The sequence below is a fragment of the Rhinopithecus bieti genome, unplaced genomic scaffold (assembly GCF_001698545.2).
Source record: "Rhinopithecus bieti isolate Rb0 unplaced genomic scaffold, ASM169854v2 scaffold_37503, whole genome shotgun sequence".
Lineage (NCBI taxonomy): Eukaryota > Metazoa > Chordata > Mammalia > Primates > Cercopithecidae > Rhinopithecus > Rhinopithecus bieti.
Genome location: NW_016815616.1, coordinates 705,359 through 845,315, shown reverse-complemented (window position 1 = coordinate 845,315; position 139,957 = coordinate 705,359). Strand labels below are relative to the sequence as shown.

At 43.0% G+C, this 139,957-nt stretch overlaps 8 protein-coding genes and 1 pseudogene across 13 annotated transcripts in view; 5 read left to right on the top strand and 4 right to left on the bottom strand.

Moving 5' to 3' along the window:
• Window positions 1-18,270: 18,270 nt before the first annotated feature.
• On the bottom strand, window positions 18,271-80,367 carry SOD2 (superoxide dismutase 2). 2 transcript variants are annotated; one of them, XM_017853514.1, is made up of 6 exons: window positions 80,316-80,367; window positions 31,277-31,479; window positions 26,728-26,844; window positions 23,489-23,668; window positions 21,623-21,787; window positions 18,271-18,451 (listed from the first exon to the last, which is right to left on the bottom strand). In XM_017853514.1, exons 2-5 carry the CDS (start codon window positions 31,362-31,364, stop codon window positions 21,642-21,644), a joined length of 531 nt encoding a protein of 176 aa, XP_017709003.1. In that variant the 5' UTR covers window positions 31,365-31,479; window positions 80,316-80,367; the 3' UTR covers window positions 18,271-18,451; window positions 21,623-21,641. The 2 variants fall into 2 exon arrangements, with proteins under 2 accessions (XP_017709003.1, XP_017709002.1); XM_017853513.1 differs by having other exon boundaries at window positions 18,271-21,787.
• LOC108516175 (heterogeneous nuclear ribonucleoprotein H2-like) lies at window positions 46,592-49,266 on the bottom strand (annotated as a pseudogene).
• WTAP (WT1 associated protein) lies at window positions 61,762-92,112 on the top strand. Of its 2 annotated transcripts, XM_017853511.1 has the most exons (8): window positions 61,762-62,222; window positions 71,400-71,437; window positions 73,777-73,832; window positions 77,201-77,259; window positions 78,777-78,904; window positions 83,317-83,495; window positions 88,561-88,715; window positions 90,807-92,112. In XM_017853511.1, the coding sequence occupies exons 2-8, from the start codon at window positions 71,408-71,410 to the stop codon at window positions 91,388-91,390; spliced, it is 1,191 nt and encodes a 396-aa protein (XP_017709000.1). In that variant the 5' UTR covers window positions 61,762-62,222; window positions 71,400-71,407; the 3' UTR covers window positions 91,391-92,112. The 2 variants fall into 2 exon arrangements, with proteins under 2 accessions (XP_017709000.1, XP_017709001.1); XM_017853512.1 differs by lacking the exons at window positions 88,561-88,715; window positions 90,807-92,112 and adding an exon at window positions 83,715-84,542.
• Window positions 62,221-64,275, top strand: LOC108516179 (uncharacterized). The gene has a single exon (XM_017853515.1). The coding sequence runs from the start codon at window positions 62,245-62,247 to the stop codon at window positions 62,566-62,568; it is 324 nt and encodes a 107-aa protein (XP_017709004.1). The 5' UTR covers window positions 62,221-62,244; the 3' UTR covers window positions 62,569-64,275.
• A 5,492-nt stretch (window positions 92,113-97,604) lies between the features above and the next one.
• On the bottom strand, window positions 97,605-99,011 carry LOC108516174 (uncharacterized). The gene is made up of 2 exons (XM_017853510.1): window positions 98,474-99,011; window positions 97,605-98,178 (listed from the first exon to the last, which is right to left on the bottom strand). Exon 1 carries the CDS (start codon window positions 98,966-98,968, stop codon window positions 98,591-98,593), a length of 378 nt encoding a protein of 125 aa, XP_017708999.1. The 5' UTR covers window positions 98,969-99,011; the 3' UTR covers window positions 97,605-98,178; window positions 98,474-98,590.
• Window positions 98,416-117,405, top strand: ACAT2 (acetyl-CoA acetyltransferase 2). 2 transcript variants are annotated; one of them, XM_017853507.1, is made up of 9 exons: window positions 98,416-98,633; window positions 99,410-99,544; window positions 102,976-103,157; window positions 104,407-104,524; window positions 113,065-113,208; window positions 114,048-114,170; window positions 115,226-115,380; window positions 116,104-116,214; window positions 116,580-116,981. In XM_017853507.1, the coding sequence occupies exons 1-9, from the start codon at window positions 98,579-98,581 to the stop codon at window positions 116,748-116,750; spliced, it is 1,194 nt and encodes a 397-aa protein (XP_017708996.1). In that variant the 5' UTR covers window positions 98,416-98,578; the 3' UTR covers window positions 116,751-116,981. The 2 variants fall into 2 exon arrangements, with proteins under 2 accessions (XP_017708996.1, XP_017708997.1); XM_017853508.1 differs by lacking the exon at window positions 98,416-98,633 and adding an exon at window positions 99,114-99,270 and having other exon boundaries at window positions 116,580-117,405.
• Window positions 116,422-127,942, bottom strand: TCP1 (t-complex 1). The gene is made up of 12 exons (XM_017853505.1): window positions 127,607-127,942; window positions 126,266-126,351; window positions 125,628-125,756; window positions 123,830-123,927; window positions 123,321-123,431; window positions 122,609-122,790; window positions 121,890-122,016; window positions 118,866-119,041; window positions 118,363-118,486; window positions 117,818-118,010; window positions 117,563-117,726; window positions 116,422-117,177 (listed from the first exon to the last, which is right to left on the bottom strand). The coding sequence occupies exons 1-12, from the start codon at window positions 127,668-127,670 to the stop codon at window positions 116,961-116,963; spliced, it is 1,671 nt and encodes a 556-aa protein (XP_017708994.1). The 5' UTR covers window positions 127,671-127,942; the 3' UTR covers window positions 116,422-116,960.
• An 833-nt stretch (window positions 127,943-128,775) lies between these two features.
• On the top strand, window positions 128,776-134,187 carry MRPL18 (mitochondrial ribosomal protein L18). The gene is given in 6 exon segments (XM_017853509.1): window positions 128,776-128,797; window positions 128,800-128,823; window positions 129,122-129,226; window positions 129,229-129,307; window positions 133,044-133,275; window positions 133,810-134,187. Coding segments are annotated over 6 exon segments (534 nt in total). The 3' UTR covers window positions 133,882-134,187.
• A 1,799-nt stretch (window positions 134,188-135,986) lies between these two features.
• PNLDC1 (PARN like ribonuclease domain containing exonuclease 1) overlaps window positions 135,987-139,957 on the top strand; it is a 27,027-nt gene continuing 23,056 nt past the window's right edge. For all 3 annotated transcript variants that reach the window (XM_017853504.1, XM_017853503.1, XM_017853502.1), the window contains exons 1-4: window positions 135,987-136,118; window positions 136,522-136,579; window positions 136,855-136,928; window positions 139,739-139,778. In XM_017853504.1, coding sequence (XP_017708993.1) covers window positions 136,043-136,118; window positions 136,522-136,579; window positions 136,855-136,928; window positions 139,739-139,778 — 248 coding nt within the window. In that variant the 5' untranslated portion in view covers window positions 135,987-136,042. The remainder of the gene's footprint in view (window positions 136,119-136,521; window positions 136,580-136,854; window positions 136,929-139,738; window positions 139,779-139,957) is intronic.

Below are 139,957 nucleotides of genomic sequence, written 5' to 3'. Positions count from 1 at the left end.
CTCTAATTTCCCCCACCCAGAAGGAAACAAGCAAATAAATCTCCAAAGGACCACAAAAATCCCTGGGCTATTGGTTATGTCCCCTTCAAGCTGTAGAGGGAGGGGGATTTGGCCCAACCGAGGTAAATGACCCCTTCTCCCTCTCTGATTTAAAGCAGATCAAGGCAGACCTGGGGAAGTTTTCAGATGATCCTGATAGATACATAGATGTCCTACAGGGTCTAGGGCAAACCTTCGATCTCACTTGGAGAGATGTCATGCTATTGTTAGATCAAACTCTGGCCTTTAATGAAAATAATGCAGCTTTAGCTGCAGCCCGAGAGTTTGGAGATACCTGGTATCTTAGTCAAGTAAATGATAGAATGACAGCCAAAGAAAGGGACAAATTCCCTTCTGGTCAGCAAGCTGTTCCCAGTATGGATCCCTACTGGGACCTCGACTCAGATCATGGGGACTGGAGACGCAAACATCTGTGTTCTAGGAGGACTAAGGAAAATTAGGAAAAAAAGCCCATGAATTATTCAATGATGTCCACCATAACTCATGGAAAGGAAGAAAATCCTTCTGCCTTCCTCAAGCGGCTGTGGGAGGCCTTAAGAAAATATACTCCCCTGTCACCTGACTCACTCGAGAGCCAATTGATTCTAAAAGATAAGTTTATTACCCAATCAGCCACAGATATCAGGAGAAAGCTCCAAAAGAGAGTCCTGGGCCCTGAATGAAATCTACAGGCAGTATTAAACCTGGCAACCTCGGTGTTCTATAATAGGGACCAAGAGGAACAGGTCCAAAAGGAAAAGCGAGAGCAGAGAAAGGCCACAACCTTAGTCATGGCCCTCAGACAAACAAACCTTGGTGGTTCAGAGAGTACAGAAAGTGGAACAGGCCAATCACCCAGTAGGCTTTGTTATCAGTGTGGTTTACTAGGACACTTTAAAAAAGATTGTCCAATGAGAAACAAGCCACCCCCTCGTCCATGTCCACTATGCCAAGGCAATCACTGGAAGGCACACTGTGCCAGAGGGCAAAGGTTCTCTGGGCCAGAAGCCCCCAACCAATTGATCCAACAACAGGACTGAGGATGCCCAGGGCAAGTGCCAGCTCATGTCATCACCCTCACTGAGCCCCAGGTACGTTTAACCATTGAGGTCCAGGAAATTCACTTCCTCCTGGACACTGGCACGGCCTTCTCAGTGTTAATCCCCTGTCCCGGATGACTGTCCTCAAGGTCTGTTACCATCCGAGGAGTCCTGGGACAGCCTATAACCAGGTATTTCTCCCACCTCCTCAGCTAATTGGGAGACTTTGCTCTTTTCACATGCCTTTTGTGTTATACCTGAAAGTCCCACACCCTTATTAGGGAGGGATATATTAGCCAAAACTGGAGTTATTATCTACATGAATAGGGGGAAGAAGTTACACATTTGTTGTCCCCTACTTGAGGAGGGAATCAACCCTGAAGTCTGGGCATTAGCAGGACAATTTGGAAGAGCAAAAAATGCCCACCCAGTCCAAATCAGGCTGAAAGAGCCCCACCACTTTTCCTTATCAAAGGCAATATCCCTTAAGGCCTGAAGTTCATAAAGGATTACAGGATGCTGTTAAACATTTAAAATCTCAAGGCTTAGTAAGGAAATGCAGCAGTCCCTGCAACACCCCAATTCTAGGAGTACAAAAACCGGTCAATGGAGTCTAGTGCAAGATCTTTGACTCATCAATGAGGCAGTAATTCCTCTATATCCAGTTGTACCCAACCTCTATACCCTGCTCTCTCAAATACCAGAGGAAGCAGAATGGTTCACTGTTCTGGACCGCAAGGATGCCTTCTTCTATATTCCCCTGCACTCTGACTCCCAGTTTCTTTTTGCTTCTGAGGACCCCACAGACCACATGTCCCAACTTACATGGACAGTCTTACTCCAAGTGTTTAGGGATAGTCCTCATCTGTTTGGTCAGGCACTGGCCCAAGATCTAGGCTGCTTCTCAAGTCCAGGCACTCTGGTCCTTCAGTTCATGAATGATTTACTTTTGGTTACTAGTTCAGAAGCCTCATGCCAGCAGGCTACTCTAAATCTCTTGAACTTTCTAGCTAATCAAGGGTAGAAGGCGTCTAGGTCAAAGGCCCAGCTTTGCCTGCGGGGGTTCCTTGGAATCACCAGCTTTTGCCGACTATGGATCCCCGGATACAGCGAGGTGGCCAGGCCACTCTATACTCTAATCAAGGAGACCCAGAGGGCAAATACTCATCTAGTATAATGGGAACCACAGGCAGAAACAGCCTTCAAAACCTTAAAGCAGGCCCTAGTACAAGCTCCAGCTTTAAGCCTTCCCACAGGACAAAACTCCTCTTTATACAGCACAGAGAGAGCAGAGATAGCTCTTGGAGTCCTTACTCAGACTCGTGGGAGAACCCCACAACCAGTGGCACACCTAAGTAAGGAAATTTATGTAGTAGCAAAAGGCTGGCCTCACTGTCTATGGGTAGTTGCAGCAGTGGCCGTCTTAGTGTCAGAGGCCATCAAAATAATACAAGGAAAGGAATTCACTGTCTGGACTACTCATGATGTAAATGGCTTACTAGGTGCCAAAGGAAGTTTATGGCTATCAAACAACTGCCTCTTTAGATACCAGGCGCTACTCCTTGAGGGACCAGTGCTCAAATACATACATGCATAGCCCTCAACCTGCCACTTTTCTCCCAGAGGATGGGGAACCAATCAAGCATGTCTGCCAATAAATTATAGTTCAGACTTATGCCGCCTGAGATGATCTCTTAGAAGTCANCCAGACACACCATCTTTAAGAACTGTAACACTCACCACAAGCATCCGTGGCTTCATTCTTGAAGTCAGTGAGATCAAGAACCTACAAGAAGGAACCAATTCCAGACACATTTTGGCGACCATGAAGGGATTATCGCCTATTGCCAAGCAGTGAGTACCATCGGACCCCTTTTGCATGCTATTCTGTCCTATTTTTCCTTAGAATTTTGGGGCTAAATATCGGACTCCTGTTGGCCAGTTAAAAGCGACTAGCACGGCTGCCAGATTAAAGACATGGGTGTCAGGCTTTCCGGGAAAGGGCTCTCTAACAACCCCTGACTCTTCAGAGTTGGGAGCGTTCGTTTGCCTGGAACCATATTCCGCTTTTCCTATACTTCCAGGCTGAGTTGAGGGTCAACAGAGAGGAAAGCCATTCACTCCGGGGTCCCAAAAACAAGTTGGTTGATCCTGCAGCCATGAGCGGAATTCTCAAAGTCATGTCGCCCAAGTGAGACTCGCCCATCTATCCTAACTATCCTGACCCTTGTCTCCTGGGTCCTAGTGCCTATCAGACAAACTTCCTCTCGCTCTTTTCGACAAGGCTAGTCCTGCTTCTAAAAACCACTCCCTGTCGCTGGTGCTTTTCTAGTTTCTCCTATAAGAATTATTTCTAGCATAAACCTCAGGACTCTGTCCCCTTCTTTAGGCACCCAGGCTCAACAATCAAAAAGACATAATTTTTGCCCAAAGCTCCATCGGGGGGTGGGACTATCTGGAATTTTAGGATCCCTCCTAAGACTAGCAGGCCTAACAAAAGCTATTCCTGAAGCTAGGATATGGGGAGCTTCAGAAATGATATCCTTCCTATTCAAGCGAGGACAAAAGGCAGCACTCTTCCAACCCTGGGCATCCCTTCCCTCTCTCACGGTATGGCCCTCCGCTTCATTTTGGGGGCATAACTTCTTTATAGGCCAGAGGTAAAGTCTCAATACTAACAGGAGAATGCTTAGGACTCTAACAGGCTTTTGAGAATGCATCAGTAAGAGCCACTAAATCTGATTTTTCTCAGTCCTCTTTGTGGTCTAGGAGCACAGGCAAGGGTGCACGTTTTTGAGAATGTGTCAGTAAGGGCCACTAAATCTGACCTTCCTCGGTCCTCCTTGTGGTCTAGTAGGAAAACTAGTGTCTCTGCTGCTGCGTCAGTGAGTGCAACTATTCCATTCAGCAGGGTCCAGGGACTGTTGCAGGTTCTTGGGCAGGGGGTGAAACAAACCAAACCTGCGGGAGGTTTTGTCTCCTCACAAAATGGGGCTCAGTCCATATGAAATGCTGTATGGATGCCCTTTTCTCAAAAATGACATCCTACTTGATCAGGAAATGGCCAACTTGGTCAAAGATATAACTTCTTTGGCAAAATATCAACAAAACCTTAAAAACCTATCTGAAAGATGTCACAAAGAGAAAAGGGAACAGAGTTGTTTCAACCAGGAAATCTAGTGTTGGTCAAATCTCTCCCCTCTACCTCCCCATCTATGGACTTTTTGTGGGAAGGACCATACTCAGTAATCCTCCCTACCCCCACTGCAGTTAAGGTGGCAAGAGTGCAATCTTGGATTCACCACACCAGAGTTAAATTTTGGACACTCCCTGAGGAACCTGCGAGACCATCAGCTCAGCAGTCCCAAGGTCAGCCAGACCAGCCTCGATACACCTGCGAACCGTTGGAGGACTTGCATCTCCTATTTCAGAAGGAAACATCCCAGACTAAAAAGGCTCCTACCACTGATCCTGAAGAAAAACCCCTTCCTCCTTAAAAAAGTTAAGTGAAAACCTACATAATCTTTATCTTTAACACCTCTCCTTGTCCCTTTAATGGAATCTTTTTACTATTTCATCATATTATTAAGCAGCATATTAACCATACTCTCTGCGATAGGGCTATATACTGTAGCTCCTGCTGGGATGAAACTAATAATCACATCAAGCTTCTTTCTGTCTTCCTTCCTTCTGACAGCAATTTACTCCTACCTTTAACTCAGATTGGATAAAATGATCTCGTCTTGCAGAGCACCCTCTTTACCTTCCCATTTATTCTTTGCCTATCTATCCCTCTTGCTTCCTTGGATAACGCATATAATCACCCCTCCCCTTCCACTAGCTCCTAATTACTTCTACAAGACTCTCAACCCACTCTCTGTTAAACCAGTCCAATCCTTCCCTGACAAATGACTGTTAGCTTTGTATCTCTCTATCAACCTCTGCTTACATTGCCACTCCCATTCCTGCAAAAAATTGGGTCTTTACCAACTTAACCTCATTATGAAGGAAAAGACCCTTTCTGGCTTCTAAATATGTAATCACGAGCCAACTTCCCCATCTCTGATAGGACCAAGAATACCCTAACAGGATGTGCAATCCAACTTTTACATTCTTACATTTCCAACCTCACCTATTACACAAGCAATGAAAAGCCCATAGAGAGCCCTGTAACTACGAATATCATCTTAACTTTCCAAGCCCCTTTATGCATCCAAGGCAATCTGTTATCAGGCCTGCCCCTGGGGCACTTACTACCCCATCAGTGTAATTACACCCCATAACTTCAAGCCCCAACTGATCATAGTAACTTCTGAGTCACCCAAACAGTTCCATTCAGATGGCTTGTCCACTTCTCAGGGCCTCGAAAAATCATCGCCTCCTCCCTGCTTAACAAACAGTACAGGTTTCGTAATGGCAAACATACTCCTTGCATGACCATTCACCCCTGGACCCCTGCAGCAGTGCCCCAACCACTAATGAATGCCTTCTCATCCCCTCTTTCAATCACTCTCTTGAATGGTTCCTAGTAGATACAAAATAGTTTTTTCTCCAATGGGAAATAGAACACAGGGAGTCACTCAGTTTGCTCCCAACACCCCTTTCCAGCTGCTCACCAGAGCTACCTTAGCAAGTACTCTAGGAGTATGGAGAAATGAAAACAACAAACTCACACACCTTTTTAACAAACACAACCAGTCCTGTCTACCCATCCAGGTATTTTCTTCTTATATGGAATATCAACCTATATCTGCCTCCCCACTAACTGGCCAGGCACCTGCACCTTAGTTTCTAAGTCCCAACATTAACATTGCCCCAGGAAATCAGACTCTATCAGTACCCCTCAAAGCTCAAGCCCATCAGCGCAGAGCCATACAACTAATACCCCTGCTTATAGGGTTAGGAATGGCTACTGCTACAGGAACTGGAATAAGCAGTTTATCTACTTCATTATCCTACTACCACACACTCTCAAAGGATTTCTCAGTTTGCAAGAAATAACGAAATCTATTCTTACTCTACAATCCCAAATAGACTCTGGCAGCAGTGACTCTCCAAAACCAAGGAGGCCTAGACCAACTCACTGCTGAGAAAGGAGGACCCTGCATCTTCTTAGGGGAAGAGTGTTGTTTTTACACTAACCAGTCAGGGACAGTATGAGATGCCACCTGGCATTTACAGGAAAAGGCTTCTGAAATCAGACAACGCCTTTCAAACTCTTATACCAACCTCTGGAGTTCGGCAACATGGCTTCTCCCCTTTCTAGGTCCCGTGGCAGCCATCTTGCTATTACTCACCTTCAGGCCCTGTATTTTTAACCTTCTTGTCAAATTTGTTTCCTCTAGGATCGAGGCCATCAAGTTACAGATGGTCTTACAAATGGAACCCCAAAAGAGCTCAACTAACAACTGCTACCGAGGACCCCTGGACCAACCTGCTGGCCCTTTCACTGGCCTAAAGAGTTCCCTTCTGGAGGACACTACAACTGCAGGGTCCCTTCTTTGCCCCTATCCAGCAGGAAGTAGCTAGAACAGTCATCGGCCAATTCCCAACAGCATTTGGGGTGTCCTGTTTAGAGGGGGGATTGAGAGGTGAAGACAGTTGAGCTTCTGCATTGGATGGGGACTTGGAGAACTTTTGTGTCTAGCTAAAGGATTGTAAATGCACCAATCAGCGCTCTGTGTCTGGCTAAAAGATTGTAAATGCACCAATCAGCACTCTGTTAAATGGACCAATCAGCGTTCTGTAAAATGGACCAATCAGCAGGATGTGGGCAGGGCCAAATAAGGGAATAAAAGCTGGCCACCCACACCAGTAGTGGCAACCCACTGGGGTCCCCTTCCTGGCTTTGGAAGCTTTATTCTTTTGCTCTTCACAATAAATCTTGCTGCTACTCACTCTTTGGGTTCACACTACCTTTATCAGCTGTAACACTCACCAGGAGGGTCTAAGGCTTCATTCCTGAAGTCAGTGAGACCACGAACCCACTGGGAGGAACAAACAACTCTGGACGCACCATCTTTAAGAGCTGTAACACTCGGCCAGGCGCGGTGGCTCAAGCCTGTAATCCCAGCACTTTGGGAGGCCGAGGCGGGTGGATCACAAGGTCAGGAGATCGAGACCATCCTAGCTAACACAGTGAAATCCCGTCTCTACTAAAAAATACAAAAAAAAAAAACTAGCCGGGCGAGGTGGCGGGCGCCTGTAGTCCCAGCTACTCGGGAGGCTAAGGCAGGAGAATGGCGTGAACCCGGGAGGCGGAGCTTGCAGTGAGCTGAGATCTGGCCAGTGCACTCCAGCTTGGGTGACAGAGCGAGACTCCATCTTAAAAAAAAAAAAAAAAAAAAAGAGCTGTAACACTCACCACAAGTGTCCATGGCTTCATTCTTGAAGTCAGTGAGATCAAGAACCCACCAGAAGGAACCAATTCCGGACACACAGCCACTATGAAAAACAGTGTGGAGATTCCTTAAAAAATTAAAAGTAAAACCACTATTTGATCTAGCAATCCCACTACTGGGTATCTACCCAGAGGAAAAGAAGTTATTATATGAAAAGATACTTGCACATAGTTTTTGTTTGTTTGTTTGTTTGTTTGCTTTTTGGTTTTTTGGTTTTTTAGATGGAGTTTCACTCTTGTTTCCCAGGCTGGAGTGCAGTGGTGTGACCTCAGCTCAGTGCAACCTCCGCCTCCAGGTTCAACCAATTCTCTTGCCTCAACCTCCCAGATAGCTGAGATTACAGGTATGCACCACCACACCCAGCTAATTTTTGTAGTTTTAGCAGAGATGGGGCTTCACCATGTTGGCCAGGCTGATTTTGTACTTCTGACCTCAGGTGATCCACCGCTCTAGGCCTCCCAAAGTGCTGGGATTACAGGCGTGAGCTACCGCACCCGGCCCAAGCACAAGCATGTTTATAGCAGCACAATTTGCAATTACAAAATTGTGGAACCAACCCAAATGCCCATCAATCAACGAGTAGATAAAGAAGCTAATATATATATATACTGGGATTACAGACGTGAGCCACCACACCCGGCCCAAGCACACGCATGTTTATAGCAGCACAATTTGATTGTGGAACCAACCCAAATGCCCGTCAATCAATGAGTGGCTAAAGAAACTGTGATATATATGTTCCATTATACATATCTGTGTGTATATATATATATATATATATATATATATATATATATACACACACACACACATATGTATGATGGAATACTACTCAACCATAAAAGGAATGAATTAATAGCATTTGCAGCTACCTGGATGAGATTGGAGACTCTTATTCTAAGTGAAGTAACTCAGGAATGGAAAACCAAACATTGTGTGTTCTCACCGATATGTTAGAGCTAAGCTATGAGGATGCAAAGGCATAAGAATGATGCAATGGACTTTGGGGACTTGGGGGGAAGGGTGGGAGGGGAGCGAGGAATAAAGGACTACAAATAGGGTGCTGTGTATNTGTGTGTATATATATATATATATATATATATATATATATATATACACACACACACACATATGTATGATGGAATACTACTCAACCATAAAAGGAATGAATTAATAGCATTTGCAGCTACCTGGATGAGATTGGAGACTCTTATTCTAAGTGAAGTAACTCAGGAATGGAAAACCAAACATTGTGTGTTCTCACCGATATGTTAGAGCTAAGCTATGAGGATGCAAAGGCATAAGAATGATGCAATGGACTTTGGGGACTTGGGGGGAAGGGTGGGAGGGGAGCGAGGAATAAAGGACTACAAATAGGGTGCTGTGTATACTGCTTGGGTGATGGGTGCACCAAAATTTCACAAATCACCACTAAAGAACTTAGATAACCAAATACCACCTGTACCCCAATAACCTATGGAAATTTTTTTTTTTAATGATTAAGTGAAGTCGTAAGAGTAGAGCTTGAATCTGATAGGACTGTAGCTCTCTCTCTCTCTGTCTCTGTCTCTGTCTCTCTCTCTCACTCTCTCTGTCGTGTAAAGAACATAGCAAAAATTTAGCCAGCTGTTTGCAAACCAGGAAGAGAGTCCTTGCCAGGTTCTTGGACGTCCAGCATCAAGAACTATGAGAAAATAATTGTCTCTTGTTTAAGCCGCTCAGTCTATGATATTTTGTTATTGTAGCCTAAGCTAACTAAGACAGTGTTGACTTCCTATTGGAAAACTTATTCCATGGAGACAGCTACAATTCCAAAATACGTGGCTATATATCTTTCTGTCACTCCAACCTACATGATATTAATTGAGATATCATATTTGATGTGCTTTAGTTCAGAAGAATCATAAACCCTGGAATCAATAGGGACCATAGACAATTTCTAGTCTAGGGTTTCAAACTGCATTGTTAGAACCTCTCAGGGCCTGCCACAGGCAGAGGAGAGTTTATATTTGAGCATCGACTATGTACTAGACACAGTGCCAGGAGAGTCAGCTATGGTACAAGGTTCCTGTCATCTTGAAGCTTACATTCTAATGGGGAGAGACAGATAACAGACAAATAAAAGAGTAAATAGCCAAGATAATGACAGAATCTCCTATGAAGGAAATAATAGACTAAATAGGATGGTCAGGGGAGGCCTCTTGGGGAAGTGGGGCCATAAAAAGAAAGAGGAATAACTTCTTAGATGGAGAGAACAACAGGTTCGAAGGCCCAAATGTGCAAAAGGGATGCAGGTGGCCTGGGAAAGACGGAATCCAGAATACCTGGCACATACCGAGCAAAGGGGGGAAGGTGTGAGACGAGACTGCAGAGGCAGGAAAGAGCCAGACCATGCAAGACTGTGAACATCTTGGTAGAGGATTTTAGGCTTTCAGAGCAAAAGAATGACACTGGACAGTTTCAGGCAGAAGAATGCACAACTGTAGGATTCTCCTGGTTGCTATAGAAGGAATGAGTTAAGGGGAGGCAGGAATGGAAGCTGGAAGACCATTTACGGGGCCTTTGGAGAAATGCAGGTGAGAGAGCATAGGCAGGAGAAGGTTATATTTTGAAGGTAGACTTGCTGCTAAACTGGATAAAGGAAGGGAGAGAAAGAGAAGACTTAAGAGTAACCTAGGCCAGGCGCAGTGGCTCATGCCTGTAATTCCAGCACTTTGGGAGGCCGAGGCGGGTGGATCACCTGAGGTCAGGAGTTCGAGACCAGCCTGACCAACATGGAGAAAGCCCGTCCCTACTAAAAATACAAAATTAGCCGGGTGTGGTGGCACATGCCTGTAACTACTTGGGAGGCAGAGGCAGGAGAATCGTTTGAACTTGGGAGGCAGAGGCTGCAGTGAGCCGAGATTGAGCCACTGCACTCCAGCCTGGGCAAAAAGTGAAACTCCATCTCAAAAAAAAAAAAAAAAAAAAAGTAACCTAAATTCTGAGTTCAAGCAATTAAGTGTTACCATTCACTGAGGGGAAAGACTTGGAGATGAACAGATTTGGGAACTGGCAGAATCCAGAGTTCACTTTGGAGCAAGTGAGTTTTGAATGCCTCTTAACCACTCCAGTGCAGCAGTGAGATAGGGTGTATGAACTACGAAGTCCAGAGAGTGGTGGATGGAGCTGGAACTGTAGTGGGGAAGAGTGTAAGTCAGTACTCTTTTGACTGCAAGAGACAAAAATTCAACTCAAGTAGCTTAAGCAAAATAAGTAACTAAACAAAAATTGAACACAATAATATTAGTGAACTTTCAGCTCACATAACCAGTAAACCCAAGGATGGGCTTCAGGCCCAGCTAGACCCAGAGACCCATATAATGCCATGGATGATGACTCTCTCCATCGGTTGCTTCTTCCTTCCTCAATATACTGGATGAGGTGGCACCATCTCATAGGTCCTCCACACAGGAGTCCAGAGAAAGGGGAAAACTCTTTCCCACGGCCCATAGGCTGAGGCTTCAGGACAATTCTCGTTGGCACAATTTGAGTCATGAGCCCATCTCTGAACTTATCACGCATCCAAAAAATAAAAGGAGAACATGACTAGTCTGGGTTGTGAGCCAATGCAATGGGTCAAATTGGGGAGAGGAAGCCACAGAGCACAGAGATAAACAACCTTACCAACCCCTGATGGAGGGCAAAGAAGTTACTTCCCCAGAGAGTAGGCAGGGTACTTTATCAGACAGAGGGGATGGCTGCTAGATGATGAGTAACGTTAGTTATTGTAACAAGCAAATCCCAACATTTTCTATATCTGAACACATTAAAATGCTATTTCCTGCTCACATAATTTTTCTTTTTTGAGACAGGGTCTTGCTTTGCCACCCAGGCTGCACGGCAGTGGCATGATCTCAACTCACTGCAGCTTGGATCTTCCTGGCTCAAGCCGTCCTCCCACCTCAGCCTCCCGAGTAGTTGGGACCACAGGCCTGAGCCACTATGCCCAGCCACTCACATAATCTGTGTGTTCTTGATCCGGCAGCTTTCTTTGAAGCAGTGATTTGAGGAAATGGGTTTCTTCTCTTCTGTATCTGTGCCAGCTTCAACAAGTGGCTTCTAAATTTCGAACACTAAGCCAGGCCTGGTGGCTTATGCCTGTAATCCCAGCACTTTGGGAGCCTAAGGCAGGCAGATTGCTTGAGCTCAGGAGTTCGAGACCAGCCTGGGAAACTTGGCAAAACCCCATCTGTATGTAAAAAATAAGGAAAAATTAAAAAACAAATGAAAAAATAAAATAGCAGCACTCACTCTTCTCAAGCCAGCAGAAGTGGGTGAAGAAGATTAAGAAGACACACCCATTTCTCCACCACCTCTAGTCACATACAGAACTAGCCATGGGGCCCCACTGTGTGTAGGGAAGTTTTGCAAAATTCATACCTGGCTGGGCGACCATTCCCAGCAGCCACTCTGCACAACGGGAGGGAAACCTAAGCCTCTGGTGGACAGCAGCCACGTCTCCCACAGGTGCTGAGCAGACAGAGAGCAGATGTCCATCTCTAGCATCCATCCAGCAGTCCTGCACAGGATGGAGAGTGATCAGCATGGGCTTACTCCATGCTTTTCTGGGCTGGTCTCTCTCACAGTGAAGCTCCATGTTTATGATTCTTGGCCCTAGATGTATATTAGAATCACTTGTTGCCGGGTATAGTGGCTCATGCTTGTAATCCCAACACTTGGGAGGCCGAGGTGGGAGGATCACTTGAGCTGAGTTCAAGACCAGCCTGGGCAACACAGTGAAACCTCATCTCTACTAACATTAAAAAAAAAAAAAAATCAGCCAGGTGTGCTGGCACATGTCTGTAGTCCCAGCTACTTGGGAGGGGTGGGCTGAGATGGGAGGATAACTTGAGCCCAAGAGGTTAAGGCTGCAGTGAGCCCTGAGTGTGCCACTGCACTCCAGCCTGGGTGACAGAGCAAAGCCCATATCCATGTTCAGACTGATTGAATCAGTCTTTCATGGGTGGAGCCTAGCATTATTATTTGGGAAAAACTCCTTTGAAGTGGCTCTAATGTGTACCCAGGAATGAGAACCATTTGGCTTAAATAAAAGAAAGACATTTGGCCAGGTACAGTGGCTCATGCCTGTAATCCCAGCACTTTGGGAGGACGAGGTGGGCAGACCACCTAAGGTCGGGAGTTCAAGACCAGCCTAACCAACATGGAGAAAACCTGTCTCTACTAAAAATACAAAATTAGCCAGGTGTGGTGGCGCATGCCTGTAATCGCAGCTACTCAGGAGGCTGAGGGTAGGAGAATCGCTTGAACCCAGGAGGCGGAAGTTGTGATGAGCCGAGATGGTGCCATTGCACTCCAGGCCAGGTAACAAGAGCGAAACTCTGTCTAAAAAAGAAAAGAAAAGAAAAGAAAAGAAAAGAAAAGAAAAGAAAAGAAAAGAAAGAAAGAAAGAAAGAAAGAAAGAAAGAAAGAAAGAAAGAGAAAGAGAAAAAAAAGAAAGACATTTAATAGTTCTCAGTAATAAAGAGAGGAACCAACTGTCTTTTAAAATTGTAGTCTTAAAAATTTGAGGGAGGAAACCCAGTGAATTCCATCTTGGGACAGGCGGCCATCACTAGACTAGGGACCATTGCTGTAGGGATGACTCATGAAAAACGTGTCACTCAAAACTACAAATATTCAGCACAGTGTTCAAACACACACGGGGCGTGGCATGGGGCAGAATCTGCAGCAGCAAGATCAGCGGACAGGAGGTGAGAAAGAAGCGGGACTGAAGCCTACACATTCAAGGAGTTTGTCTCAGAAGGAAACTGCGAAATAAAGACCATCCCTGACGTGTTGACATTGATGCTGAAAGGGATACAGAAAGCCTGGAAGGCCCGGCGCGGTGGCTCACAACTGTAATCCTAGTATTTTGGGAGGCCGAGGCGGGCGGATCACCTGAGGTCGGGAGTTCAAGACCAGCCTGACCAACATGGAGAAACCCCATCTCTACTAAAAATACAAAATTAGTCGGGCGTGGTGGCGCATGCCTGTAATGCTATCTACTCCGGACGCTGAGGCAGGAGAATCGCTGGAACCTGAGAGGCGGAGGTTGCGGTGAGCCAAGATCACGCACTTGCACTCTAACCTGGGCAACAAGAGTGAAACTCCAACTCAAAAAAAAAAAAAAAAAAAAAGGGAAAGCCCTGAAGAAGGAGTGACTCTTGGGACAGGAGGTTTGACACACTCAAAGTGAGAAAATTGATCACTCGGCATACACCATGCACAGGCCGAACCTGGCCCAAAATATCTAACTTTGTCTGAAAAAATGAAAATGTCACTTTCAACACCACTCCCCCAACCAAAATCTTGATTTGTTTACAAGAACCACATAAGGATTCTTACTCCTTAACCATTAGATGGTTGAGTCCCCTCAAAATAGAAATTAAAACCACACGCCGTTTTTCATCTGCCCTCGTTGCAGGGGTATGTTCACTTTGGGCTCATCCCAGGCATTCTTTTTATTATTTTTTTTATTATAAAGAGTTTCACTCTTGTTGCCCAGGTTGGAGTGCAGTGGCGCGATCTCAGCTCACCACAACCTCCGCCTCCCAGGTTCAAGCGATTCTCCTGCCTCAGCCTCCCAAGTAGCTGGGATTATAGGCATGGGCCACCATGCCCAGCTAATTTTGTATTTTTTTTTTTAGTAGAGATGGGGTTTCTCCATGATGGTTAGGCTGGTCTTGAACTCCCGACCTCAGGTGATCTGCCCACCTCAGCCTCCCAAAGTGCTGGGATTACAGGTGTGAGCCACTGCACCCGGCCACATCCCAGGCATTCTTACAGAAAAGCTTAATCAAATAAAATAAGCTTTTAGGGAGTAAAAAACTGTTTTGTAAACAATGATATACTTTGGGACTCAGGAAGAAATGAAAGGATACATTTAAAACATGTATACCAAGAAGCAAAGAAAAACATTAGTGGAGTTACTTTATTAAATCAGAAAATTACAGCATTTTGTACATGAAAAGCTTTCCCCACAACTAATAAGGTACAAATGAAAGGCATTCTGTCGGAATTACCATGCAGTGCTGTGGAAAGAACGCTAAGGCAGGAAGTGGGTTCCAGAACTAGCCTGGTGAATGTTCCATGTGCTGATGAAAAGAACCTGTGTTCCGCAGCTATTAGAATGTTCTGTAAATGTCTGTCAGGTCCATTTGGTGTAAAGTGCAATTTAAATCCAATGTTCATTGGTTTTATGTCCAGGAAATCTGTCCCATGTAAAGTGAAGTCCTCAACTACTATTGTATTAGAGTCTATTTCTAACTTTAAATCTAATAACATTTGCTTTATATCTGAGTGGCCCAGTGTGGGACACATATATATTTACAATTATTATATCCTCAGGCCTGGCACAGTGGCTCATGCCTATAATCCCAGCACCTTGGGAGGCCAAAGCAGGAGGATTGCTTTGATACCTAGAGTTTGAGACTAGCCAGGCAACAGAGCATAACCCCATCTCTACAAAAAAATTTTCTTAATAAAAAAATACAATTATATCTTGCATTAATTGATCCTTGTATCATTACATAATGACCTTCTTTCTCTCTTTTTACAGTTTTTTGACTTAAAATCTATTTTATCTCACGTAAGTATAGTTATTCCTGCTCTTTTTTGGCTTCCGTTTTTATGCACTATCTTTCTCCATCCCTTCATTTTTGGTCTATCCGTCTTTACAGGTGAAGTTTCCTATAGGCAGCATATAGTTGAGTCATAGGGGTGGTTTTTAATCCATTCAGTCCATCTATACCTTTTAAGTGGGAGAATTTAATTCATTTACATTCAAGGTTATCATCAATAGAGGTGTGGACTTTAAAAAAAAAAAAATCTTCCCAGGAGAATCGCCTGTTGTTTTAGAGACAGGGTTTCTTTTGCCCAGACTGGAGTGCAGTGTAGACTCACACTGTAATCACAGCTCACTGTAGACTCCAACTCATGACCTCAAGGGATCCTCCCACCTCAGCCTTTCAAGTAGCTGGGACTATAGGGGTATGCCATCATGCCCAGCTAAATTTTAACTTTTTGTAGAGATGGGGTCTTGCTTTGTTGCCCAGGCTGGTCTCAAACTCCTGGACTCAAGAGATGCTCCTGCCTTGGCCTTCCAAAGTACAGGGATTACAAGTATAGACCACCACACTTAGCCTTGATAGGTGAAGACTTATTTGTGTCATTTTTAAAATTGTTTTCTGGTAAAAATGCTAACAGTAACTAGGAGCTAAAAGATTCATTTTTTTTTCCTCCGGGCATCCACTCTGAGCCCCAGTGAAGAATGGTGCCGACTGTGAGCACTACCAGCAAGCGTACCCTACTGGTTGGAGAACTTCGTTTAAAGGATATAAGTTGTATGTCTTCTGTAAAGGACATGACGATTTAATAATATCAATATCCAATTATCCACTATAATCATAGTCAATACACAGAGAAAGCCATAAAATGCCAGAGTTGGCACCTTAAGATTCTCTTTCACAGCAAAGGAGCAGGACTAAAACCAGGCATCTTGACCAATATCCCACAGGTGCTTTGGTAAAATCTCCAAGACCAGGACCCAGGCCTTCCAGTACCTAATTCAGTGTTCTTTCCATGCCCACACAAAGGCAAGCAGCAGAAGGAGGAGCAAGCATAAGGCCTTCCCAGTCACCACAGCCATGCTGTCAAACCTCTCTGTGGATATGCTGTGTTAACTTCTGAGCCTTGGGGATACCCATATTTACAAAATGATAAATACAGTTAGTCACAGTGTTTAATATTTGGATATGGACCCAGACGCACAAATGAACAAGAACCTCATGTCCTGGGACTTCATGGAGCACATGTTATAGTGGGCAGAGAGACAAACTTGGAATCACCCGTGACACTGCGCATTGAGACTACTGGGGGCAACAATGGGACACACTGAAAGATGACGAGCATGTCACAAGAACTTGAAAGCATTCATGCTCCTTCCTTTTCACAAACTGAGACATCTTCATTTTTTTAACGTGTCCCAGAATCACCTTGACAACAGAAGCACTCTCATTACTATAAAGCCCACGATGAAAGCAGATGGCATGAATTCACCCTAGACGGGTCATGCCAACTTAACATCCCTTTCCAAATAGTATGCCGGTACTATACCAAATAGTATACCACTCTAGGAAGAGTGGTACCACGTGATAAGCTCCTATATTCCAATGATCAGAGTAAAATATCACCAGAACTTTATGTAAAATACATCTTGTAAAAGTATGATTACTTTTTCAGAGTGAAGGCAATATTCTGTGGTTGGTTAATGTTCTAAGATGCTACAAGAACTTTGAGACAGGGTTTCACACTGTTACCCAGGCTGGAGTGCAGTAGCACAATCATAGCTCACTACAGCCTCACACTCCTGGGCCTGTGATCCTTCTGCCTTAGCCTCTTAGTAGCTGGGATGATAGATGTGAGCGACCACACCCAGTTATGAGAAATATATAAAATGCTATTTGTGATCATGTTATTTATAAGAAATATATATATTGTCTTAATCCTTGCTTGGTCTCTTGGTTCTAAAGCCCTTGAAGTATCTTTTGTTTGCTAATGAAATGATTGGCGGCTGGGAGCCCCTAGGTAGCTTCAGGATGAGGGGCTGCTCATCAGAAAGACCAAGGCAAGATTGGAAGGTTTGGACTCCCAGCCTCAGCCTACAACCTCCATAAAGGGGAGAGGGGCTGCAGGTTGTTAATTGCCAATGGTAATCATGCTGACATAATGAAGCCTCCATAAAACCCCAAAGGGTCAGCGTCCAGATGAGCTTCCGAGTAGCTGATGGCGTGGAGAAGGCATGAAAACTCCATACCCCTTCCTACGTTTTGCCCTGTGCATCTCTCCCATCTGGCTGTTCATCTGTATCCTTTGAAATATCCTCTACAGGCCAGAGGCCATGGCTCACACCTGTAATCTCAGCACTTTGGGAGGCTGAGGTGGGTGGATGACTTGAGGTCAGGAATTTGAGACCAGCCTGGCCAACGGAGTGAAACCACATTCCTACAAAAAATACAAAAAGTAGCTGGCTGTGGTGGTGCACACTTGTAATCCCAGCTACTTGGGAGGCTGAGGCACGAGAATCGCTTGAACTTAGGAGGAGGAGGTTGCAGTGAGCTGAGATTGCACCACTGCACACCAGCCTGGATGATGCAGTAAGACTCCATCTCTAAATAAATAAATCAATGAAAGATCCTTTACAATAAATTAGTATTGTACCCAATATGTAATTTTAATAAAGTAATAAAATTAAAAATGGGTAAACATAAGTAGAGTGTTTCCCTGTGTTCTGGGAGCTGCTCTAGCAAATAAATCAAAACGAAGGAAGGGGTCACGGGAACCCCATTTTATAGCCAGTCAGAAGTACAGGGACTTGCGATTGGTATCTGACGTGGGGGCAGTCTTGTGGTCTGAGCCCTCCACCTGTGGGATCTGACTTCAATTCCAGGTAGATAGTATCAGAATTGAATTATAGGACATCCAGCTGGTGTCCACTGGACAATCTGGTGTAAAAGTATTGAGTGGTATGTGACAACAGCAAAACCACTTTGGTTTTGTCCTATATCCCTAATACTATGCTTTTATGTTATCAGATGATGTTATTACAGATATGACTGGAGTTCTTGGTCTTAAGAGTAGTATTTCAACTACCTATTATTTACTATTCCTTTCCCACAGAAACTCAGTGAAAATGATAGAACATTATAGGACTGTTAATGTTTTTGACATGCAAGCATAATGCAGACCTCTTTGATGGTTGACAGATTCCTTTATTAAGTCAAAAACTTCATACAATTGGAAAATAAATGTTTCTTCAATGAATAATCAAACAAAAATTATCCAGGACCTTATAGGATTTTCAGTATGTACCAGGCTTGATGCACATCTTAGAAGACAGGACATTATCTTGCTGGGATCATTAGGGTATGACTGAAAATGAGAAACAGTAATTTTTAAAACATTTGCCTAATAATAGCTTTCCCAAACAGTAGTTCCCCTGAAATTAAAACAGGAAATGCAATTTACGTTTATACCTGGTTTTAGATATGACTCAATATACATCAATTTTAACTTTATGGTTTGGTATTATTTTTTAAAGGTGCTCAATAGAAACTCAAATCTCACTTTAAGACCATGAATTTCAAGCTGCAATGAAGTGTACAATAAAGTTGTAATTTCTCGACATCAAAGTTTAATTATTACAAAATAGTTCAAGTAACAGAATTTCAAAAACAGTATTTGCTTTGCTTCCTTGTTTTGCTCCAACACTAATCATGCTAAGGTTTTTGAAGCACAGCTATGACTAGGACAGGCACTGGTGATTCAGTCACAAAACCCTTCTTGGATGAACAATACTCGCTCTTTTCAGAAGAAAAGGCAACTTTACTTTTCTATTTCTATTACGAAAACAGAGCTAAACAATCTTTTAAAATTTTTTTGTATTTTAGTAGAGACAGGGTTTCACCATGTTGGCCAGGCTGGTCTTGAACTCCTTCAAGTGAGCCACCCGCCTTGGCCTCCCAAAGTGCTGGGATTACAGATGTGAGTCACCCCACCCAGCCTGTTTTACAATCTTAAAGTCTCCTTTTCCACCAGATGATTAAAATCTTAGTTTGTAAATTCCCTCAGTCTCTTAAAATCAATCTATCCAGAAGAGAAGACAAACTTAATGAAGGAAAGAATGCTTCCTCACTCTCTCACCAGAAAGCCAAAGCAAAAATAGAGCCCCATAGAAATTTCAACATTGATTATTTTTTAAATCTTAAAGCTTAGTAGGAATCAAAAAGCTTTACGTAAGTCAGCAAATCTGCAAACCTTGTTAGTTCAATACAAACCATGATCTAGCAGACGACTTATATTCAAAAGCTCATCTTCCAAAAGGTTCCACTTGCCCATCTACTTACACAGAGTCACCACCTTGTTTAGAGAGCCAAGTAGTAATCTTATATGACACATAAAAGCCGTTTCACTGTGATACATATATAATGAAAAGCAATCAGTCTTCAAAGTTTTTCCAATCCACAAGCATGTGTACACACACATACACATGCACACAGTTTCGGTACTCTCATCTCTAAACATTTTAAAGCCTATTTTCTAATTGAATTTTAAAAGTACCTTGAATTTAAATTTTTTTTTTTAACTTCAGTCTTCAATATTGAAACTGCTAAGTTACCCCATTTTCCTTGAAAAAAAAAATAGAAAATAAGGTTGGGGACAAAATTAAAATTAAAATAAACTTGGGAAAACATTACTAAATAGGTTTAAGAGAAAAGTCTATATAGGCCAGGTGCCGTGGCTCATGCCTGTAATCCCAGCACTTTGGGAGGCTGAGCCAGATGGATCACTTGAGGTCAGGAGTCGAGACCACCCCGGCCAACATGGTGAAACCCTGTCTCTACTAAAAATACAAAAATTAGCCAGGCATGGTAGCATGCACCTGTAATCCCAGCTACTCAGGAGGCTGAGGTGGGAGAATCAATTGAACCTGGGAAGCGGAGGTTGCAGTAAGCCGAGATCATGCCACTGCACTCCAGCCTGGACAACAGAGCAAGACTCCATCTCCAGAAAAAAAAAAAAAAACAACAAAAAAACAAAAGCCTATATAAAGAAAATATTCCAATAGGAGATAAACCTATGTGCACAGAGTTACTCACCCCACCCCAGCATGACCTGTAACAACAATTAGAAACAAATGAAATACTCAAAAACAGGAAATTAGGGAGATGATGAAACAACATGGGAAATGCATGATAAGCCAAATATAAAAAAAGATCCCTGTGAGATGGAGCAGGGACCCCTCTTTGGGGTGTGCCAGGGGGATTCCCACAAGCACAGAAATAAAGGAAAATCTTGAGTTCCTTCACTGAAAATTCCAGGCACCTAGCTAGCCCTGAGAAGTAAACCAGCAACCTGATAAGCAAGAAAGTAGTAACAGTTTCAAACAATAGCCAGGGAAGTTAGTCTCCTAGAGACACCCTTAACATGTGTCCCTGAGCTACTTTTCAGAAACCCAGGCCCCCACCAAATGGATTCACACAGACATCAGATAAGGGGGAACACCAGGGACTAAACTCTGACCTCCATTCTTTGTTCTAAGTTTCTTGCTGAGGGGCCTGGCCTGACCTTTTTGTTCCTTTCTGTGGACCCCAAGTTTTTAGACAAAGCTTTGCTTCCTTAACCAATCACAAATCAGGGAGTCTTTGAATCCACCATAACCTATAAGCCCACCCACTTCACCTTTCAGGCCAAACCAATATATAAGCTTCATGTATTGATTTACAATTTTGGTATACAGCCAATCCACCCTGAATGCACCCGATCTCAACTGATTTACAATTTTGCCTTTAACTTCTGCTTTCCTGAAATTTACCACTGCCTTTAAAAACTCTAGCTTGGAAGTCATCATGGAGATCAGGTCTGAAGTATGAGCTGCCCAATTCTCCTTGCTTGGCACCCTGCAAAGAAACATCCTCCTTTCTCCTGCTGCAAAAACCACCTTTTTGCAGTTTTGCTGTTGAAGTTTGCCTTTACTGCGCAGGTGAGCAAACCCCAGTTCAGTTACACCTGCTACATTGAAACAGTATACAGCTCTATTTGCAAAAACTATACAGGAACATTTGACCATAACAAAACCACTGGGTAACGTCTACCGGAAGTATCACTGCAGAGGATTACTCAACAAAAAGTGCAGTTTTCTATAGAAAGCCGAGGGTTTCCCTTGGGAAAGTGTTAATATTTTATTGTTAAGTAACTGGGGCAAAAAGACGAGATTTTCTATAACTGCAACAAAATAGGATTGGAAAGGCATCCCTGCAAGTCCCCAAAGTATAAGGATGGAATATTTTTGATGGTTTTATAATGACAACTATAATTTAGCTCTCTGAAGAAAATGTCCAATCAGACTCAATCACACAAAGCATTTACTATTTTCAATCACTTGCCCAATAACAAAATGTTTAGTAAGAAATTATTCAGAACATGAAGTTGTTTATGAAACATGTGACTAAGCAACATCAAGAAACGCTACAATAGAGCAGCTTACTGTATTCTGCAGTACTCTATACCACTACAAAACTAGTCATAAAGAGCTTAACATACTCAGTATAATGATCGTGGTTTACTTTTTGCAAGCCATGTATCTTTCAGTTACATTCTCCCAGTTGATTACATTCCAAATAGCTTTTAGGTAATCAGGCCTGACATTTTTATACTGAAGGTAATAAGCGTGCTCCCACACATCAATCCCCAGCAGTGGAATAAGGCCTGTTAGAAAGAAGGGGAAAAAAGAACGAACCATCAGTTTCAGTCTAAAACACTGCATCTTCTCAAGTTCAACTTTTATTATTCCACCCATACAAAATTACCCTTTGTAACAATCTCATTCACTTGGTTTTTTTTATAGAAAATTCTCCAGATTTTTTTTTTTTTTTTTTTTTTTTTTTCCGAGGCGAGTCCTTGCTCTGTCGCCCGGGCTGGAGTTGCGTGGCCGGATCTCAGTCACTGCAGCTCCGCTCCGGGTTTACGCCTTCTCCTGCCTAGTCTCCCGAGTAGCTGGATATACAGGCGCCCGCCCACCCTCGCCGGCTGTTTTTTGTATTTTTAGTAGAGACGGGTTTTCACCTTGTTAGCAGGATGTCTCGATCTCCTGACCTCGTGATCGCCGGTCTCGGCTCAAGTGCTGGGATTACAGGCTTGCCCCGCGCACCGCCGATATTTTTAATTGTTATTGTTGTACAAACAAATGTGACAAATTAAGGTGAGTAGAGCATAAAATGATTAAGGAAAGTTGTAGATAACAGTATTTAATGCTATTCTTAAAAATACAACAAATTCATTCAAGAGGGCAATTCTTAGCCTTCCTCATGGTGGTCTTAGGAGCAGCAGGAAGGGTGTATTACATCCGTGGGAGTGGGCAGACGCCCCCTGAGAATCTCCTGCAAAGAGTCTGGGCACTCACAGGGGTTTACGAGAAAACAGCTCTGCTCCGCAAGGCTAATTTTAATCTTTGGAAACACAGAGCAGTTGGAAGACACAGTGTTTTCAGAAATTAAGTGAGGTAAATGAAGAGGTTAGTTCTAACTGTAAAACATTCATTTAAAAAAACTCTCGGGCCAGGCGCAGTGGCTCATGCCTATAATCCCAGCACTTTGGGAGGCCGAGGCAGGTGGATCTCTTGAGGTCAGGAGGTCGAGACCAGCCTGGCCAACATGGTGAAACCCCATCTCTACTAAAAGTACAAAAATTATCCAGGTATGGTGGTATATGCCTGTAATCCCAGCTATTTGGGAGGCTGAGGCAGAAGAATCGCTTGAACCCAGGAGGCAGAGGTTGCAGTGAGCCAAGATTGCACCACTGCACTCTAGCCTGGGCAACAGAGTGAGATCTGTCTCAAAAAAATAAATAAATAAATAGGCCGGGCATGGTGGCTCACGCCTGTAATCGCAGCACTTTGGGAGGTCGAGGTGGGCAGATCACCTGAGGTAGGGAATTCGAGACCAGCCTGGCCAATGTGGAGAAACCCCATCTCTACTAAAAATACGAAATTAGACGGGCATGGTGGTGCATGCCTGTAATCCCAGCTACTCAGGAGGCTGAGGCAGGAGAATGCTTGCACCCAGAAGGCGGAGATTGCAGTGAGCTGAGATTGCACCGTTGTACTCCAGCCTGGGCAACAAGAGCAAAACTCCATCTCAAAAAAAAAAAAAGAAAAAATTAAAATAAATAAATAAATAAATGCAAAACATTTTTGTTAATGTACCTATAAAATTACATGTACTTATTTTAAGAAATGCCAGGACTTCTAAAACATTTTTACTTACACAAGATTCTGAGTGTTATCTGTTAAGATTTGCACAAATTATTACATGATCGTAAGTTAAAACACTGCTGGTTTTCCTTATTTCTAGTTGAATGCTTTACAGTAGAGCATCTCTCCCAAATGAAATGACAATTTTTAAATCTAACCTGTTGTTCCTTGCAGTGGATCCTGATTTGGACAAGCAGCAATTTGTAACTGTCCCCGTTCCTTATTAAAACCAAGCCAACCCCAACCTGAGCCTTGGACACCAACAGATGCAGCCGTCAGCTTCTCCTTAAATTTTTCAAAGGAACCAAAGTCACGTTTGATGGCTTCCAGCAACTCCCCTATTTTAAAAAAATCCAAAAACACCCACAAATGAACAGATTTCAACAATTACAATAAAATGTTGTATTACATGTATTAAAATATTTTTGTCATAGGGCCCAAGAAACTAGACATCAGAAAGCGACACCTGGATCTAAGTTGCACAATTTTAATTCGCATGTTTTCGTTTTTTTATAAACTTTTTTTTTTTTTAATCTTTTACTTTTTGAGACGGAGTCTCACTCTGTTGCCCAGGCTAGAGTGCAGTGGCATAATCTCGGCTCACTGCAACCTCCGCCTCCCAGGTTCAAGAGATTCGCCTGCCTCAGCCTCCTGAGTAGCTGGGATTACAGGCGTGCACCACCACACCTGGCTAATTTTGTGTTTTTAGTAGAGACAGGGTTTCTCCATGTTGGTCAGGCTGGTCTCAAACTCCCGACCTCAGGAGATCCACCTGCCTTGGCCTCCCAAAGTGCTGGAAATACAGGCATGAGCCACCGCACCCGGTTCAAATTTTATTTTAAACTCAGAGGGTGCATGCTCAGGCTTGTTACATGGGTATCATGTGATGCTGAGGTCTGGGGTGCAATTGATCCCATCATCCAGGTAGTGAGTTTAGTACACAACAGTTTTTCACCCCCTCCCCTTCTTTCTCCCTCCCTGCTCTGTCCCCAGTGTCTGTTGTTGCCATCTTTATGTCCGTAAGTACCCCATGTCTAGCTTCCACTTGTGGCATTTGGTTTTCTGTTCCTGGGTTAACTTGCTTAGGATAATGGCCTTCAGTTGCAAGTTTACATTTTTTAATGAATCGTGTTAGAGGGATTTCCCCACTCACTGTGCTATTTTTGTTAGGAAAGAAATAACTACTTCTGTTAGCTTTTTCTTTTCCCTGAATAGAAAATTTTCCCTTGACTTCTACCCTGCTTCTTCTATGTCTCTATTTGGGAATAAAGTTATTGTTCTTATCCAAGGCAGCCCAGATCTTCCTGTCTCGATTACATTGTTTTAAAATGGGCGATTTTCTCTATGACTGAACTAAGGGTATACTTTAAGAGCTACAACCCTTTTATTCTGTAGCAATACAGAATATAATTCTAGATTAGTCACATCAACTAAATCAACTGGGTCAAAATCACACTTCTCTTATTCTACGGGTTTAAAAGTAATCATCTTTGTAAGCACAAATGATGGAATGAAATGGTACAGATTAAAAAAAAAAATGGCAGTGTACCAAAACCATTGGTTGCATATGAATATATCTGATATTCTGATAACTGACAAAACTTCCTAAGTATTAACTGATAGTCTGGAAGACTGAACTCAGAAGAAAAACAAGTTGGCCGGGCACGGTGGCTCACACCTGTAATCCTAGTACTTTGGGAAGCTGAGGTGGGTGGATTATCTGAGGTCAGGAGTTTCAAACCAGCCTGGCCAACATGGAGAAACCCCTCTCTACTAAAAATACAAAAAAATTAGCCGGGCATGGTGGTGGGCGCCTATAATCCTAGCTACTCGGGAGGCTGAGGCAGAGAATCACTTGAACCCGGGGTGGGCGGAGGTTGCAGTGAGCCAAGATCAAGCCACTTCACTGTAGCCTGGGCGAAAGAGCTAAACTCCATCTCAAAATAATAATAAACAAAACAAAATAAAAGTTGCCCAGTTTCCCATGCTTACTCCCCTCATTCATCATTACCTTAAAATGAAATTGTGTATTTCAAGTGCATAAAATAGGCTGCCTTCCATAACACTGATTAAAAACGAACAATAAAACCACAGAAACTTGGGGTGCATATCCAGAGCCCAGAAACAAGAGAGAAGAACTACATTTAGGCCTCATGCCCTCCCTGGGTGAGGAAGATAATTAAAGTCATCTGGGCCTCCACAAGCTACACAGGAAGTCAAGGAAACAGTGATAGCGAACAAGACCATCTAGCCCTGTACTCTCCTCATTCCCTGAACACTTTTAAAAAATACCCAGAAAACCTAATTTCCTGGAACAACTGACTTTTTATCAGTTAGGAAGAGTGAAAAATAGCAAATGACACTGTAATTTAATTCTCAAAACAACACCGTTGTTATCCCTGTATCACATAGATGAAAAAACGTACAGAAGGTTAACTATCTAATCCAGGCCCTAAAAACTAGTAAACAGAAAGTTCATCTTTTCTAGGCTGGGCGCAGTGGCTCACATCCATACCACAGCACTTTGGGAGGCCGAGGTGGGTGGATCACTTGAGGTCAAGAGTTCAAGACCAGCCTGGCCAACATGGTGAAACCCTGTCTCTACTAAAAATACCAAAATTAGCCAGGAGTGATGCCACACGCCTGTAATCCCAGCTACTTGGGTGGCTGAGGCACGAGAATTGCATGAACCTGAAAGGCGGAGGTTGCAGTGAGCCGAGATCACACCACTGCACTCCAGCATGGGTGACAGTAAGACTCCGTCTCAAAAAAAAAAGAAACTTCATAAAACAAAGTTTCTCAGTCTTTCCCTAATATGAAGTACAGTCCAGAAACCAGAAGGTGGAGTTGATGTGATATTCTATGTGTGTGTGAACATAAAATCTTACGACTTAACTCCATGAATGCATTCTCCATTCCTACTTGCGTCCTTTTGAAAGTTACAACTTTTATCGTACTCGTTGTTATGAAAAATATGCCACTATGATACCTCTGGTAAGAATAAGGTAACTTAGGTTGGGCGCAGTGGCTCACGCCTGTAATCCCAGCACTTCGGGAGGCCAAGGCGGGCAGATCACGAGGTCAGGAGTTCAAGACCAGCCTGGCCAACATGGTGAAACCTCATCTCTACTAAAAATGCAAAAATTAGCCGGGCATGCTGGCAGGTGTCTGTAATCCCAGCTACTTGGGAGGCTGAGGCAGGAGAATCGCTTGAATCCGGGAAGTGGAGGTTGCAGTGAGCCAAGACTGCGCCACTGTACTCCAGCCTGGGCAACAAGAACAAAACTCCATCTCAAAAAAAAACACAAAAAAACAAGTATAAGGTAACTTAAGTAAATCAACCATCGACTCCTACTGTGCACAAGATGAAGATAAGGGTGCACCAATATATACTAACCTTTGGGTTCTCCACCACCATTAGGGCTGAGGTTTGTCCAGAAAATGCTATGATTGATATGACCACCACCATTGAACTTCAGTGCAGGCTGAAGAGCTATCTGGGCGGTAACATCTCCTGAAAAGTTAAAATGCAAACACATTTTTTAAATAACTCTTACTTTTTCAACCACTGTATACATCATATTTTTTTCTTTGTAAGCTATTAGATAATGGGACCAGCTTATCTATAACATCCCTGTTTGTCCTAAAATTCAACTCCCCCCAAAATTATTTGTCCCAGACATGCTGAACAACTGAGGAAGGGCCCAGCAGAGGTGGAAAAGCTAGAAAATTCACTCCTGGCTGCTAGGCTCAGGGTTCTTTTAGACAGAAGAGATTTCAGGAAATGAAACACCAAAGAGGACAATCAAATAAAATAACAGAATGCTAAAATGTATGGCTCAACACACAGACTATACAGAAAACTTTCAACTCTCATTTTCAAGACAGACAACCATTCACTGGGAAATATCTCCACGTCACATTAACAAGGAACTCAACATACTCAAAACTGAACTCCTGATGTTCAACCCCAAACTTAACTCCTCCTATTGTCCCCCCCGCCCCCCGCCATCTCAGTAAATGCCAGCTCTGTCCCTCAGGACATCCTTAGGAACCTGATGTCATTTTTGACTCCTCTCCCTTCACCCCCCATCCAATCCACCAGCATATCCATTAGCAAAGCCAGCTCTACCTTTAAAATACATCCAATCTATATAAAAGCACACAGGGAAAAATGAAAGACAAAATATAGCACAAGCAGAACCCAATCCCTTCTTCCTAACTCTACTGCCACCTCATTGGTACAGAGGACCAGTATCTCCCACTGCACTGGTGCCACTATTCCCTCAGTTTTGGGAGGGGGATGGGCTTTGCCCTCTCCAAAAGTTCTCCTTCTCACTGGAGTGAACCCTAGGTGCTTACACTCAGCTACTCTCACTACCAAGAGGCACTGCACTTGACCCTGTCATTGAGCATGTGCTTACCCAGCTGCAGCCACACTGGCATTTTTGCACTCACATGACCAACTCGAATGTTCCCTTCAAGGCTAGCTGGGCACTGCTGCCTCTGCTGAACAGTCTTCCCCATGACAGCCTCATACTGCACTCCTGTTCCTCCTTCAAGTCTCCACTGAAACATCAACCCCACCAGTGAAGCCTTCTCTAAACACCATACATGAATTAGCAATTCCCTGCCACCCTCCCAGACCCTTTACTCCTTCTCGATAGGCCCTGTAACTCCTGGCATACTGCATGGGTACCTTGTCAAACAAGTAGGCAAAATAAAACATTCTTTTCTATGCCTTCAAGAAGCTACAGATTAACTGAACTATTAATATTACAAAAAAATGGAAATCCCCTTGTTTAATGAATATTTCATGCATATTATCCACACGATATCAAGAGAAGCAAAGTAAAGGACAGAGAGACCCACTGAGAGCTCTGCTCTCAAGGAGCTTACATTTTGGAAAAAGTTCTCAACTGCTGTTCTGAAAGTGTACATTAAGAACATATGTCTGGGTCGGCTGCGTGGCTCACACCTGTAATCCCAGCACTTTGGGAGGCCGAGGCGGGCATATCTCTTGAGGTCAGGATTTCGAGACCAGCCTGGTCAACATGGTGAAACCCTGTCTCCACTAAAAATACAGAAACTAGCCAGGCATGATGGCGCGTTCCTGTAATCCCAGCTACTCAAGAGCATGAGGCAGGAGAATAGCTTGAACCCAGGAGGCAGAGGTTGCAGTGAGCCGAGATTGCGCCACTGCACTCCAGCCTGGGCGACAGGGCAATACTCTGTCTCAAAAAAAAAAAGAAAAAGAAAAAAAGGTACATACAAGGCCAGGTGAGGTGGCTCACACCTGTAATCCTAGCATTTTGGGAGGCCGAGGTGGGTGGATCACTTGAGGTCAGGAGTTCCAGACCAGCTTGGCCGACATGGAAAAACCCCATCTCTACTTAAAAAACCACAAAAAGTAGCCAGGTGTGCTGGTGGTAATCCCAGCTACTCAGGAGGCTGAGGCAGGAGAATTGCTTGAACCCAGGAGATGGAGGTTGTAGTGAGCCGAGATCACATCACTGCACTCCAACCTGGGGGACAGATTGAGATTCCGTCGTCAAAAAAAAAAAAAAAAAAAGAACATAGGTCTAGCTAGGCACAGTGTCTCATGCCTGTAATCCCAGCACTGTGGAAGGCTGAGGTGGATGGATGGGGGAGCCCAGGAATTCAAGAACAGCCCGGGCAACATAGTGTGACCCCGTCTATTTTTTAGATAAAATTTTTAAAAAATTTTTTTAAAAAGGAACATACATAGGCAATGCTGCTTTCTGAAACAAGCTCCAGTTGTTCAGCAATTCAGAAAGGAGGAGAGGACCAAGTGATATCTGAATACACGGCTAATCTCGAAGGGTTATTTAAAAGACACCAACTTTTTTTTTTCCTTGCTAGGTTTTACAAATAATTCTTATAAAACTGTGTTTCCCTTATTAAATTTTGATTGAGTCACCTCCTAAAAATAATGTAAGTTTTCTATTATTTTTTAATAAATCAATAGTAACTAAATTTTTCCAAATGGGGAAAAGGATACATGCTTAATGAGAGATAATTTAATATTCTTAACATCTTACAGTTTGCTTACTCATTTTAAAATTAATAAAAATGAGGGGCTTAATATCTGCTTTAAGGAACACTTTTTCTGAAATTCAACATTTTTATTGGCTTCAGTTTAGTTTTTGCCTCACAATAATATAAAAGTCAAATGCTTTTGGTTGAAAATATTTCATTAATCAGTTACATGTGATGAGATTATGACCATTGTTTACCTTTTTTCCCCAAGATTTCAAACCATGAAAATCTAACTTTTAATAATTTTAAAATATGTTTAAGTAAAAGAAAGCTCTGCAGGTACTCAATCACTTATAAACAATATAGTACAATATAATATAAAGCTTTTTTCCAGTGGGTTGTATTACATAAGTAAAGCTCTGATTCCACAAGTAAAGGACTGAAATTAAGTTGTTTTTAAAATACTGAAGAGAAAGCTTCCCAGGCGTCACATGTTGCTTTACAGGAATTACTTTCACAACTGGGGTATTCCCCATTCTCTCCCCATTACATGTTTCTCAAATTTGTTATTTCCTAAATCACGGGGCCTTTTCCCGTAATTCAAGGTTCATCTGTCTCAAGCAAAGCTTCCAGAATGTGGTAACTTCCTCCTCTTTTACTTTAGTCATTTACTTCAAACACAATCAGGCTGAAATACCGCATTTTTCCACTAGATGCCTCCAGTCAACAAGATGTCACTGTCTAAAAATTACTCAACAAATTTCATAACCCCGAAATTCAAAACATTTAAGGAAAATAAACACTTTTACTACCTAGCTCACCAAGCAATACAGAGTCTGAAAACATGACTATTGATCATCTTCCTTGTGCACACCAATAACGAACAGATTAAAAGGACAATACTATTTTGTAAAAAAACGTTATAACATTCCCATACACACCCCAAACGGCGCAGACTCAAAAGTCCACACACCCCTGGTTTTACCAACCAAGCTCCTGAGGGGGGAAAAAAAAGTTAACGTCATATTTTTTAATTGCATTACAAATATGAGTAAATAGTAAATAAAAACAAGCCTATTTCAGTTTCCTACTGAAGGGCTATTTTCCTTGTGAATTTTGACCCCTAACTGAAATCAAGAAAAGTATCAAGTCTAAAGATTCTGAACTGTTCCACAGTTAGGTTACTGCTTTACCAGTTAAGTTACTGCTTTTTTGGTAACGCACACCATAGTGGTGTGCCTCCTCTTCTCCCACCTGAAGTCAACAAGTGGGCTCAGTGAAGTTTTCCCTGTAGGGTAGCTGGGGATGCAGGGAGTCTCCAAGTCCTAGGCTGGACTCCCGACCCCGTTTGCTCTCAGGAAGATGACAAGGACCACGGTTCCTAGCACGGAGTAGTGTCCCCCTGTCTCCCACCTTCAGTGTGACCTGGCAACAAGGCGCCACTCCCACTTCTATCAGGAGGTGACCCTGACACTCAGAGACAGTCACAGACACTTGCGGACCTGATGATGTGGACAGGCGCTCTCAGCCCTCCTGCAAACGGCTGGAACACCTACCTGAGAGACCAAACATTTCGCCAAAACATATTATACAACAATTTCAGTTTGCAAAAAAAACGAGTGACACAGTAGAGCTTTCTTTTCCGGCCCTACAATTCACCAGTGCTGGCAATATGGGTAACGGAATGTGGCTTACAACACTAAGACAAACTCCTTCGCAGGACCCCAAGTTCCCTGAGACGACAGAAGTGTGTTCAAACCCATCGAGGCACTCCTACAACGAGGTAGACCATGTGTTTAAGACAGACTACTGTGCCTGGAAAACTCGGAACCGGTACAAACACGAAGCAGGTTCTCCCCCACCGAGAGGCCCATTCGTGTGGGGCCCGGCTCCCCTGGGGTCGCCTCTGCCGGCGACTGCCTCCCGCCGCTCAGCCTGGAACCTACCCTTGGCCAACGCCTCCTGGTACTTCTCCTCGGTGACGTTCAGGTTGTTCACGTAGGCCGCGTGGTGCTTGCTGTGGTGCAGCTGCATGATCTCCGCGTTGATGTGAGGCTCCAGGGCGCCGTAGTCGTAGGGCAGGTCGGGGAGGCTGTGTTTCTGCCTGGAGCCCAGATACCCCAAAGCCGGCGCCAACTGCCTGCCGGTGCTGAAGACGCGAAAGCACAGCCCGGTCAGTCCGCGCCGCGGGACAGTCTACGCAGGCTGGGTTGCCGAGGAACGGCAGCGCGCGGCGTCCCCCGAGTCCCCGCGTCCCCTCCCTGCGGATCCCCGCTCCAGCCGCCGCGCCGCGCACTCCCGGGAGAACCGCCCGCAGGTGCCCCGGCCCCGCCAGGCCCGGTGCTCGACATCGGCGGCGGAGGCCCTGCCCGCAGCGCCCACTATCGCCCTTGAGGTGGCCTTGACCGGGTCCCCTTTTCGTCTCAGCCCGCAATGCCCCGGCTCAACATTGTGCTGTAGTGCTGCGTAGATTCGTACTACCGCTGGATGCCGCCAATCTGGCCCGAGCCGCTATCGAGGCAACCACAGCACAACTGGTGGCTACTGCGCGCCGCCTCGCGCCCTTAATCGATGAGCGCGCAGAGGAGCAGCGGCGCGACCCCAGCTGCGCCGCAATGGCACCGCCGGACCCCGCCGCGCCCGCCGCGCCTAACCGGGGGGGCACGCAGGGCGCCCCCGGGCCTGTCCCGCCCGCCCCCGCTTGCCGTACACCCTGCGCCCAGGGCACGGGAGAAAGGGGACTGCAGGCTAGCCTCGGCCTCGGCAACCTCGCTGTCTGTCTGCCTTGGGCGGTACGCGGCCGAGGGAAGGCGGCCCCTGTCCCCGTGGAGTTGGTACGGCCCGAAGGCCCTACCTCCGGCTCTCCCAGATCCGGGTGCCGGCGGGGATCGCGCTGCACGAGGCGGCTGCGGCACCTGCCCCTGAGCTTTGGTTAGGCTGGGGCGGCCGCGGGGTCCAGAGGCCTCACTGCAAGAAGACATTCGTACCCTCCCAGGGCCCCCGGGACTGTTCCTAGGGAAGACAGGGCCTAGCTGCTGGTCAGCGCCGCTCAGCCGGCCTATGAGCGGAGGGTAGAGCCAGCGCCCTTCCAACCCGTATTCAGCATTCCTGCGCCGTGCCCTTGCTTTGCAAGTAAGCTGACCTTGGGACCTCCTCCAGGACAGGAGGCACACAGACTTTGTCCCCACCGGCTGCCTAAGAACAGTTCTTGGACACCTACGACTTGCCCGAGACTGCAGGCAGGATTTGCACACATTTATCTTTATTTTCCCCCTAGGGTTGGTATTGTTGATTCCAGTTGACAACGAAATCCTGAGGTTAAGCAGCTTCGCCTGGGCAGTTACTGAGTGAGTCAGGACTAGTTCCTACTTTCCTGACTACTAAGCCCTGGCAGTCATATTTTGTGTGTTTACAGTAACTCTGTGAACCAACTGTTCAGGATAACATAAAAGGACAACAGAGGATTCTTTCCTGCGCTGTCTTGTAGCCTAAGCTGTTAAGTATCAAGTGCTCTCTCAACAGTTAAACTACAATCCCGAATGGTGTGAATCTTCCATGTGTAGAGGTTAGGAAATCTACACTGCCATTGGCGGGAGTTACCCCTTTATTGAAGAGAATATGATGGAAGGTAGCAGGTGCTGAACCGTTTCCGTTGCTTCTTGCAACCCTGGTACAGCCCTCCCAAGGATGACTAGGCTTCTGGTAAGTGGAATGGGAAAACATTCAGGCAAAGAGGAACCACCTGAATTTGGCTTCACAACAGGAAGGGCTGGGCTTGTTTACAGACATCAGAAGAATGTAACTAGGGCTACGTGTTGGGGTGAAGAAGGAAATTCAGGCTGGGACCAGGTTATAGATACGCTTTTTAGAAGTTATTATTTATATATTTTTGAGACACGGTCTCGCTCTGTCGCTCAGGCTGGAGTGCAGTGTCGCGATATCGGCTCACTGCAACCTCTGCCTCCTGGGTTCAAGTGATTCTCCTGCCTCAGCCTCCGGAGTAGCTGGAATTACAGGCGTGCGCCTCCAGGACCCGCATTTGTGTGTGTGTGTGTGTGTGTGCTTTTGGTAGAGACGGGGTTTCACTATGTTGGCCAGGATGGTCTCAAACACTTGACCTCAAGTGATCCACCTGTCTCAGCCTCCCAAACTGCTGAGATTACAGGTAGGAGCCACTGCACCCAGCCTATAGATACCCTTAAAACACAGACAAGAGCAGAGATTTCATGTGGTTGTTAATTGGAAGCTGAGAAACATTTCTGCTGAAGTGAGACACACTGAAAGTGGTTTTTCAGGCAAGGTGGTCTGGCACTGACTTGGGCGGACGAAGGGAGTGCAGGCTAGTTAGGAAGCTGGTACATTCGTCTCAGCAGGAGGTACTGCAGGTCACTTTTAGGGCACTAGCTATGAGAACTGGAAGAAAAGGGCATTTTGATGGATGAACCAACAGGATTCAGAGACAGATCAGTCATTGTAATGGAAAGACTTGATCTAGTGGTAATAAAATATTCCCATAGGGAGACTGAGCTCAGGCTACTTGCACTTCTTGTTTGTACAGAGAGTGATACTTTGAGATTAAAGTAACTCCTAGGACATGCCCTTTAGAACAAGCACCAAACGCTGGGGGCTGGTAGGACTGACAGCAGCAGTCAGGTAGAAGAATCTTCAACATCACACCTGTCATCAGCTCCATCATTACAAAACACTACCACGACTGAGCACATCCAAGGTTGTGGGATATGGGAGGTAAAAGAAAAGTTTATCACTTTGTCTACTATACCCAGTGAATAGGCTCCGTTTTCTTTTTCTTTTTGTTGCCCAGGCTGGAGTGCAGTGGCGTGTTCATCGCTCACTGCAGCAACTTGCTGGACTCATGTGATTCTCCCACCTCAGCCTCCCAAGAAGCTGGAACTACAGGTGCTTACCACCATGCCTGGCTAATTTTTTGTATTTTTTATAGAAACAGAGTTTTGCCATGTTGCCCAGGCTGGTCTCAAACTCCTCGGCTCAAGTGATCCTCCCACCTCAGCCTCCCAAAGTGCTGGGATTTATATAGGCTTGAGCCATCGCACCTGGCTGCCTTTTTTTTTTTAGGTGGCTACTGTAGGGGTTACTGAATGGACTCAGAAGTTAGATTACAGTCGATTGAGCTGTCCCCCGTTTCTCCAGCCAGCTCAGGATGTCCTCTGCAACATCAGGACACCATGAATATGGATTTCCCATAGATAAACTTCCTAAGGCTACATCGCAGCCATCCTGAGACCCGCCACAGTGCAGACCTATATATTGTTTGGAAGAGCCAACCAATGTGGGTTGAGATGAAGTCATTTTGAGCCAGGTATTAACTGCATTGATATTCCAGTAACAGATCCAGCCATAGTTTCTTAAACACAGAAGAGTGTATTCCCTCATGTAACAAAGATCTGGGGCAGTCAGTCCTGGGTTGGGATGAAATTCCACAGTCATCAAGGATGTAGGCTTTCTGTCTTCAAAGCTGCCTCATGGTCCATAATAGCTTCCACAGCACCAGCAACCTCATCTCCTTTCTAGGAAAGGGGGAGCACAAAAGCCTGGCCTCCCACTGTCTCCCCCAACCATTTTTTTTCTTTCTTTCTTTTTGAATCAGTCTCGCTTTGTTGCCGGGCTGGAGTGCAGTGGTGCGATCTCAGCTCACTGTAACCTCCACCTCCCGAGTTCAAGTGATTCTCCTACCTTAGCCTCCTGAGTAGCTGGGATTACCGGTGTGTGCCACCATGCCTGACTAATTTTTCTATTTTTAGTGGAGCTGGGGTTTCACTGTGTTGGCCAAGCTGGTCTCAAACTCCTAACCTAAAGTGATCTGCCTGCCTCAGCCTCCCAAAGTGCTGGGATTACAGGCATGAGCCACCGCACCTGGCCCCACTATCTCCATTTTAAGGATCCTTTGTAGTAGATTCACCCAACAAATTCCACTCACTGCTCACTGGTCAAAATTAGGTACAAGGGTACCTAGCACAGCGTAGCTACAAAGGAAGCTGAGAAATGTAGTCAGGTATGGGGCCAGGTGCAGTGTGGTTCATGCTTGTAATCCCAGCCCTTTGAGAGGCCGAGGTGGGAAGATTGCTTGAGGCCAGGAGTTTGAGACCAGTTTGGGCAACATAGCAAGTCTCCTCTCTACCAAAAAAAAGTAGCTGGGTGTGGTAGCACGTGCCTGCAGTCCTAGCTATGCAGGAGGCTGAGGGCAGAAGGATCACTTGAGCCCAGGACTTTGAGGCTGCAATGAGCTATGATTGTGCCGCCTTACTCCAGTCTGGGCAAGAGAGGTAGACACACACACAGACGTAGTCAGCTTTGCACATCTGAAGTCAGAAAAAACTTGCAATTCTGTACCTACAAGGGAAAATGAGTTTTAAAAAATCGTCATTGCTACGTATCATCCTATAAGGCATTATTTCCACACGCTTTGACATAAACTGATCATTAATGGTATTATCTTAGCTACATTCTCTTGTTTTTCTTTCTTCCTGCCTGTGGTTTGTGGGGGTTTTTTCTGCTTTTTTTAAATTTGGGGTCACAAATCTTATCCAGGCAGGAATCTGAGAATTGGTTGTACCAACCTGTCCTTTGCAAGATTAGTATCGTTAATAGGATCAAAAGTAGTACTTAAATTGCTAAAATGAAATGATCTAGGCTAAAAGAGAAAATGGTTATAGAGATATATTAAGGTTTCAACGTGAGCTTAATTTTTTTCCCCACTTCAGGCAAAATTATGATTAGATTGCATCCTCAAAGAACACATTTTAACTATTGGAAAGGAAAGGAGTAGCTTGGTTCAGAAAAGTGTTCTGTTAAACAAAGGGATAGAGTGGGCATGTGTGGCAGGTAATCACGAGTTGATTCTATCCATAAAGGGAAGAGGGAATCAGCATCATTGAGCAGATCCTCCATGTTGCTAGCTACTAAGTCAAATGCTTTATTCCTACTGTAAGCAAAGATAGTGACTTGACCAAGGTCACTCATAGAGCTAGTAGGTAGTAGGGGGGATATGAATGTACGGTTGACCCCTGAACGATGCAGTGTCAGGGGTGCTGACCCCTTCAGTCAGAAATCTGCGTATAGGCCCAGCACCGTGGCTCATGCCTGTAATCCCAGCACTTTGGGAGGCTGAGGTGGGCGATCACCTGAGGTCAGGAAATCAAGATCAGCCTGGCCAACGTGATGAAACCCCATCTCTACTAAAAATACAAAAATTGGCAGGGCCCAGTGGCTCACGCCTGTAATTCCAGCACTTTGGGAGGCTGAGGCAGGTGGATCATGAGGTCAGGAATTGGAGACCAGCCTGGCCAATATGGTGAAACTCTGTCTTTACTAAAAATACAAAAATTAGCCAGGCATGGTGGCACGCACCTGTAGTCCCAGCTACTTGGGAGACTGAGACAGCAGAATTGCTTGAACCCAGGCGGTGGAGGTTGCAGTGAGCTGAGATCTCACCACCGCACTCCAGCCTCGGTGACAGAGTGAGAGTCAGTCTCAAAAACAAACAAAAACAAACAAACAAACAAACACTTGAACCCAGGCGGTAGAGATTGCAGTGAGCCGAGATCCCGCCACTGTACTCTGCACTCCAGTCTGGGCCACAGAGCGAGACTCCTTCTCAAAACAAACAAACAAAAAATTAGCCCGGCATGGTGGCAAGTACCTGCAGTCCCAGTTACTCAGGAGACTGAAGCAAGAGAACCGCTTGAGCCTGGGAGGCAAAGGTTGCAGTGAGCTGAGATCGCACCACTGCACCCACTGCACTCCTGCCTGGGCAACAGAGTGAGACTTTGTCTCAGAAAAGAAAAAAAAAAAAGAATCCAATAAAAAATTTAGAAGAAAAAACAAGAAAAGAAATCTGACTATAACTTTTGACTCCCCAAAAACTTAACCACTAATAGCCTGCTGTTGACTGGCAATAACATAAAGATTATACATCAGAGAGAGGACAATAACAAAGTTGATTAGCACATATTTTGTATGTATATTGTGTTCTTACAGTAAAGTAAGCTAGAGAAAAGAAAAATGTTAATAAGAAAATCAAGGAAGTTAAATTATATTTACTATTCATTAAGTGGAAGTGGATCATCATAAAGGTCTTCATCCTCCTCATCTTTATGGTGAGTAGGCTGAGGAAGAGGAGAGGATGATCTTGCTGTCTCGGGGGGGCAGGGGCCGAGGCAGAAGAAAATCTACATAGAAGTGGACCCATGCAGTTCAAACCCATGTTGTTCAAGGGTCAAGTGTATTGCTGTAAAACCTGTGTAACTCTGGGTCTTTAAACAGCTGCCACTCCCTCTCCCACATTCCTCAAACCCAAAATAATTAGGCCCAGCCTTATCTAATTGGAGCCCAAGGTTTGAAACTTTCCTCCTCCTTCTGTCCCTACGCAACTTCCCAACTTATCCCCGTCTCCCCAACTCCCGATTGGCCTCTTGTCCCATCTCTTACACATGACTCTGGTCATCACTCTTGGACCTGAAGCTTGATACTGCTTCTCTGCCCTGACCTTGGTCCATCTGCCCCTTAGATCACATTTGCTTTGTAGCCTCAGTGAAGACCCAGTTTCCTGGAGTTTCCCTTCACAATGGCCCAGCTGAGTCTTCCCAACCTAGTCTAGTGAAAGACTCAGACTTGCTGGGGGCCCAGGAGGCCAAAAGAGAAGGGTTATCCCATATTGAGAGTCTGGCAGAGCCCTCCATAAGATCCCTTCATGAGGACTTCCTGCAACATCCTGCTTCCTTTATGGAAATGACCACCACCTCTTCCCCATTACTACTCCATGGGAAAAAAAAAAAAACATGGTCACTGCATTCTATGTAAGGGGTGGGATCTGTCATTATTAAATTGCCAACTTCTAGTTCATATCCCAGAGTAAGATTGATGTCAGGTGCACAGTTCCAAGAATGACTCTCAAGAGCTACTCAAGCTACTAAAGAGTGGCCCAGACCACTGAGGGTCATGACAAAGCATAGGATCTTGGCTGGCTGAATCTCTGGGCCAGCACAACCACCCCACACTGTTAAAAATGAGATAAAAAATCTCCCATATTTTATCCCCTCTGTACATCTACTCGGAGGAGCCAAAATAGGTACACAGGAGGAATGGCCTCGCATACCACCCATGCCAGATCGTGGTCCACTGAGAACAGTATTGATATCAGAGTATTTCTGGGAACCAGTGTCCCATCCAGGCAACTCCCAGGACTCTATCCATCTGCGCCGCATCACCCTCCTCTAGTGCCAGCTTACGTCTGCATTTACCCTTTGGTGAGAAATTAGATATAATCGCATAAGACTTCATTTTCATGCTAAAGATATTTAGTTTGAGGGAACTAGTCGGCTATATGATGGTACACTAGAGGCGAGCCACTAAAAACGATCACTGTTCAGTTAGATGTGGAAAAAACAAATATTTAAGAGTGGGTCAATTATTAAACATTTAAGGGATCAGATTGGTTTGCAGGTGTCTAAGTTCCACTTCACTTTAGAGAACTGATGGAAATTAGAGACAACACATTACTAGTGTGGTGATGCAGTAGCTCCAATAATTTTCTGGTTCTTCATCTGAATGTATTTACATGTTTTAAGTTAAAATGCGTTGTTAACATGTGTGGCATGTTTTCCAACTCCCATTTTTTTTGATGGCATGGATAAGAAGACTTAGTCTCCAAGTACTAAATGAAGAACAGATATCTCTCTGAGTCCATTTTGAAAGTAATGCTTAAATGTGTCTGGTCTCGGCCAGGTGTAGTGGCTCATACCTGTAATCCCAGCACTTTGGGAGGCCGAGGTGGGCAGATCACGAGATCAGGAGATCGAGACCATCCTGGCTAACATGGTGAAACCATGTCTCTACGAAAAATACAAAAAATTAGCCAGGCGTGGTGGTGGGCGCCTGTAGTCCTACCTACTCGGGAGGCTGAGGCAGGAGAATGGCGCGAACCCAGGAGGCGGAGCTTGCAGTGAGCTGAGATCGCACTACAGCACTCCAGCCTGGGCGACAGAGCGATACTCCATCTCAAGAAAAAAAAGAAAAAATGTGTCTGGTCTCTGGGACATAACATCTATCTTTGTTAAACTCTGACTTTTTATTGACCTGATTTTCATTTAGGTTCAATCTAAGCTTTCCAAATCAAGCAGAGACCTAATTTTCTTAAGCTTCCCTGGAACACAGTGTAGGTTCCCGACTTTTAGATTGAACCCTAAGAGACAAATTCTCAGCGATGGGATGTTCTCCAAAATCTTATATAAGAGTCCACTTAAAGCAACTGTCAGGCAAGACAGTATGTAAGACTTCCCTGTATTCCACCCACATGCCACCACTGTGAGCAATATAAATATAACCTCATACCTGCTTCCTCTCCAGGCCAATCCCTGGAGATGTGAGAAACCATGGTTAGCATGCTCAAAGATCAGGAGCAGCAGAAGAAGGCAAGACGCTAGAGAAGACACCTGCCAGCTGTCAACATCTTTCTCCCTCAGTAGGCTGCTGGTCTACTAGAGGCCTGTGCTGAAGAAGTCTTGACTTTAAATCACTTTTGGAGTTTTGGTTCTCACATGGGAATGAGCATTTTGGATAGTGAATTGAGCCTGTGTTTTGACTTAATGTAATTATAAGACTTTTTATTACTAAAGAACATATTTTTTAAAAGGTCATGGAACCAAGCCGCGCGTGATAGCACATGCCTATAGTTCCAGCTACTTGGGAGGCTGAGGCAGGAGGATCACCTGAGCCCAGGAGTTTGAGGCTGCAGTGAGCCATGATCATGCCACTGCACTCCAGCCTGGTGACAGAGTAAGACCCTGTTTCAAAAAGAAAAAAAAAGTCATGGGACCAGCATTTGCTCCAGGGACGAATAAAAAACAAGCCCACGAAGCAAATTTAATGACCTATTGGGCAATAAAGGAATATCACTTCATGATCTCATCCATGAGTCACTGTTATTCATTGTGTAATAGTCACACATCAGTGCTATGGTAGAATCTCAAAATCTCCCATATTTTTGGTATTTGAACAGTACCCAACATTTCCAGCTTGAATGTGGACTTTTCCCCCCCAGTCTATATATTCTATGAGTCATTTCAGTGGGGATTTTAGGAGAGAACCTAAATTCCCCTTCTTGCCAGAGGATCACCCACCCCCAGTCAGCCCAAGCGTGACCTTTACAGTTAGAAAGTGCTATGCACAGCTGCAGCTTTGGATCTTAAAGACTTCCTGAGTTGTCTTCAAACATTTTTTGAAATTCCTTTAGAAGAGTAACACTAGCTGCATTGACAGATATATTCCTGCTTCTCCACGGTTTACATTCTCATCACAGTCTCGTGCAGAGGTTCCTTGGCTTCCACTTCATGGCTTCATCCTCCTCTAGGTCCTTGGCTTCCTCTCCATCCAGTTGGCAGAAGGCAAAAAGTGAGAAAGGTTGTTGTGGAGTGGAAACATCATATATCCCCTCTGGATTATCTGGAGCTCAGCTACGTGGCCACATTCTGGCCTTACCTCTGTGACCAAGAAGAAGAGGAAATGGATTTGGTGACTATTTGACAAGTCTTTGTCACAAAAAGTTTATTAAGGTTTCTGTAACTGGTAATTAGTAAATGTTAAGATATCAATTAATATCCACAGACTATCAAGAAATGTTATGCCACAATTCTAGTCACTTTCTAAAGAATTTAGACATGCAAGAAATGCATGCTTTAGCTGAATGCCTAGTGACCAGCTGTTAGGATCAATATCTGATCAAATGCAAATATTACCATCAGAGAATGAACTTCTGAAATTCAAGAATGAATCTGAAGTTTTATTCAAAATAATTAAAACATTTAATAGTAGTTTAAAATTAATTAATTTTAAATACCTGACATAATTTCTCAGCATGTCAGCTGCTAGATTACTGCAGAGGTCATTGCAGAACTATTACATTAAGTATAAGTGTTGTATGTATTATTGCAAGGGCACAATCCCATAATATTTATAGTGATTGTGAAAATTTTATTTTTTCTATTTTATTATTATTTTTTTAATTTTTTTTTTTTNTTTATTAAGGTTTCTGTAACTGGTAATTAGTAAATGTTAAGATATCAATTAATATCCACAGACTATCAAGAAATGTTATGCCACAATTCTAGTCACTTTCTAAAGAATTTAGACATGCAAGAAATGCATGCTTTAGCTGAATGCCTAGTGACCAGCTGTTAGGATCAATATCTGATCAAATGCAAATATTACCATCAGAGAATGAACTTCTGAAATTCAAGAATGAATCTGAAGTTTTATTCAAAATAATTAAAACATTTAATAGTAGTTTAAAATTAATTAATTTTAAATACCTGACATAATTTCTCAGCATGTCAGCTGCTAGATTACTGCAGAGGTCATTGCAGAACTATTACATTAAGTATAAGTGTTGTATGTATTATTGCAAGGGCACAATCCCATAATATTTATAGTGATTGTGAAAATTTTATTTTTTCTATTTTTATTATTATTTTTTTAATTTTTTTTTTTTTGAGACGGAGTCTCGCTCTGTCGCCCAGGCTGGAGTGCAGTGGCCGGATCTCAGCTCACTGCAAGCTCCGCCTCCCTGGTTCACGCCATTCTCCTGCCTCAGCCTCCCAAGTGGCTGGGATTACAGGTGCCCGCCACCTCGCCCGGCTAGTTTTTTTGTATTTTTTAGTAGAGATGGGGTTTCACTGTGTTCACCAGGATGGTCTCGATCTCCTGACCTCGTGATCCGCCCGTCTCAGGCTCCCAAAGTGCTGGGATTACAGGCTTGAGCCACCGCGCCCGGCCTTTTTCTATTTTTAAAAAATTAACCATTATACAATCATGGCTGAAAGTTAATTTTAATAATTAGGTTTTATGTACAAAGATAATTATTAAGAACTTTTTAAAAACCCAAATAGGGCCAGGCGTGGTGGCTCATGGCTGTGATCCTAGCACTTTGGAAGGCTAAGGCGGGTGGATCACTTGAGGTATGGAATTCAAGACCAGCCTAGCCAACATGGTGAAACCCCATCTCTATTAAAAATACAAAAAAATGTCTGGGTGTGGTGGCTCATGCTTGTAATCCTAGCAATGTGGGAGGCTGAGGCGGGCGGATCACCTGAGGTCGGGAGTTCGAGACCAGCCTGACCAACATGGTGAAACTCCATCTCTACTAAAAATATAAAAATTAGCCGGGCATGGTGGCAGGCACCTGTAACCCCAGCTACTCGGGAGGCTGAGGCAGGAGAATTGCTTGAATCCGGGAGGTGGAGGTTGCGGTGAGCCAAGATTGTACCACTGCACTCCAGCCTGGGCAACAAGAGTTACATTCCATCTCAAAAAAAAAATACAAAAAATACAAAACAATTAGCCAGGAGTGGTGGTGCACGCCTGTAGTCCCAGCTACTCGGGAGGCTGAGGCAGGAGAATTGCTTGAGGCTGGGAGGCAGAGGTTGCAGTGAGCCAAGATCACACTACTGCACTCCAGACTGAGCAACAGAACAAGACTTGGTCTCAAAAAAAAAAAAAAAAAAAACCTAAATAGGCTGGGCATGATGGCTCATGCCTGTATTTCAAGTGCTTTTGGTGGCTGAGGTGGGAGGACCGCCTGAGGCCAGGAGTTCAAAACTAGCCTGGGCAACATAGCAAGACTCCATTTCTACAAGAAATAAAAATTAGTCAGACATGGTGGTACTCTCCTGTATTCCTAGCTACTCGGGAGGCTGGGATGGAAGGATCCCTTCAGCCAGGAGTTAGAGGCTGCAGTAAGCTATGATCATTCCACTGCCCTCCAGCCTGGGTGATGGAGTGAGACTCTGCTCTCTTTAAAAAATAAAATAAAAAAGCTAAGTGCAGTGGAAAGTTAATAAAGGCCATTAAAACAGTACGTTATTAGCCAGATAACTTTAGAAAGACCATTATGTCCTTTTGAATCAACAAATGTGTATACGAAGATAAATGATATTAATCAGAATGAGATGTATTTAGCTCATTTAAAGTTATTGCATAATATATACACATTTATATTTTAACTGACAGAATTTCACTGAATACGGAACTTAAGAATATTTTCACCCTATACTATATCTATTGACTATCTAGACATTGATAATAATACAAATGGCATGGCATGTTCATATGACTGATGATGTTAGCCTGGTTGAATATGATGGTAACCTATGCTGTTACATAATCGCTCATCTAGCACAAGGTCAGGGACAGCCCAAATGACATTAAAATTATCACTTGACTCCAGCTTTCCAAAAGTCAAGGCTGAAGTTACATAGATTTTAGAAAACTACCTAGGTCAAAGCTATGCCATGGTTTATCCTTAAAACACTGATGAAATATATATTATCTTTTCTGTGCTTTCTAGTAAGATTCCTGTATAGAGTAGGCATACCTATCTGCTGACATTTATCCTGTGTATCTTGCTCACTCCCTAATTTCAGTGTTTGAGGCCCCCGAACATGCCCTGGCCCTTGACAATCCCTTCTTTAGGGGCCAGATTCGTGTCTGTGTTCAGGCTTTCACTTGCAGTCCTAGATGGAATATAACCAGCTGGTGCACCACACAGTTCCACCTCCTGCACTCTCTCACTGCTGAGCCCTGCTCGGAGAATGGAACTCTGGAAACATTTGTTTGCCCGAAACATGCCTAAGTTTTCCCTGCCTTCTGGCCATAGCCTTAGACAGCCCAGTTTTCCTTATTAAGGAAGCCTCTGGGGCCCTGATCATCTCCACAGCAGCTCCTTTTAGCTGCCTCTTACCCAAATCTGCCCTCATTACCATGTGCTCATTCCTCTGTCAGGGGCAGTGGCACTACTCAAACTTACTGGATCATTTGGCTAATGAAGTATTTTTTTTTTTCTCTCACTTTTCCTAGAGAACAAGAACAAAATTTCCTTGCCCTGTATCTAAGGTTTTCTACTGAGAGGGAGACTTGTTATTCAGTTCAAAGGTTTATGGGCATAAAATAAGGATGTCCCAAATAAGGTACCTTACTTTTATCATATCAGTCTGATGAGCTTACACATATTTTAGATTACATTCTCTGAAGTTAAGTTGTGCCTTTATGCTGCTAAGCATTTGTAGTGGCTAACAACTGTAATCCCTGTGCTTTGGGAGGCTGAGGCGGGAGGATCCCTTGAAGCCAGGAGTTCAATACCAGCCTGGGCAGCAAAGCAAGACCCTGTCTGTATAAACAATTTTTTTTATTTTTTTTGAGACTGAGTCTTATTCTTGTCGCCCAGGCTGGAGTGCAGTGGTGCAATCTCGGTTCACTGCAACCTCTGCCTCCTGGGTTCAAGCGATTCTTGTGCCTCAGCCTCCCAAGGAGCTGGGACTACAGGTGTGCACCACCACAGCTGGCTAATTTCTGTGTTTTAAGTAGATGGGGTTTCACCATGTTGGCCAGGCTGGTCTCAACCTCCCAACCTCAGATGATCTGCCTACCTCCTCAGCCTCCCAAAGTGCTGGGATTACAAGTGGGAGCCCCCCCCCCACACCTAAAAAAAAAAAAAAAAAAACAAAAAAAACCCATATTTTATTGTTTATAAATTTTTTTTTTTTTAAATCAGCCAGTAGCAATACAGGGAGACCCCATCCCTCCAAAAAAGAAAATAGCCAGGTCTCGTGGTGTGCGCCTGTAGTCCCAGTTACTGAGGTTGAGGTGGGAGGATCACTTGAGCTGAAGAGATAGAGGCTGCAGTGTGTTGTGATGGTATCACTGCACTCCAGCCTGGGCAACAGAGCGAGATCCTATCTCAAAAAAAAAAAAATTCCAGGTGTTGTGGTATTTGCCTATAGTCCCAGCTACTCAGGAAGCTAAGGTAGGATTGCTTAAGCCCTGGGGTTCAAGGCTGCAGTGAGCTCTGATTGCACCACTGTACTCCAGTCTGGCGAACAGTGAGACCTCATCTTTGAAAAAAAGGGCTTCTGGCTGGGCGTAGTGGCTCACACCTGTAATCCCAGCACTTTGGGAGGCCGAGGCGGGTGGATCACCTGAGGTTGCGAGTTCAGGACCAGCCTGACCAACATGGAGAAACCCTGTCTCTACAAAAAATACAAAATAGCCAGGCGTGGTGGTGCATGCCTGTAATCCCAGCTACTTGGGAGGCTGACGCAGAAGAATAGCTTGAACCTGGGAGGTGGAGGTTACAGTGGGCCGAGATTGCACCACTGCACTCCAGCCTGGACAACAAGAGCAAAGGGCTTCTGTTTTTGTATGTACATATGGAAATTCTGTTGTGTGTGTTTCAAGGAGTGGACTTGAAAGCAGCTTACTTCATGAAAGTTGAGGCTTTACCTTTTTTTTTCTAAAAAGGAAGATTTAACAAGTTTCACTTAGTACATTACTTCTAAATGGAAATCACAAGGAAAGATTTAAACGAAAGCCTCAGAATTCCATAAAATGACATGAAAACTCCTAACGTATTAGTATTACACCTTAAAATTGTCCCATATCTTAAAAAAAAAAGTAAAAGTATACACTCAAGTGTACACTCACATGCCTTAGAGGATATTAAACCAAAAAGCTAAAATTAACAAACATGCCGAATGTTTTCATTTTGAATCGTATACACAGCCCCTATATTTGAGTTTTACAGAAAAGCATGTTTCTCAACGTGTCTCCAAAATTTTCAATTGTGGTATAAGAGCAACATTTAATATAAGTGAAACTGCATCAACCTAAATATGCCTACTGCTTAGGTACACTCCTACAACATAACTTGAGGAAAGCTGAAAATTGTTTCAATAGTTATGGTCAATACTGAACTTATTGTTATGTCATAGATGAATGTTTCAGTGTTCAGTGTTCAAAACTACTGAGCTCAAAGTTTTAAAATAATCTTCCACTTTTACAGTAAGCATGTAGTGTCACAAGCCTGTAATGCAAAACCGGTAAACTTTTGCTTGTTTTCTTTAAAAGGAGAGGCCGGGGCAGTGGCTCACGCCTGTAATCCCACCATTTTGGGAGGCCGAGGCGGGCGGATCACAAGGTCAAGAGATAGAGATCATCCTGGCCAACATGGTGAAACCCCATCTCTACTAAAAATACAAAAATTGGCTGGGTGTGGTGGCGTGTGCCTGTATTCCCAGCTACTCGGGAAGCTGAGGCAGGAGAATCGCTTGAACCTGGGAGGCAGAGGCTGCAGTGAGCCAAGACCGTGCCACTGCATTCCAGCCTGGCCACACAGAGAGGCTCCATCTCAAAAAAAAAAAAAGAGAGAAAGAAAGAAGACAAAGAAAGAGAAGCTAAGAGTGATCAGAATAAATGATATTTCCCATTTATCCATCATACTGGATATACTAGATATCCCTCCCATTCTATTCAACTCCCATAAATGCACATCTTTTATATCTGGAGTAGCTCTTTAGTGCTCCTTCTCTATCTGAGCAAGGTTTGACTGACAGTCACTGGGGTTTTCCTCCAGAACGTGCTCATATCCACTCATATTGCTCTGACCACCATAACCAACACTCACACTGCTCTGACCACCATAACCGCCTCTATAACCACCACTTACATTGCTCTGATCACCATAACCACTTCCATCACCTCAGCTGCTCTGACCACCATGACTACCTCCATCACCATGAATCGCACTGCTCTGACCACAATAACCACCACTCATACTGCTCTGACCACCATAACCACCTGCATAACCACCACTTAGCTGTATAACTAGACTGGTTGGATAAGCCCTTCCCTCCCATCATTTGGCTACAATAAGCACCACCACTTGCCCCCGCTGTAGAATTCAAAAAAAGTTCTACAGGCTGGGTGGGGTGGCTCACACCTGTAATCCCAGCACTTTGGGAGGCTGAGGCGGGCGGATCACAAGGTCAGGAGATCAAGACCATCCTGGCTAACACGGTGAAACTCTGTCTCTACTAAAAATACAAAAAAGTAGCCAGGCATGGTGGCAGGCACCTGTAGTCCCAGCTACTCGGGAGGCTGAGGCAGGAGAATGGCGTGAATCTGGGAGGCAGAGCTTGCAGTGAGCCAAGATGGCGCCACTGCACTCCAGCCTGGATGACAGAGCAAGACTCCATCTCAAAAAAAAAAAAAAAAAGTTCTACATAGCTGTGATCATAAACCCCCCTACTTGTTCCTGCAGCATTTAAAAAGATCTCCACATATCTGTGCTGCCTATTAGCTTTGTCTTTTGCCATAGCTGCGACAGCATTTTCGTGAGCAGCAAACTCAACATCTGCACTACCAATAAACTCTGTCATTGAGTCCAATTTCAATATGTACTCTCATGGGGTTAAGAGGTGAACAGAAATTATATCATTCTCAGTGGCTCTGTAAGGTAACCCCCTAGTGTGTACACAGTGCCCTGTGGTGCTCTGGAAACTGGACCCACCATCTCCATATCTACGATCAGACATTCCTGAAAAACAGTAAATGCAGTCTTTTCCAAATCTATCAGACCTACAGCCACATCCATCATTACAGCCACGATAGTCGTCATAGCCTCTATACCCTCCACCATAGGGACCCTGCCTCATCCTTTCAAACCCAGCTCCTCTGCCAATGCTATTATATCCTTGGCCAGCCCCTGGCCTATCATTGGGACCTGGCCACTGCACAGCCATGAGCTTGTGAGGGGGATCATAGTAGGTTTGAACTTCTTGGCTATTCTAGAAGATTTCAATGTACCTGTGCCCTGTTCTTTGCCTGTGTTTCTTCAAGGCCTTCTCAGCTATCTCCTGCGAAGCAAACTGCAAAAAGGCTTCCCCTGAAAGTCCACTCGCAGTGTTAATCCATTTGGCACAATTTCCAACCCTGAAAAGAAATGAACAATCTCTTCCTTGCTACAGCCAAACGGAAGTCCCCTAAGCCAGACGAAGCCATGACTGGCAGTATCAGGGCTATTCAGACCTGTGTGCTTCAATACCCAATCCATTTCAACACTGTTAGACTTGAATACTTCAGCGTATCTGTGTCCCATAGTTTCTCTGTCTTCAAAGCCAATTTCGCTTCATCTGCAGATTCAAGTTCAACAAATGCCTCACCACTTGGTCTGCCTTCTCTGATGTAGATGAAACAAATATTGATGTGCCATTTTGTATTTTGCAATCAGGGAAGTGCATCACTTCATCGGCTGAGCAGGACCAAGGTAGGCCCCTGACCTTCACCACGAACCCCTCCCTGCCTTCCGTGCTCAGCATCATGGCGACTGTTCACCTCTTGGTGGCAAGTCTGGCTGAATGCAATTTGGCGTAGTGGGCAATTTTCCTCCTTCTGCCTTCAAATGGGCTATAGTGAGATGACAAACAGAACTACTTATGCTCACATAAGCAAGTGATCACATGAGCACACCAGCTTTACCTCTTATCTGTGCTGCCATCTAACTTCTCTGTGCCTCTGCTGTCCCATCTGTCACACGAGACTAATGCAGGCCCTCACTTCCCTAGATGCTGGGTTGTGAGGACCAAAGAAACATCATTCCCCATCTCTTTCTCTGCCTATACCTTTTCCTCTATTCTTTTTCCCCTCCAGAAACCCAATGACCTTGGACTTCCCTGAGTCCCGCACTGGTTGACACATTACATACTGATTCTTCCCTCTTAGGGAAAATGAGCCTAGCTTCCATCGGGAACAGACCAGCACATTCCATCAGTCCCTTCTCCTGATTGTACATTCCCTACTTCACTCCCAGGCTCAGCAGCACAGCCTCTAGATGTTTTGCTCTTGTGTCATCGCCAGGCGGTGCTCTTTCCCACAGTACTATAAAGCAATTCCTGTTTTTCACTTTGCTGAAAAGGTGTGCCAAATGACTGCAATTCTGTGTGCCCAGATTATGATAAGCCTACCCTGGTGTCCTGCCTAATTAATCACATCACAGCCCACTGGCATTTTCATCAGGAGCCTTTGCTTGAGTGGATGAGAGTAGGCTACAGATTCTTCTCTGTTGTCTGGCTGGAGTAGAGCAGTAACTGTCTAAAGGTTTTCTGTCTTGGTAGACTGCCTCCTTTCCTGGACCTTTAGTTATACAGAAGAGGCTTTTGCTGGGGGCTGTTTTTGGTCTGTGCTTGTTGACGTTTACAGATTGCTGGCTTCTGGGATACATGAAGCAAAAACAAAACACAGGGAGTCACTCCTGTGTCAGTCCTTGGATCCTGAAGTCCACAGCCAGTTTGCCTTTTAGTCTTCTTCTGCTTGTTTTACATATAATACTCAGGATTTTTAGCCGTACTTGGTGAGAGGAACATGGTAAAGTGTGTCTACTCCATTTTCCCAGGAGTGGAAATCTCCCAGAATTGTGCTTAGAAAAGGCTTGTTGTGTCGGAGACAGTTTTGATGGGAAGCAAAGATGGGTGGCAGAGGACCAACTAGGGGGCCACTGTTGGTCGACAAGAAAAGCTGAAGACCTGGATTGTCAGTAGCACTGGGAGAAAACTATTTAGAGGTTAACAAAGACAGGGAAGAGCAACAAAAACAAGTCTAACAGGCAGTCAATATGGTCCACAGTAGAACCATTGCTTAAGGCAGAATTCCTCTGGCAGAAGTACGGATTTGCAGTTTGTCAACAGGCACGTAGTTTTTGAATGGACTGTCTCCTGTTCTAGTGGGTCTTTAATTTGTGGGGAACAAAAAACTGTCCTTTTAAAAACTGAAGAGATTTGACTGAGTGTTCGACCAAACAGGATCTTACTGTTGCATCCATAAGGTTAAACATAATTAGCTAGCATCAGAGGCAAACAGAATAGCATTTTGAAAAGTTCTGAAAATAGGCCAGACATGGTGGCTCACGCCTGTAATCTTAACACTTTGGGAGGTAAGCCCAGGAGTTTGAGACCAGCCTGGGCAACATAGTGAGACTCCTGTCTCCACAAAAAATGCAAAAATGAGCTGGGTGTGGTAGTTCCACCTGTAGTCCCAGCTACTTGGGGGGCTGAGGTGGGAGTGTCGCTTAAGCCCAGAAGGTGAAGGCTGCAGTGAACCGAGATCACACGACCGGACTCCAGTCTGGGTAACAGAGTTAGACCCTATCTCAAGGAAAAAAAAAAAAAAGTTCTGAAAATAAAATGCTTCAAGACCCTTATATTTTATTGTAGCTAGCTTTTGTCTTATAAAAGTTCGGTTTTCTGGAAATGAATAATGACTTCTAAATTTTGCTTTATTAAATTATAAAACAAGGGCTATGTATATCATAATGTAAAAACAACAATAAAGCAAAGTGTCACAGAAAAACCTAGTTTTGCTGGCACCTCTCCATTTTATTTCACTTGTTTATCCTATAAATGCCCTTCCTCTCTAACTAAGTTAGAATGTGTTTGGCTATGGGTAACAGGAATCCTGATGAACAGGGTTTTAAATATAAGGACATTCTGTTTTACCTAACAAAAAGCCCAAGAACTGGCAGTCCCTTGGTGAGTTTGGAAGATTAACAGGGTCATCCAGGATCTAGGGACTTTCCATTCTTGACTCTGAATTCCCAGCAGCCTGCTTTCATTTTCCAACTTGTTGCCTCATCGTCATAAGATAGTTTCTATAGGTGCAAGCATCACAGCCTCTCACAGCCTAGTAAGAGACAAGGAAGGGAGGGAGGGGGAAAACATTTCACCTCGTGTGCCTCTCTCTTCTCAGGAAGGAAAATTTTTCTCAGAAACCCCGAGAGATTTCCTCTGATCCCAGTCAGAACTGCTCAACTGGCCAACTCTGCCTGCAAGAAGACCTAGCACCATCACTATTTGGTAAAGACCATGATAGCCATGCTTACCTTAGACTAGGGGTTCTCATCAAGGGTATGACGGGAGGGGGCAGTATTGAAAATACAGAAAGGGACACTTTCAGTTGTCACATAAACAGAGAGGTGCTATTGGTATCTAGTGGGTTGGTCTAGGGATGCTATGTCCACAAAATACTTTTCACACACACACAAATTGTCTTGTCCAAAAACAACAGCACACTTGTTGAGAAACACTGGCTTACAACAGCCGTAATTCATCTCCTGGCCTGAAGACACTATGACTCAAACACAATTTAGAAGTTCCTAGATTGTGCAAGAGGAGGAACATGGCTCCCAGTAGTGTGTACTGGGATGTTGGAAGGAGTACAGCAATGCCTAGTCATTCTGGCATGCTAAATCCTTTTTAGAAAGCTGCTGTTATTTGTACCGAATGGGCAACCAGGAAAGAATTACAGGGATCAGGACAGGGAAATTACATGCAAAATGTGCCTTTATTTTTCCTAATGAAGGGATTTTTTTTCCAGTAGCTGGACAAGCCTGTTTCCAAGAATAATTGACTCTGAGTTACCCATACCTCTGTTACCTCTGTTGACTAACGGATGCTCCTCATTCCCACCAAGGAGTTCAGAATGTTTAAAGCCTAATTCTATATTTATTTTTTTACTATTATTATTTTAGAATTAGAGACAGAGTATAAAATTATTTATAAAATAATTTATAGTCATAATGTTATTTTTAATGGACACATAAAAACTGTACATATTCTGGAGTATACTGTGATGTTTCCATACATGTATACAATGTGTAGTGATCAAAGGGTAATTGGCACATCTCTCACTTCAAATACCTATTATTTCTTTGTTTGAAAATATTCAAAATCTGCTCTTCTTTGAAAATATACAATAAATTGCTGGTTATTATAGTTACCCTATAGTGTTATAGAACACTAGCACTTATTCCTCCCATCTAGCTGTACTCTTGTATCTGTTAATAACCTCTGGCTGTCCCCTCCCTACCCCTACCCTTTCCAGCCTCTAGTAACCACTATTCTACTCTCTACTTCTATGAGATCAACTTTTTTAGCTTTCATGTATCCGTGAGAACATGCAGTATTTCTCTTTCTGTATTTGGCTTATTTCACTTAATATAATGTCTTCCTGTGGCTAAATAGTATTCTTACATATATACGTGGATATGTACGTGTATATATACACACACATTTTCTTTTTCTTTTTCTCTCCTTTTCTCTTTCTTTCTGGGATAGGGTCTCTCCCCTCTGTCACCCAGGCTGGAATGCAGAGGTGCATTCATAGCTCACTACAGCCTTGAACTCCTGGGCTCATGAAATCTCACCTCAGCGTCCCAAGTAGCTGGGACTATAGGCAAACACCACCATGCCCGGCTAATTTTTTTTTTTTTGTAGAGATGGGGTCTTACTTTGTTGCCCAGGCTGGTCTCAAACCCTCCTTGAGCAATTCTCCCACTTCAGCCTCCTAAAGTGCTGGGATTACAGAAATGAGCCACCATGCCTGGCCATATATACCACATTTTTCTTATCCATTCATCTGTTGATGGACACTTAGGCTGAGTCTTTATCTTGACTACTGTGAATGGTGCTGCAACATACACGAGAACGCAGATATCTCATCAACATATGAATTTCTGAAATAATATTTTAATAATAGCCTAGTAAAAATTATAACAATCTACTTAATTTTTTTAAAAAAAACTTTGAATATCAGAAGTCTTTGTCATCTGCAGAGAAAATGAAGACTAAACATTATTAGCTTTAATTATAATTTAAAAAATCTAAATGTTCACTAAATCTGAAAGATACATTGGGTTGATATGCTGCATTGCTGCTCACAGTAAAATCTTGTAAGTCAGTGTAAAATCTGCTAGACTAGAAAAAGAAGACTAGGAAGTTTGGTTTGCCTTCCCTATCTGTAAAACCACAAATCTCTATGCTTGACACAAACTAAGGTAAATAAATAATGTTTCTTAGGCTAATTGCTTAATGGTGAATAGGAGATAACCTGGCATAGAAGAGTAGAAAGAGCATTCCAGACAGAAAGAATGGACCCAGCAGAGGTACTAACTAGTGAAACAGCATGATATGGTCATAGTCACACCAGATGTGAGCTCTTGAGAGCACTGTGGATTAACATTAATGTTTTTAACCAACAACTCTGATCTCTCCAGGATCCCTGGATTTCTGGATGCCAATACCAAAAGCTAGACTTACTGCAAAAATTTTTTTTCCTCTGTACTTCTGCAATAGATGGAATGTTTGCATCCACCCAAAATTCATGTTGAAATCTTAATCCCTAACGTGGAGGTAGGTGGTGAGGCCCTTGGAAGGTGATTATGTCATGAAGGTAGGGCCTTCAGGAATGAGATCAGTGCCTTTATAAAAGGGATCTCATAGAGCTCTCTTTTCCTGTTTTCACCACATAAGAGATAAGGGAAGTAAGCTGGCGCGGTGACCCATGCCTGCAATCCCAGCACTTTGGGAGGCCGAGGCGGGTGGATCACGAGGTCAGGAGCTCAAGACCGGCCTGGCCAACATGGTGAAACTCTGTCTCTACTATGTCTCTACCCATGTCTCTAGCCGAGCATGGTAGCACGTGCCTGTAATCCCAGCTACTCAGGAGGCTGAGGTGGGAAAATCGTTTGAACCAAGGAGGCAGAGGTTGAAGTGAGCCCAGATAGGGAGAGGTGGCTTGCGCCTGTGGTCCAAGCTACCGGAGAGGCTGAGACAGGAGGATCACCTGAGCAAAGGAGGCAGAGTCTGCAGTGAGCCAAGATTGTGCTACCTCACTTCGGCCTGGGCAACAGAGCAAGACCCTTTCTCAAAAAAAAAAAAAACAGTTATAGGCTAAGTATTAGGCTTATGGCAAAGAAGTGGCCAATTCACTTAATCTCAATCTAACTCAGTATTATGTTTTGTTTTGTTTTTTGAGACAGAGTCTTATTCTGTCCCCCAGGTTGGAGTGCAGTCACGCGATCTCAGCTCACTGAAACCTCCGTTTCCTGGGTTCTAGAGATTCTCCTGCCTCGGCCTCCCGAGTAGTTGGGATTACAGGCGTGCACCACCACACCCGGCTAATTTTTGTATTTTTTAGTAGAGACAGGGTTTCACCATGTTGGCCAGGCTGGTCTCGAACTCCTGACCTCAAGTGATCCACCCACCTTGGCCTCCCAAAGTGCTGGGATTACAGGTGTGAGACATGATGCCCAGCCTTGTTGTTGTTGTTGTTTTGGGGTGGATGGGGAGGGGATGCTCTGTCTCCCAGGCTGGAGTGCAGTGGCACAATCTTGGCTCATTGCAACCTCTGCCTCCTGGGTTCAAGCAAATCTCCTGTCTCAGTCTCCTGAGTAGCTGGGATTACAGGCGCCCGTCACCATGTCTGGCTAATTTTGTGTGTGTGTGTGTGTGTGTATACATATATATGTAGCCTGTAGAATGATACTTTGATGGCATTTCCCAGCAATCTTTCATCTAAAGGTTTTAAAGTCCATTGACAGTCCTTGTCTGAGTCAATTGGTTTGCATCATGGTTATTTTCTAATTCTATATTTTATTCTATACTTATTAGCTGGCATCCTATACTAGAGATTTTCCTCATCAACTGGGGATAAACCACATTTTTTATTTAAAAAAATGTAAATATATGTGTATATATATTTAGTAGAGACCCAGTTTCACCATGTTGGCCAGGCTGGTCACGAACTCTGGACCTCAAATGATCCGCCTACCTCAGCCTCCTAGTGTTGGGATTACAGGCGTGAGCCACCGTGCCCAGCCTGTATGTACTTTTTAATACAGTAATATGTAAATAACTTTGTGTGTGTATGGGAAAGTGGTTTCTCATTTTCCCAAAAATTGCACCAAGGTAAAGCAAAGCTCTAGTTGATTTCAGTGTTGTGCAGGAGTTAGTGGTACTGCCCTCACTAGGCACTCATTGAACAGTAGCACAAACCCAAGAAATGGATGTTTGTAAGTAACTTTCATCATGTACTGACATTTCATTTGAAATGGTCACTTGAAGCTGGTTAGACATTGAAACTGAGACTATAGTATGCCTAACTCAGCTGCTCAATATTTATTGCTTATAGTCTTATGACTCTTTTTTAGAATAATTATCTTTGCTAGTACTATTAGGTTTGCAGGACAACCCTTTCTCTTGTATTTTCTGTAAACTGGAGGTTGTCCCACTATTACTGATACTAAATTTGATGGGTTGCTTCAAATGGTGACCACCAGATGGCTCCACTATACAGGTGTATTTTAACCTTTTTTTTTTGAGAGTCTTGCTGGGTCACCCAGGCTGTACTGCAACCTCCGCTCCTGGGTTCAAGTGATTCTCCTGCCTCAGCCTCCCGAGGAGCTGGAACTACAGGCGCATGCCACTGCACCCAACTAATTTTTTTTTGTATTTTTATTTAAACTTACTTTTTATTTATTTATTTTTATTTTTTTTTTGAGATGGAGTCTCCCTCTGTCACCTAGGCTGGAGTGCAGTGTCACAATCTTGGCTCGCTGCAAGCTCTGCTTCCCGGGTTCACGCCATTCTCCTGCCTCAGCCTTCCGAGTAGCTGGGGCCACAGGCACCAGCCATCACGCCTAGCTAATTTTTTGTACTTTTAGTAGAGACAGGGTTTCACCGTGTTAGCCAGGATGGTCTCAACCTCCTGACCTCGTGATCTGCCCACCTCGGCCTCCCAAAGTGCTGGGACTACAGGCAGCCACTGCGCCCAGCCTATTTATTTATTTATTTATTTATTTATTTATTTATTTATTTTGAGGTGGAGTTTTGCTCTCTCGTTGTCCAGGCTGGAGTGCAATGGTGCGATCTCAGCTCACCACAACCTCTGCCTCCCGAGTTCAAGCGATTCTCCTGCCTCAGCCTCCTGAGTAGTAGCTGNGAGTGCAGTGTCACAATCTTGGCTCGCTGCAAGCTCTGCTTCCCGGGTTCACGCCATTCTCCTGCCTCAGCCTTCCGAGTAGCTGGGGCCACAGGCACCAGCCATCACGCCTAGCTAATTTTTTGTACTTTTAGTAGAGACAGGGTTTCACCGTGTTAGCCAGGATGGTCTCAACCTCCTGACCTCGTGATCTGCCCACCTCGGCCTCCCAAAGTGCTGGGACTACAGGCAGCCACTGCGCCCAGCCTATTTATTTATTTATTTATTTATTTATTTATTTATTTATTTTTGAGGTGGAGTTTTGCTCTCTCGTTGTCCAGGCTGGAGTGCAATGGTGCGATCTCAGCTCACCACAACCTCTGCCTCCCGAGTTCAAGCGATTCTCCTGCCTCAGCCTCCTGAGTAGTAGCTGGGAGTATAGGCATGCGCCACCACGCCCGGCTAATTTTGTATTTTTAGTAGAGATGGGGCTTCTCCATGTTGGTCAGGCTGGTCTCAAACTTCCAACATCAGGTGATCTGCCTGCCTTGGCCTCCCAAAGTGCTGGGATTACAGGCGTGAGCCACTGCGGCTTTTTTTTTTTTTTTTTTTGTATTTTTAGTAGAGATGGGGGGGTTTCACTACGTTGGCCAGGTTGGTCTTGAACTCCTGACCTCGTGATCTGCCTGCCTCGGCCTCCCAAAGTGCTGGGATTACAGGCATCACCCAGCCTGTAATTTCTTTTACAATTAGGTAAGTAGCCTGTAGAATGATACTTTGATGGCATTTCCCAGCAGTCTTTCATCTAAAGGTTTTAAAGTCCATTGATAGTCCTTGTCTGAGTCAATTATTTCATTAAGGTTTGCATCATGGTTATTTTCTAGTTCTATATTTTATTCTATACTTATTAGCTGGCATCCTATAGTAGAGTTTTTCCTCATCAACTGGGGATAAACCACATTCTTTATGTAAAAAAACAAAAAACAACAAAAAAAACAGGGTAGGTTGGGAGCGGTGGCTCATGCCTGTACTCCCAACGCTTTGGGAGGTTGAGGTGGGAGCAACACTTGAGCCCAGGAATTCAATACCAGCCTGGGCAACATAGCAAGACCCCATCTGTAAAAAAACACAAAAAAAGCAAAAACACTTAGCCAGGTATGGTGGTGAGCACCTGTAGTCCCAGCTTCTGAGGAGGAAGGAGGATCATTTGAGCCCAGGAGGTCAAGGCTACAGTGAGCCATGTTCGTGCCACTGCACTCCAGTCTGGATGACAGAGCAAGACTCTGTCTTAAAAACAAAAACAAATGAAACAAAAAACAAACAGGGTAAATGCTATCTCCCTTTAATAACTAATTTTCAGAGTATCGAATTGATGTAATAGATACTACTAATGAGGGAAACTATTTTTCCCTCTTCTTATTCTCTTTTCTCTGTACTAGAGAGCAGATTTTTATTTAGTATTTGCAATCAATTGTATTCATTTTCTTTTTGACGCTAAAACTGCCCTAAATTTGGCCTGTGGGAGATCCTTCAAGCTGGCTCCCATGTCTCTAAAATTTATTTTTGAAAGACTGAAAATACAAATGGAAAATGGCCAGAATATACATAAAAGCAGAATTCTGACCCATTACCTGCAACAACTAGCCCAGTAAACCAACCACTTATCTACCATAAGTGCTGTCCTCCCAGCCTGAAAGCCAAACCTGCTATCAACCAAACTTGTAGGAAATCAGACTCTATCTCTGGTATCTCTGGATTGCTATCTCTGGTAGAAATCCAGGAAGCTAAATAATAACTTCTATGACAATCAGCTCAAAATGGCCAGGACTTGATTAAAAATTGACAGCTTCCCTAATTTTTGTCCCCATTTCTAGCTTATGACCATCCACAGAAAACCAAATATCCTCCTTTAACCAAGCCCATAGGATGCCAACTTGCAGTTAGCTTCCAGCTTCCCCATGCCACCAGCTTCCAATCAGGCATACCTGTGAAACCTTTCCTTTTGTCCACTGTAAAGCTTTCCCACTCCTCTGCATGCCTTTGAACCTCCGCCAAAACATAAGGCATGGTGGCTGACTCCCTTGCTACAGCAAGTTGTCAACAGACTTTGTTTTCTCATTTGGTTTGCAATAAAATGTATCCTTTATAGTGACACGATTTGATGAATTTTGACAGATGTATACATCCCCGTTAACCATGACACAGAACATTTCCATCACCCCCAAAAGTTCTCCCATTTTCCTTTCCAGTCAATTCCTTCTCTCTTCCCCTCCTAATCAACCACTGATCTGCTGTCTTTCACTATAGATTAGTTTTGTTTGTTCTTCTAAATACAGCTGGCATAGCCTCATTGGTCTAAGCACTTCCTTTGTATTCAGGCGCAATGAAATACCTGGCTCATCTTGTACTTTTCCCATCCCAGAGCTGGAATCAGCCAATTCTCCAAAGGAGCTCTAGATCTTTTTAGTGGGAAATGGAATTTAGAAACCAAGATCTGGGTGTTAGATGTGCTCACTGTTACTGTAGGGTGACCATGCCCATACATCCTGGTTCACCTGGGACTCTTCCAGTTTTAACCTGAAAGTCCAGCATCCAGAGAATACCCCTCTGTCTGTGGCAAACTGGAAAAACTGGTCACCCTAGTGCTTGTAGGCCCTTTCAGTCCACAGAACTAGGACATTACTTTTTTTTTTGCAGTTTAACTTTTTTTTCCTTTTTTTTTTTTTTTTTTGATAGGGTCTATTGCCCAAGCTGGAGTGCAATGGTGATATCACAGCTCACTGTAACTTTAAACTCCTGGGCTCAATTGGGCCCCTCGCCTTAGCCTCCCAAGTAGCTAGGCCTATAGGCACAGGCTACCACCCCTGGCTATTTTATTATTTTGTATTTTGTAGAGACAAGATCTCACTGTGTTGCCCAGGCTGGTCTTGAACTCCTAGGCCACTTTGGCTTCCCAAAGCACTGGGATTACAGGTGTGTGCCACTGCACCCACCCCTCCAGTTTAAACTCAATATTACAGACTTTTCTTTTCTGAACTTCTTAAAATTCTTTATATTAGTTTTTTTTCCCCCGAGGATCAATGAACTTCTTAATAATTGTTTTAAATTTTTTAAAAAATGGAGACGGGTCTCGCTATGTTGCCCAGGCTGGTCTCAAACTCCTGGACTCTTACGATCTTCCCACCTTGGCCTACCAAAGTACTGGGATTACAGGCATCAGACACCTGGCCCTTTTCTGAACTTCTTTGATCTTGCATTTGTATCTCATTTTCTCATACACTGCAAGTCTTTGTACACAGTAACATTAAAATACTTATGTTATCCTACCATATGCAGTACATAGTTTCAAAACCACAGTAGCAATGTTACCATTAATCATAAATCAGTGAAGCTGAAAGCTCCTTTGCACTTTTTTCATCCTTAGGATACACAGTTGACCCTTGAACAACATTGGTTTGAACTGCCAGGGTCCACTTATATATGGATTTTTTTTTACCCAAACACAGTGGGGCCAGGGACGGTGACTCACACCTATAATCCTGGCATTTTGGGAGGCTAGGTGGGAGGATCACTTGAGCCCAGGAGTTCAGGACCAGCCTAGGCAACATAGCGCTCTACAAAAAAACAGGAAAAAATTAGCTAGATGTGGTGGCACATGCCTGTGGTCCCAGCTACTCAGGAGGCTGAGATGGGAGGACTGCTGGAGCCCAGGAAGTCACAGCTGTAGGGAGCCCTGATCATACCACGGCACTCCAGCCTGGACGACAGTCAGACCCCATTCTCAAAAAAGAAAAAAAAAGAAAAGCAAGGGAAGGAAAGGAAGAAAGGGAAGGATGGAGAGAGGGAGGGAGGGAGGGAAGGCGGGAAGAAGAGAGGGAGAGAAGGAAAAAAAGAAAAGAAAAAGAAATGAAAGAGAAGGAAGGAAGAAAACAAAGCAGAAGTACAGTGGGATGCAAAACACACCTATACAAAGAACCTACTTTCCCTATGCTCAGGTCTGGGACTTTAGTATGCAGATTTCTGTATATGCTCCCAAAAGGTCCTAGATCCAATCTCCTGCACATAAGGAAAGACTACACTATCTCAACACAGATACACTACTAGAGTACTGTGTTCAAAAGCTCCGAGGGGCCAGCGGTGGTGGCTCACGTCTGTAATCCCAGCACTTTGGGAGACCAAGGCAGGCAGATCACCTGAGGTCAGGAGTTTGAGACCAGCGTAGCCAATATGGTGAAACCCCATCTCTACTAAAAATACAAAAATCAGCAGGGGATGGTGGGGCATGCCTATAATCCCAGCTACTCAGGAGGCTGAGGTGGGAGAATCGCTCAAACCCAGGAGGCAGAGGTTGCAGTGAGCTGAGATTGCACCCTCTCTGCCCAGCGGGGAGAAAATAGAGAAACTCTCCGAAAAAAAAAAAAAAAAAAAAAGCCCCAAAGAATAATTATTTTTTCTGTGTATCTCTAGTTGTATTAGTTAAGTTCATTTGTTTCTATTTGCTTTCAACCTTAGGATTTACTTTGTTTTCTTTTTTAATTTACTTTTTGGCTATGTAAAACTAAAAGTTCAAAGACAGAGAAGTCTTGCCTCCCCTCCACTCTTTCCCACCACTCTTCATAGGTAACTACTTTAAGTTTCAAGGATATCCTTCCAATTCCTCCCCCAAAATAAGCATATATATATAAATATTCATATTAAATATATTTTTTATATATTTAAGTAAACATATAAAAGCATATATGCTTATTTTTGCTTTTGAATAAAGTGAATACTTAATATACTTAAGTATTTAAGTGAATACTTGATACAACCTGAGACTCATTCCAAAGCAACACATGATTATTTTATGAATCTTTTCAATGGCTGCACTGTATGGATGCACCATTCCCAATCAGTTCTCTATTAATGGATATTTGGGTTATTCCTAACTTTCGCTATGACAGCACTGCAATAACCTTGTGTACCTATTGTTTCCATGTGTGGAGCTGTACCTCCAGAATAAGGTTAGGGTTAGAAGTATAACTAACGTCAAGGTGTAAGAACAAACACATGTAATTTTGTACTCCACAGAACTTGAACCATTTTTCCACTCCCACCAGAAAAGGCAATTTCAATGTGCATTTCCATTGTAAGTGAGGTGGAGCGACTTTCTATGTTCAAGAGGAACACAGAATTACATGGAACATAAAAAATTCCTGGTTTTTTTTCTGAGAATCATGAGTTCATGTCCTTCCCCATTTTCTCCTTTGGCTTTTGGACTTTTGTTTTCAATTTTGAGAGCTCTTATGATACAAGTTGCAAAGCTTTTCTCCAGACTGATCTGATTCACCGGGAACATACTATGACCATCTGGAGTGTACTTGAATCTTACCCTAATAGATCACCTTACTACAAGACACTCCTTCGGGGATGAACAGGTTTGAGAAAGCCGGCTAAGGACAGACCACTCAAAAGAATTACGTGCTCCTCTAGTAAGTGTTTAGAGACTGCTTCACGTTCTCCAGGTAACACCGCTCTTACTCGGCGGTCCAGATGGCAGTCTTGCTTCAGGGAGTCTACTCCACCTGCAGGACCTCTTTGATTGGGTTCACTAAACCTCACAGGGCCGCCTTCCCCTCGTTCGAGTTAGCAAGGGGCCCTCAGCGCTGCGGACACAGCGCAACCTCCGACGCCAGAGAACAATAGCTCCTCGATGCGTCTCCAGAGATGTCAAGGAGGAACGAACCCAGCGGCCAGGAGGCTGCGCCTCACGACTGAAGAGAGGGGGGATATCGGATTCTAAGTTCTCAAAACTTACAGGTGAGCTTTTGCTAAGAGTAAAGGCCCGCGGCTCGCCGCCCACCGCTTCTCTCCTGGGGTGCCACCTGGTTCTCCGACACGCGGAAGCATCACGGATGAGCGTCGCGAACACAAAGCGGCCAATCACGCGCCGCCTTCGCCCAGATCCCTCCGCACGAGGCCGCCCCGCAGCCGCAGGTGGCCCCGGCGAGTACGTCCACCTTCTCTTCCCGTGATGCCCCGGGGCTGACCTACGACCTCGCTGGCCCGCCCCTCCCTTCGGCCGCTTCCCTTACCGCGCTAGCTGAGCTCCGGCGCCCGCGGAGCTCGCGCCAGGCTCCTGGGAAAGGACGGGGCGTGTTACCGGGGAGCAGCTGCTCCATTGCGCCTCGAGGCCCCGATCGGGCTAGGCTGGCGGCCTCCCTCCCTTCACCTTTCCTCTCCTAGCAGGGCCCGGCGGAGGGCGAGTGACTGCGGCCACGCCTGAAAGGCGACTCTTCTGTGAGTGGGCCAGAACGCGAACATGGCGGAGCGGGGAGGCTGGCGGGAGGCGGCAGTGGCGCTGGCCTGCGGCGAGTTTGGGCTGGCTGTGGGGCGGGGCAGGGCGGAGCGGAGCCGGGTGGCGGGGCGGGGCCGGGCGGCGGGTCCTGGTTTCCTCCCTCAGCGCCATTTTGTGGCAGAGAGACCCACAAATAAAGGGGAGTGCTGGGGTTGCGGCGGGACTAGGAGCGCGGCGGGGCAGGCGGCAGAGCTGCCGTGCGCGCGGGGCCCGGGGGCCCGGCAAGCAGCAAGGCAGCGCGCCTTCGCCTATGCCGGGACTGGCGGTGCCGCGCGGCTTCTGCACTGAAGAGGTAGGTGCGTGCGGCTGGCGAGGGAGCAGCCGCCGGGGGCGGGGACCTCCGGGCTGAGGGTTGGGGCGCAGCCGCCCCCGGCCGGTAAGGGGCTGGCAGGGCCCGAAAGGCCGCTAGGACCCAGTGCGGCACCGGTCTCGTTACCGCTCTACCTTCCCGCCAGCGGGGAGCACTTCCGCCGCGTCGAGGCCATTTTATCTCCGTCCTCCGTCCCCAGGGCCCGGGGTGAGAGGGTGCTCCGGTGGCCGGAGAGACCGGCCACTCACGGAGGCCGGAGGATGCCCTCCCCGGGCTGAGCGGCGGCGCTCGTTTTTTCCTCGCCTCGGTGTCGCTCCCTCCACCTCCCTTGGGCCTCTCCCGAGTTCAGCAAGGAAGAAAAGAAACGTTCGTTCCCTACATTTCATGTCACGCAGTAAGATGTTACTGCGGCTACGTTCCCTTGTAGACTTCCATTTTTAAATGAGTGCATGCATTCTGAGGAAAGAAACTGAATTATTTGCAGATTTTTGTGAAATCCAAGTCTTACCTTGGATCCCTGTGAGACAGTTACTACATTATTTTTTTAACCTTTTTTCATAAGTCAGTGTACACGTAGTGGAAAAGGCCAAGTTCTTGTTTTGATAAGGAAGTCACTTGGTTGGTTGATCCCAAAGGACTAGCTTAACATTATCAAGGACTAGCATAACTGATTATGTAAAAAAAAAACAAAAAAAACTGTTTAGTCTGGTAGGGAAATACTTCGATTAGTATGTTACTGTTAGAAGTTGTATTTGTGCCTATTTTATCTAGTTTTAGTTAATTCCATTGTTTCGGAAGATAAGTGAACGTCATAGATCCATCACAAGGTCTCGTTTTTTGGATTTTAAAATTTTGACCATTAAGTTTTCGACGATAAACATGTTGTGGTCATTTAAAACCGTAATTTAAAATTATGAGCGAAAAATCTTTTCAAGGTGGATACATTTTAATTCATTCGAGTAGCATCTGATTAGGCAAGTTCGCAGGTTGGCTTGTGATAAGGTCGAGGTTACATTTTACGGGTTTGGGTAGGTGTGTTTCTTACAGTGCTTTTAGGTCTTAAGGTATCTTAAGCAGACACATAGTTTAAAAGTTCAGTATTTTTAGGACTTTTTCAGTGGCAGAATTTGTCCAAGCTACCAGAATGTCTAACTCCTAAAGGATAAAGGTAATAATAATAGTGTGTCCCAGGCACAGCTTATTTTTACATGGCTCTTTTATGTGTAGCTTTTCCAATTCAACGTTGAGTCATGTTTGCTGGAAATATTTTTGTGTATTGTTTGTCAGAAATAAGCTGCTAGAGATGAAACGGAAAATGTGTAAAAGCCCTGTGATGTGGAGATGAGCATTGTCACAATTTGTACAGTAGAGTAAAGCGTTCAAGGTCTCTTATGGTCTTGTATGTAGTATTGAATCTTTTGAATATATTGTTTAGCAGTTTAGATCATTATATATTTGTTTCTTGCTTGTCAAAATTGTGTTAGTAGGTCCTTCAGCAAAACAAGACTGAAGATAGTGTTTTTAATTTTTTTAGTTGTCTCCAACTTTCTGCCTCTAAATATTTTGTTTCTTGTAGTTACTAAGCTTAACACAGAAAAACTTTTCAGTGTCTCCACGATAGTGTACTTCATTGTGTATAACAGGGTGTTCTAATTAGAATATAGTGATATAAATATTTTCTGCCTTTGAAGATACAGTTAGTAGAATTTAATCTTTTCTAAGTGCACATTGAAGTTGCCTTTTATGTTCATATTATGTTCGTATTTTGTTTGAAAAATCTATTTGTAGCATTTTCATTGTGCTGAAAGCATTAATATTTGCAGCACTTTGTGAGGCAGGCAAAATTATCTTTTTGCTGACTTGAAACTGCAAGAGTTAAAAGACTTGCTTGGAATCACACATGGCAGATAGAGGGTAAGGAAAAGATGGCCTTTCAGTTCCTCATCAGTACCTTGCTACTACAGTGTCTGAAGATTGGTTTCTTACATTCAGCTGTGATTTGTTTCACCAAGGTACCGTGTCTTCTTACTGAAGTTGTGTTGGCTGGCTCTTGCCTCCTTTCATAGGGAACTGAGTTACCTAACTTTATGATGCTGAGAGCCAGGAAGGTACTGGGATCTGGGATGCTAGGCACTTGACTAGTCAAGACTGAACTCCATACTAACCTGTTTTTCTATGTTAAGGCATCAAGAGTAGGTGGTTGTCCTGATATTCTGAGACATATTATCTCTGAAATATCTACATAAATAACTGAAACCTTTACGTAATTTTAAAACTAGTCAATCATGTTGCCACCTTTTTGGGGGTCACCAAATTTGAGACCCTTACCCCAATTTATTAATAGTTGTTTTAATCACCTAATAGCTAATCACCTAATGACTCACAGTCATTTTCATCCTGGAAAATGGGAACTAACTTTGACTTTGAAAAGTGCTGTTATTCAATGTGTGACTCATAAGAACTGAGCATATTTTATTATTTTCCTTCAGGATTCAACTTTAATTGACTCCAAATGATGTTATGGTCATTCTGTTTTTCTGATGCGACAATAGATTGTTCTGAAAACCTGGAATATTCATTGTCTTTATGAATCTAGAGTTGACTTTAAATGGTAATTGTGTTTGTCATTTGCACTAAAAAAAGAAAAAAAAAATTGCCCTGGGGAATACCAAACTTCTCAGTACATTCTTGCGGTGTGAAAGTCAAAATTGCCAGTTAGGTTCTATTTTGACCAAATAGTTCAATGTCGTTAGATAGTTGTAAATTTTGAACCTGTTCTAGTTTGATTTTGCCAGATGGTGCATTTAACTTTGTGGCATATCATGGTGGACTTTCAAGGAAAGATTTACTTTTCATCAGATTAAAGTTGAGAAAGGATTTTCTTTCAAAATGCTGAGGCTCTGAATTTCCCAAGTTGGATACCTCAAACAGCTAGAGTGATCTTAAAAGTGACTCTGAGAATTGACTTAGGAAGCGTACACATATATCCAAAACCTGTATTTACTCCTGACTTACATTACAAATACAGAATTTTATTTTAAAAAAAATTTCAGTAAAAATCTCCATTTAATTAAAATCTACTCGATGTCAAACTTTTTAAAAAGAATGTAAGCCAACGTCGAGTTCAAGAGCAGCCTGGCCAACATAGTGAAATGCTGTCTCTACTTAAAAAAAAAAATTAGCTGGGCATGGTGGCACACGCCTCTAGTCGCAGCTCCTCAGGAGGCTGAGGCAGTAGAGTCGCTTGAATCCAGGAGATGGAGGTTGCAGTGAGCCAAGGTTATGCCCCTGCACTCCCTCCTGGGCAACAGAGAGAGACTCTGTCTCAAAACAAAAAAAAAAGAAAAATTTTAGTAACTGTTGGCTGGGCATGGTGGCTCACAACTGTAATTCCAGCACTTTTGGAGGCCCAAAGAGGAGGATCACTGGAGCCTAGGAGTTCAAGACCAGCCTGGGCAACATAGCAAGACCTCATCTCTACTAACAAGAAAAAAAGAAATTAGCTGGGCATGGTGGTGCACGCCTGTGATCCCAGCTACACAGGAGGCTGAGGCAAGAGGATCAGTTGAGCCCAAGAGATAGAGGCTGCAGTGACCCATGATCAAGTCACTGCACTCCAGCCTGGGCGACAGAGTGAGACTCTGTCTCAAAAAAGAGAGAGAGAGAAAATTTAAGTAACTTCTGTGTAGAATTCTAAATATTGGAGATGCCAAGAATTCCGCAGTAAGTGTTAGAAACAGTCAGGAGGACAGTATGACTATTATCCACAACCTGTGAATTATCTCTTCAGGTGTTTCAAGAAACACTGAGTCTGTGTATTTGATGGGGAGAAGGAAACTAATAATTAAATGCCCATTTTGTTCCAGTTACCATGCTAAAGATTAATATCTGTCTTCAGAAATAGCACAGTATTTGGACCCTGGTTGCAGTAATTCTCTTTGAGGTGGGGAAACTGAGGTGCAGAGATTTTGCTACTTTTGTATTTGCAAAGTTGATAGCCTGTTTTAGAATACCAAGGTTATCAGAACTGTCTTCATGTGTTTCTCAGTCCTTTTAATGCCCTTTAAAAACAGATTATCATCTCGTTGCTAAGCTTGCAGTTAATTTTATTTTGATGGAATAATAATATGGATACCTGTCTTTAAGAAGAGGGTAAGAGGCCGGGCGCGGTGGCTCAAGCCTGTAATCCCAGCACTTTGGGAGGCCACACAAGGTCAGGAGATCGAGACCATCCTGGTGAACACAGTGAAACCCCGTCTCTACTAAAAATACAAAATCTAGCCGGGCGAGGTGGCGGGCGCCTGTAGTCCCAGCTACTTGGGAGGCTGAGGCAGGAGAATGGCGGGAACCCAGGAGGCGGAGCTTGCAGTGAGCTGAGATCCGGCCACTGCACTCCAGCCTGGGAGACAGAGCAAGACTCCGCCTCAAAAAAAAAAAAAAAAAAAAAAAGAAGAGGGTAAGCAAGTCAACTTTATGAAGAAGCAAGTAAACTTTAAGAAGAGAGTAAGCAAGTAACTTTATGATGCTGAAGCCAGGAAGGTAGTGGGATCCGGGAAGTATCAGGTTGTAGAAACATACACAGACAATCCTTGCCAAAATCCTGGCATAGGAATTTGAGCCCTGGTGTATGAAAAGTCTGCCCTTTGCATACTCAGGTTTCGCATCCCATGAATGCTGTATTTTTGATCCGAGTACTGTATTTTTTATCTGAGTTTGATTGAAAAAAATCCACATATAAGTGGACCCATGCAGCTAAAACTTGGGTTGTTCAAGGGCCAACTATAATAACTTTCATAAACTGGAATTTATATTGAATAGCATCAATGATACTTCAGTATTACAACTAAAATTGTACATACTGAGTAGGTAGGATGCCAAGTAACTAGATAAAAGGTATACCACCTAGCCTTAGTGATAAATACAGCTGTTTTCAAACTCACTCTCTTACCACAGTACCTGTTATGTGAAGTTCCTGGTTGGTTCTCAAAATTTTGTGTTTGCATATACATAGATACAGATACTGATGTACTGGTTAAATATGTACAGCTAAAATAGCTAAAATTGTCTTTTAAGATTTTTTTAAATTAAAAATATTGGCCGGGTGTGGTGGCTTACACATGTAATCCCAACACTTCGGGAGGCCAAGGCAGGCGGATCACCTGAGGTCAGGAGTTCGAGACCAGCCTGGTCAACATGGTGAAACTAAAAATACAAAAATTAGCTGAAAGTGGTGGTGGGCCCCTGTAATCTCAGCTACTCAGGAGGCTGAGGCAGGAGAATCGCTTGAACCCAGACTGCGGAGGTTGCAGTGAGCCGAGATCGCACCATTTGCACTCCAGCCTGGGCAACAAAGACTCCGGGGTGGGTGGGTGTGTATGTATGCGTGTGTGTGTGTATAAAATTAATATTTCACTCTAGAAAAATGGGAAATTACAAGGAAATGCCGTTTTTGATATCTGAGTTCTAAGACTTTGCAGTCTAATGGAGTGGATGCACGTGTCATGCTAAAATAGAAGTAGTTAGACATGTGGAGTTAAATATGGTGATGGTTTCTCAAATGATTAAAATGACTGCCACCAGGTTAAGGTAGTTACAAAGCGGCTTTCTATAATAGCAGCAGAGATTATAAACTGGGCAACAAGGGTCATAAAGTAGGCAGGAACAAATTTAAAAAAGAAAATATATACATTTTATTCATAGTAATATGGTTTATGTCTTCATAGGACAGAGTGACTTGCTCAGTGAAATAGACTTTTTACAGTTAGCTCAGAAACAAATAATATACTGAGGTTTTTATCAGTTTACTATATTCCTTAAGAAAGATTAAAGAGGGAAGGCAGAGTGCAGTGGCTCACGCCTGTAATGCCAGCACTTTGGGAGGCCGAGGCAGTTGGATTGCTTGAGCCCAGGAGTTCGATACCAGCCTGGGCAGCATGGTGAAATCCCATCTCTAACAAAAAGTACAAAAATTAGCTGAGTGTGGTGGCACATGCCTGTAGTCCCAGGTACTCAGGAGACTGAGGCCAGGAGAATCACTTGAGCCTGGGAGGTCAAGATTGCAGTGAGCCATGATCGCACCACTGCACTCTGGTCTGGGTGACAGAGCAAGACTCTGTCTCAGGAAAAAAAAAAAAAAAGCCTGGCACAGTGGCTCACGCCTGTAGTCCCAGCACTTTGGGAGGCTGAGGTGGGCAGATCACCTGAGGTGGGGATTTCAGGACCAACCTGACCAACATGGAGAAACCCTGTCTCTACTAAAAATACAAAAAAATTTAGCTGCATGTGGTGGCACATGCCTGTAATCCCAGCTACTTGGGAGGCTGAAGCAGGAGAATCGCTTGAACCCAGGAGGTGGAGGTTGCGGTGAGCCAAGATTGCGCCATTGCACTCCAGCCTGGGCAACAAGAGTGAAACTCCATCTCCAAAAAAAAAAAAAGATTAAAGAGAGAAAGAAGCATGCCAGTAACCTAGATCAATTTATGATTTTTCCTCTGAATTCTGCTTTCTTCAACACAATTTACTTAATCTGAAAACCAGGATTTAATAACAGTATGATTAGAATGTTTCATTTATAAAGTAGAGTTGAGATTGTACATAGTATAAAAAATGCTGTTGAAAGGTTATCTCCTTTTGAGGAACCTCAAAATCAAGTGGGAGAAATCAAGTAGTTTTGGTGTTTGTGTGTTTTGTTTGTTTTAATGAGAGACAGGGTCTTACCACATTGCCCAGGCTCGTTTCAAACTCCTAGGCTCAAGCAGCTCTCCTGCCCCAGCCTCCCAAAGTGTTGGGATTACAAGTGTGAGCCACCACACCAGCCTCAAGTAGCTTTCGAGATGGTGCCACAGCACTCCAGCCTGCCAACAGAGTGAGACTCCATCTCAAAAAAAAAAAAAAAATTCAGTTTAACATACCAAGCTTTTGGTCAAATTTCTAGTAGTTTAGAATTTATAGTAAGTATGGGTAAGTAAAATAAACCACAAATACTGTAAAGTAAGGGAACATTCGTGACTGTGCTTTTAGAAATAATACCTAGGGCTGGACATGATCCTTGCACGTGTAGTCCTAGCTACTTGGGAGGCTGAGGTGAAAAGATGACTTAAGAGTTCAAGACTATCCTGGGCACTATGGTGGGTCCCTATCTCTTAAGAAAGAAAGAATAAGAATAACTAGTATAAGAACTAATTTCTTAATTTGTATAAATTATTAATATGCCAATTGCAATTTAGATGCTTTTTCAAAAGATCACTGGTACTCAGAACCTGATTCAATTTTTTAATCCTCAGAATTTTTATATAAAGATTTTATGTTCGTCAGGTTAGCTCTTCATGTTGTATACTTTTTTTTTCCGACCTTGTATTTTAACATGATGCTTAAGGTACGTTTGTTACACATTTTTTCCTTTGTCTTTTTTTATTGTATGGATTTGTAGTTTAATAAATAACAGCTGCTATTAGCATTCATTCTAAAAAAATAGCATAATAAAGTGTTCTCTACTTGAATTCATTAACCTATCTTTGAAACAGGGTTAAGTGAATTTTGTATAATAAAGAAGCTAATTTTGAGATGCAAAATATTTGGCATAAAATTAAATACCGTAGGAATATTTTTATTAAGGTGTGACATACACGACATACACGTGTAGATGAATTTTTGTTGTTTGTTTGAGATAGAGTCTCTGTTGCCCAGGCTGGAATGCAGTGGCGTGCCATCTCAGCTCACTGCAACTTCCACCTCCTGGGTTCAGGCAATTCTCCTGCCTCAGTCTCCCTAGTAGCTGGGATTATAGGCGTGTGCCACTACTCCCGGCTAATTTTTTTGTTTTTAGTAGAGACCGGGTTTCACCATGTTGGCCAGGCTTGTCTTGAACCCCTTACCTCAAGTGATCCACCCGCCAGCCTCCCAAAATGCTGGGATTACAGGCGTGAGCCATCACACCTAGCATATACATATATTTCAAAATATAGGCCGGGTGCGGTGGCTCATGCCTGTAATCCCAGCACTTTGGGAGGCCAAGGCCGGCAGATCGCAAAGTCAGGAGTTCGAGACCAGCCTAACCAACAGGGTGAAACCCCATCTCTACTAAAAATACATAAACTAGCCAGGTATGGTGGCTCGCACCTGTAGTCCTAGCTACTTGGGGGGCTGAGGCAAGAGAATTGCAATTGCTTGAACCCAGGAGGCGGAGGTTGCAGTGAGCCGAGATCGCACCACTGCACTCCATCCTGGGCGACAGAATGAGACTGTGTCTCAAAAAAATAAAAATAAAATATATAATATATCTAAAAAAAAAACTATTGGGCAGTAGTAAATTATGACTGTGATAGGTACTGCCTTGCTTTAACAACCTAATGCTATAAAAAGGAAGACTTAAGCTGGTATTACCCTTTAATAGCCCCTTAGCAACATGGCTAGGATACTACTTGAGGTCAGTATCACGTCTGTGACGAGACTTTCATAGGGGGATTGTAATAGTGTGATGAAAAATTATATTTCTCTTGACCTTTTATGGTGACATCAAATGATTTGAATGGCTGATCAGCTTTTTTATGAGGGAATTTGTAAAAACTACCCAATAACTGTAATAATGGAAGATGTTAACAGAGGAGGATCTGGGTGTAGAGTATATAGGAACTCTGTAATATCTTTGCCGCTTTTTGTAAATCTAAAACTTTTTAAATTATTTAAATTGTAATTACTCGACAGTAATTTAGTTCACTAATAAATTGATTTGAAAGAGTCAGTATTTTTTATTCCTACTTTCACTGGAAGAAAATCAATTGAACTTGTTTTCCCTCCACTTTTTTTTTAGGATTCAAGATGACCAACGAAGAACCTCTTCCCAAGAAGGTATGGGTTTTGGTTTTGGGTTTTTTTTTTTTTTTTTTTTAAGCAGTTGTAAGCACTTTTAAAAAAAAATAGACTTGAAGGATTATCATTGTTTGCTTATTTCTCATTTCTTTGCCTTTATAACAATAATAGCATTGGAGTTGTACAATGTGCTAGATGTTGTATCTTATATCAGTATATTTTTAGAATATTTTCAGATTTTGGAAAACTTTAGTTATAATAATATTCCCGTGGTCTACTCTTAACGTTCATTATGTGAATATTTCCAGCTACATATATACAAATAATGTCAAAAATGGAGATTATGAGTATATTATTCTTTTCTTAATGTAAATCCCTTTGATTATAATTAAAAACTTTATTTTAAAAAATGGTTATAGCTAGTTTTCAAATTCTACTTTTGTCTCTGAAATTTTTTTGTCTAGTCTCAATCTCCCCCTGCTGTGCATTCCTACCTCGAGTTTACTCTTACATACACACACACACACAGTGGATGTTATAAAAGGGTCTCTAGGAGGAATTTGTGATTCAATTGGGAAAGCAGGGCATGTGCTTAACTAAACTGAATATTTAAGTGAGTAGATACTACAGAAGTTTCCTGTTGTGGAGTCAAATTACTCGTAAAATGAGTAAAGGATTGTATTATACTTTCATAATCTGAGAATTACTGTGTGTTGCCTCTGGTAGCCTTTGATTTTCCTCCCTTGGAACAGGGTCTTGCTCTGTCGCCCAGGCTGGAGTGCAGTGGTGCAATCTCAGCTCACTGCAGTCTCTGCCTCCTGGGCTCTAGTGATCATCCCACCTCAGCCTCCTGAGTATCTGGGGGCTACAAGTACGTGCCACCACACCCAGCTAATTTTTGTGTTTCTTGTAGAGATGGGGTTTTGCCATGTTGCCCAGGCTGATCTCGAACTCCTGGGTTCAAGAGATAGCCACCTGCCTCTGCTTTCCAAAGTGCTGGGATAATAAGCGTGAGCTGCCTTTGGCAGCCTTTTAATATATTACACTACGATAGTCCCCCCCATTCTATTTTATGGTAATACTATTTTACTGGTTAGTATTATAATTTGAAACATTTTTAAGGAAAAAAATTTAAGTGAAATAAGGAAAATACTAATAAAATAAGGAAGTACTAATAAAGCCTTTATTTTCTTTTTATTTTTTATTTTCTGAGACAGGGTCTCACTCTGTCGCCCATACTGGAGTACGGTCGTACAATCTTGGCTCATTGTGGCCTCGTACCCCAGCTTATGCAATCCTCCCACCTCTGCCCCCCAAAGTAGCTCAGACTACAGGTGTGCTGCTACGCCTAATTTTTGTATTTTTTGGTAGAGATGGAGTTTTGCCATGTTACCCAGGCTGATCTTGAACTCCTAAATTTCAAGATATCCTCCCGCCTCAGTCTCCCAAAGTGCAGGAGGCATGACCCACAATGCCCACCAAAGCCTTAATTTTATACTGAAATAGGAGAGTTATCTCACCTTTACAGCCTTTATTTGGTATAGCGAATAGACTGTTTCTCAGTTTTTGAAGCATGTCAGCTTATGCCCTTCTTTCAACTTTTTATTTTCAAATAATTATAGATTCACAGGAAGTTGCAAATAAATGTCCAGAGAGGTTCTGTGCAGCTTTCACTGAGCCTCCTTCATTGTTAACGTCTTGCATGACTAGCAGACATTTCTAATAACTAAAAATCAGGGAATTGACATTGGTACAATCCACAGAGCTTATGCACATTTCACGTTATACTTGTACTGTTTGTGGGGGGAGTGGGGAAGAGCTATATGCAATTTTGTCATGTCTAGCTTTGTGTAACCATCATTAATCAAGATACATATCTGAACTATTACCATAAATCTTCATTGAGTTATTATTTTGTAGCCACATCTACCCCCTCCCTCTCCATGCCTGACCCCTGGCAACCACTAGTTTATCTCCATTTCTGTAATTGTTATTTCAGAGTGTTATATAAACGACATCATGTAGTATATATCTTTTTGAGACCATTTTACATTCTCACCTGCAGTGTAGGAAACTTCAGTTTCTCTGAATCCTCACCAGCATTTGGTGTTGCCGCTAATTTTTATTTTAGCCATTCTAATCAGTGTGTGGTGATACCTGGGATTTTAATGTGCATTTTCCTAATGATGATGCCCATTGTTAAGATAACAAATAGTTTACCTTAAAAAAAAAAAAACTTTTGTAATAAAATAATTTTTTTTAGTGATAAATATGTACTGAGCTATTTAAATCTCACACTCAGGAGGTGTTTCATAGGTCTCATAGAGCTTTGTGTCTTCAGGAAGATCACTCAATTCATATTGTAATTCTCTTTATAGGTTCGACTGAGTGAAACAGACTTCAAAGTTATGGCAAGAGATGAGTTAATTCTAAGGTAAAATGTTATTTGTTCAAAAATAAAATCTTTGTATAGAACATTGTATTATGCCTCTACACTGTAATTGTCTTTGTGTCAGATATTATTTTTAATGTTGTTACATCCTCAAATAATTTAATGTACTTTTTGAACATACTATGACCTATTTCTTATATTAACACTGAGGAAAACGTAACACTTTAAAGAACTACTAGGAAGCTATAAGTTTAACAAATATATGGCTTGTTTTGTGTAGTTTTTCTTTTCGTGTTTAACATTTGAAAAAAAAAAATGTAATCCTAAAAGATGAACTTATATTTATGGAAGAAATACATAATTTACTAATGAAGTGAGGTTACTTTTTCTTATTAGCGTGACTTTGACCAGCTCATTTAACTTCATACTCTTCATTTTCTCATCTGTAAGTTGAAGGGGTTGGGTTAAGTTATTTTTAAAGGTGACTTCCAGTTCTGAATTTCTGTGGTTGTCTTATAAATGTCTTACAAAAGCAGATTGTCAAGTACAGCATATAATCTTTATAGATTGTGTAAGAAATCAGGAAGTAGTGTGTTCTGTGTTTTATAGCTTTGATAACTTTTAGATAAAAATAAAATGAGTATTTTAACAAGCTGAAAGCGGGGGAGAGAGAGAAAAGATATTTTGTGAGATAGAGTAACACAGATTTTGTTGTTTCCTACAGTGTGACAATTTCCTGCTTTGACCTTTGCAGAGCTACTGTATTATGAACACACTGTTCATCTTTTTTTTTTTTTTGCCATAATCTCATACGTAGGACAGTTTCCATTGGATACCTTTGTCTTCCTGCACATAAAACTTAAATTGTTGGTATTCTAAAACACTCTGTCTTATGCTGAAGTAGATACTTACCTTAAGATACACTACTGCTCAATGCTGGGTTTTTTGTTTGTTTGTTAACTATTAAAACAACAACAAGTGTTAAAACAATAACATATATACATATATATAATGTGTATATAAATTATAATAGAGGTGAGGTGTTGCTCAGGCTAGTCTTGAATGCCTGACCTGAAGTGATTCTCTCACCTTGGCCTCCCAAAGTGCTGGAATTACAGGCATGGGCCACCATGGCTGGCCATGATCTTTTTTTTCCCTACCTCTGGGATTGTACACTTCTTTTTATGCCTTCTTACATAATTGCTCTGGTTAGTCTTTGCAGTCATTTTCTTGATTTAACCGTAGGAGGGGAAAAATCAGTAATCTTAATAAAGAATCATAGAAATGTTTTATTTTAAGATACCTTTAAGGTTTCTAAATTATATGCAATGTATTACCTTGCAGTCAGTTTAACATCTTTCCTTAGGGAATTCTCATGTAAGACTTTTAGGTGGATTTTTTTCTCTTTGATTTCCTTGGTGATTTTATTTATTTATTTATATTATTTATTTATTTATTTTTTTGAGAGCGAGTCTCGCTGGTTGTCTTTGCAGGCGGAGTGCAGTGCGCGATCTCGGTCACTGCAAGCTCCGCCTCCCCGGGTTCCCGCCATTCTCCCGCCTCAGCCTCCGAGTACTGGGACTACAGGCGCCGCCACCTCGCCGGCTAGTTTTGATTTTTAGTAAGAGACGGGTTTCACCGTTATAGCCAGGGAGGGTCCAATCTCCTGACCTCGTGATCCACCGCCTTGGCCTCCCAAAGTGCTGGGGATTAACAGGCTTGAGCCACCGCGCCCGGCCCTCCTTGTGATTTTAAACCAACTGCTACTTTATTTAATAGTCTATACCTTTGTATCCTTGTGATATACATGTTCTTGCTTCAGTTTTTATATTTTTCTGTTCTTCTAAAATAAATTGTTCTTTTATAGCCTCCACTGAGACCTTTCTCTTATACATCCCCAAATATTTGGTAAACTGTACGTGTCCTAGGTTGTAAGTGCCATAAAAACAAAGCATGACCTTAGCTTAACAGTAGTGTTTATATAGAAAGTGGATTAGTTTGGTATTAAGAAGGTTTTTCTTTTTTTCTTTTTTAAGACAAGAGTCTCGCTCTGTCACCAATCTGGAATGCAATGGTGCAATCACAGTTCACTGCAACCGCCGCCTCCCAGTCAAGTGATTCTCCTGCCTCAGCCTCCCAAGTAGCTGGGACTAAAGGCATGCGCCACCATGTCCTGCTAATTTTTTTGTATTTTCAGTAGAGACGGAATTTCACTGTGTTGGCCAGGATGGTCTCGATTTCTTGACCTCATGATCCGCCCGCCTCGGCCTCTCAAAAAACCCATGTTGGGATTACAGGCGTGAGCCTTTTTGTTCATTATGTTGTAACATTAATAACTCATGGCAAGCCTGTTTTTAAGATTATAAAATGGTTTTCTAAAGCCAAATTTTAATTAACTGTACCTTAAGAGCAGCTTGAAAACATGGCTCTTAAGTATGCAGGAGAACAGACATTCAGGGCAGGGTACTTTCCATTAGGAACTGCCTAATAAGACTGGGAAAAATCCTTATTGCTAAGAAGACTTAGCAGTGTATGTGTTCAAGGTAGAGAAGTATAATGAAGAAAAACAGTCCCCTTGTATTCTGATAGCGTATGGCATGCAGGTTTCTGCCAGTTAGATGAGATTGTTAAATTACAGTCTTGAAAAATGTTGTATTCTCCCCCTGTGTTTACAGGCAGAAATTGATATTACCTTGGGAAGAGTCACATGGTATTTTCACAAAAGAGCCAAAATAAAGAACCTTCGATTCTACATAATTAGGCACATTTCTAATATGCCTTTTGTTCCAAGGGGACAACATAAAGTAGCAGTAGGATTTTTTTTTTCCAACTTCTGTAATCCAGGATTATCCTGAACATCGTCAGTGATACCAAAGTAACAAACCAAATCTGGGGTTTGATCTCACCCAGAGCATGCTTGGCATGTTCTCAGCAGAAAACACCTTCTCTATATATCTCCTTTTACCTGTTTCCTGTAAAATGGGAAGGAATAATGAGGGACTACTTTATTATCAGTTAAACTAGATTTAGGCCGGGGTGTGGTGACTAAGGCCTGTAATTTCAGCAGTTTGGGAGGCCAAGGTGTGAGGATCATTTGAGCCCAGGAGTTCAAGACCAGCCTGGGCAACAGTGAGACCCCCTCTCTACAAAAAATTAGCCATGTGCCTTTGGTCCCAGCTATACAGACAGGAAGCTGAGGCAGGGATATTGCTTGAGTCCAGACCCTGTTTGTGCCACTGCACTCCAGCCTGGGGGACAGAGCGAGACTGTCTAAAAAAACTAGATTTAAAATGAAAAATCATCCAGCAGAATGCTCAGTATTACTAAAATCTGTGAGTTTATAGATATCTTCTAGTTTATTTAATAAAAGCTATTTTATTATAACAACTAATGTATGGTTTTTTTACTAGATGGAAACAATATGAAGCATATGTACAAGCTTTGGAGGGCAAGTACACAGATCTTAACTGTAAGTTTGAGTTTTAGCTTCTTAAAGACTGAATAATCTCCTTTTGATCATTACAATCAAAAGGGTAATTGGTTTTATTAAAGCAAATGTAATTTTTCTGGTGTTTTATTATAAGAACTATAATAGGCACTTTTGGGTGCAAGAAAATATAAAGGTGAATGAGACATAGTCTCAGTCATTGGAGAAGATAGACATGTAATACTCATGTAATGGCGTGACTTAGCAGAATTATATGCCAGGTTCTGAGTATAGATACAGTAACTCAGAACTACTTGAAACTTTTCTTACTTGTCCCTAACCCCTTCTACATAGGAATTTGACTTGAAGCGTGAGTTACTAGTCTAGAAGAGAAATAAATAGAAGCAACTAGTAACAGATTTATGATAGCTTAAATTAATATGTATAACTTAATTGTATGTAATATATATTTACAAATTTTTTAAATCTGCTGAAAATAAAGTTTATCATTTTAAGCCATTTTAGTCTCACTTTTTACTGTTTGAACAACATACTATTTGTTGAGTATAAAAACCAATATATATTGTTTTCTAACTTCAGAAGGGTTAATACCCTGAAATTCTAATTTTACGTGACTATGTTATCCAAAGAAATCATGAACATTATGAACGATTAAGGCTGGGCACAGTGGCTCACACCTGTAATCCCAGCACTTTGGGAGGCCAAGGTAGGAAGATCACTTGAGCCCAGGAGTTTGAGACCAGCATAGGCAGCATAGGGAGACCTTGTCTCTACCAAAAAAAAAAAATTAGTCAAGAGGATCACTTGAGCCTGGGAGGTCAAGGCTACAGTGAGCCCTGATTGTGCCACTGGTCTCCTGTCTAGGTAACAGAATAAGATCCTGCCTCAAAGTTTAAAATACAAATTGTCTAGCAGTTACTACCATATTAATTATATGTTTGTTTATTTGAGACAGTCTCGCACTGTCGCCCAGACTGGAATGCAGTGGCACAATTTGGACTTAGTGCAACCTCCGCCTCCCAGGTTCAAGTCATTTGCCTGCCCCAGCCTCCCAAGTGGCTGGGATTACAGACATGCACCACCACGACTGGCTAATTTTGTATTTTTAGTAGAGATGGTGTTTCATCATGTTAGTCAGGCTGGTCTCAAACTCCTGGCCTCAAGTGATCTACCCGCCTCACTTCCCAAAGTGCTGGGATTACGGGCATGAGCCACTGCCCAGACAGCATTTTTATATTAAATAGGTTAAAACGTACTCATCAGGATTTTGTGAATACTGTATAACACAAATGTTTCCTGTCTTCTATTGGAAATAGGTGAAACTATAAAAACATAATTCAGTTGGTAGTCATGGAGCACTATGACACATTGCCTTCTAAATAAGCTGTCATGACCAGGAAATAAATTGCTTGTTATAAAAGTAGTTAGGATGGAAGTTAAAGACTTGATTAATTTTTTGACCCTAGTTTTTAATTCTTGACAGAGGTATTTAAACTTGATCTTAAAATTAAATTTATATATATTTTTTAAATCATCAGCTAATGATGTAACTGGCCTAAGAGAGTCTGAAGAAAAACTAAAGCAACAACAGCAAGAGTCTGCACGCAGGGAAAACATCCTTGTAATGCGACTAGCAACCAAGGAACAGGAGATGCAAGAGTGTACTGTAAGTATTTCAAGTTACATAAATGTCTTTAGTTGAGGAATTGGTTTTTAGTCCACCTTATTGCATGTTAATTTTAAACAATGCTAAATATAAGAGGTTTTTTTTTATAGATATGTACACTTACAGCTTTAAGTATACTAGGTGAAAAATTTTGATAATGTCTCTTCATTTAAACAAATTTGTGGCCAAGAAATCAAAATTTTTAAGTTGTTTTTTGAAATTTTCATGCATTGTAAATATTAGTTCATCAATTTCAGACATTTTTCAGATACCTTGGTGTCTGAGGGTATAATCAATAAAAGAGCATTTGCTCCCTATTGCTTTACTTTCACTGGTTAGGAAAGCCATCTGATGACTTTACCTGTGCTCTCTTGTCCCCTCTGTGTATAGAACTGTTTTTCCTAGTGTCAGCAACTTCTTCAACGTGTTCTTTTTAATTGTTAGAACTTTGATGTGTACTGTGTAGTGTTTACTATGTCTACGTAGATCTGAAATCTAGTGACATAATTGATCGTCCAGCTCTGGTAGTTTAGACTCAATCTTGCAGTGTAATTATACAAAATAATTAGAGGCAGCTGTATCCTTGTTTCTGATTTTAAAATCTGAATGTTTCTTCAATTCTTTGTGTACTCTCCATTCATTTCATACCTACTGAAGTCTTCTAATGTGTTATTAAAGTCTTCTAAGGTTGTATTCTGCTCACTGGAGACACCAAAAATCTGTGGGCACGGTCCTGTTCCTGTTTGTTTTACCAATAGAGTGTTCCTTAAGGCTCAGTCACAGTCCTTTTACTTCCTGTACAGAGATTGTTTAAATTTCCACAAAAGTACCTATTTACTCTTTCACTTTTTACTAAATGACTTCTTTACGTTTTGCTTTGCTAAAGGCTGGCTTTTATCATTTTCTTTCCTTTTTTTTTTTTTTTTTTTTTTTTTTTTTTTTTTTTTTTTTTTTTTTGTTGTTGTTGTTGTTGTTGTTGTTGTTGTTGTTGTTGTTGTAGTTTGTTGGTATTTCCCCCTTTTCTTGAAATAGGGCCTCTCATCCAGGCTGAAGTGCAGTGGTATAATCACAGCTCACTTCAGCTTCCTAAGTAACTGGGACTACAGTCACGTGCCACCAAGCCCAGCTAATTTTTTAATTTTTGTAGAGATGAGGTCTTCCCTATATTGCCCAGGTTGAACTCCTGGCCTTTGGCAATCCTTACTCCTTGGCCTCCCAAAACTGTTGGGGATTATATAGGTGTGAGCCATCGCACCTGGCCCATTATCATTTTCTCTACCTTCTCACCACATTTTGTTCTTTTGTTTCTATGAGTTTTGTTGTAGTTCTCACACCACTGATACTTTTTTCTCCACAGTTACTTATGAATGTTTTTTAACAAATTTCCCTTTTCACGAAAAACGGATCTTACCTTTAGACTGCTAGCACTTGGGAGATAGATTGTGAATAGATGGTGTTGATGATAATATCTCATAGGATCGGAATGTCTTGAATTCCTTTTCTCTTCCGGATTCCTACTCTTGACATCATAGTTGATGTGTGCACATCACAATGTGTGTGCTATTCATGCACCTCTGATTCTCCATCTGTCCTATATACACTGGCGGTTTTGATCATGTTATGCCTGGTCGGGCCTTTGGTGATACCTGATCACTCTTGTCTCCTTGACCTGGATTTTAAGGTTATTTCAACTATAATGGAACCTAACCTTTTCCAGGTTTTGTTTTGTTTTGTTTTAAACAGCTGTCACCTGCACAGGCCAGCTGAACAACTTCCTATTCTTCCAGTTATAATACAAGTGAGGTTTTGCAGACAGGGCAGGGCAGCAGGAGCAAAATCACAAGGAAAGGGCAAGATTATATATGGCAGATGAAGATGAAGTTTCAGGTGAGAGTGAAAAAAGATGAGGTCAGGCCTGGAATCTTGGGTATTCTAGAAGAGAGGGGGCCACTGAAGAATTTTTGAGCAAGAGATGTATATGATGGGTCAGATTTAGATTTACATTTTAGGTAGATCATTCTGGCTTGAGTATGAAAGATGGATTTGAGTGGAACAGGACTTTAAGCAAGAAAACCAATTGTGAGGCTATTAAAGTAGTCCAGATGAGATAAATGAAGCCACTGGTAATAGCAGACAGGACAGAGTAGGTGTTTTGGAGGCACAGTCAGTAGGACTTGTTTAGTTTGGATGCTGTTGTGGAAGGAATGAAAAAAATCTAGGGAGGAATCACAGCTTCAGGCTTGTCTCGTTTGAGTAACAATGCACTAGGATAGAGCCTACAAAGATCAAATTTTAGAAGAGTAGAGTGTGGTGTTAGGAAAACTGAGGAAATCCAGCATTCCCTCTTCCTTCCCCAAAATATAAAGTGATTAAAACAAAGGTGTACATAAAGTTCTGTACAATACGAATTTAAAATTGTTCGTTAGATTTGGCAGTTAAGAGGTTGTTGGCCAAGGAAGCCAAAAGATTGGATACCCCTGCTCTAGAGGAACTGGCAAGTGGGAAGTGAGAGAAGCTGAATTTAAAGAGTAGAAAGAATGGGAGTTGTGTGTACTATAGGAGGTAGGAGGGAATAGGTTAAGCAAATGGTTGAAAGGATTGGCCCTGAGAAGGAGGGTTTCTTACCCTCTTGCGAGTGAAAAATAGTGGAAAGGTTTGTATTAGGTACCTGTCCTTTAAAACAGAGCTGCTGCTTTTTACTCTTGGTGTTTCAAATTAAGCTAAGCTTAGAAAAAATAAAATAACGTCCTCAGGAGTCAATTTGTTTGTCCAGCATACTAAATCATCTATTTGATTGTCTACGTGCAGTCTTTGCTAAGTACATCAGTAGTCAGTCAGTTTTGAGTGTAAGACATAAGTTAGCCACATAGTTGCTATAGTCTTAACTATGTACTATGTTCTTAACTATATTCTATTTTGTTGGTAAGTAAAATCTTATCATTTTTGTTCACCTCAGTGGTATTTCTATTTTTCATTTAGTCTTTTGCCAATCAACGCAAAACAGATTTAGGAATAAAACTTTGAAAACACTTTACTCAGTGTTCTCTTCCGTAGAACATGGAATTTATTCTAGTCAGATTCACCTCTCTTTTCATGATTGAAAGTGTTGACTATTGGGTCTTTGTAAAGCTAAATAGTAACTGAGTCTCAGTCAGTGTAGTAGACTGTTTTAATCAGTCCTGTCAGTACGTGGAGTGCACTGTAAGTCATGGTTTATTCTTGCTCTGTTATCTTAGCAGCTGGTTTCACATTGACTATGCAGTTGTACTAGATTTTTGCTCAATGGAACAAATATATTCCCAAACTACTTAGTATATTTGTTCCTTTACTAAATTTATATTAGAAAATTTCAACTGTAATTCTGTTTAAGCCTTCATGTGGAATTAGGTCTTGGGCCGGATCTACTTTGAGTGTGAAGAAAATGATGAATTTAATGCTAATAACTATATTTCATATTTTAGAAATGTATTTTTAGTGTTCTAATAAATAGTACAACTGAAGTCGAAATTGAAGGTTTCATATGTAAGTAGAAGGGTTCTGGTGTGATGGAAAAAGCTCTAGACTGGGAATCAGAAGGCTGGAGAACTAGAGTTCTTGTCCCAGCTATGGCACTGAACTAAACAGTTGGGTTATTTAATCTCAAAATAAGCAGTTTGGGTTTCGTTAGTTACTTTCCAGCTTTACAATTCTATGATTCAAATCTATTCAGAGGGGGAAACATATAAATTATACTTTATTTTGGCTAAGGTCCTATAGAGTTTTGCTTTTATAAAGTTGTAACGGCAACTCTTGTAGCTCTGAGTACTGTATATTTTTTCCTTTAGAAATGCAAATGTGTATTTTAAGTTACAATCTTGCACCTGATGTATTTTTAGGGGACTTTACATAGAATAATTTCCATAGGCAAAAAATTAAAATAAGCAAACCAAAAGACTTCATTAACTCTTAGGTAATTAATATTTTGAACTTTGCTTTTTTCCAGTGGGTTGTCAGCATTTTGGTAAATACCAGGTTGATTTTGTTTTTTTTGGTAATTTTGGATTGTAAAGTAAAATGTATGTAGCCCCTTTAAGTTCCAGATTTGGAGATGTAATCAAATGGCCTCAATTCCTAAATGAATAACCTTAGTTATTTTTTAATTGACAAATAATTTTTGTACATATTCAAGGACTAGTGATGTTTCAGTACACGTAATATATAGTGATCAGATTGGGGTAATTAGCATATTCATCAAATAGTTTTAATCTGTACTTTTCGAGAAAGTTATAAGATTTTTCTAGAGAATTTCAGGATCAAAGAGGGGAGGACTTAATGAAAGAGTTGGTAAATCAAGTGAATGGAGGGAGTTTTCCCCACCTTCTTATGTATGTTTCCTTTGATTTGGTCGTAATTGTTTCTTTTGCTTTGCACAGACTCAAATCCAGTACCTCAAGCAAGTCCAGCAGCCGAGCGTTGCCCAACTGAGATCAACAATGGTAGACCCAGCGATCAACTTGTTTTTCCTAAAAATGAAAGGTGAACTGGAACAGACTAAAGACAAACTGGAACAAGCCCAAAATGAACTGAGTGCCTGGAAGTTTACGCCTGATAGGTAAACAAATCATACTCCCCAGTCAAGACTTCCCTGACAGTCCCACTACGAGAAAGCTGTGGTGGGACAGCCAAGTACTCGTTTCCACACCAAGACTCAGACTTTTTGAGCCAAAAAAAGCCACATTCTTACACTGTCCAGCTTGTAATGGTTAATGTAAAACTTACCAGATGAACCTTGTGTTTCAGCTTTTTTCTTTTCCCCTTCCCCTTGCTTCAGAGGCCTGATGGCGTCGGACTATTCCGAAGAAGTGGCCACCTCCGAAAAATTCCCCTTCTAGAACATGTAGACACTTGAGAAATGTTTCTGTTTGAAGAAAATAGAGGGAGAAACAGAAGTCTTAAGTCTGTGGCACACTGTGTCTTCAGACAGTTTGAAGGAATGAAAACCTAGAGATTTTAAATCATGAATTGAACATGTAAAATTCCAGTAAAATGTAAAAATGGAATATGCATCGCTCTTAACCTTGAGCATAGTGACTTAGAGACACTGTGTATCAGTTTTGCCAATAAGACTGTGGACTTCATGATTGTTGTTGAACTTCTGGGTCAAAACTCAAATGAGGTGAATTTTGCCTTTAAAGGGTTTATTTGCTGAGAACCAACTTTTAATAGTCACCAGAGAATCAAATAATAGATGTCCGTACAAGTAGCATATATATTTAACCATTTAGTTTGGGGCTCTGTATTCCTTGCTTGAGCCTTAATCAATGTGGTTTTATTCAATGGTTTGTTCTTTGAATGGTTGCAAAACTGTAGATTATCTTACTGAGGACTGTACAAACATGAAGGTGTGGTATCAAACTTCAGGTTGAAACTGTTTGAAGCATTATAAACATTCATTTCACAACTAGATTGTATAAGGATATTAGCTGTGATGAGACTCACTGCATTATTTTTTTAGTGACTTTTATGAAATCCCCATTCCATTCAACAGGCACATGTTTAAAAGAGCATTGTCGTTGGTGTTAATGGGGGAATGTGTTCCTTCATTGTATTTGGGCCTTTTGTATTGCACTCTTGATATTAAATTAAATGTGCCTTGAAATAGTTGGTTTTTTTTTTTAAGTTCAAAGAATATTATGATGATTTTGTTGTACTCTAACATTTTAATTTGGGGGGGCCTGTGGAGAGCAGATTCATTTTGGAAATACTGTTGCTGTGCTCTTCAAAGTGAAGGAAAAGGCGCTGTGCCTCATTTTTAAAAGACCTACATAAAAGACAAGGAGACTTGACACTTGTTACTTTTATGACACTTTGTCCCAGGGTACTGCAGTAGAAAGTAATTGCGGGACAGCTTCACAGGGTGCCTGCCAGAAGATAATGTGTTGGAACTGTGGGCTGGCCTAAGTAAGACATTTTGTGAATTGAAAAAAGGTATAGTGATCATTTCTAGCAAATTCATTTAATCATTTAGATAAATGAGGCATTATTTTCTTCATGCTTCCATCCAATCCTGGAGGTGAATTTTTTCCGTCAGATCATTCTATAAGTCACCAATTCAAATTTTCGCTTGGTGATAATGGAGTCTAAGATGAGTGGAAGATAAATGTTCCAGCTTGTCCCAACGTTTAAGTGCAGTTTTAACAAGGGTGACTTAAGTTCTCTCTTAATCATTCAAATCAATTGTAAGTATCTTATATGTTTGTGCTTTAGGGAACTGATTGTGGGGCAGAGGGTGGGTTGAAGAAGTGGTTTGTGTGACTTTTCAGGAAGAAACCTGCTTCTAAAATTCTCACTATTTGTGAGGGTTGGAGGGTAAGTAACCAGATCTGTTTGAAATTAGCTTATGTGCTTGCATTAACGCTTTTGTATATATTTTATGCCATTTTAAGTTCACAGTAGAAATGGCCTAAGTATCTTTTTAGTAGAATTTAGTAGAAAAGTAATTCATAAAATGTATTATTAACATGTACTCAAATTTAGCAGGCATCTTTCTTTGCCACTTAGATAACAGTCATGAGTTCTGTGGTTTTTTTTCTTGTCATTGTTAAAATTTTCTCTTTTAATAATAAGATAATACATGCTTGTATATAAAATTGAAATACTATAGAGAAAGGGGGAGATGAAAAGTGAGTGTCACTCTCTGGTGTGACCTTGACATCCTCATTCTGTTCTCTAGGAGCAGTAACTGCTATTACTTTTTCTTGGGTATCATCAAGATAATTTCTATGCATATACAGTCATGTATATTATTTTAAACAAATGTGATCATACCATAAACACAGATGAGTTGCACCTTGTTTTTTTTAGTTGGTCTCTTCGGCATTTTTCCATTTTTTAGTGTATCTAGACTACTACATTTTTAATGGTTCCATAGTGTATTTCCATTATATTAAGGAATCATAATTTATTTAAATCACTTATAAATGGATTTTTTTCTGTAAAATTGGCTGTAAGCCAGAGTATATCAGGTACTATAAATACAGCACTAATTTGAAACAAATAATAGCTCAGGCAATCCCCCGTCTGGAATATTTCCAGTAGTGGAATGGGTTTTGCTTTGGGGTGTGTGCGCGTGCACGTGTGTCTTCGCTTTACTGTTTTTTTGTTTTAATTTTGAGGAAGAAAGATTCTCAGAAATAACCTGTCCAGTTCAGTTACAATATTTCATTCATGTGAGAATGCACACATTTTAGAGTGTTTAGAGGTATATCTTTCAAAATGCTTTCTATTATGTTTGTGGCTTAATTGATTTTAGGAATGGGTTGATTTTTTTGTTTGTAATTTTAAAAAATTATTTCAAAAACAATTACTTGTAATTAAATTATTTTTTCAAAACTGGTTTTGTTAAAATTTATTTTAGTAATCACTAGTTTTAAATGTGATACGATTATCTTAGCTTAGACATTTATTTATTAAAAGGTATGACTTTTTAAACGAACCCTTTTTTTGCATTAGAATTTGTGACATTTTTATATGGGGTTAAGTCAGGTCACAAATTAATGTCTCTTATAGTTGTCTTTTCTACTCTTTAAAATTCATATAATAAGAAGGTTAGTTGTAAACACCAATGAAATATATATACTTTGCTAGAAGATAGTTTTGAGAGCATAGGCAGTAAAGTGGAAGGAATTCCATCGCTTTTGACGATCTTGCATAGCTCTCATTTTCCCACTGTTTAATTTCTAAGTGGATGTTCAGTGGAGGCTAACGCCTGAGAGTGCTAATGGGAAATGGTGGAAATCTGGAGCTACAGCAGCAATGAACAAGAACACCAGCTAATAATGTTATCAAAGAATAAAGCCTTTACCACATGCTCACTGGTGACTTTTCACCCTTCAGCTCCTCTGAGCAGTAGTAACCCAGGTTTAACTCTTCACATATTTTCTGGAAGAAAGCTTAATTACAAACTTCCTTGAATTACATTAGGTTAGAAAACATGGGACCAGGCACGGTGGCTCATACCTGTAATCCCAACACTTTGGAAGGCTGAGGTAGGCAGATCACTTGAGGTTAGGAGTTTGAGACCAGCCTGGGCAACATGGTGAAACCCCATCTCTACTAAAACTCCAAAAACTAGCTGGGGGTGCTGGTGCACACCTATAGTCCCAGCTACTCCTGAGGCTGAGGTGGGAGGATCATCTGAGCCTGGGGATGTCAAGGCTCCAGTGAGCTGAGGTCACGCCACTGCACTCCAGTCTGGGCAACACAGTGAGACCCCCATCTCAAAAAAAAATTATGCTGTAGGTGAAAGAACCGTGCAAAACTTCTTCAAAGACTGATAATTATTTACAAAATGCTCTCATTTTTAAAGTTCTAAGGCATGCTGAAGTAGTGTGTCAGGCAAGTGAAAGCCTCACTAGAAGAAGGAAAGACTAGAATTTTAAAAACATTTTAACCAATAAGGTCATTCTGGACTTACCCCAAGGACAAGAATGTCACACTGTCTTTATCCAAGTCTCAAAGGTAAATATCACAGTTATTTACTTAGATCCCTTTAAAAGTGATCATTTTTTTCTTCTTGTCTTCATAAATAATTACAAGAACAAGCAAATAATTTCTCCTTTTATTGCTGAGGCTAAAGAAAAACAGTAAAATTTTATTGGGAAACATTTGAGCTTTTCATTACATATTTGTAATTGCTCTGTATGTGCACATTGGTTCCATAGTATGTTACACTAGCATTTGGAAACTAATTTCTGGGAAGTGTGACACTCCTAGATTGGCAGATATTTGCATGTTTGAATTATGGTACGTGACCACTGGTCTTATTTTTGTGTCAAAAGGACGATCTTTTCTGTTAATAAAGTCTTAAAAAAAAAAAAACTTAATTGCTGAATGTGCCTCAATTAATATAATAGATATATTCTTGAGAGTTATGGAAGATGGATGTACCATAAACTTCCCTCTTTCCTCCTTTTTTTTGAGACAGAGTCCCTCTTTCCCAGGCTGGAATGCAGTGACGTGGTCACAGCGTCAGCCACTTGGGTTTAAGCAATCCTCTCACCTCAGCCTTTCCAGAGGCTGGCACTACAAGCATGTGTGCCTGGCTAATTTAAAAAAAAATTTTTTTGTAGAGTTAGGGTCTCACTATGTTGCCCATGCTGGAGGACTTCCTGTTAAGGAAAATCCTTATTAAATGTTTTTTTCTACCAAGAATAAATATACTCTCATGCATTTTTATTTGTAGGTACTGATTTTCATAGAGAAGCATTTGTGATTGATGTTGCATGTACCTTTTCAAGAACTTTTCTGATAAAGCACTAGATTCCTTAGTGTAATAATATTGGTATAGCCAAGGTGTGTGTTAAAACTGGCTCTGTTTCCATTTTAGATGATAATTTGAGATGAAAACAGATGGATTTCAGAATTGATTATTGATGTAATAGAAACAAGGTGTAGCTGTTTGGGCACTTTTTGTTTAGGGTTTATTTTTGCTGCCGTGTTGGCAAATTACTGAAATGCAGAAGATGGGTGTGTCCCAGAAAAGAAGATGGTAATTATGGGGAAGCATCTGCTGTGATATAGTTATGTTTGTATGTGTGACATCTATCACTGTAATAATTGTAAGCAAAGACAGAGTTTTGTCTTCATTTTGTGATGGATGGCTCTTTCCTTTGTAGCCAAACAGGGAAAAAGTTAATGGCGAAGTGTCGAATGCTTATCCAGGAGAATCAAGAGCTTGGAAGGCAGCTGTCCCAGGGACGTATTGCACAACTTGAAGCAGAGTTGGCTTTACAGAAGAAATATAGTGAGGAGCTTAAAAGCAGTCAGGATGGTAAGGGTTTTTTTGTTGTGTTGTGTTTTGTTGTGTTTTGTTTTGTTGAAAAGTTCTCTTAACTTTTTGTTGGCTTTTTAAAACTGCCAGTCATGAATATTATAGGTTAGATTCTGTACATTGTTAACCCCTGCCTATGATTGTATATTATTATGAATGAAACATTTTTAGTTGAGTCAGCAAAAAAAGCCATATAATTTTAGTGTGTTTATCCCCACCCTCCTAATTCTTTATTGTTCAAAATTTCTTAAGTTTTGTTTTAGTCGGGGTAGGATTTGGTAAAAGATAAAAGGGTGTTGTATCATTTAACAAGATGGACAAATTTGTATTCAGTGTTTGAAAGGAAGAATATCTTTAACCATTTCTCATTAAGTGTGAATCTTAGAAACATTGGCAGTTTTCAGCGATCTGAAAGTAATATAGTTGATTGTATCTGTGAAGATTTTATTAGTGAATAAGAGATTTAATCTTTAAATTTGCTGAGATAAACAAAACTTGGCAGCCTCCATCCTTTTTAGTGCAAGTGTAGCTGTATCTCTCCTGTTTCTCCTCTGTTTTTTTGTTTGTTTGTTTGTTTGTTTTAGACAGGGTCTCACTCTGTCGCCCAGGCTGGAGTGCAGTGGCGTGACCTCAGCTCACTGCTACCTCCGCTTCCCGGGTTCAAGCGATCCTCCTGCCTCAGCCTCCTGAGTAGCTGGGATTACAGGCGCCCGCCACTGCTCCCGGCTAATTTTTTGTGTTTTTAGTAGAGATGGGGTTTCACTATGTTGGCCAGGATGGTCTCGAACTCCTGACCTCAGGTGGTCCACCCACCTCGGCCTCCCAAAGTGCTGGGATTACAGGCATGAGCCACCGCACCCAGCCTCTCTTCTCTGTAAGGTGCATTATTAGTAAGGAAAATAGCCAAATTATTTGAAATTTTAAATTGAAAATTAGTGTCTCTGGTTAATTGCAAAGATGATCAGTAGCCAAGTAATTTCTTCTAAACCACCTACCTTTTCAAAATCTTCAAGAATTATTTCCTGTGACTTTTGTCCTTATATGTATAACAGTCCTTGGTTGAGAACATGGGCCTCTTTGGAATGTTATAGAGGACCACGCTGTCCTTAAGGGCCAGAGCTGCTGTGGAACTAAGGCACTGGGTCAGGAATAAGGGGACTGACTGGCCATAGTGGGTCCGTAGGTAAACGTGAGTCAAACTTTGGGGCTGTAATCAGGCATATGGCAAGATGGACTAAAACAATTTTAACTTGGTTGCTTAATACAGTTGCCCTCGGTATCCATGGTGGATTGGTGTCAGGACCTCCCACAGATAAGCCCCTCGTATAAAACGATGTCGTATTTACATACAAACCGATGTACATCTTCCCATTTGAGCCATCTCTAAATTACTTAACAGTACCTAATACAATCTAAATGCTATGAAAATAGCTATTTTACTGTATTGTTTGGGGGATAATGACAAGAAAAAAAAATCTGTACATGTTCAGTATAGACCCAGTTTTTTCTTCCTTGAATATTTTCTTTCTACAGTTGGTTGAATCCATGGTTGCATGTGGAGGGCCGACTATATATTATTTTAAGTATCTGACTTCCCCCAAAACAAACTCAGTCATATTTTAAGATTCCAAGCAAAATTTTTAAATGTAGTGTGGTTTTAGAATTGTATTTGTTGGCTGGGCGCGGTGGCTCAAGCCTGTAATCGCAGCACTTTGGGAAGCCGAGATGGGCGGATCACGAGGTCAGGAGATCGAGACCATCCTGGCTAACAAGGTGAAACCTCGTCTCTACTAAAAAATACAAAAAACTAGCCGGGCGAGGTGGCGGGCGCCTGTAGTCCCAGCTACTCGGGAGGCTGAGGCAGGAGAATGGCGTAAACCCGGGAGGCGGAGCTTGCAGTGAGCTGAGATCCGGCCACTGCACTCCAGCCTGGGCGACAGAGCGAGACTCCGTCTCAACAACAACAACAAAAAAAAGAATTTTATTTGTTTACTTAAGCATTTATTGACTGCCTTGCTTTGTGGCAGGCACTAAAGAATGTTTTCAGTGTTATAAGCGATATTAAACTTGGTTTGACTCTCCTTTGCACAGAACTGAATGACTTCATCATCCAGCTTGATGAAGAAGTAGAGGGTATGCAGAGTACCATTCTCGTTCTGCAGCAGCAGCTGAAGGAGACACGCCAGCAGTTGGCTCAATACCAGCAGCAGCAGTCTCAGGCCTCTGCCCCAAGTACCAGCAGGACTACAGCTTCTGAACCTGTAGAACAGTTGGAGGCCACAAGTAAAGACTGCAGTCGTCTGACAAACGGACCAAGTAATGGTAGCTCCTCCCGCCAGAGGACGTCTGGGTCTGGATTTCACAGGGAGGGCAACACAACCGAAGATGACTTTCCTCCTTCTCCAGGGAATGGTAATAAGTCCTCCAACAGCTCAGAGGAGAGAACTGGCAGAGGAGGTAGTGGTTACGTAAATCAACTCAGTGCGGGGTATGAAAGTGTAGACTCTCCCACGGGCAGTGAAAACTCTCTCACACACCAATCAAATGACACAGACTCCAATCATGACCCTCAAGAGGAGAAAGCAGTGAGTGGGAAAGGTAACCGAACTGTGGGTTCCCGCCACGTTCAGAATGGCTTGGACTCAAGTGTAAATATACAGGGTTCAGTTTTGTAATATTTTTTCAGCAAATTTTTATACAGTGTCATTTAATTTGGGAGAGGATACTGTCCAGAAAATTAATGCAAACTTTTGTCACACTTTGCCTTTTTGTGGGTGTACGTTTTGGTTTTTTGTTGTTGTTTTCTCTGTTTTTTCTTTTTTTTTCTTTTTTTCTTTTCTTTTTTTTTTTTTTTTTTTTTTTGCTTCAATACCTCTGCCACTTTGGAAATTGTAACAGTTAATTACCTTGAATGTTGCTAAAAGAACATTTTATGTAGGGTCAAGTTATTTTTATATGAGTTAATGTGAAATTGTAAATGGAAATTTTTCCTTAAAATATAACACAATGACGTCTGTATAAATCTATGTCTGTTTAGAACCTGTGCTGTGTAAGGGCATTCTTACTCATGCTGTTACTGTACTTATGCACCATTCAGACTTGTTAGAGTAGATGTGGGTTTATGACTGCCAAGTTTGCCCAGTACAGTAGTTTTTTATCACTAAAAGTTGGACTCATTGATGGAGTCCTGTAGTAGTTTCAGTGTTAGATACAGTTTTTTCCACCATACATCTGTGCATTTTCTCTTTAGGTGACTGAATGTTTAAGAAATTTGTGTGCATAGTTACTCAGTTTTTATGAACTGTTGTATCCTGTTAATGCATATTGCTCTGTGACTCCAGTATATCTTACCTGTACTGACCAAACCTAAATAAAGATTTTTATTGTAACTCCTTAATTAGCGTTTTTGTTTTGTTTTGGGTATATGTTTAGCATTTGTCATCGATTTTCATTGAGTCACTGAATTTCTACTCATTATCCTTCAAGTACTACAACAGTGAAACTTAAGACCAAGCATCGATTTTGATTTTGCACGTAATTTTTAATTTATGCCTTATTTTGCAAAATGGAGCTGGCGTTTAGGGCTACACTTAAATTTTTTTCTTGACTTATAATTGTTACAAAATATTTGAAAATACAGAGAAGTATAAAGAAAATAGTCATCTAAATATATCTTAGGGTTTTTTAAAATTTTTATTTATTTATTTTTTAAAATTGAGACAGGGTCTCACTTTGTCACCCAGACTCAAGTGCAGTGGTGCAGTCATGGCTCACTGCAGCCTCAAAGTCCTAGACTCAAGTGATCCTCCCACCTCAGCCTTCTTAGTACATGGGACTATAGGCATATACTACCACACCCAGCTACGTTTATTTTTAGTAGAGACAAGGTCTCGCTGTGTTGCACATGCTGGCCTCAAAGGATCCTTCTGCCTTGGCTTCCCAACGTGTTGGGATTGCAGGAGTGAGCCACAGCGCCTGGCCCTTTTTGAGTTTTAATTGAAAAGCAGGGTTTGTTTTTTGTGACCTGATTTCAAGTAGAGTACCTTTGTAGTCAGTAATGTTTGTTTTAAAACACTGGCCAGTACTACTGATTTTTACTAACAACATACCTGGTAATATTACATGAGTAAGGGGTGTTAGAATGTAGGTAGGAGAAAATGTTTTTAAGGTGGAAGAATCTCAAAGTTTGCTCCATTTTCTCAGAGGTAATTAAGTATGGCCTTAAAATGTATAGCTTTCATATATGGTTGAAATAAAATTCCATTTCTGCTAGAAGCAGAAAAAAGTATTGTTTTAGACATAAAAAGTATTGTTACGTCTAAAACATAAAAAGTATTGTTTCAGACATAACTTGTAATACAATCCGGGAACCCTGGAAGTGGAATTACAATACTTGAAAACTGAGGTACAACTTACTTGAAAGTAACTGCTGCTTTTGCTTGTTTAGCTGATACAGGTATGTCCAGTCTTCAGAAGTATATTAAATACTGCACTGTCTCTTGATTAACCTTTTCTTTTTTTTTTTTTTTTTTGCGACAGAGTCTCGCTCTGCCACACAGGCTAGAGTGCAGTGGCACCATTGCGGCTCACTGCAACCTCCGCCTCCTGGATTCAAGCAATTCTGCCTCAGACTCCTGAGTAGCTGGGATTACAGGCACATGCCACCACGCCCGGCTTATTTTTGTATTTTTAGTAGGGACAGGGTTTCACCATGTTGGCCAGGCTGGTCTCAAACTCCTGACCTTGTGAGCCACTGTGCCCTGCCTTGATTAACCTTTTCTACAATCTGCTCAAGTGCGTAAAAAATCCTGTATTTGCATGTGATTAAACATTTTGGTGTTTGATATATCAAATACTGTGGCTTTTGTTATGTACATCCTTCAACTTGACCAATTTAAACAAAAATGGAATTTCTCTGCCCTGTTGGTGTAATCATGAGTTTGTGACAGGAAATTAATTTTTCAGCCAGTGATACAATTTTTTGACCGAATTTAATATTGACCTGTTAATGTGACATTTTCATGTTTCTGTTCAGTCTGCCTTGATGAATAACTCAGAGAACTTATACTGTGGTACATAGTATTTCTCATTTCTGGAATTGGATGCTTTATTTTCTGGTATGACTATGATAAGAGAGGTGATAGAGTGGCTTCTGCATCTAATTGGTTTGAATCCTGGCATTACACTTAACTGATTTGGGCAAATGTATCCTCGTGGTTCCATGTTTTGTTTTTCTCCCCTGTAAGAGCACTTACTACTGTCTTAGCTCAGGCTGCTATTGGAAGGAAAAAAAAAAAAACACAGACTGGGTGGCTTTACACACTCATTCCTCACTGTTTTTGGAGCCTGGGAAGTCTAAGATCACAGTGCCCCGATTGGTGCCCCAGTTTGGTTCCTGGTAGGAGTCTTCATACAGAGAGCGCAATAGATGTCAGTTTCCTTGGCTCCTCAACTGTATTGGATACAACTGACTACTCCAGTTTTTGAGACACTTTTGCAAAACAATGTAAAGCCATTCCTTCTGACAACTTTGTTTCTCAGATGTTCCCTCTCTTCATGAGTAGTTATGCCCTGTACTCAATCATTGCCTGCTGCTCTACAACACTGTCTTGGGAGTTCACCTATCCCTGTAGTTATAGTGAACACTTTCATAGCCCCAGGTAATGTCATTAACTGATCTGGACCCACCATGGGGTGGCTGTGCTGAGGCAGTGTTGAGCCACCCCTAGTGGTAACGAGCACACTGCTGACGTCCATCCTATGGCAAATCCAATTTGGTGATTCACTGTTCCCCTTATGGAGACCAAGGAGGAATTTGCTACATGGTAGGTTGGTGAATCCAGCCTCTGGCTAAGACCTGGCCTGGACTCCTGCAACTCTTTATGAAACTTAACCAAGAATGACTGCATCTTACACGGGGCGGAGGGGGAAGATGCTGAGAAGGCCCCTTCAGGATAAACTGGCTCCATAGCTCTGCAATAATGGTGGCTCCTCATGAGTAAGCACTTGGAGATTTTGTGGCTTCCTGCCCACTCACCCTGCTCATCAGGTATTTATGATTCGAGATCTAGACATAATTTTATTATTTTTTTTGAGACGGAGTTTCACTCCTGTTGCCCAGGCTGGAGTGCAATGGCGCAATCTCAGCTCACTGCAACCTCAGGTGATCTGCCCGCCTCGGCCTCCCAAAGTGCTGGGATTACAGGCGTGGGCCACCGCACCCAGCCAAGATGTAATTTTAAAATTATCTTCCAGCTGGCCGGGCACGGTGGTTCACGCCTGTAATCCCAGCACTTTGGGAGGTGGGCAGACCACAAAGTCAGGAGTTCGAAACCAGCCTGACCAACATGGTGAAACACCGTCTTTACTAAAATACAAAATTAGCTGGTCAGAGTGGCACAGGCCTGTAATCCCAGCTACTCGGGAGGCTGAGGCAGAAGAATCGCTTGAACCCCGGAGGTGGAGGTTGCGGTGAGCCAGGATCGCACCACTGCACTCCAGCCTGGGCGACAGAGCGAGACTCCATCTCANCTTCAGGATAAACTGGCTCCATAGCTCTGCAATAATGGTGGCTCCTCATGAGTAAGCACTTGGAGATTTTTGTGGCTTCCTGCCCACTCACCCTGCTCATCAGGTATTTATGATTCGAGATCTAGACATAATTTTATTATTTTTTTTGAGACGGAGTTTCACTCCTGTTGCCCAGGCTGGAGTGCAATGGCGCAATCTCAGCTCACTGCAACCTCAGGTGATCTGCCCGCCTCGGCCTCCCAAAGTGCTGGGATTACAGGCGTGGGCCACCGCACCCAGCCAAGATGTAATTTTAAAAATTATCTTCCAGCTGGCCGGGCACGGTGGTTCACGCCTGTAATCCCAGCACTTTGGGAGGTGGGCAGACCACAAAGTCAGGAGTTCGAAACCAGCCTGACCAACATGGTGAAACACCGTCTTTACTAAAATACAAAATTAGCTGGTCAGAGTGGCACAGGCCTGTAATCCCAGCTACTCGGGAGGCTGAGGCAGAAGAATCGCTTGAACCCCGGAGGTGGAGGTTGCGGTGAGCCAGGATCGCACCACTGCACTCCAGCCTGGGCGACAGAGCGAGACTCCATCTCAAAAAAAAAAAAAAAAAAAAAATTCCTCTTCTTTCCTTTATTCGTTATTCTTAGCCCCCATCTAGCCCATATAAGTAGGTAATAATATGAGTAGCTATAATGAGGACCCCTCAGGGAACAGATGCTGTTTGGCCACTCAACAGAAGCATGCAATTACCTTCTCAAGATTTGCTCCTAAACTTACTCTAGATAGAGCCTTCAGGCAGGAAACAATATATTTCTTGTCTCCAGAAGAATCTATTCATACTCATTCAAATGTGCTAGGCACTGGCCATAAAGAATGTATTGGTGTTCATTCATAACTGCCTAAAATGTGCTAGGAGCTGTGCATAAAGCAATGTAACAGGATCATCTTGCAAAGCTTGTATTGTCTGGTAGAGGAGACAGATAAACTAGGAATTATATGGTAAGTTGAAAGAGGAAGTTAGGGGTAAAATGCTGCACCAAATGCAGGAGATTGGAAGGTTCTTTTAGAAGAAGTGATGTTTAAGAGGAGTTTCAGAGGTAAATTTCTGGCTTGGTTAACAGAAGATAGTTACACTGCTCACTGAGATTAGAGAAGAAACAGGCTGGAAGAGTTTGGTTTCAGTGTCAAATTTGATGTGCTTATAGGAAATTGTATTTATTTATTTATTTATTTATTTATTTATTTATTTAATTTGAGACCCGGTTTCTCTCTGTCGCCCAGGCTGGAGTGCAGTGGTGTGATCTCGGCTCACTGAAACTTCTGCCTCCCAGGTTCAAGCGATTTTTCTATGTCAGCCTCCCCAATAGCTGGGATTACAGGGGCACGCCACCATGCCCGGCTAATTTTTTCATTTTATGGTAGAAACGGGGTATCACCATGTTTGCCAGGCTGGTCTCAAACTGCTGATCTCAAATGATCCGCCCTCCTCGGCCTCCCAAAGTGCTGGGATTACAGGTGTGAGCCAGGGTGCCCGACCTGATGCGCTTGTAAGAATTTAAATGAAGAGGGTCAGTTTAGGAGACTAGGTTAGATGTAAAGATTTCAGGGCCAGGCGCGGTGGCTCAAGCCTGTAATCCCAGCACTTTGGGAGGCCGAGACGGGCGGATCACGAGGTCAGGAGATCGAGACCATCCTGGCTAACACGTTGAAACCCCGTCTCTACTAAAAAATACAAAAAACTAGCCGGGCAAGGTGGCGGGTGCCTGTAGTCCCAGCTACTCGGGAGGCTGAGGCAGGAGAATGGCGTGAACCCGGGAGGCGGAGCTTGCAGTGAGCTGAGATCCGGCCACTGCCCTCCAGCCTGGGCGACAGAGCGAGACTCTGTCTCAAAAAAAAAAAAAAAAAAAAAAAGATTTCAGACTTGTCAGTATACAGGTGGTGACTGATGCCATGGGAAGGACTGGTATTACCCAGGGAGCTGGTGCAAAGTAGGAGCCTTGGGGAACATGTTGAGGGGATGTCAGAGTAAGCCCACAAAGACTCAGAAGTGGCCAGAGAGTAAGGGGAAAATGGGATAGAATAGAGCAAAAGCCACGGGAGGCATTCCTTGAATTCCTTGGACTCAGATATGTTAGGGGACAGGAAACACATTTAAGATAACTGAAAAGAAGAGACTTAAGTATGCTGCTGAGCTCTTAGCAGGGGAGGCAGCTGATTTTACCACTATTCCAGACCCTAAAGATTTCTCCTGAAATTGCACTGTTATGCAGGTTTTTTCCTTCTCTATTGCCCCACCTCTGGGGCCTACACTCGTTTATCTTCTCTGATTTATCTGACTCATCCACATATCTCTGCAAAGTCTTAATGTAGGTTTCCAGGATTTAATGATTCTTTCAATCTACTTTAAAGTTCTTCAGGAAGATTCTCCAGGTCCGTCAACAGTTTTCCCCTTCATGACTTTGTGACCAAGTTTTCTTGTTCCACTATCCAGGTGTTCCCAACAAGTTGCTGTAATGGTGGCCCTCATAAGCTTGTCTAGAAACCCTAGAAAGCTCAGAAAAATTATGAACTTTGCCCAGTAAGAGGCTGGGAAGTCAGCAAGGGTTTTAAACAAAACTGACCCCACTTGTTATATGCTCCTTTCACTGTCCAAACGTCAACCAAGGTAAGTTTTCACTGTGGGACGTTAAGACGCTGCCGGCGTCCTCACCCCTTCACCGCCAGAGCTGATCTTCGAAGGCCAGGGGGCGCCAGCCCCACGGGGGCTCTCACCGAGACGCTCCCAGCAAGCCCTGCACGCGAGCGAATGACTGGCGCCAGGCGAAACGCATAGGACCTCCCGAAGCAGCCGAGAGCAAAACGACCCATTAGAGTTGTGCTGAGACCCGCGGCGGGCCGGGCTCTCACTCGAGATTCTCGCCCGTGGGATTCCAGTCCTGGGCTGAACGAGAGAGAGTTTTTTGTCACACCCCACTCTTTACTGTTTCGAAAAACTAAGGTTAAAACAAAAAAGCCCAAAACGTCAACACGGGGGACTCCAACACTGGGGTGTCTAGAAACACTGGGGTCTTCAGAAGCTCTGCACATGCGTCCGAAGTTCCGGGTTCTGCACGCAGCCCCAGACCCCAACCTCACTTCCGCCCTGCGCCCCTCGAGCCCCGGCCCGCCCCGGCACTGGCCTTGCGCCTGCGCACAGTGGGATGCGCGAGGAGGTGGGGGGCAGGGGGCGGGGCTACCTCAGGTCCCGCCCGTGGCGCGGCCTGTGGGCTGCGAGGAGGATCCTTGCCTAACTTGCAGGCAGCGCAGGGCAGACGGCGGCAGGAGAAGCGGTCGTGGGCAGGATGAATGCAGGCTCAGATCCCGTGGTCATCGTCTCGGCGGCGCGGACCATCATAGGTGAGCGGCCGGCGGGCCTCGCGCAGAGTCCGAGGCGCCTGCTGCTTCGGCAGGAGCGCCGAGGGCCGGACTTGTGTAGGAGGGGAGCGTATATGGAGGAAGCCGCTCAGGCCAAGCCTGGAGGACCTGCGGGATCCCTGGAATCCCCGGCCTCCCGCGTTGCCTGACCTGGCGCGACAGCCCCACCCTCTCCTCTCCCGATGTGCGCACTCCGTCCCTTGTGCTCTGATTGGCTCCCGGGGTAGAGCCATCGCGTGGCCTGCGTCTCCCATTGGTTGGCGTAGGAAGGCGTTCTCCTGCGGATCCCCTGATTGGCCGACTCCGGGAGGCGCCATCGGTAATGCCTGTGGCAGGGGCGGAACTGCTAGGTGGTCTGAGCAGGGCTTTGGGCTGGGGTCGGGCTGTCACACAATGGCTGGAAGTCGCGACTTCATCTCCTTCGTGCCGCATGGTTTTCAAAGCCCTCGATCCGCCGGTTCCTTTTGTTTGGGAACCATGGGGCCGCATCCAGTCCTTCGGATTTGGGGAAATAGAAGGGGTACAGCGGCGTCCCTAGGCCGTTCCGAAGGTCGCTTGTCTGGCCCTCGGCCACTGCGAGTCCTGGCACCCACCTTGACCTTTGCTCAGACCAGCAGGTGTGGGAACGTGTGGGAGGAGGGGCACTGCCTCCTCGCGGTGGCCTTGCCAAACAGCGTCATGAGGTCCCGCTGCTCCTGGGTGGTTTCTACATTACCCACAAGCTTGTGATGTCCGCGCTCTCCGCCTTTCTATTGCAGGTTCCTTCAATGGTGCCTTAGCTACTGTTCCTGTCCAGGACCTGGGCTCCACTGTCATCAAAGAAGTCTTGAAGAGGGCCACTGTGGTTCCAGAAGATGTGTCTGAGGTCATCTTTGGACATGTTTTGGCAGCAGGTAACTCTCAGTGATTCCAGGAGAAGTCAGGCTTATTAGAAACAGCCCATAAACACTCACGCACACACACACACACACACACTCATTCTCTCACTCAAGTTCTTCCCTCCATGCTTTTGCTCAGAGTTCCATCTGTTAAGATTCCTCCTGTGGCCCCTTCTTCCAGCCCTGTCAGTAGCTTCTATCCAGTTTGAGACTCAGCTTCTTGGCCAGGCAGGGTGGCTCCCACCTGTAATCCCAGCACTTTGGGAGGCCGAGGAGGAAGGATCACTTGAGGCCAGAAGTCTGAGATCAGCCTGGGCAACAAAGCAAGACCCTGTCTCTACAAAAAATAAAATTATTAGCCAGGCATGATGGCCTGTGCCTCCCAGCTACTGGAGAGGCTGAGGTGGGAGGATCACTTGATCCCAGGAGTTTGAAGCTGCAGTGATTGTGTCACTCACTGCATTCCATCCTGGGTGACAGACTGAGACCCTTTCTCGAAACAAACAAAAAGACTTCGCTTCATTAATATGCTTTTTGTGAATGAACTTAGACCACTGACCTATACTGCCTTTTCATTCTTAAGACGCAGGGCCGGCCAGGCATGGTGGCTCAAGCCTGTAATCCCAGCACTTTGGGAGGCCGAGGCGGGCGGACCACGAGCTAAGGAGATCAAGACCACCCTGGCTAACACCGTGAAACCCCGTGTCTACTAAAAATACAAAAAATTAGCTGGGCATGGTGGCGGACGCCTGTAGTCGCAGCTACTCGGGAGGCTGAGACAGGAGAATGGCGTGAACCCGGGAGGCAGAGCTTGCACTGAGCTGAGATTGTGCCCCTGCACTCCAGTCTGGGCGACACAGTGAGACTCCATCTCAAAAAAAAAAGCAGGGCCAGCCTGATGGATAGGAAAGTATGCCTGCTCCTCCTTATTACCTCAGAGTGTCACTCATTCACCAAAAACTTATTCAGTTCCTCCTGCGTGCCCCATATTGTGCTTAGTGCTGGGAGTATGGCTCCAACAATACAGGTAAGTTCCCTGCACCTCTTAGGACTCAGTTCTGAGCTTGGAAAATAGGTGCCACATCATGCCCCTTGCAAATGGGGCATAATACTCCCTAGAGGAATATAACTGAGTCCTGAGAGTGCCCACATCTTCTGATTCTTTGGGTTTCAACACTCCTAATTAATTAATTATTATTATTATTTAAAGAGACAGGGTCTTACTCTGTCATTCAGGCTGGAATGCAGTGGTGTAATCAATCAGAGCCCACTATAACCTCAAACTCCTGGGCTCAAGGTATCCTCCCACCTGAGCCTCTGGAATAGCTGGGATTACAGGAGCAGGCCACCACACCTGGCTAATTTTTAAAATTTTTTTGTAGAAGTGGAGTCTCTGTTGCATAGGCACGTGTGCAGTGGCTGTTCACAGGCACAATCATGGTGCACCATGGCCTTGAACTTCTGAGCTAACTGGGACTACCGGTGCATGTCTACTAAGTTTAAGGCTTTTAAAGCACTGTGCTAAGTGCTTTCCTTTCATTACCTCATTTAATCTTCCCCACAAGTCTGTTATATCCTATTATCTTCATTTTACAAATGAATAAATGAGAGTTTGAGAGGTTAAATGACTTACCAGGGTCACAGTTTGAAGTGGAGCTAGCACTTGAACTTAGATTGGTCTTATTCCTTAAGCCAGATACCTTCTACAATTATGTAACAAATGTTTATTGAGCACCTACTTTGTGCCAGGCACTATTTTAGCAGCTGGAGATAAGCAATGCTCATATCAGACAGAAATTCTCATTCTCATGAAGCTCATAGTATGCTAAATGCTAGCATTATTAATTATGTTAGCACCTCATTTCTTTTTTTTTTTTTGAGGTGGAGTTGCGCTCTGTCGTCTAAGCTGGTGGAGTGTAGCCATACGATCTCAGCTCACTGCATCCTCCATCTCTCAGGTTCCAACAGTTCTCCTGCCTCAGCCTCCCGAGTAGCTGGGATTACAGGCACCTGCCTCCACGCCCAGCTAATTTTTGTATTTGTAGTAGAGACGGTTTCACCATGTTGGCCAGGCTGGTCTCGAACTCCTGACCTCAAGTAATCTGCCCTTGTTGGCCTCCCAACATGCTGGGATTACAGGCGTGAGCCACTGCTCCCAGCCTGAGGCACTGCACCCGGCCTGTCTTTTTAATATGTATATGATCCTACATGTATTTTCAGTCTGAAGTAACCTTACCTGTTTTTAGTTTCCAGCCTAATCCCAGATTGATAACATTGTGATGAATATAATCTCTAAGTTTTTGTCAGTGACTTATTTGCTAGTTCTTCCCCATAAACTCACCAAGGAAGGGTGGTAGGTATGAATATATCTGAAACTTGGAATAGAGTAATCACTGTATAGACATTTACCGTTGACTCTGATAACAGACAATGGTGATTGAGAATATTTGAAACTTTTAACTCCATTCTATTCTGTGCTACTTTAAGTAAATTATGTATTTTTCCCCAACTAAAGGAAGTCCTGTAGTTGAATTATAAAAAGGTATTTGTGTTTCAGTACTCCGAATAAGAAAAAAAAGGTATTTGTGAATTCTGAGTTTGTATATATCTTGTTATATAACCATTTAAACATAGTGTGATGGATGCTAAGCAAGAACAGAACTGCTTTTTGTCAAAGGTTTTCCTTTTTAAGTAACCCCTTTTCTTCTCAAGTGTCTTAAGCCATGATCTTGGGAGCAAATGGCGCTAGTTAGAAACACTGATAATGCCTAGGTTATATCCTGTGTTTATTAGACATAGGTTTGATAATGCTTATTTAAGCCCTATCTTTTTTTTTTTTTTTTTTTTTTAAGACGGAGTTTCACTCTTGTTGCCCAGGTTGGAGTGCAGTGGCGCAATCTCGGCTCACCGCAACCTCCGCCTACCGGGTTCAAGCAATTCTGCCTTAGCCTCCCGAGTAACTGAGATTACAGGCATGCACCACCACGCCTGGCTAATTTTGTATTTTTAGTAGAAACAGAGTTTCTCCATGTTAGTCAGGCAGGCTGGTCTCGAACTCCCGACCTCAGGTGATCTGCCCTCCTTGGCCTCCCAAAGTGCTGGGATTACAGGTGTGAGCCACCGTGCCTGGCTATTTAAGCCCTATCAAAAGATGAAGATGACACCCCTTTCTTAAGGTATTAATGACTTCTTTATGGAGGAGAAAGCTTGTATCTATGAAATACCTACAGAGCAGCACAAGACAGTATATATTCAAGGGCTAGAGTATGACAGGTGGAGAGTGTAGACAGGCCTTTTTGCCTCCAGTGGGCACTTACCTGACCTGTAGGCTTTCAGAAGTGGCAGGTAACCCAACTGGTAATTTTACACGCATTTGCACTGTGACATTTTGTCTTTCTCCCTGATTGCTAAGAGTCCTCTGTGTTCCTCTGTGTTCCTCTTTCTAGGCTGTGGGCAGAATCCTGTTAGACAAGCCAGTGTGGGTGCAGGAATTCCCTACTCTGTGCCAGCATGGAGCTGCCAGATGATCTGTGGGTCAGGCCTAAAAGCTGTGTGCCTTGCAGCCCAGTCAATAGGGATAGGAGACTCCAGCATTGTGGTTGCCGGAGGCATGGAAAATATGAGCAAGGTAAGGCCTCTATGATGAGATGGCTTTCACTGACCTCACACCAAGAAACTCATGTCTGTGCCAGAACAGAGTAAACTGATGCATATCAAAGCCGGAACTAGTGAACAAATGCACAGAAGTGACAACCTTGATCGCTACTTGAATGTGAATTATTCTTCAGTTTGGGTGGGAAATCCAGGTTGATGAAAAAATTTATCAACCAGTGTGATTGGAACCCAATATACTTTTTCTAAACTGTTAATGAAGCATATAATATTTTCTGAATTAAATTCATAATATTAGTTGCTTGATGTCCTTGGTTTTAAATTTCTTTCCCATTGTGAGTAAAAGGCAGAAAACAAATGTTGCCACTTACCTTCTTGGTGCTCTTCTCCAGTAGGTTTGCCAGGCACGATTTGTTTCACCAAGTTCCATACCTCAAACTGGCATAGCGGTTGAAAGAAAAAGTATATTCCCTGCTTTCTACTTAGGCAGCTCAGGGGCTGAGCAGCACATTCCCTGGATAGAAGCTGATTCAGCCCAGCCATTGCTGAGGTTCAGGAGGAGGCAGGCTAATGGTAGCAAAAATAATCGGAGTGATTTTAATGGGATGACACTGACATCTGTGTAGTACTTTACCAGGTGCTTTTGTACATGTGTTCACAACATCCCCATATAGGGTAGATGATATCATTCCCAGCTTACAGGTTAGGAAACTGAGGCCCAGAGCCAGCATTCAAATACAACTCTTCCAACTGTAAGTCCCATCAATAACTCTTTCCATTCTAATATACCTGCGATTGAGTTGGTGAGAGTCAAGACTGGCCGCTACTCAGAAATCCCTCCCCATCATTTAGTTAGGCAGCCTAATTATTCTCACTGTAGATATTATATCATCCATTAAAATAGGTAACACATTGCTGGCTTTACTTCAGCCCTTAGAAGGTTTCTTCATTTAACAGATAATTAATTGCCTCGATGGAAAGGATAAATGGGACTCATAAGGAAACAGGACACAGAATGGGTAGTTTTGAGGGAGAATTGGAAATGGGTAGGTAGGAGACTAATGGTTCCCCATAACAGGAAAGATGAAGTCTGCTAATTCCAGGGGTCTTTAGACCCTGGCCTGGCTGAGAACCTGGAACTGGTGAGAAGGGCTGCAAAGGGGCCTAGATGAAGACTTAGGAAATATTAGATAGTTTTGAGTTGTATTCTGGGGAAAAGACTAATTATAACTAAGCCTAAATCCATTTTTATTTCTGACTTCTAGGCTCCTCACTTGGCTCACTTGAGAACAGGAGTAAAGATAGGTGAGATGCCGCTGACTGACAGTATACTCTGTGATGGTCTTACAGATGCATTTCACAACTATCATATGGGTATTACAGGTAAGGCAGACATAGCTGAAACTATATTAACTTTAAAAAGGTTAAAAAGACCTATAATAATCTGCTTCTTAGGTGCTTTCATCCTTATCGCCAGAGACTGTCTTAAGGACTTTTGTATCTCTTCTTTGATTAACTGAAGTGAAGTGAGTATTCTCTTCTTTGTGAACCCTTGATTATCAGAGAATGTTAGAAGTGGGAAGTACCTCAGAGTTCTTCTGGATCACCCCCTCATTTTACCAAATGAAGGAACAGGGCCCACAAATAGTGAGAGGTGTAGTAACAGAGATAAACAATTTTTTTTTTTTTGGATACCTAACTGTATTTTTTGTACCACACAATTGGGTTATTGGTCATTCATGTTGAAGGGTCCTGTGGTCTAGGTTTAATGGAAAAGCAACTGGGAAATCAAAAGAACTCATTTCTTTAGTGCACATGTAAAAGTTAGGAAACAGAATAGACATTTTAGAGTTAAAGAATCAAACCCTGAGAACTTAAGCACCTTGCTCAGATGCTTGCAGCAATGGTTCTGGTTCTATGTAACATATAAATATGTGAAAAAGGTAATGGGGAAAAGTACAAGATTCCAAAAAGAGGGAACGGTGTGCGTGAATGCAAGGAAGGAAGGAAGGGCTTAGAGATATGGGAAGCAAGGCCGGGTGCGGTGGCTCAAGCCTGTAATCCCAGCACTTTGGGAGGCCGAGGCGGGCGGATCACGAGGTCAGGAGATCGAGACCATCCTGGCTAACACGGTGAAACCCTGTCTCTACTAAAAAAAAATACAAAAAACTAGCCGGGCGAGGTGGCGGGTGCCTGTAGTCCCAGCTACTCGGGAGGCTGAGGCAGGAGAATGGTGTAAACCCGGGAGGCGGAGCTTGCAGTGAGCTGAGATCCGGCCACTGCACTCCAGCCTGGGCGACAGAGCGAGACTCCGTCTCAAAAAAAAAAAAAGAGATATGGGAAGCAATGAGAAGCTCAAGGCATCTTGACCACTTCTCAGTTTAGAGCCACAACAGAGAAGGCTATAAGAACACAAGCAGACCATGGAAGACACTGTGTGACCCACTGCCTCAACCATAACTAGAGGTGGTCATTAAAAATGCAGATCCCGAGCCCTTTCCAAGGTGTGCTGTGGATTGAATTGTACTCTTCTAGCCTCCAGCACTGTGAGAAAATAAATTGCTCTTGTTTAGGAAAAAAAAAAAAAAAAAAGCTCAGGTCATGATGGAGTACTTGACAAAGATTAGACTTCCTACTATAAACAAGCATAAAATTTGTGAAAATATATGAAGCCACTGTTTTCAGGTGTTGACTAATACTCATGTAAGACTGAGATCTTGAGAGAGAGGAAAACCCCACTATCACTGTCTCTACCTGGGACACTTCCCAAACTTATAGAGAGGCAGAGCCTAAGCTGGGAACAGTGGTCTCAGTGATCTGAAGAGGCAGAGAATTTGGGGCTTCTGAGATGGCTGGAGTTTGTGGGGCAGAATAAGGGGGAGAAGAAAAAAAGAACCCCAGAAATCTGCAAAAGGGTCCCCTTAAGTCTTTGATCAAATACTAAACTTGTAGATAACAGCTTATAAGGCCTAGTAGAAAAGAGCTGCAAGGGAGAGGTGAACTGGAGATTTTATAGATTACTAGGAGATAAAAGTTCTGGACAAGCGAGTGGAAACCTTACTGAACCCCTTGGACACTCCACTGACATCTCAGAAAGACCACAGTTGAGGGGTAGGGCCCAAGCCATAGAGTAAAAGCTACTCTAGACCCAAACTAATAAGCTTAAAAACAAGCCTCAAAAGGACCAAGGTGATTTGCCAGTATTTTGACTGCTTGTGGAAACAAAACTCAATCAATATATTCTCTAAAGATAGTAAAATCCATGTGTCCAACTATATAGCAACTATAATGTTCAGCGTGCAATAAGAACTTTCTAGATACACAAAGAATTAGGAAAATATAGCTTACAGCCAGGTGGAAAAAAACCACAACAGTCAACAGACCCTGCAATACTAGAATTAGCAGACAAGTATCTTAAAGGCTCTATTTTACATACGTTTAAAGATACAAAGAAAGATATAATCTTCATAGAGGAATAGATGTGGACATCTCAGGAGTAAAAGGAAAAAATATAAACAAGAGCCAAATAGAAACTCTAGAACTGCAAAGTACACAATCTGAAATTAAGAATTCACTGGGATGGGGCCGGGCATGGTGGCTCACACCTGTAATCCCAGCACCTTGGGAGGCTGAGGCAGGAGGATCACTTGAGGCTGGGAGTTTGAGACTAGGCTGAGCAACATAGTTAGACCTCATCTCTAAAAAAAAAAGAAAAAAAAATTCTGAATGGCCTTAACAGCATCTTGGAGACAGAAGAAAAAGGGTCAGGAAATTTGAAGACAGATCATATACACAACCTGAAGAACACAGAGAGAAATAATGGAGAGTAAATGAACAGGCCAGGCACATTAGCTCACACCTGTAATCCCAGCACTTTGGGAGGCCAAGCCGGGTGGATCATCTGAGGTCAAGAGTTCAAGACCATCCCGGCCAACATGGTGAAACCCTGTCTCTACTAAAAATACAAAAATTAGCTGGATGTGGTGGCCCATGCCTGTAATCCCAACTACTTGGGAGGCTGAGGCAGAAGAATAGCTTGAACCCGGGAGGTGGAGGTTGCAGCAAGCTGAGATCACACCATTGCGCTCCAGCCTGGGTGACAAGAGCAAAACTCTATCTCAAAAAATAAAATTAAATCAAATTAAAAAATAGGCCAGGTGTGGTGACTCACACCTATAATCCCAGCACTTTGGGAGGCCAAGGTGAGCAGATCACATGAGGTCGGGAGTTCAAGACCAGCCCTACCAACATGGAGAAATCCTGTCTCTGCTAAAAGTACAAAATTCGCCAGGCTGGTGGTGCATGCCTGTAATCCCAGCTACTCTGGAGACTGAGGCAGGAGAATTGCTTGAAACTGGGAGGCGGAGGTTGCACTGAGCTAAGATCATGGCATTGCACTCCAGGCTGGGCAACAAGAGTGAAACTCCGTCTCAAAAAAATAATATATAAATGAACAGCCTTGGTGGTCTGTGGGACAAAATAAATAGGATTAGCATGCATGGAATAGGAATCCCATAAATAAAGAAGAGAGAGGCTCAAGCCTGTAATCCCAGCACTTTGGGAGGCCGAGACGGGCGGATCACGAGGTCAGGAGATCGAGACCATCCTGGCTAACACGGTGAAACCCCGTCTCTACTAAAAAAATACAAAAAACTAGCTGGGCGAGGTGGCGGGCGCCCGTAGTCCCAGCTACTTGGGAGGCTGAGGCAGGAGAATGGCGTAAACCCGGGAGGCGGAGCTTGCAGTGAGCTGAGATCCGGCCACTGCACTCCAGCCCGGGCGACAGAGCGACTCTGTCTCAAAAAAAAAAAAAAGAAGAGAGAGAATGGGGCAGAAAAAAACTGAAGAAAATTTCCAAATTTGGTGTGAAAAGAAGTTCAAAGACCAAGATGGACAAGGCAAAAATTGCACCTTAGCAAACTGTAGTAAAGAGGAAAAAGAAAAAGATCCCGCCACTGCACTCCAGTCTGGCAACAGAGTGAGACTCTGTCTCAAAAATAAAATAAACAAGAATGAAAGTGAAGAATTGCCTGCACACCTATGTTACAAGAAATACTAAAGGAGCCAGGTATAGTGGCATGTGCCTGTAGTCCCACCTACTCAAGAGCTGAGGCAGGAGATTGCTTGAGTCCAGGAGTTTGAGTCTAGCCTAGGCAACGCTATCATAGTCTACTATGATTGCACCTGTGAGTATCTGCTGCATTCCGGTCTGGGTAACATAATGAGACCTCAACAACAACAACAACAACAACAAAAGAATAGCTTCCAAACCTGGGGGTAGGTAAAGACAAGTGAGACCCCAGCTCTTAAAGAAGGCTTGAGAGAAATGATACCAGAAGATGGAATCTTGGGTCTACACAAAAGAATGAGTAGTGCCAAAAATTGTAATTATGAAGGTAAATATAAAAGATTGTATTTTCCTTCTTAATTTACAAACAGATGTGGCTAATTAAAGTAAAAAACATAACATTTACAACATATATGGATATAATAGAGGTAAGGAATGGGGTGGGTAGGCAGGTGTGTTGGCTCATGCCTGTAATCCCAGCATTTTGGGCAGCCGAGGCAGGAGGATTGCTTGAGGCCAGGAGTTGAAGACCAGCCTGGGCAACATAGCGAGACCTCATCTCTACTAAAAATAAAATAAAATAAATTAAGTCCTGGCATGGTGGTTTGTGTCTGTAGTCCTAACTACTTGGAGGCTGAAGTGGGAGGATTGCTTGAACCTGGGAGTTCGAGGCTGCACTGAGCTATGATTGCACCACTGAACTCCAGCCTATGTGAGAGAGTGAGAGGCCCTATCTCTTTTGAAAGAGAGAGAGAGAGAGAGAAGGAAGGGAGGAAAGGAGGGAGGGAGAGAGGGAGGGAGGGAAAGAAGGAAGGGAGAAAGGGACAGAGGGAGGGACAGAGGGGAGATGAGGGAACAATGGAGCTGCACTTTCATATGGTCCTTAAATTTTTATGTGAAATGGGACAGAATTGAGTCTAAGTAGATGGTTATAAGTTAAGGATCCATATTGTAACCCATAGGCGGTCACTTAAAAATATGCACATAATTATTGTCCCATTGTAATCCCATCATAATTGCAGCAGACTTTTTCTTAGAAATTAAAAACTGATTCTAAAATGTATAAGGCCAGGCGCGGTGGCTCATGCCTGTAATTCTAGCACTTTGGGAGGCCAAGACAGGTGGATCACTTGAGGCCAGGAGTTCAAAACTAGCCTGGCCAACATGGTGAAACCCCGTCTCTACTAAAAATACAAAATTAGTCAGGTGTTGGTGGCAGGCGCCTGTAATCCCAGCTACTCTGGAGGCCGAGGCAGGAGACTTGCTTGAACCTGGGAGGTAGAGGTTGCAGTGAGCCAAGATACTGCACCATAGCACTCCAGCCTGAGCAACAAGAGTGAAACTCCATCTCTAAATAAATAAGTAAATAGTGTATTTTTAAAATGCAAAGCACTCAGAATAGCCAAAACAATTTTGAAGTCAGAAAATAGCACTTACACGTTCTGATTTTAACATTGCCTATAAAGCTGTGGTAGATAAGACAGCGTGGTTTTGGCATAAGGACAGAGAAAGAGAACAAAGTTCAGAAACAGACCCAGACTTATGCTCGTTTTCAACAAAGGCATCAGTGGAATGAAATGGAGAAATTGAAGTCTTTTCAACAAATGGTGCTGGAACACAACAGATTACTCACATGGGAAAGATGAACCTAGATCCCTCCCTCGCCATATATACAAGTTAATTTGAGATAAATCATGGATTTAAAAGTAAAAGCAAAAGCTATAAAGCTTCTGGAAGTGTATGTAAGAGAATAGCTTTTATAGGGTGCAGTGGCAGGTGCCTATAGTCCCAGCTACTAGGGAGGCTGTGGTGGGAGGATCACTTGAGGCCAGCAGTTTGAGGTTGTGTAGTATACTATGATTTTGCCTGTTAGTAGCTGCTACACTCCAGCTTGGTCAACATAGTGAGTCCTCATCCAAAAAAAAAAAAAAGAGGAAGAATAGCTTGGTAAGTAAAGACAAGACTTGGAAAGCAAAGCAATAACTTTTTAATTTTTTGGTGGAGACAGGGGTCTCACTGTGTCACCCAGATTGAAGTGCAGTGGCTCAATCTTGGCTCACTGCAACCCCCTGAGCCACCTCAGCCTCCTGAGTAGCTGAGACCACAGGTGTGCACCACCATGCCTGGCTAATTTTTTGTACTTTTTGTAGAAATAGGGTTTCACCGTGTTGCCCAGGCTGGCCTCAAACTCCTGAGCTCAAGGAATCCTCCCGCCTCAGCCTCCCAAAGTGCTGGGAGTACAGGTGTGACCCACCACACCTGAGCAATTCTCACATTTGTAGAAGAGAGTTACAGATACGGAAAGAGAGAAGAATGTAGCTTGTGGTGTGAGGTTGCATTTTGGAGAACTCAAAATGCAGTATGAACTCAAGGTGAGTGTGTGTGCATATGTAAAATTATAAATTACACATATGGAAGTTTCTACTGAAGAGACCTAGCAACAATGACAAACCGGTCACAACAAGCAGTCCTGACACCCAGGTCTTCTAAATACATTTCTCCACTAAAAGGAACTAAGGGTGTTTGGAGAAATGACCAAATTTTCCAAGGCTGGGGAAAAAATGCTAAAAAATTAAGGACACGCTGAGGGGCATGTCAAAAGTACACAGGAGGCAGCCTACAGGGCTTCCACCTTCCTGTAGTGGAATTTTGAACAATGTGAGCATCAAAGTCAGTAATGATAGTAATGGGTTATAACTGCCCAAATTTTGAACAATTTGAGCATGCAAGTAAGTAATGATACTAATGGGTTATAACTGCCCAAGTTCTGAACAATTTCATCATCAAAGTAAGTAATGATAGTAATGAGTTATAACTTATTCAATAAAATGAAAATGTATGAGTCCATCCTGATATAAATAACTGAATAAATGGGAGAAAAGGAAAAGCTTTTCTTTATGGTAAAATGCAATTAATACCTTACCAATAGAAGGAATGTTGGAGTTAGAAAATCATGAATGAATGCTAAAACTAGTGGGTGAAAATATGATGGGGAAGAATATATTTTGATAATCTAAAAAGAGCCTCCCATAAATTATTGATTGCTTATAAATGAAAAAATGGAACCTTTAAAAGCTAGAAACCTGGTGAATACCAAACCGTTTTAACCAAGTGATCAAAGATGACATCACCTGGGATAAACTGATTGTCATTTGTGTCCTAATAAGATTCACTGAGAAGGCCGGGCGCTGTGGCTCAAGCCTGTAATCCCAGCACTTTGGGAGGCTGAGACGGGCGGATCACAAGGTCAGGAGATCGAGACCATCCTGGCTAATACGGTGAAACCCTGTCTCTACTAAAAACACAAAAAATTAGCCAGGCCTGGTGGCGGGCGCCTGTAGTCCCAGCTACTCGGGAGGCTGAGGCAGGAGAATGGCATGAACCCGGGAGGCGGAGCTTGGAGTGAGTGGAGATTGCACCACTGTACTCTAGCCTGGGCGACAGAGCGAGACTCCATCTCAAAAAAAAAAAAAAAAAAAAAAAATTCACTGAAAAAAAAAAAACTATCATTCAGTGGTATACCTCCCTTTTGGCAGAATCTTAATCTAATCCTGAGGAAACATCAGACAAATCAAAGTTGATATCCTTAACAAAAGAACTGGCCCATGTTCTTCAAAAATATCAAGCTTAGGAAGCATAGTCTGAAGAACTGTTACAGATAAAAGCAAATTAGAGAGATTGGTAGTTGAGTACAATGCATGCTTCTTTATTGGCTCCTGGACTGAACAAATAAAGGAGCTAGAAGGACATTACTGGGATAATAGGTGAAATTTGAATGTGGACCAAAGATTAGATAATAGTGTTTGATTCATGTTAAATTTCCTGATTTTTGTTTTGTTTTGTGAGACAGGGTCACCCAGGCTGGAGTGCAGAGGCGCGATCATGGCTTGCTGCAGCTTTGAACTCCTAGGCCCAAGTGATCCTCCTGCCTTAGCCTCCCAAGCAGCTAGGACTGCTAGCTACATGGCACACACACCGTGCCCAGATAAGTTTATTTTTAATGGAGACAGAGTCTCACCGTGCCCAGGCTGGTCAAACTCCTGGGCTCAAGTGATCCTACTGCCTCAGCCTCTCAAAGTGCTGGGATTGCAGGTGTGACCCGCCACACTTCGCCCAATTTCCTGAGTTTTGTAACTGTGCTTATGTAAAAAAGTGGCCTTGTTTTGGGGAAGTACACACTGAAATTAAAATTTAAGAGTAAAAAGGCATTGTATTTCCAACTTTCTCTCAAATGGTTCAGAAAGAAAATGTTAAAGCAAATGGAGGGGAAATATATGTGGTGACTCTAGGTGAAGGAAATGTCTGTAAGTTTACGATTATATAGAAAGGGAAGGGCCGGACGCGGTGGCTCAAGCCTGCAATCCCAGCACTTTGGGAGGCCGAGACGGGTGGATCACGAGGTCAGGAGATTGAGACCATCCTGGTTAACACGGTGAAACCCTGTCTCTACTAAAAAATACAAAAAACTAGCCGGGCGAGGTGGCGGGCGCCTGTAGTCCCAGCTACTCGGGAGGCTGAGGCAGGAGAACGGTGTAAACCCGGGAGGCGGAGCTTACAGTGAGCTGAGATCCGGCCACTGCACTCCAGCCTGGGCGACAGAGCGAGACTCCGTCTCAAAAAAAAAAAAAAAAAGAAGAAAGGGAAGGAGAGAAGTATGACTCCTGAGAGTCTCTGCAACACTTCTAAACCCACTGTTGGTGGCAGGCAGGGCCACCCCACACAGAGCATTGCACAGGCCACCATGAGCCTGCTAGTATGTGTGGTCAGTCAATGCTTGGTCAAATGTGGATAACTTGAGCTATCAAATGCCAGTTCATAAAAATGTTGGTTTTTTGCTGTTTTTCTCCTTTCCCAGCTGAAAATGTAGCCAAAAAATGGCAAGTGAGTAGAGAAGATCAGGACAAGGTTGCAGTTCTGTCCCAGAATAGGACAGAGAATGCACAGAAAGCTGGCCATTTTGACAAAGAGATTGTACCAGTTTTGGTGTCATCTAGAAAAGGTGAGTATATCATAATGGTTTAATTAAACATCAATCTATTTATAGGTAAGAGTAACATCTAAAAGAGTAATACATAGGAATCTTTAGAAATTATATCTTAGTTATATTTTTCAGGTTGCAAAGATATGTCCTGGATACATGAATGTGGGGAGGGGGTATGCTGGGTTTACAGGACATGGTAATGTGGGAACTATGTCAGCACTCAGGCACCCTTGGTTCCAGAGTGTCCACGACTGATGTGCACATACAGCAGGTTTCATGAGAAACTGGAGCACTGGCTTATGGTTGTTAGGAGGCACCAGCTGACCTGTTTCCTGTATATAGGCTCAACCTCCTCAGAAGTGGACACCCATTACTTCTCGCCGCTTCTGTGTGATCTCCCTTTCCCATTTCTAAAGGGTGGATCTTTTGGGGTCACTTGCTATTTTCTAATACAGAGTGCTTCCATCAAGCTCCCTTATTGATAACTGACATCTCTTATGTCCAGCCAGCAGTGCAGGATTGACTTTGAGACTCCCTGATCCACTCACTTGTAACCAGTCAAGTACTATGACCCAAACCATAGCAGAATTTGGCACAAACAGGTCCCTGGTAGCTACTTTCCTCAGGAAGGCCTATGGATTTGGAAAACACAGGTGTCTCATAAGGACATACTCATACATTGTTTTCATGTACAATAATTCTTGTGTGTACTTTCCTCCTGTTGTAATCAAAGTGGTTATATATTACAACTTTTCTGCTAAATATGAATCCTCATGTTTAATGTCAGAGAAACCCACCATTCCCAACACACTTCTGTCCCTGGACTAATCTTGAGTAATTGGTTTTCCTTTGTTTAGGTCTTATTGAAGTTAAAACAGATGAGTTTCCTCGCCATGGGAGCAACATAGAAGCCATGTCCAAGCTAAAGCCTTACTTTCTTACTGATGGAACGGGAACCGTCACCCCAGCCAATGCTTCAGGTTAGATTTTCTGAAGGAAATACTTCATCTGGGGGAATACTATGGTCTATAAGGTCTACCAAGTGAATATTTTTCTATTTATATACAAAAGTACTGTTTTTTGAGACAGGGACTCACTCTGCCAGCCAGGCTGGAGTGCAGCGATATGATCTTTGCTCACTCGCAGTCTCAAACTCCTGGCTGGGCTCAAGTGAGCCCCTGCCTTAACCTCCCAAGTAGCTGGGGGACTACAGGCATGAGCCACCACACCCAACTCATAGATACAAAATTATTCTTAAAACAGTTTAAGGAAACATGTCATTTCTCTGTATTTGATCATTGACCTAACCTATACTGAAAGAATTAATTTGGTTTCTTGACATCCCAACTAGACTTACAAATGAAGAAGTAAATTAGGGAACTTAAGTTTATCTACCTTTGTATTTTTCCAGTACCAGAAACTCCCAATACTTCCTTGTGAGGCCCAGGCTTATTGTTCCATTTCCTGTCAGAGATCCCTCCTTCCCAACTGCTGTAATCTTTTTTTTTTATTTTTTAATTTTATAATTTTTTTTTTTTTTTTTGAGATGGAGTCTCGCTCTGTTGCCCAGGCTGGAGTGCAGTTGCGCAATCTTAGCTCACTGCAACATCGGCCTCCCAGGATCAAGCAATTCTCCTGTCTCAGCCTCCTGAGTGGCTGGGACTACAGGCGCATGCCACCACACTGGCTAATTTTTCTATTTTCAGTAGAGACAGGTTTCACCATATTGGCCAGGCTGGTCTCAAATTCCTGACCTCGGGTGATCCATTCTCCTCCACCTCCCAAAGTGCTGGGATAACAGGCGTGAGCCACCACGCCCAGCCCTACTATAATCCTACCACTTTCTCTAGTTGGCAAGTTTTGTGGTCACTATATTGCCAAACATGATTTCTATGTATAAAGTCTGTTCATTACAGTAAATGCCTTAGCCAACAGGTAAAACGATTTAACTCATGTCTTCAGGTGGTAAAGAAGACACAGATATGTAACTGAGGTGAATAAGCACTGTAGAAATCAAGTCGCTTATATTTTACAGGAATGAATGATGGTGCTGCAGCTGTGGTTCTTATGAAGAAGTCAGAAGCTGATAAACGTGGGCTTACACCTTTAGCACAGATAGTTTCCTGGTCCCAAGTGGGTGTGGAGCCTTCCATTATGGGAATAGGACCAATTCCAGCCATAAAGCAAGCTGTGAGTATAACCCTGTTCCCCTTTATGAAATTTGTCTTCCTGTTCTTAAATGAGCTTATTCACGTAGTTACCTTTAGTCTTTCCCTACCAGAAGAGTAACCAAGAGCATTCCTATTTTTGACACAAGGTCTTGCTCTGTTGTCCAGGCTGGAGTGCAGTGGCACCATCATAGCTCACTGCAGACTCAAAACTCCTGGGCTCAAATATTCCTCCGGCCTCAGCTTCCCAAGTTACCTCGAACTACAGGTGCACCACCATGTCTAACTTCTTAATTTTGTAGAGACAAGGTCTCACTATGTTGCCCAGGCTAGTTTTGAACTTCTCAGTTCTAGTGATCCTCTGGCCTTAGGCTCCCCAAGTGTTGAGATTTCAGGTGTGAGCCAATACCCCCCAGCCACTGAGAGCATTTAGATCATATGCTTTTTAAGGGAACTGATTCTGTTACATTACCCTTAGATACACATAACAGATGCTACTGGTTCAAAATTTAAGAATTTAGAATTTCTAAGGGATCTTTTAGATCACATCCTTAACCTTTTGGATGGAATGGGTATCACTAAGGCAAAAATGTGTGAGAATGTCACTGTATTAACATAAGAACAAACGAAAGTAGCAATTTAAGAGATCAGTATCATGCAGCATATTTCGTATTTATGTTGACAAAGAATGTTTTAGCCTTTCCACCCAAGTTTTAGACATCTTTTCTATGAATCTGTCTTCTAGGTTACAAAAGCAGGTTGGTCACTGGAGGATGTTGATGTATTTGAAATCAATGAAGCCTTTGCAGCCCTCTCTGTTGCAATAGTTAAAGAACTTGGATTAAACCCAGAGAAGGTAAAGATGCACAAGTAACCCTGAGTGCTTACCAGTGAATTTCACAATGCCATTTTAAGATACTATCTTCCAGGTGTTGGCCATGTGGGTAATAAAGAAATACTAGTTACTAGGACTGAGTTCATGTATTTTGTTACTTCCCATGGTTTAAAAAAAAAAAAAGACAGCTTACTTGGCATAAAAGGAATGAGGTAACATAGGCAGGGATGAATTTTCACAAAGGTGTAAATTTATTCCTAAGCAGTTCAAATGAAAATTTGAGTTTGAAAGGGTAGCATGCTGATGCATTAAGAGGAAAGACAAGTTTAGGATTTTAAACTGTGTCCACAGAAGAATAAACAATCTAAATCTTTTCTCCTCCTTAGGTCAACATTGAAGGAGGGGCTATAGCCTTGGGCCATCCTCTTGGAGCATCTGGCTGTCGAATTCTTGTGACCCTGTTACATACACTGGAGAGAACAGGCGGAAGTCGTGGTGTTGCGGCCCTGTGCATTGGGGGTGGGATGGGAATAGCAATGTGTGTTCAGAGAGGATGAACTGCTTCAACTTTGAACAACCTCAATTTATTTTTAAACTAAGAAAGTACTAGGTTGTTATATGCGAAATCAAGGACCAAAACAGATGGAAACCATTTCCTACATCACAAAAACCCAAATTTACAGCTTGTTGTACTTTAATGTGTAATACTTAACTCAAGGTACAAGACACTTGCATTTAACATTGTTATAAATAAAAGAGACATCAGATCAATCATTAAGGGCTCCAGAGTGAACAGCATCTTCATAACTTCCATGTTTATCATCTTTACTTTCTGGATGTAATTTAATAAGATCATCAATTCGAAGAATGGTAATTGCAGCTTCTGTTGCAAATTTCAAACTCTTAACTTTAACTATGGTTGGTTCAAACACCCCTGCTTGTTTGTTGTCTCGAGGTTTACCATTGCTCAAATCAAGACCAATCCTGCAATTAAGAAAGAACTATTAAAATGGCCGCTTACAACTTAATTAGGTGACCCATTAACTCCAGCATTTCATTCAAGTATTAAGCTTGATTTTTAAGTCAGACTAGAGATCTTGTAGGTGTCTTTCTACCCAAAGAAGGAGAGATTAGCAATCAGAGTTGTTAACTAAGGCACACCAGTGCTAATAATTAGTCATTATCCCTTGAATTAGAGTGACTAACAACAAATGCTTGCTGTGAAGTTTTTCATGTTAAGTAGTTGACAAGTCTGTTATTTATGTTTGCTGACATGTAACTGACTACTATCCTTTTTAATGGAAACTGTTTCGCGGAGGTTAACAAAGGGCTAAAAGATGTCTAAAAGAGAGGGAAACTGTATGCTTACCATTTTAGATTTTTACGTTCTGGGTTAACCTGAGCCTCATTATGAAAAGCTCTTAATTTTGCAACAAGATCTGTGGAGTCCTGGGCAGCATTAACTGCTAGTGTATTGGGAATAACAAGAAGTGATCTTGCAAACTCTGCAATAGCAAGCTGTTCCCGAGACCCCTAGGAAAAAAGGACAGTTAGGTGACTTCACAAAAGGGAAAAAAAATTAAAGCCCCTTACCTACTCTAAGACAAGGAATAACTGTTCTTACCATGCTGGTTGCATAGTTTTCAAGGTATATGGAAAGGGCTGCTTCTACAGCACCTCCACCGGGAACCACGGATTTTGACTCCAAAACTCTCTTCACTACACAAAGTGCATCATGTAAAGAGCGCTCCATCTCATCACACATGAAATCATTTGCCCCACGTAAGATAATCGATGCAGATGTACGAGCCTTAGTGCTGTTCAAAAAAAATGAAATTCTTATAACAGCATTTTTTAAATTTTTTTTTTTTTTTGCCAAGACCATCAATTTCTCCAAAAAATGGCATTTTAATAAGTCTACATAAAGTGCCCTTAAGTCCTGCCTACTCAGGATATTTAGATACACTATACAGAAACAATGTCTAGTCCATGCAGAAGAGATGAAAATGGTTACTTCATCTCGATTTACAGTGGCCCAATGTTATTTTATCCCACGCGTATAACTGCTCATATCACTGTGAGACTACAAGCAGCAAATAAATGGGAAGAAAACCTACTTTTACTTAACAAAATCTGTGTAACTTTACAATTTTAGAAAGTAGCTCTTACTTTTTGATTAAGATCAGCTCATCATCACAAATTCTCTCCTGTACCACTTCTTCTGCCTGTCCCAACATTGCAGCTTCAAAAGTTTCTTCACCTTCCAAATTGGCCAGGGTTGACAGAATAGTTGCTATTAAGAGAGTTACAAGGGATCTGTAAGTATTGATCTTTCGTGATTTTAATATCCTTTAGACTCAGTAGCATTTGTGATAAAAGTGCTATATTACAAGTTTAGAATTTAGTTAGGCAGCACACACTAACTCCTTTTATCCTAAGAGAGAACGATGTCATTTTTGAAGTGAATAAATTCATTCATGAATTTCCAACAAACTTAATGAATTTCTCCAGTTACATGAAAAATGGCTCTATAAATGTGTTGGCAGCACAAAGCATTAAGAGAATATAAACGTTTTGGAAGCTGTTTCCTATCAATATTCCAATGTAAAAAGACCTTTGTTGGGGTCAGGTATAATGAAAGTCTTTTATGTGACAGCCAGCACAAGACATACCTCCAGAAGCTTTCGCAATGCGTTTAAGGTCCCTTTTTAAAACTCTTCTAACTGCCATAGCACCAGCCTCCACAAAATACTTCAGACACATATCATCAATTCCACCAGTGGTTAGAATAACATTGGCACCAGTCGCCAGGATCTTCTGAATTCTCTCCTTGGTGATATCTGATTCTCTGCAAAGTATTTTCGTAACCCAGAATTACCTTCTGTGATTTTTAAAAATAATTTAGCTTTAACTTCCATTAAGTATTTATCACAAGATAATCACAGATTAAATTGTATTAACCTTTGTTATCTCTGACCAGAATTTAAATTAGTCCAATTCATGGAAAAGTTAAAGGAATTAAAAATTACCACTTAGCTCTCCCCAACCTGAATTTGAATTACTAATCGAGAACTATGGTAAAACAGGGAACACAGGTCCTGCCTGCCTTCAAGGATCTAGTGGGGAGAGGGATTACCAATCACACTCCAGGGCAAGCGTCACTGAAGTGGTGTGCAGAGACTACAAGCACATAAGACATAAATTTAGCCTAGGAGGCAGCTAATGAGGTCAAGAGGAGTCCAGGCCGAGCGCAGTGGCCTGTAATCCCAGCACTTTGGGAGGCTGAAGTGGGCAGATCACCTGAGGTCAGGAGTTCGAGACCAGCCTGGCCAACATAATTAAACAGTCTCTACTAAAAATACAAAAAAATTAGTCGGGCCTGGTGGCGGGCGCCTGTAATCTCAGATACTCAGGAGACTGAGGCAGGATAATCACTTAAACCCAGGAGGCGGAGGTCGCAGTGAGCTGAGATTGCGCCACTGCACTCCAGCCTGGGCAACAAGCGCAAAACAACTTCTCAAAACACAAAACAAAACAAAACAAAACAAAAAACCAGGAGTCCAGAGTTGGAAGCACAAAAGAAGGTAGATACTAAGAAGCTTAATATTTTTAAGCAAGACTAGTATAATGTTATCTGCGTTTTCAAAAGGATTCCCTGATATCAATGTGGAAATTGCACTGAATGGCTTAAGACAAGGAGATGGTAACATGAAATATAAGCTGACAAGACAACCTAAACAGAAGTCAAAAACTTTATGGCTTGGGTGACTCCTGGAGTAAAATAAATAGCAACAGTTCAGGGGGCAGGATGGGAAATCAGAGTTCAGTTTGGGACAAGATTAAGTTTGAAGTCTCTGTTGTTACTCAGAGGAAGCTCCCAGGAGGTAGTCACTTACATCATGGAAACCACAAACTATGGGAGATACAGATTTGAAGAGACAGTATGAGTGAAGCCATGTGAATAGATCATTCGAATAATTTTTAAAGCAAAATGAATTACAGATCAACCTCAAAGGCAGCTTGTCTACTGAACAAGTCTGTGTGCTATACACTGTACTAAGGAGGGGGCTACGATGCCAATGGAATCATTCTGTCTCTACCATTAGAGCTTACAATTCATAAGTTGTATAAACTCACAGTAAAAACTGTAGTAAGCCCCAGGAAGATAAAATACAGGAAGTTACAAAAGAATATAATTTAGATTGAAGAAGAAAGAAAAGTTTCTCTAAGAGACTAGCTTGGGTGTGTTTCTACAACAGTCTAGGCAAGAAAATGAAAAGTAGGTAAATTTAATTTGGAGGTAGAAATCAAGTGGTGTTGGTGACAGATTAGGAGAAAAGGTGTTGGTAAAAAGGAGGAGTTAAGGACATTTCCTAGTTTCCTGCCTGTGTGGAGAAGTCCCCATCACTAAAATGGTCAAGAGCAGACTTGCGGTATTATCACAAGTTCAGTTTTAGACATGTTTACTTTGAGATACTTGAAAAGCATTCTATTAGATAGAGGTATGTGAGTTTGGAGCTCAGATAAACAGCTCAGAGTCTCTAGCATAGAGAGATAATATATGAAGTCATGGGAACAAGGGGCTATCCTGGAGAATATTGTGAGATGGTGGCCCAGACACAGCAGTGTCACAAAGCATTTCGAGAGGGACGTAATCAAAGGGTTGCTAAAGGTCAAGTAAGAGGAAGGCTTAAAATATCTTCCGAATTTCACACTAGAGACCTTAACATGCAGTGCCTCAAATGGAGAACAGGGCTGAAAAGGGATGAGAAGCACCAGAAAAGTTTTGTATAGTAAATCACTCATGACATCTGGCTGTAAGGATGTAGGACAGGGAGCACCTACAGCAGGAGGATGTGCGAAGAAGCTTGAAGGACAAAAGAGCCACAAGAAGATCCCAGGAAAGAGCATAATTAGTAGGTATGAAAGAATCAAAGACAAGGCTCTAGAGCAGAAGGAAACAGAATCGAGAACACTTAGTGTAGAGCGACTGGCTTTGATGGCAGAGAGGACACTGTTGTATCAGGAAGGAAGGAAAAAAGAATACCCATGCAGATTGATTTAAAAGATGAGAGCACATTTCTTACCCTTGGCAAAGCTTTCTTATAGGTTTGGTTTAACTACTGTTTAACTATTCATTGTTTTTTTGTTTGTTTGTTTGTTTAGACAGGGTCTCGCTGTCACCCAGGTTGGAGTGCAGTGGTCCAATCACAGCTCACTGCAGCCTCGACCTCCTGGGCTTCAGGTTCTTCCCACCTCAGCCTCTCAAAGTGTTGTGATTACAGGCATGAGCCACTGTGCCCAGCCTAAACAATTTATTGTTTTAAGTGACTATTAGGCAGTCAAATCTATAGCAGTGGTCACACTACCTCCACCATTAGCTCTTCAACCACTAATACCACCTGTACCTCCAGTATCTAGCAAACAGTAGGCTACAGTCAATACCACACTGCTGAGTTCTGTACTGCTTTGAGGAAATTAGATTCCTGTCTTTTATATCTTTAATACTAACAGATTCATACAATCAAAATTCCACAAAAAGGCAATTTTCATATAGGTTGTATAACCCCAAATCCCTCTAAAACACCACCAGGCTAATTTTCTGGAATTTTAAGTAAAATAGTTTGACTTGGCTAAAATGTTCAAGTCCTCCAAGACACTCACACTCAAAAGCCCAAAATAATCTCTCAACATACCTCTGTCTAATTTGGTCCAGTTTTTCAGGGTCTGTAATGACCACCTGTACACCAAGCTTCATTTTTGTTTTTTGCAGGCTAAAATCAAGGCAAGCAATTTTCGCATTTACGATTCTCTTGGGCATGCCTACAATTGAACATAAGATTTAAGTTAATACGTCTATCCTTAAAAGCATAATAAAGAGCACCCATAGTCGATTGTATGTAAATACACAAATTTAGACTATAATTAATTACACTTTATCTTAGAAAAACTTTATGGCATTACATGCACGTAATTTCTTTTAATTCACATTCCTTCTAACATGTTATATGTGCTTTAAATTACAAAAAGATGTACTGCACATAATCCACAAGTTAGTTTTTTTTTGAGACGGAGTCTCACTCTGTGGCCCAGGCTAGAGTGCAGTGGCGTGATCTTGGCTTACTGCAATCTCCGCCTCCCAGGTTCAAGTGATTTTCCTGCCTCAGCCTCCGGAGTAGCTGGGACTACAGACACGCGCCACTATGCCTGGCTGATGTTTGTATTTTTTAGTAGAGATGGGGTTTCACCGCATCGGACAGGCTGGTCTCAAACTCCCGACCTCATGATCCACCTGCCTCGGCCTCCCAAAGTGCTGGGATTACAGGTACAAAGCACTGCGTCCCGCCGAAGAAGAAAAAAAAAATAGTTTTCATCTGTAGCAATCTCATTCTACAAACCAAATCCCAAACCTTACCCTGGGATCCCACCACACAGTTGAGTGCATAGCCACTGATGAGCATGCTCTCCGTTTGACTTCTCCCATGGGCTTTCAAAATATTAACAGAATTGACTGGATAGCGTGGCTGGCCTCTTGTGTCTGTGTATTTAATAGCAAGTACAGCATCTACTACCATGTTAGCAAAGAAATCACCATTTCTAAGCCAAAAGTTAAGGACGGTAACAGGCTTGGAGTGGACAAAGGGTACACAAGTGAAAAATCAAAGATAATTTGAAGGGACTTCCTTTTAGTAATCTAACCTATTAAAGAAGCAAGCATTACATTACCAAAGTGTTACAACATTATCACTATCTGCAATTCTGATCACTTTTACACATGCTTTTTATTACCTTTTCACCCTAAAAAAGCAGGGAAGGCAACAGGCAATTTCAATACAGCATTACTCCTCCCTATTGATATCAATTTCCATAAAATTGGTATTTAAAATTTTACTGCACAAAATTGATATTGCTGCTACCACAAGCGCGTGCGCGCACACACACACACACCCCCACTCCCCAGACAGGGTCTTGCTATGTTGCCGACATTGGACTGAAACTCCTGGGTTCAATTGATCCTCCTGCCTCAGCCTCCTTAGTAGCTGGCACTACAGGCACACACCACCATGCCCATCTCAAAGTCTTACGTTTTAAAAAGCCTAAATTTTATCTGACAACCACAAGGATACATTCCAATGATTTTGGAAGACATGGATGTCTTAGCAGCATTAATCAGGCAATCTCTTCCCAGTTCATCTGTGTTAACAATTAGGTTTTCATTGATATAACGCACTGCTTCCCTGTTTAAAAGTGTGGGGGAGAAAAACGCTTATAAAGTCACTACTCAAACTCTTTGCATTCATCATGCTTAACTCAGAGCCAAAATGTCGTAAGTAATATCTGTTCGGCCATTTCATATAGGAGGAGGACATGAAAAAACCCTCCCTCTTCAGATCATGGCAAGTTTAATCTATCCCATAAGCATAGCCACTAAAATCTATTATTAGGAGAAAATGTGGTAGTCAAATGGGAAAAAAGATACCGGTCCAAGTTTTTAACTTCAAACATTACTACTTAAATGCTAAAACATTTAAATTGAATGTTTTCAAATTAAAATTTAGTTATTAATCAAAACATTAAGACAACAGTTTACAACTATTACATTAAAAAAATTTTCTCTGAATGCAAACAATCTTACTTGCAAGCAAGTCGATAGCCACTAATAACTGATGTGGGATGAATTTTCTGTTTGACTAATTCATCTGCATTTTTCAGGAGTTCTGCAGCAATAATAACCTGTTGAGAAAACATTCACTGATCTGAGTATGCTGGATATTCAACATGTGCAATACATATGAAATGACACTACAATGGCCATATATTAACCAAAATGGTAGTGGTGAAATGAATTAACTGGTTATTAGAAACCTGGGGGGTGAAGGGAGAAGAACGCTACAGAACACTCGAAGTCCTCAATGTTACTCATAAATTCTTGGAAACTGCCACTTTAAGCAAAACAACAGACAGCAATTTCTCAAATACAGTTGTTTATTGTAACGTTGATGAGGGGAGGAAAACTTGTTTTATACATCGTTTTTCCTCTTCAAATCAGTTTCCATGAATCCATTGTGGAGTGAGGTCTTACTGTATTATAAATGCAAATGGCCAAAACTGGGTAGGAGCCAGAAAAACGTTCTAAGAAACTAGTTCAGCAATACAATCGTAAAAGACAACACACCTATTACCTTTAGAGGGAGTGCTCAATGGAAGCTAAACTGTGTGTGACTATTCATATGACCTATATTAGGCTATTATTGAAAACAGATAGTTCTTATAAGTTGATATGAAACAGTAAGAAATACTTTTAAACTAAAAAGACTTAAAATCTCGTCAGCTTCTTATGAGAAGAAAACTACACTTGTTAAGTCACATTATCGTAAGTTAGACAAAGATCACATTCATATTTTAGGAGTAGATTCCCTTCTTTTATGGCTGAAGTTTAATCTAGAAATATATGTTCTCCACAAACTCTCTTGTTTTTCCAGAATTAACATCTTTCTCACCAAACAAGTGTTTCTACTATACCAGCATGCTGGATGATCTATGAAGTTTATACTGTATATCACATTTACTGACTCGAAAAGACCACACTGTCATATCATGATGTATTTATTTATTTCTCACACTCCCACTGTGAATTCCTGAGATTACCTGTCAGGATTTAAAAAATAAAACAGGCTTGGTGCAGCAGCTCATGCTTGTAATCCCAGCACTACAGAGGCTGAGAAGGGAGGATCACTTGAGGCCAGGAGCTCAAGACCAGCCTGGGCAACATAGTGAGACCCTGTTTCTACCGAAAAAAAAAGAAAAAAAAAAGGTTTTTAATTATTTGGTTGTGGTGGCATATGCCGGCAATCCCAAGCACTCTGGGAGGCTAAGGCGAGAGGATTGAGCCCAGGAGTTCCAGGCTGCAGTGAGATATGAACAGCACTGTAGCACTGCACCCTGTGCTACACATGGTCTCTTAAAAAAAACCACAGAAACATTGTTTCTCCCCCAAATTGGTAACATTTTGTCCTCCAAATTACAAAACTTTAGAGCTTTCCAAGTTTCAAGGTGTGATGCGGGAGGAAACAAAAAAATCTGTGTGATGTCTGAACACTGCCATAAAGGGAAAAATAAGCCCTCAAAACCCGTAAATACCAACATTTAAAACAATGGCGCTATGTTAAATGAACTCAAATTCTTTCCTACTTAAACCGTACAAACAAGCTACAACTACCAGCTTACAAATTGTGTTTCTGAATCTGTACCTAAAAAGCTTCTTTCCCTCTTAAATGTGTAACTACTTTTGTTTTTTCTTTTTGCTCAATCTTCTGGGCATTCAGAACATGTAACTTATTTCTGACACAGCACAAATGACCCACTTACGGCTTCAACTTTCTGAAAGTCGGTTGTTTTTAGAAAAATGATCATTCTTTAGCCAGTCTACCTACCACTGATGTAGTTCCATCTCCAACTTCTTTGTCTTGCAGATCAGCCAGCTCACAAAGAACTTTAGCTGCAGGATGTTCAACTTCCAGTAACTTCAGGATGGTCGCACCATCATTAGTAATGGTTACATCCTAAGAAATCAGCAGGAAAAAATATGAACCACTCATAGAAATCAACACAGTCCCATTATAATACACATTCACGGCCGGGCGCGGTGGCTCAAGCCTGTAATCCCAGCACTTTGGGAGGCCGAGACGGGCGGATCACGAGGTCAGGAGATCGAGACCATCCTGGCTAACATGGTGAAACCCTGTCTCTACTAAAAAATACAAAAAACTAGCCGGGCGAGGTGGCGGGCGGCTGTAGTCCCAGCTACTCGGGAGGCTGAGGCAGAAGAATGGCGTGAACCGGCGAGGCGGAGCTTGCAGTGAGCTGAGATCCAGCCACTGCACTCCAGCCTGGGCAAACAGAGCGAGACTCCGTCTCAAAAAAAAAAAAATACTAATAATAATAATACATATTCACCTTTAATATCACCTTCCAGTACCTGAATTCTGATAAAATCAAAGAACGAACATAGCAAAACACTGAAAACAGTTTTACTTTAAGGCAACTAACACAACAGTTAACATGTACTTACACCGATATCATCCACCAGCATTTTATCCAAGCCAACAGGACCAAGAGAACTTTTTACAATATTGGCAATCGAAGCTGCAGCCATAACTGTAGACAATCAATTAAAAACACAAATAAAAAAGAAATGAGAATCCACAACTCTGAAATACAGTAATTTCAGTCTAAACGTAAATGACATCCAACAGCCCCTGTATTTCCCACATCTACAAATCTGCGTTATTAAAAAACCACCTACTAGGAGTCTAAATGGGGCGGACACTGTGGCTCACATCTGTAATCCCAACACTGAGATGCTGAGGCAGGAGGATAGCTTGATGCCAGGAGTTCGAGACTCCCTTGGGCAACACAGCGAAACCCATTTCTACAAAACATAAAAAAGCCGGATGTGGTGGTGCGGGCCTGTGCTTGGAGACTGCAGTGAGCTACGCTGGCACTCCCGTCTGGGCGACAGGTGGGACCCTGTTCCTAAATAAAGCGAGCCTATTCGGCACAGCTTTGATGGGGAGGTGTAATCTGATGGCGGGAGAAAAAAAAAGTAATAACCACAATTTCATGCTCTGCCACTTCGTACAGCTATGCCAGCCTTTTCCTTCAGATTCTGCAGGTTTTTTGCTCATTAAAACTCTCTTTATCTGTGAGTAGAGAAATCGGTAGCCAACGGGGAAGGTGCTTTCAGATTTGTTTACGAAAAAAACTTAAGGAATCTATCAAGAAACAGTGCGCTCTGCAAGTATACAAAGGCCCGACAGCAAATGCTCTGCTAAGCTGGCGCTGCCGTCTCCTGGGGTCAACTGCACTCCAGTGGCATTTCCTGGGCTAACTCTACCGTAAGAAGCTATCAACCCAGATAGAGCTGGACGCCGGGCGCCGGACCTCGACTGCAGCCACGGCGCACAGAGCACCGGACTCAACCGCGAAGGCGCGGATGAACCTGCTTTTTCTGGTAAATGGTCCTGAAACGAAACCCGGCGTTTAACACGGACGCTCAGGGGGCCGTTCTGAAACAAAAGGGGATGCGAGGCGTGGCCCGCACGTGCAAGTCCGGGAGGCCCGCTTTTCCGACGAGAGGCGCGTTTCCAGGACCGCCCCGGACACCACACCCACGCGGTGCCGGTCTCAAAACCCTGCTGCGCGCTTCGGAGCTCCTCCCTGCTGTGGGAAGAGGGGGCCACAGCGCCCTGCCCCAGGGAACGGCGGGTGGGCCGGCTCCGGCTGCGGGGCCTCGAGACCCTTTCTGCAGAGGTAAAGGAGGAGAGGCACGAGGAGGTCAGCGGGGGTCCGGTCACGATGGGACTCAGCCCTCCCAGTCCGCGAGCCCGACCCAGGCCCGGCCCTCCCTTACCGTTCTGGGAGCGGATCGCTTCCCCAGTGCTGCGGTCACCGAACACGGACAGAGGTCCCTCCATCTTCGGGGCAGCGATACACGTTGAATTCTGCTTACACCGCGGGCAACCAGTATCGCGGTCCCTCGGCTGACCGGCGACCACAGCAGTGGCTGCGACGGCGTGGAGGGTACCCGAGCGATGCCCCAGGAGCTGCTGGGTAACACCGCCCTACCCGCTTCCCGGCTGCCCCGGCCCGGCCGCGGGGCACGGCGGGAAGGAAAAGAGGCGGGGCAATAGGGGGAGAAACGGGAGTGTGCCGGAAGTGAGGCTCCCGGGAAGGGGCGGGCTCGGCATTTTTATCCAATTAGATAGCCGATGGGAAGGGCGCGAAAGCGGAGAACGGAAGTCGGATCTTGGACCGCTGGAAAGAGGCTGAACCTTCGCCTCAAACAACCTTGCGCAGACGCAGTGGGCCATTCTAGTGCCTTCTAGAAAGGTTGTAGGCGGGTGGCGCTTGGTGCTGGGGTGTAACTGGAGGGGCGGGCCCTTCTCAAAGGTAGAGTTGGGGTTCTGAGCGAGTCTTGCGTTTTAGCTTTAGTGTCTTCTTCGTCCCTGCTCGGGGAGCGTAAGGCAAATCGGCCGGCTTTGCTCCAGGCCTCAGGAGTATAAGTTTAGGGGCGCGAACCTGGGTGGGACCGGGCAGTTTTCCAGCGGGCCATACAGGAAAATTTTGGTTGGAGGAAGACAACCACCCTTTTAAGGAGAAAACTGCACCGTGCCTTGCCTCATTTCTACGCGGTGCCCAGTAGGGGTGTGTGTGGACCAGTCAATGACCGCCCAAGATCCCTTCGTAGACAACTCAAATATGGTTAGGTGACGTGGGTGCCTTTGACCCTGGACTTAAGCAAAAGCGTGGTCGTGGGCGTAGCTAGGAGGTGATTGGTGGGTTCGAGGGCCTGCGTGCCCCTCGACGTGAGCAGTGATTGGCGGTGCCGGATGACAGATCATCCTCCTGGCCACTCAGTGGCAGGGGACTCGCTACTTCCGGGTCGGGGCGTCTGGCGTGGAGAGTTTGGGGATCTACAGCAACCAAAGGCTTCTCCCTGACTTCATGTGACTGCGGCCGGCGAGCGAGTGAGTCGTGCGTGAGGAAAAGAGGCAAGGCTTTTCCGAGATCGTCTCAGCGATGGCGCTTCGGTCGCGGTTCTGGGGTTTTCCGTTTGCAGGAACCCTGGTAATTAGTCTTGCCCCCCTTCGCCTAGCTGACTCGCCAGGGCCTGCACAGTACTTTGGAACGTGCGGGTTCTATTGTGTATTCGACGTGCCGGGTCGAAATAGAGTTCGCAGCACTGCGAACACCTCAGTAGGAAGTTAAGGATGGGGTCAGTGCTGACTCCACCCTGTGGGCACACGTATTTTTTGTCCCCCCGGGCCTGAAGACTGGGGTGTGAAAGGAGATAGACGTTAGAACGAGTTCGTGCGCTGTCCGTATCCGTCATTTTAAGCCGCGTGCGGTTGTTTCCGTTGCCCAGGGTGGAGGTTCGCAGCCCTCTCAACCAGCTCCAAGCCGGCGGCGAAACCTGAAGTGCACCCTGTGGAAAATGAAGCTGTCGCCCCAGAGTTCACCAATCGGAACCCCGGAACCTGGAGCTTCTATCTGTAGCCAGGAAAGAGCGGGGCTGGCGGACGGTGTGGCCCTCCCGTGAGTTCTGGCACAGGTAATTAAAATCTGCTTGTGATTGACAGAGAAGGACACTGCACCCTACGGACTATTTTAATTCGTTCAGCGCGAGGCACTCTCCCAGGTAGCTGCCATGCGGCGGGTAGAGGCAGGGTTCGCGGAGGGGCTGGAACAAACAACCAATAGGTGTGATGGCGGATATTTAAAGAGGATATTAGAGTAGCGGACAGGATACCTACTGAGGCTTGTCTGAAGAGGTGACATTTAAGAAGCTGAGATCTGAAAGAAGCCGAATCATCTGCCAGAAAGAGCATTCCTAGCAGAGGAAACTGCTGGTGTGTTTGAGGAACTGAAGGGCTTGTGTATCTGAAGCTCAGTGGGCAGAGGTTGAATGGCCTAAGATGAACATGGAGGGGTAAAGAGGCGACAGATCATTAACTTTGTAAGTCAGGATGAGCACTTTAAACTTTATTTTCATTGTAGTGGGAAACTTCGAGAGGATTTAAAGCTTGACCCCGAACTGGTTTTGCAAGATCATTCTGACTGGCCGTGGTGTCTCACGCCTGTAATCCCAGCACTTTAGGAAGCCAGCCAGGGAAGGCGAATCATCTGAGGTCAGGAGTTTGAGACCAGCCTGGGCAACATGGTGAAACCCCGTCACTACTAAAATACAAAATTAGACGGGCTGGTGGTGCACGCTGTAATCCCAGCTACTCCAGTGACTGAGGCACGAGAATCACTTGAACCCAGGAGGCGGAGGTTGCAGAGAGCTGAGATCGCACGAGTGCACTCCAGCCTGGGCGACAGGGCAAGATTCTGTCTTTATAAAATAAATAAATAAATAAAAGCATTCTGGCTGTTTTGGAAGACTAAATTTTAAGGGAGCAGGAATAGAAGAAAGACCAGCTAGGAATCTAGCATGACATGAGATACTTTGTTATAAAGGTGGTTGTTTAATGAACACTTATATTTGCCAGGAATTATGCTACTTGCTTTATATTTTCTCATTTAATCCTTAAAATTACATCATGAAGCAGTTATTTCCCCATTTTACAGGAGCAAAGAAATTGAGGTTTAGGGAGACATGATTAATAAGTGCCAGAGCTAAGATTCATGTATGTTCTAACTGACCTCAGAGCCAGGACGTTAAGTTATTACCACTATACTACAGCATATAGGTGTTTATCAGGTTTCTCTGCTGCTGATCTCCTTGGTGAGGATTTGTTAGAATTTCTTAAGGACTTTAAGGGCTATATAAAGTTATAAGAGTAAATCGGAAATCATAACTGTGTGATGTATTATTTATTTAATGACCAAACATTGTACCTATATCAGTTGCTGGGCATTGTGTTAGATTCAGGAGATACAAAGATAAAGTAGAAGTTATCCCTGTCACCAAAAGTGTTAAGTTTCATAGTGGAAAGTGGAATGGGGATAATGATGTGCTACAGTTGCTGTGATACATTTTACTCATAGAGGAGGGAGTCTTTCAAGAAAGGGATAGGCAGTTCAGTTTTAAATAATCTGGATCTTAAGGCTAAAGATCTTTTGAAACACCCAACCTATTACTTTCTTTTTTCGTTGTTTTGAGACAGGGTCTGGGTCTGTTGCCCAGGCTAGAATGCAGTGGTATGATATCTCCTTACTGCATACTTGACTTCCCTGGGCTCAAGAAATCCTCCCACCTCAGCCTCCTGAGTGACTGGGACTACAGGCACATGCCACTACTCCCGGCTAATTTGTTTTATTTTGTTTGAGACAAGGTCTGGCTGTGTCACCCAGGCTGGAGTGCCGTGGTGCAGTATCAGCTCACTGTGACTTCCGCCTCCCAGGCTCAAATGATTCTCCCATCTCAGCCTCCTGAGCATCTGGGATTGCAGGCACGCACCACCATGGCCGGCTAATTCATTTATTTATTTATTATTATTCTTTGGTATTTTTTTGTAGAGATGGGGTTTCACCACTGTCCAGGCTGGTCTCGAACTTGTGAACTCAAGAGATCTGCGTGTCTCAGCCTCCCAAAGTGCTGTGATTACAGGCATGAACCACTGCGCCCAGGCCCAATGTATTACTTTCACTTAATATTTGGATCATTTAAATAACTAGAGATGTATTTTCTCATTTTTTCTCTGTCTGCCCTACTCGCAATATTAAAAGCAGAGAATTTCAGAATGTTATAGTAGGAAATGACCTTTGACATAATGAATCAGGCCCTTCATTGAACAAATGGTTTAAGACTGGTCAGCAAACTATGGCCCATGGGCCAAAGATAGCTTGTGAGCTAAAAAATAGTTTTTACTTTTTTAAGTTAAAATAAAATCAAAATAATATTTTTTGACTTGTGAAAATTAAATGAAAATTAAATTTCATTGCCCACAAGTTCTTAGAACACAGTTTCTTAGGACATAGCTATACCCATTCTCATTTGTTTACACATCACTTGGCTATTCTAGCACTACAGTGGCTGAGTTGAACAGTTTCAACAGAAGCTGTGTGGCCTAGAAAGCCTAAAATATTTACTATTGGCACTTTGTGGAAAAAGATCGTTGACTCCTGGTTTAAGAGATTGTGATTTTTCTCTAGCCTGAGAGACAGAGACAGACCCTGTCTCAAAAAAAAAAAAAAAAAAAGGCCATATGAGGCTGGACACAGTGGCTCATGCCTGTAATCCCGGTGCTTTGGGAGGTTGAGAAGGGTGGGTCGCTTGAGGCCAGGAGTTTGATACCAGCCTGGGTAACATAGTGAGACCTTGTCTCTTCAAAGTAAAATAAAAATTAGCTTGGTGCAGTGGCATGCACCCGTAATGCCAACTACTTGGGAGACTAACGCAGGAGAGTTGTTTGAGCCTAGGAGTTTGAGGCTATAGTGAGCTGTGGTGGTTGCACTACTGTACTCCAAACTGAGTGACAGTGAGACCCTGTCTCTGAAAAATAAAGCCATATGACATGGTTTGAGGTCATATTTAAATATGCATACCTTGAGATTATAAAAAAAACTAATGTTTTCTGCTAGTAGTTATGATTTCAGTTTTACATTTAAATTTTGCTCCGTCTTATATTTATTTTGGTACTAGCTGTAAAATAAAAGCAAGGAATAAGTATATCCACATCATGCGTATGTTCAGTAACTTAGGTCTGCCTCTTCAAATCTCTTTTTGAAGTAGATCTGTAAATAAAAACTCAGCTTTTCTTTTTTTTTTTTTTTTTTTTTGAGACAGAGTCTTGCTCTGTCGCCCCAGGCTGGAGTGCAGTGGCCGGTCTCAGCTCACTGCAAGCTCCGCTCCCAGTTTCACGCCATCTCCTGCCTCAGCCTCCCCAAGTAGCTGGGACTTACAGGCCCCGGCACTGCAGCTCTCTGGCTATGTTTTGTGTGTACTTGTTTTTTAGTATGAAGACGGTGGTTTCACCGTGTTTTTAGCCAGTGATTGGTCGTTCAATGATCTGCCTGACTTCTCGGTGATGCGTCTCGTTCGGCACTCCCCTCCCAAAGTGCTGGGATTACAGGCTTGAGCCACCGCGCCTGGCCAAAACTCAGCTTTTCAGAAACAAATTTCTTCATGATAATTGAACTATTTAGTTGGTTATTATTGAGTATACTCTCATAAAGGCAGAGGAAAAACACTTCCCAAGCAAAATCCAAGTTAAATATGTTGAAGTAAAAAATTAACCAAACGCTGGATTGTTGAAAAATATTTAGTCATTTATTCACCTGAATTAATGTAACTTTAGGATACAGATTCTTCTGTGATTTTATTACCTTCTCACCCCATTTAGGTTGCGAGTTATAAGGACTCAGCATCATGTAGAAGCACTTGTGGAGCATCAGAATGGCAAGGTTGTGGTTTCGGCATCCACTCGTGAATGGGCTATTAAAAAGCACCTTTATAGTACCAGAAATGTGGTGGCTTGTGAGAGTATAGGACGAGTACTGGCACAGAGATGCTTAGAGGCGGGAATCAACTTCATGGTCTACCAACCAACCCCGTGGGAGGCAGCCTCAGACTCGGTATTTTTGTTTTCATGTACTTATTGAAAAGGTATTGTGTTAATTCTTGGCATTAGATAACTTACATGATAACAGTTTTTACTTACGAAATACTTTCCATGTGTCAGACCCTTTGGTGAGTACTCAACAGTGTTACTTAATTTAATCCTCACATCAGTCCATGGGATAGGGACTAGTATTCTCATTCTATACAGAAATAAACTGAGGCTTACTTGCCCAGAATCAATGTATGGTGGATTTCAAACCCAGGGTGACTGAATCTGTAGTCCATGATGTCAGCCACTCTATTTCCTGTTCATATATTGACATCTTGTCCATATAATATTTTGAAGTGCTACTGAACCTTGACATCTCTACATTTTCTTTTTACTTAATTATGTCATTATTAACATCACTTTCTGAAAAACCATTGTAGGCTGGGAAGTTAGCAAGAACAAATCAATTTATTTCTGTCTTTTGGAAAGTGAAAGTATTTTCAGCCTACTGGTGCTGCTGACTTAATCTTTTCCTTTTTTTTCTGATCTTCAAAACCAGATGAAACAACTACAAAGTGCCATGACAGAAGGTGGTGTGGTTCTACGGGAACCTCGGAGAGTCTATGAATAAATGGAAGCATTAATTGTTTTGAACATGTAAATATAAAACTGTCAGCCACTACAGCCATCAAAAGAGAGCATCTGGAAGAACAGCCAGCTTGGAAGTTTTACAGCAATAATGTTGCAGTGGAATATTATTTGTAGTTAAGGTCATCCTCCTCCCCTTTGTGTTTTTTTAAATCAAGAACTACATTCTGCCCCTGTCTTGGGCTTCAGAAGCATCTAAGAAAAGCAGTCGTCAATTATAATTAACTTTCAAAGGGCAAGTCAGAAGTTGTTTATAAATTACAAAATAAAGGCATGTTATGAACTCTTATTTTCTGGTTATATGACATTTTGTGTCTGAGCTCACTGTGGCAGTGGAGCACATACAAGGTTTATGTAAAGCACTTATTACCCTGTCTAGCTCATGGTGAGTGATCTCAGTGAATGATAGTTGTTTGCTGCTCAGAGTGTGGAGTGTTTTTAAAATAGGAAATGTCAACATCAGTCTAAGCTTATAGAACAGTCAGTATGTGAAGATGAAAGGACCAAATGCCAACCTCACTTGGACTCTTGGTTCCCAACAGTAAGAGAAACAAATTTGAAAGAGGAAGGAGGTGGCATGAGGAACTGAAAGCAGAGGTGGAAATGGATGGGGTTAGTGGGCGCTCAATTTGCCATGAAGTGAACACTTTATTAGATAGGAGATGAAACTTGAAATGCATGCAAGTTAATCTAAAGTTTGAGCTTGGGTAGATGGGAATCATGGCAGTTCTCTGAAAGGAGCTGATTAAGGTGTTAATTTTTGGCTATTTGATAAATGTGAGGAAAAAACCTGTTAAGGTGGCTTCCAGAGAATTGTTTTCCAATTTTTTACATGTATACCCCAATTACACATTTGTTTAGAAGTGAAATATGTTACTTCTGCCAATTTGAGTATTCATTGTGTTATTTTAAATAGAATACAAATCTCTATGAAGTAGGATTGCTTCTGAGAGGCCTTCAGAATCATATGGCTTAATACTTCCCTTTTGCTTACTTAACGTCCCGGGGAGGCATTTAAAAGTATAACTGAAGATCGGATGCAGTGCCTCACACCTGTAATCCCAGCACTTTAGGAGGCTGAGGCAGTTGGATCACTTGAGGCCAGGAGTTCGAGACCAGCCTGGCCAATATGGTTACCGTATCTCTACTAAAAACAAAAATGAGTTGGGTATAGTGGTGCATGCCTGTAATCCCAGATGTTGCAGAGGCTTAGGTGGGAGAATCGCTTGAACTCAGGAGGTGCAGGTTGCAGTGAGCCAAGATGGCACCACTGCACTCCAGCCTGGGTGACAGGGAGACTGTCTCAAAAGGAAAAAATTAAAAAGTATAATGGTAATGTTTTCTCCCCTAACCTTAAAGATTTGAGCACCTCACTTTGAGGACCACAGTTCCAAAATAATAGAAGCCTAGAATTCAAGGGAGGACACTGTAAGGAAGACCATAGACTAGTTGCACTGGAAACAGTAACAAAAGTAAAAATTAAGTTCACATGTAAGTGAAGGTGTAGGTAGGGATTTCTGCCAGGAGTGAGTGCATGAGATAATCCCTGGGGACTAAGGATTCCTTCAATTTAATGGGCAGTTCTTGAGGCTTAGCCAATTTTGATTGCAGGTGTCAAGACAGTGCTAAGGTGGACAGCAAAATGAGGAAAAAGATGTCCAGGGGCGTGGGAGAGGGAATGGGGACAGACTAATATTGGAAGTGATGGAGAAGTTGGGAAGGGGTGATTTAGAAGACCGTGAGCCGCAGCAATGAATCTGCTTGTTGCAGTTGCGTTCGGGGTTGTTCCTGCTCCGCTTTTCTGCTTTCACCCTTTCTGGGGACTCTGTCTTCCTCTCCTGCCACGCCTCTTAACATTCTAAGTCCACGTAAATGACATTTTCACGTTAAGGGCTGCAAAGGAATTGCTGAGGAGCCAGGTAAACAGGCTTTGATTGCAATTGCAATCAAATCTCTGTAGCAAATCGTACAATTAAAACACCCGCAAGCAGGTGTGGTCGACGCCAGCCGCAAACTGGGAGCTATGCACGTGGGGCGGAGGCGCCTGCCCGGTTTCCACGCGCGCCCTTTAAGACCCGGCTGCGCGACGGCAGCGCGGGGACAGCACGTGATAGCGCTGGGCTACTCGACAGAGCTGCGCGGCCATGGACGTAGGCGCCGACGAGTTCGAGGAGAGCCTCCCTCTGCTGCAGGAGCTCGTCCAGGAGGCGGACTTCGTGGGTGAGGCGCATGGGATTCGCGGCTGTGCCGGCCAGAGCCCCTTGCCCCGGGCAAGCTTGGGGAGGGGGTGGCGGGACGGTTGCCAGGCCACAGGGGCTCAGAGAGGGCCTCCGTAAGGACAGGGGGCTTCCTTCTCCAGCCCCGGGGCGGCAGGACTTTGAGCAGCGAGTACACCCCGAGCCCCACGTGCCTTTTGGCCAGAGCCCCGTGCGCCCAGGTGCGACCCAGGGCGGGGGTGCCTGGCTGCTCCTTGCCTCGGTTCCTCCATTTTCCCTTCCTGACCTCCCCTGCTTCTTGAGCACAGAGGTGAGCCCAGGTGCCTTGGCCGCCTGCAGATCTACAGCGTGAGGAGTGCTGGCGATGTTCCGCACCCGAGGACTGGTATTTTTTTCCTTCCCATCAGGTCTGGACATAGAGTTCACGGGCCTTCGATCTAACGTGTCTGGACCCCAGCAGATCAGGTAAAACTAAAACTGTGTCCCCTCTGTATAAGATCCTGGCCAGACCGGCATTGTTTCTGGCCAGCAGCCTGTTGGCATTTGCGGGGCAGGACGTTTTGCGTGGCTTGCTCCTACGTGTTGGGGAACCTTGCTTTTGTCCACTAAATGATGGTAGTGTTCCCTAGTTGTAACAAGGAAAAAATCCTCCCCGTTGAGAGTGGTGATCCTGCCGCGGAGGCCATAGTGCCGGGATGGGATGTCATTGCTCATGGAATGAGATGCCTGTTTGTTCACAGTCTTTTTGATTTGCCATCGGAGTGGTACCTAAAGACCCGTCAGAGTGTTCAGCAATTTACAGTCTGTCAGATTGGTGAGTTTAATATCCAGCTGTTAGAGTTTTCGAGAAGGTATTTTATTGTCTTTGTGTTTCCACTGTAAAACAGCTCTGAGATTTTCAAGAATATAGAGTATTGACTTTGTGTTTCCTACTGTGAAAACAGCTCTGAGATTTTTCAAGAATATAGAGTATTGACTTTGCGTTTCCTACTGTAAAAACAGCTCTGAGATTTTGCAAGGATATTGAGTATCGTTTTGTATGCTTTTTTGTTTTGGGTCATTTTATATGGAATGTTTTGGGCCATTTTATACATATGAAATCAACACTTCGGAGCAAACAAACTTTAGCGGCATTGTTTCCATGCTTAAATAAGTCAGTGTTAAGGAACAATCACTGTTACTCTTTCAAGTAAAACTATGTGTGTGCGATTTTTATTTTATTTTATTTTATTTTGAGACAGGGTCTTGCTCTGTCACCAAGGCTGGAGTGCAGTAGCATGGTCTCAGCTCACTGCAGCCTAGACCTCCTGGGCTCAAGTGATCCTAGCACGTCAGCCTCCTGAGTAAACTGAGACTACAGGCTCACCACCATACCCAGCTAATTTTTAAATTTTTTCAGGTGGATTTTTGCCATGTTGCCCAGGCTGGTCTTGACTTCATGGGCTCAAGCAATCTTTCTGCCTCTGCCTCTCAAAGTGGTGGAATTATCAGCATGAGCAACCACACACGGCCTGTGATTTTTTTCTTAAGAAAATTTACACACAAAAATAATTTTTTAAGGTCATCCCAGCTTCAGAAACTTTTTTTGTCCTTGATGCAGTGGCGCAATCCCGACTCACTGCAACCTCCGCCTCCCGGGTTCACTCCATTCTCCTGCTGAGTAGCTGGGACTACAGGCGCCTGCCACAATGCCCGGCTAATTTTTTGTGTTTTTGGTAGAGATGGGGTTTCACCATGTTAACCAGGATGGTCTCGATCTCCTGACCTCGTGATCCGCCTGCCTCGGCCTCCCAACGTGCTGGGATTACAGGCGTGAGCCACTGCGCCTGACCAAGGGTTTGGAGGTCTTTCTGTATCAGCTCATACAGGTCTGTTGATTTATTTATTTATTTTCTGAGATGGAGTCTTGCTCTGTTGCCCAGGCTGGAGTGCAGTAGCGTGATGTGGGCTCACTGCAACCTCCACCTCCCAGGTTCAGGCAATTCTCCTGCCTCAGCCTCCCGAGCAGCTGGGATTACAGGCATCAGCCACCAGGCCTGGCTAATTCTTGTATTTTTAGTAGTGATGGAGTTTCACCATTACTGGCCAGGCTGGTCAAGACAGAGCTGTTAAGAGTTGCATATTGTGGGCCGGACGCGGTGGCTCAAGCCTGTAATCCCAGCACTTTGGGAGGCCGAGACAGGCGGATCACGAGGTCAGGAGATCGAGTCCATCCTGGCTAACACGGTGAAACCCCGTCTCTACTAAAAAAAATACAAAAAACTAGCCGGGCGATGTGGCGGGCGCCTGTAGTCCCAGCTACGTGGGAGGCTGAGCCAGGAGAATGGCGTGAACCCAGGAGGCGGAGCTTGCAGTGAGCTGAGATCCGGCCACTGCACTCCAGCCTGGGCGACAGAGCGAGACTCCGTCTCAAAAAATAAAAAAAAGTAAAAATAAAGAGTTGCATATTGTGGTTTCTTTTACAGCTACTCAATCCTGCTTTTGTAATGTGAAATTAGCTGTAGATAATACATGAACAAGTGAGCTTGGCTCCATTCCAGTAAAATGTTACTATATTTACAGAAACAGACCCTGGGCCAGATTTTACTTTTCTGGATTTGTCTGTGCCCTCCCCCGGCACCATGGGGTTTTGCTATGTTGCCCAGGCTGGGCTCAAACTTTTGGGCTCTGGATATCCTCCAGTCTCAGTTTCTCAAGTAGCTGGGAGTGCTGCCATGCCCAACCCCTGCTTTTACTATGAATGATGCTGAACATGTGTGTGTGTTTTCCTCTCTATCCTGATCCTTTACTACTTTCCTGTTATGGTTTTTTGTTGTTGTTATTCATTTGTTTTTAATTGTAAGACCTCTTTGAGAAGTATGGGAAACAGTTGTGGTTATGTTTCCATTGTTGTACCCACATTTCAGGTCCTTTTTTGGAGGGTGGTGGGAGAAGACAGAATCTTGCTCTGTTGCCCAGGCTGGAGTGCAATAGCTCAATCTGGGCTCACTGCAATACCCTCACCTCCCAGGCCCAAGCGATTCTCCTGCCTCAGCTTCCTGAGTAGCTGGGATTACAGGCGTGCACCAACACACCTAGCTAGCTTTTGTGTTTTTAGTAGAGACAGGGTTTCACCATGTTGGTCAGGCTGGTCTCGAACTCCTGGCCTCAAGGGATCCACCTGCCTAGTCTCCCAAAGTGTCGGGATTACAGGCGTGAACCACCGTGCCCAGCCTGAAGTCTTTTTTTACTTTGCGTATGGTTTTCTTTGAGAGGGGAGGAATAGACATTTTAAATGAGTTAAATATATACATCTTAATGGTTTTTGGTATTTTCTGTGGTTAGTTTTAAAACTATGAGAATGTCACTTTAATATTTACTTCTGTATTTGAAGAACAGGCCACAATTAGATTTTAGCAAATTCGGTGTGAATTACAATTTCACATTTCTCATGTTTCCAGTCTGTCTTTTCTTGTTTGTTTGTCATTAAAGATGTTATCCTGTTGTAGAGGATTCTTTTTTGTTTGTCGTTAAAGATGTTATTCTGTTGTAGGGCCCAAAGTACTGTTTGAATTGTTTTGTCTTTGTAGTGAAATTCAGGGCGCTTTTCCTTGGCATTCATTCCCTCTACGGTCATTCTTTCAGGATTGTCTGTGTTTTCCGCTATTGAAGGAGAGGCAAACAAGTACGTATCAAGAGCTTCTGCAAAGGATGTTGCTTGCCCACTTACGTTCCACAGCTGCCCCCTTCAAATTCTGCCTCAGGTGCCCTGATCACTTTTGCCCTGGATGTTCTGTATTCTCTCCTGGGTCTGTTCCTCCACTCGCTCTGCCCTCTGTGCATTCCACGTTGTCTTTGATGTCT

Bases quoted from the DNA above. Each gene is read 5' to 3' on its own strand.
- WTAP (XM_017853511.1), top strand. From the start codon at position 71,408: ATGACCAACGAAGAACCTCTTCCCAAGAAG. The intron at 73,833-77,200 runs GTAAAATGTTAT...TTTTTTTACTAG, and splicing joins AGAGATGAGTTAATTCTAAG to ATGGAAACAATATGAAGCAT. The intron at 78,905-83,316 runs GTAAGTATTTCA...TGCTTTGCACAG, and splicing joins AGGAGATGCAAGAGTGTACT to ACTCAAATCCAGTACCTCAA.
- LOC108516179 (XM_017853515.1), top strand. From the start codon at position 62,245: ATGGCGGAGCGGGGAGGCTGGCGGGAGGCGGCAGTGGCGCTGGCCTGC.
- ACAT2 (XM_017853508.1), top strand. From the start codon at position 99,129: ATGGGGCCGCATCCAGTCCTTCGGATTTGGGGAAATAGAAGGGGTACA. The intron at 99,545-102,975 runs GTAACTCTCAGT...TCCTCTTTCTAG, and splicing joins TGGACATGTTTTGGCAGCAG to GCTGTGGGCAGAATCCTGTT. The intron at 104,525-113,064 runs GTAAGGCAGACA...CTCCTTTCCCAG, and splicing joins CTATCATATGGGTATTACAG to CTGAAAATGTAGCCAAAAAA.
- SOD2 (XM_017853513.1), bottom strand. From the start codon at position 31,364: ATGCAGCTGCACCACAGCAAGCACCACGCGGCCTACGTGAACAACCTG. The intron at 26,845-31,276 runs GTAGGTTCCAGG...TTAACTTTTCAG, and splicing joins CCAGGAGGCGTTGGCCAAGG to GAGATGTTACCGCCCAGATA. The intron at 21,788-23,488 runs GTTAGATTTAAA...TCTTTCTAACAG, and splicing joins TCCACTGCAAGGAACAACAG to GCCTTATTCCACTGCTGGGG.
- TCP1 (XM_017853505.1), bottom strand. From the start codon at position 127,670: ATGGAGGGACCTCTGTCCGTGTTCGGTGACCGCAGCACTGGGGAAGCG. The intron at 118,487-118,865 runs GTATGTCTTGTG...CTCTCTTAATAG, and splicing joins CATTGCGAAAGCTTCTGGAG to CAACTATTCTGTCAACCCTG. The intron at 117,727-117,817 runs GTAAGAACAGTT...CTTTTTTCCTAG, and splicing joins AAAACTATGCAACCAGCATG to GGGTCTCGGGAACAGCTTGC.
- LOC108516174 (XM_017853510.1), bottom strand. From the start codon at position 98,968: ATGGCGCCTCCCGGAGTCGGCCAATCAGGGGATCCGCAGGAGAACGCC.